This window comes from Caloenas nicobarica, chromosome 1, assembly GCF_036013445.1.
Source record: "Caloenas nicobarica isolate bCalNic1 chromosome 1, bCalNic1.hap1, whole genome shotgun sequence".
Lineage (NCBI taxonomy): Eukaryota > Metazoa > Chordata > Aves > Columbiformes > Columbidae > Caloenas > Caloenas nicobarica.
In genome coordinates this window covers 207,651,028-207,791,027 of record NC_088245.1, presented here as the reverse complement: position 1 = coordinate 207,791,027, position 140,000 = coordinate 207,651,028, and the positions used below count along the sequence as shown (strand labels likewise).

The 140,000-nt window shown below is 44.7% G+C and overlaps 3 protein-coding genes across 5 annotated transcripts; 2 read left to right on the top strand and 1 right to left on the bottom strand.

The window, feature by feature from the left end:
* The first annotated feature begins 16,685 nt into the window (after window positions 1–16,685).
* On the top strand, window positions 16,686–69,114 carry RAB30 (RAB30, member RAS oncogene family). Of its 3 annotated transcripts, none has more exons than XR_010606520.1 (6): window positions 16,686–17,277; window positions 54,212–54,312; window positions 55,830–55,913; window positions 60,367–60,550; window positions 63,115–64,592; window positions 67,836–69,114. XR_010606520.1 is itself a non-coding variant. In XM_065639998.1 (5 exons), the coding sequence occupies exons 2-5, from the start codon at window positions 54,220–54,222 to the stop codon at window positions 63,363–63,365; spliced, it is 612 nt and encodes a 203-aa protein (XP_065496070.1). In that variant the 5' UTR covers window positions 16,686–17,277; window positions 54,212–54,219; the 3' UTR covers window positions 63,366–69,114. The 3 variants fall into 3 exon arrangements, 1 of the variants encoding a protein (XP_065496070.1); XR_010606518.1 differs by having other exon boundaries at window positions 63,115–67,341; XM_065639998.1 differs by having other exon boundaries at window positions 63,115–69,114.
* Window positions 69,115–76,029: 6,915 nt separating this feature from the next.
* Window positions 76,030–86,255, bottom strand: DDIAS (DNA damage induced apoptosis suppressor). Its single transcript, XM_065645748.1, has 6 exons — window positions 86,033–86,255; window positions 85,284–85,425; window positions 83,310–83,438; window positions 82,152–82,313; window positions 80,884–81,001; window positions 76,030–79,099 (listed from the first exon to the last, which is right to left on the bottom strand). Exons 3-6 carry the CDS (start codon window positions 83,420–83,422, stop codon window positions 76,691–76,693), a joined length of 2,802 nt encoding a protein of 933 aa, XP_065501820.1. The 5' UTR covers window positions 83,423–83,438; window positions 85,284–85,425; window positions 86,033–86,255; the 3' UTR covers window positions 76,030–76,690.
* A 237-nt stretch (window positions 86,256–86,492) lies between these two features.
* PRCP (prolylcarboxypeptidase) lies at window positions 86,493–123,235 on the top strand. Its single transcript, XM_065658301.1, has 9 exons — window positions 86,493–86,736; window positions 105,747–105,887; window positions 107,010–107,111; window positions 107,441–107,622; window positions 108,680–108,837; window positions 110,174–110,346; window positions 112,618–112,782; window positions 113,454–113,641; window positions 118,609–123,235. Exons 1-9 carry the CDS (start codon window positions 86,614–86,616, stop codon window positions 118,808–118,810), a joined length of 1,434 nt encoding a protein of 477 aa, XP_065514373.1. The 5' UTR covers window positions 86,493–86,613; the 3' UTR covers window positions 118,811–123,235.
* The last annotated feature ends 16,765 nt before the right edge of the window (window positions 123,236–140,000 follow it).

Sequence of the window (140,000 nt, the reverse complement as noted above, 5' to 3'; positions counted from 1 at the left end):
ACTATGCAGTAACACAGAATATTTTGAAGATTTAACGTGTAGATAGATGATGGTTGAAACATCTCCAAGAGCAGTTTTCAAATATCATTGGCTTTTTCACTGAGAACACACCAGTGACAAAGTGCTTTCCATTTTTAGCAGCTCTAAAAGATACAGTTCACTCTCCTCCTCTCTGACTGTGGCTTAATGACACGATAAATCCAACATTAGGGTCCTTAGTGTCAGATCAGACACATAATAACCCACTATCTAAGCTGCAGATCCAGCTTTCACTCATGCTGTCAGCTAAAATGCCTTTAAAAGTTTTGTTAGTTTAATTTCATTCTGACACACTTAATGCAATCACAGCTACTGCTCTCTCTGTGCCATTACCACTTTATATCATTTATCAGCTACCAGATTTTATAAAATTCATATGAATTCCATACCATGCATACTTAACTCAATGCAAATGTGGTTGTGTAATCATGTACCCACATCTAACTGGAACCAAACCTGGATGCTTGGGGATCCACGGATGCACAGATCCAGTAATAAAAATAACGGAACCAGCCTCACACATGCACTGCACACACACTAAAACGTGCTTTCACTGAAAAAAGTTAGGAAGTTCAAGCAGCTGTTTCATTTCTTAGGATTTCTCCCCTTAAAGTCACTGTGGGATTTTACCAAATTAGGTGTTCTTCCATAAGGGTGAAAGGCAGAGTATGCAAGGCTCTTGGTTCAGAAAGCTTAGCCCTGGCTTCTGGTTGACATTACAAATGCCAGACCTACATCAGTATAATATTTTGTTTTATAAAAATAATTAAAATTTCTTCAGCACAGTATCTCCATACATCTCCCTTCTTTTCTTGTCAATCACTGTCATGTTCTCAGCATTTTTAAAGCACTCCAGATTTTTACTGTGAAGGAATAGAAATAAGAGCTCACAGCTTGTCTTATTGGCTTTTGATCTAAAGAACACGAGGCTATTTGGCATTTTGTAAGAAGACATTCCACTCATACCTAAACAAAGTTTTCTTGTTCCAGTTATCAAGGGGCCTTTAAAGAGCCTCCCATGTTCTTCTTTGCGTGCGAGTGAATATTTAGGCTTGGGAACACATGGTGTGCTATCAGTTCTGGTTGTAGCGTTTCAGGGAGGAGTGAGGAGAAGGAGAACTGGTATCATCACAGCTTTAAACCTGTTCTCAGACTCCTGGCTACTTGTGTTCAGTCAGATTTCTGAAAGATATAATTGCTCTGTGTGCTGTTTTAGCATCTTCACTGCTTTAAGACTGATCTGTGTGTATTCAAAAAAAAAAAAGGCATTTTTCATACAGTCAAGTTTTGCACTGTTGTCTTGGAAGGTGGACATGTCTGCCCCAAGCCACCCATGACCTGCAGGGCAGTGAGTGACTTTTTCATGTGCTCTTGTACCATTATGTGCTTCCTGCCTTTGTCTTAGAAGCTGCAGCGTGTGTTGGTTCAGTTGGAAAACAGACCCACTCATGACTGCAAAGACTTCTACTCACTGCAGTCCCCACTGGGGTTAATGCTTTAGTTCAGCTCAACAGAATGGAGTTTAAATAGCATGTGCATAGATGTTCTTACTACAGTAAATCTCTTTCCTCTGGCTTCCCACAAGATGAAACACCTCCTCAGCATTGCTGCAACGCAGAGACAAGACATCTGCAGGAAAAAAATAGAGCTTGTTTTGCTGACAAGAAGCTGCTTTTTGAAACAGCAGCAGCGCCACCTCTGAGCATGCGTGCTCTCCAGCCATGTCACAATTTCCCTGTTGCTAAAGTCCATCCTGTCAATTCCTTCCTTGATTTTGGCAGAGAGTTCATCCGAGTCAAGTAAATGGTGATGAACCTCTGCTCCAAGAAAGTAAGATCCCACTGGGAAAGCTGAGCATAGCCATTAAAATGTTCCACAAGAAAAAAAAACATCGTCACATCTGCATTTTCCTTGTCAAGGATTTTGCAAAATTCTGTGTCTTCACAAAGCAATTGTAAATTGTCATAATCCAAAGGCGCTGCATTTCAAATACAGAAAATTGTTGGCTCTTCTATGCCACTGATGTAATTTTGCTTGTTCCATCTTCTTTTCTCTTTTCTTCTGTGGTATAATAACTAAAAATGACTTGGTTCTAGGAAGGCCTGGTGGCTATACAACTGGTATATGAGTTCACACTGTATCAGTCGGGTCCAGTTATGAGCAAGACCAATAACTTATGACACTGTCCAAGAGATGAACAGGAACATCTCACTGGCAGAAAGGAATTAACAACAGAGCTCTGTGGTCTCCAGCTATTTGTCAGCACACCCATCCGACTCTGTAGAATTACAGAATCAGAGAATCATTTTAGTTGGAAGAGACCCTCAGGATCATCGAGTCCAACCATAACCTAGCTCTAGCACTAAACCATGTCCCTAAGAACCTCATCTACATGTCTTTTAAACCCTCCAGGGATGGTGACTCCACCACTGCCCTGGGCAGCCTGTTCCAATGCCTGACAATGCTTCCAGTGAAGAATTTTTTTCCTAATATCCAATCTAAACCTCCCCTGGTGCAACTCGGGGGCATTTCCACTTGTCCTATCACTTGCTACTTGGGAGAAGAGACCAACCCCCTCCATGCTACAACCTCCTTTCAGGTAGTTGTGGAGAGTGATAAGGTCTCCCCTCAGTCTCCTTTTCTCCAGGCTGAACAGCCCCAGGTCCCTCAGCCACTCCTCATCACACTTGTGCTCCAGACCCCTCACCAGTTTCACTGCCCTCCAATGTAGCCACTGAATATGCAGCTCTTCAGTCACTGTGTTTTCAAAGTTAAATTAAACTAAGCCACCATGAATAAGACCATCCAACCTCCTTTCCCTAAGCCCCAGCTAAGTTCTGTAGAGAAAAGATAAAAATACCCGACTGCGCAAACCTGATGAAAGAATTTAGGTTCTGTTTTCAGACACTGACTCCATTTCAGCCCTTGAAGGGTCAGGTGTCATACTGCTGAGATTTCCGTGGCATTAGGGGCTCGCTCCAAAAGGCAGTGAAATACAATCTGGTAGAACGTTGCAATATCTACTTCCCAGCTGAATCCAGAACTTCTTGGGCCCCTGGACTCATTACACTATGGGAGGAGAGTTAGGTGACTTGGCACGCAGTAAATGCAAGTAATAAATTAATGAATTGATGACTTGGGGGGATTAAACCCAAACTAAATCCAGCTTGTTTTTCAGCAATATATTGTAATTCAAATTAGCAGCAATGTTATCTCAAACCTTTTCCCTAGGAAAAGGCAACAATTCATCTAAAACTGATAAAACTGAGACTAGTTCAAGTAAAAACTGTTGTCCAGAATCATCAATCCAGATCCTAGATAGCAAAGAACAAAGAGCCTCTACAGGGAAGGCGTAGACATGACTCAGTATTTCACTGAATCATTACAAGCAGGAAGAGGTTATTTCATAAATCATGGGTCATTTCCATCCCTTGAAAGCCCAAATGGTTACTAACAGGTCATTACAGCAAAGAATCACACACAAGATTTTCCATATCATTAACCTGAAGCAGAGCAGAATGCTGGGCACACTCTAATCCTGCAGATAGCTCTATACAGTCTGGTGTGGACGGGGAACCGTTCCAGAAGAGCCACAGCATGTGCTGGTGTCATGAATACATCCCCGTGTCTGCAACAACTTGGTCTTACCCTCCTGACCCTGTTCCTCTAATCCCTTAATCATTCTCGTGGCATTTCTCTGCATTCAAATACATCAAATGCATCAAATGCCATTCTGTGGAAACTGGTTCGAAAGGTTTGATCCCTGCAGAAAAGGAGGCTGTGAACCCTATTCATGTGTGTTTGGTGTTGCCTGCAGTTTGTGGAAGGGAAAGCCAGAGATTACCTGCTGTTTGCAGCCATTATGGAAGGTGCTTCTTCAGTCTTTGGCTTGAGTTGGTCACTAGGTTGGCTCCGTTTCTGCAGAGAGGAATATTACCTGCTCTAATACAGAGATACTAAGGTCTCATCTGTGGTATGTTTCTAAAATAGTTCAAAATGAAGACTGCTGGTACTCAGCTTTTTTGAAAATTGAGGAACTTTACATACGAATTTGGTTTTGAAAACATGGGTTCTGAGTGGTAAACTGAAACCAAAGACAGGAATTATTGCATTTTTGTTCAAATCTTTAAGAACTGCTTAAGTATGCATAGGAGAATTCTTAACAAAACATCCAATACAGAATATAAATCACTGTATATTAGAACATGATAATTTTTTTATCATCACTTACTACTACTTTTTATTATATACAGCTTTCTCACAGATCTCCAGTCAACAACAGCCTGAACTACTCATACTTGTGCAATTGCTCCCATGCGGAATTCCACTGATTTCAGAGAAGTTAATGACCATCTACTAATTACGTAAGTCACTGCCACACTTTATGCCAATGGATGTGAAATCAGATCCATAAAATCTATTAAGTGTCTATAGAACTTTAAAGATGAGGTAGTTTATTACCCAGTACTAGCAAGACCAGCCTGTAGGCACAGTGGGTGAGATGTAGCTCAGCTGGATGTGTAGGTTGGAAGTCTAACTTTAAGCCAGTCTAACCTCTGCTCCCTCTGCAGCCAACAGAAAGGAACAGAAATCTCATGGGACAAATTAGTCTCGGTGTAACACAACACGAGAATTGAGCCGGCTCCTGCATAAGAATTACTCACATAATTGTCTAGTCATTAACTGCTGCACATAGTGGGACCCCACATGAGACTAATTATACATGCACAAATGTTTGGGGTCAGGCTCCTGCTAGCTTGTGTTCTGCAAACTTAAGATTCCTAAATTAGGGTAAGAGGTATTGAAATCAACCTTGGGATGCGCGCAGCCCTCTGCACAGAGCGTAAGGAAAGTCTCAGCACAGACTGGGCACCTGTTAGGTGTCTGATATTTGGCAAAAGGAAGTCCATTCACTACTAATATCTTAAATTTCAACCCCTAATAAATGCTAGAACACCGACGACTTATTCAGAGTTGTCTCCTTCAAACACTCTGGTCCTAGTAGTTCCCAATCAATAGGATTGGTATCTCAGACCTGTCTTCCTAAATTGGTTATTGTCACCTGGAAGAATAATGTCAAAGCAAAACAAACACTGAGGAAAAACTCAAATGAAAATCTTTGTTAAATACTTAATTTGTTATAATTACTACCCAAAGATAACTGGAGGATTAGGAAACAAAGGAAGCACTAGGGCCATCATTCTCAATACTCAGTCTGTGAAGTGTTTAAATATTAAAGCAATGTATGGAGGGTCTTACAGCCACCCTCTGCTGACAGACACCCACAAGCACAGTGGACCAGAACTCTCTGCTTTCACAGCTACCAGAGACCAACACCTGACACAAGCACTTTGCAGCTACCTGTGGTATTTGGATACATTGAAGGCTCCAGCCCAAGGTGTGAGCAGAGTGGTGGAGATCATGGGGTGACCACAAACCCCACTACCCTTCCCTGGCTCCCCTGGCAGCTGCATCCAGCCCAAGTTTAAACTATACCACGTCGTTTAAACTATACCCCCCTCAGGGGTCAGCGATAGAGAGAAGGATTTACAACTGCTAACACCATCCGTGTTCTCTTTGCTGCTCTAAAGGCTAAACAGATGGGCTAGTAAACCACAAACCCTGAGCACTGACTGGATCGGCATTTGATACACTCATTTCAAATGAAACACAAATCTGATGTTCCTGTTTTGAAAATCAGGGCTCCCTTTTCTAAAGAAATAACACAAAGCCACTTTATGTCTTGGACTCAGAAATGTGAATTTATCCAGTGATGCCACAAACTGGCTATGAAAATGGGTTAAAACTGTTTCAAACATCAAAAAGTTACATTTTATCTACAGACGGCTTCCAATATCTTAAAGTTGGAGTGCTGGTTGGCTACACTTATCAGTGCATTAAAATGGGAGCAAGCCTACGGAGGTACTGCCAAGTATTTGATTCTCCTCTTTAAAATGTTTTCAACTAGTTTGCCCAGGGATAATAGTTTTTAGACAGAATGCTGTAGGTGTAACATTCTAAGAGGGGCTGGGTTTGCTCAGCCTGCTGACCAGTTTTTGCACTGTTGTATTTCAGCGGTGACTGGTTGGTTCCCAGCAGTACTGTGATTCTGGATCTTCACTGAGATCTGCAAAATGGCTTGTCTGTAAGGTATTTGAGGCACCTGGGTGCAGAGATCTATTTTCCTCAGGTGCCATCAGTTTAGGTAATGGAAGGTGCTACATTTTTAAGATGCAGAGGTTAAAAAAGATGAAACTCAGCACATGGAGAGCATTTTTCATCTACCTTTTAAGTGTCATTCCCCCCCTTCCTCCCCCCAAAAAGATTCAATGGGAACCATAAGATTATCCTCCCCCGAGGTAAGAGATGCCAAAGCAGATTAACAGCAGCAAGATATTCACACAAACATCCCCCAGTGCAAAACATGGTCCTGAGCTGTAAATGACTTGCCCACTGAATGTACCAGGAGAAGACCCAGGTCCTCTGAAGTTTGAGCTCTATAACTCCTGTTTTATGACCCAACGTTAACATTTGTTATTCAAATAGTCCTGACTTATCTAATGAGGCTACATGCAGCTGTAATATAAAACATGAAAGAAAAGCCTACTAAGAAATGTCATTTATATGCCTCTGCATAAAAGCAATCATATTTGTACAAAATGGAGAAATGTAATTGATTGTAAGTTATGTGGAATACGTAGGGATTCTCTGGAGCTTATTTAGCTGAAATATGTAGTACCTATCTAGTAGAAATGTGTAAAATGTCTTCCTCCCATCAACACCTGCTCTGAAGGATTCTTGGCAAGTGCGGAGCCACCTTCACGTTGTAAGCTCATCGGGGCCTTCTTACCGAGAAAAGGATTTCAAAACCCTACTGCAAGATCACCATGATAGGACCATGGGAGAATATTTGATCACGGTATCACTAAAGAGACGACCAAGTGCTTTGTCAAATTTAGCAGAGGTCATGCAAGACTGTACAAAGGTATTTCTTGAACCTTGTCCACATTAATGTCCCTTTTGTTACAGACTGTGAAAGGACCTGCAGCTTTTTTCCACAGTCAGCCAAACACACACCCATGCCTCCTTTATCTTCAAACTGCTTGTGCTAAAGGGCCATATTAAAGCAGCCGTTTTCAAACAAGAACAGGAATGAGCCTCAGGAAGGAGGGACACAGAAGCCATGGGGCCAGAAAGCGACAAAGGTGTTTGGGACATCCCAATAGACAAGGAGGACTCTTTCCTTCAAGCTTTTTTTCTTCTTTATAATGATGGGATGCAATAGCTGGAATTCTGCAGCCACTGGAATCAGTAGCTCCACACAGCTGAGCAAACGAGGAATTATCCTGGGGCTTCTCACGCACATCAAGGTACAACCTACAGATCGAACACTGAGTGCGACCTGCTATGTATGACTGACAGGGAGATACTGCAGAAAGGGAAAAAAAACCAAAGCCTGGAAAATGTGTGTTGGCACAAGGCCTCTGTTAACACCTGCGTATCATCTAGAAACAAAACAGTGACCAAAACCAAATGCCATTTGCAGGTAGTGGACACAAGCGAAGTAAGGCCTTGCATTCCCTGCTATGTCACTGAGCAGTAAATTGAGGGAAGACTTGAAGAGTCACCCTGTTGCATCCCACAGAGGTGAACGCTGCCAGGAGGTTGAGCACGTAACACACTGCCACGGCAGAGAGAAAATTCACATTTCCTTTGGGAGGAATAAAACTGACAGCTTGACTGTACCCAAGAGGCAGATCCACCCATACCAGAGAGGCATATTCCAAACCCTCGATCTTGGCTGCCATGATTTGTACCTAAATTTATATCAGATAACAGAGAACTGACTACAGCAAAAGGTTGGGATATTTGAGATACTGACAAACCCACGTGAATGAGGCTGCCACGCCGCTCAGAATGAATGGCAGCAACGTTATCCATCCCGGAGAGCCACAACACCGACGTGCTGACAGAAACTTGTGAGACCCCACACGTACCTGCTGCCACGGCCAAGCACATCACACGCCTCGGTACTCAGGACAAGGTTAATCCACAGCCAAATAACCTTCTCAAGGGTGAGAGTTTAAAAGGCAAGACATGATTAGAAATTTTAACAGAACATGATGATTCACACAAACTACATTCGTTGGGGATGAGACTTTCAGGCTCAAACTGTCCTCAAGGGGGAACAGCTACTCCATCCCAGGAATCTGTTGGCAACACAGCCTTGTCTATTTTTCCATGATTCCCCATGCTTATTAATTTATATTTTAGAACCTGTTAATTTATAAATTAATATTTATCAACACTGGAAATGTATTTAAATTGATACATTTATATACATATATGCACCTATTTCCAGGTATGTATTTCTAAATATATTTGCACTATTAAAATATTTCTACATTATTAACTTATAAATTATATATTTATAATTAAGCAAATTTGTTTTCATTGGAGTGCCTACTAAAATAAGCTCTTTCCTCACTCATTTCCAGGAGGTAGCACTGGGACAGCGTTTGCTCCAGTTACAACTGACCCTGGAAACAAGAGGAGCTTTCAGTGGGTAGGAATTTTAGGAGGTTAAATGGACCTCACTGATACAGGCTGGTAAAGCACGACTGTTCTTCATCCCCAGTGGGATGTGGCATCCCCTTTGCTGTGCGTTCATGTGAGGATCGCATCTGCCGCTACTTCTCATTTTTTTTTCCAGAAAGGTTAACAACAGCAATCTTCTAACTCTTAAGGGACACAATTACTACTTTAGTTGATGTTCGCTAAAGCAGAGCAAGTACAGGGAGGCTGCTGCACGTCACTGCAAAACAGCTACCACCACATCATCCTCATCAGAGGACAACGCTCACCATTATCAGAACAGAGGCAGTAAATCATATTTACACTCCAAGGGAATTTACAGTGGCAAAGCTGACTTCACTCGTATCAGGAGCACTGCAAAAATGCGGATGTGGAAAGCTGAGCTTAGACTTTTTATCTATCATATGTGAAACATTTCAGTGCCTAATTCTCTTTCTGCATATCTACTCTGCCATTAAAGGGATATTTGGCTATGTGTGCAGGGGTAACATACAATTCTCCAATAAGAATCCAGTTCCATTGCAAGGTAACAAAATTGTCCTCTCTGGATGTTATAAAAAGCAAAATTTAGGGGTAAACTGCTCCACATCATATTCTAGCTCTGTTCTCCCACTGGGATTTGTCCAGACTACATCTGGCAATCGCCAGTGCTGCCTAGACATCAGGGCTGCTCGAGCTGCTGCTGCCCACTCAGGAGACTGCACACAGCAAAACATTCGGCTGGGTCACAAGACCTAGAGCAGAAAAACACGGTTAACAAAAGCATCCATGTGCGCAGGGGACACGCTGCTGCTGCTGCTCCTCCCCCACAAAATAAGTGGATTCTTAGATGTGCATTCTTAGATGCACGGTTTAATGGGTCAAGAGGCTTCAGCAACAAGCTGAAGGACTACTGACTTCTGCCATGCACGAGGTCAGCTATTTTTAGTGCCGTGTTGCAAATGCTCTAAACCAGTTCACTAACCTGACCCTGGTTTTAGAAAGCCACACAACTACAAACCTCATCTACTTCCACCCTGAACCACAGAAAAGCACATGGAAGGGTGTAATGCACTGATTAAGACACTGATAACTCACTGTGCTGCTCCAAAGAATAGTGTCGGCATGAGAGAGAATGGCATTCTGTGGCACAGGAGGGCAAAGGGGAAAAGGTAACACCAAACTCCTTAAACCAGCACCACCACCAAAGCCTCTGCAACCCCATTTTCAGAGAGCTCAAAGAAGCGAGTCGAGGTAACATGCCTCCTGGGAAAGCGTGCCCAAATAGACGCTACTGGATACAAACCAGCTCTGATATGGATGAATGCAGAAGCTGAGGGTGAGACAAGAGCTCTGCTTTCAGCAGGGTGGCTTAGTCAGCATTACACCCCCATGCTGAAAAACCTCATCACCTGGATCACATCAATTAAAATGTAAACTCCTCACCATGAGAGCCCCAGGTCTTGCGTATGCAGAAGAGCAAAGCTCTGAAGAGATTCTGGGTCATGCAACTCAGTAAGTAAAGCAATTGATCCTACTGTGTCCATTTTAAAGCCTTTGCAAGAGCAGTGTAACGCTATCTTGTCCATGAAGTTGTGCAACAGGAAACCGAGGGCTGCCAGAGCGGTCACTGAATTCCTGGTGAAGAAGCAGGCTTATGTAAACCTGACCTACGTGGACTGGGGCCAGAACGTGATGGTTAGCTGCTCACCAGCACTCTGCTGAACTGTATCCTTAGGACACTGCATGTAAATAACTTGACAGAGTGGAACAAGTGAAACCGTGCAAGTGGAAACTTGGCCAGGAACCTGAGATATTGTTCCACTGTTTTGAAGGAAGAGGCATTTGCAGAGAAACAGAAACTAAAAACCAACAAGATAAAGCACAACAAACTGCAATACACACCAAAAGAGTGCACCCATAAAAAGCCTAATAAGGTGGTAGTAAAGAGCCAACCAATGATAATGTACAGAATGGCTAAAAGTCAGGTGAACAGCAGAGACCAAGGAAAGGAAAAGGAGCAAATCCAGGGAATTCTGGCACAAGAGGTGCCATCACTTGACACCCTCCTCTGTGCTGCGTGCTTTTTCACAGTGCAGCATTACTTACCCAAAAGGAAATGGTTTATGTGTGTTAAGCAATGCTCTGATTGCAATATTGTCATTTAAGTAGTCACACTGCTGAAACTTCTATTTTAAGCTGAATCATATAGGAAGCAACACACAATTCTGTGTCACTGCATCCAAATAGCCAGAGAACCCAAGAACACTGGTGCGCATCATCAGGGACTCCAGCATAACCATTCAGTTGCAGGACTTTCTTACAAAATAACTGTGTAATTTGACACAAAATTCCAGTTGTTAATTTTTTTCCTGGGACTATGGCAGAGACTCCCGATGTCCAACACTTTTCCCTACAAACCTCAAAACAAGAACAGGGACAAGGAACAGTGACAGAAGACCGCTCACATTGCCTTTGTCACAGCATTCATCACCTCCAAAAATACGTTCGTTCCATGAAGATGTTTCTAATGGGCTTAAAATTTCAGGAGACTTTACATGACCCTTCAAAAAAAATTCCCTGCTGCCTCTCCTTTTTTTTTTTTTTTTTTTAAACAGAGAAGTAAGTTAATAACGTGAGGATTTGTCAGCTCACATACAACTTCTCTGGTACAGCCAGGCACATCAGCGGAACGGCACCCATTACAAACTCAGTTTCACAACAAAAAAAGACCTTTCCAGGATTAGCTGCAACCCAGTGAGGTCCACACCTAGTGTAAGCCCATCACAATGCCCTTACCTACCTTATTTAACAAAGCCTTTGATCAGGTTTTGTGCTGAAGAGGGCAGTGCACACACACAACACTGCAGCCCACATTTCCTTGTTCCACATGGAAGCGCTCCTTGTGGCTATCGAAGCTAGAATTTGTGCAACCAAAGGGTTTACACTCAGCCCTGGAGCCCATCCATCACATTTGTGTGCCACAGCCTCCAGCAACACATGGGTGCCCAACACCCCCGTTCAGCGCAGCCCTGTGGTCAGCCAGACAGCTCAGCAGGAGTTAGGTGGACCAAGCAAAGTTCCTGTTTTTAGTTCAGGAAATACTCTGATGAAAACTGAAGCTGTTTAGGTGGTCACGAACTCCAAAGTTGCATATACGCTTTCACGAGACATGGTCTGCCTACAACTGTATGGTTTTCAATGGCCATCTTAAGCCATCCCACTTTACCACATACATAAATTCCCAGCTGCAGAACACTCAACTTTCAAGTCTGTTTAGCAAGTTTCCCCCACTGCTGTTGTGTGCCCGCCCAAAAAGAGCTCCCCACAGCTGGAGTCTCGTGCACTCAAACCACCTGCACTTTTTCCAAGGCCCATCACAGTGCCCTGACCAGCACTATTCCAGTCCCGTTCTCCAGCATCTACAGTACAGGCAATTTCCCATTTCAGAGTTAGATGGGCTCTCACTGTAACTCCCTTGAATTCAAAGTTGTGGAAGACACTTGAATTTCTCTCTTCTCAAATGAGTTCTTTCAAATACCAGCTCTTACAAACCCAGGGACCTGCAGCAAGCAGCCTGCGCACTCTCTCCTGTTGTTTAACTGCTACTGAACCGCCGCAGTGCTCCAGTTGAAGAACATGTCCCTGCTACCTGAAGAGGTTCTTGACTGCTCTTAGGAGCACTCTTCTTGGGCTGAAAGACTGAAAAAAGTTAACACTTTATAATCAGTCACTAGAATTATTCTCAGAGAAGCTTTACAGTAAACTTTTAAGGCTATATGGGAACACAGAGTCCTTCCGGAAATGGGTTTAACAGCTGCCTCCCCACAATTTCACTAAGAACACTTAAAAAGGCACAGAAGCCTTCCACTGTTACCTGGTTTTTTGCAAGCTTTCCCTGCTCAAGAACAAAGTAGACAACGTGTTTTTCTGTATTGTTATCATTAAGATACTTGGACACAATAACACACTATAGAAAATACTTACCTACTTTACCCAGCTGAATTCACTCACCTTTCACCTTGCAGCTCTGGACACTCTTTGGGACACTTACAAACAAAAAACCTTCATAGCAGCATCTTCAGCCTCCAGAATTTGAGCAGTACCTTCGTTGTTAAGGAATTTACACCCTTCCCCGCAGTTGGTCAGCAACATTTCAACTCTCCCCCTTCTTCCAAGGGGACTCTAGACAACTACGGGATGTTAGTTATTAACTGCTAGGATAACTAAGAAAACAGGATTTTAAAACAAAACTTATTTGCCGAGAGTAGTATAGAGCGTGTCAATCACCCTTAGAAACCATATTCTACTGTCTGAATGCACATTAAAATCTTTTCATCCGCTGAATTTGCATACCAGGAATTATATAAGGCCTGACAATTTGCAAGAACCGAGACAACCCCAACACCTTGCCAGCTGTCCATGCTGCACTGACACGACAGCAGAACGCCAGGCACCTTAAAAATTATATTTGTACACTCGATCTTGTAAGTTCATGTATTTCTCATGTGGAGTGCAGAGCTGGTTTTGGTACGAAATCCTTGACATTTTCAGTAGAAGCACGAACTTGTCAGAATGAAAGCTGAAATATGAAGCCGGGTTTCTACATATAAACTTAGATTAAGCCATTTGTTCTTTGCGCAAGACATCACACATTCCTACTTATCCTCCACATCCCTCTTGCAGGGTCTTCCAACCGCTTCTTGTGATCTTCAACACACTGGGTGGTTGCTTACCTGAGACCACTGTCACCAAAATCACTTTAGTAACAAAGACAAAACGCAGCTTCTGCAGTGTAGGATGTCAGAATAGTAGTCCAACTATAGACAAACATCAGCTCCATAGGCTCGGGACCATAGAGACACTGGAAGATGTTTTCATCAAGTGTTAAACCAGAATGTACCCATGTATTTAAGAAATGCCAAAGGCAGGCTTTCAGTTCTATTGTCACCTTATGTCTTTCCATACAAAACGCTGAGATAACACTTGTTTCTGCAATAGGACTGTAAGCTTCTTGTGGATCTTGCAATTAAGACCTGTTGGGTCAGAAGAGACTTGGACACGAGCTCTTTCAGGTGAGCAGAGTATGCAAGTTTGAGACATGTAACACAAACTTCAAACTGAACATCTCTGACAAGTTGTCATCAGTAAGTATAATCCAGACACTAACAAGTATCAGACACTCCCGAACTGATTAAAATGAACTGTACAGAGGGAAAACTATTTTACTTGTGTCTTCCATCAGGCATCCATTTGGGTAGTTTCTGAAGTCAGCTCCTTTTTTCTACATTTTCATCTGCTATAGCAACTCAGCTGAGACATCAGTGGCACCTATATCTTCAGGTAAAGAAACATGGTATGAATAATAAAATGAAATTACTTGTGAAGCAGGATGCATCCTTGTCTCCTCCCCAGAGCAGCACTGACACAAGGGGGATGGGGAGGAAGAAAGGGAATTGACGCAGGTGAAACCAGTTGTTTCTAAACCAGTTTAAATAACAAAAAATACTGTCATTAAGGTCAGTAGACTTACCTTGGATGAAGATTTTACATACATGTTTTCTACCAGTTACAGAAATGCGAGCCCCCCCGCCAAATTATCTCACTGCAATACTTAACATCATCACACAGATATAAGCACAGGCCTGTAGTCTACAGTGGGCAACAGTTGTGACAGAAATCGTCACGCCACTGCCCCTCTCGCCCACAGAACACCTAATCTAAAGGTATCTGCATAAAGAAGTAGAAAAGAAATACAAGGGACTGTACTTGTAATTCAGAACTCTTCAGATGTACACAGCTATTACTGAAAGCTGTAGCAGCAACAGAGCATTATGCTCCCTCTACTCCTTTTCTTCAGTGATGAATATGGCAAAACTGGACAAACTGGGGTGGGGAGAAGCACCTCCTGTCCCAGGACACCGGGCATTTCACAGGACGGCAAGTAACTGGTTCAGATTCTTTAGCTGGAAGGAGCTGGATTTAAAGAGATAGAATAACAACACACATTGCTGTAATATCAACAAATCCTGAAAGGCTGCAGGATTCACACTAAGTAACTCCATCACAGAATATCTCACAACATCCTTCCTCCATCATTTAAGCATATACTGAGGTAAACAGACTGCACTTACTGTGAGGCAATATCCTGCGCACATGCATTGTACTTACCTCCAGGAGGAGCCAAACTATGAAATAAAAACTCATAACCCCAGTTTTCCTGAGCTATACCACTACTGGACTTTAGCCAAGACTTCCAGTGAGCCTGTGAAGCTCTTCACAACTCTTTTCAATGGAGTATCTTCTTGAAGTTAAAAAGCTCTTTATTTCACAGGAATAAGCTGTAACTAGAAAAGGTGTTATTTCACAAGCCATACAATAATTTGCATGTTCTCCCTCCCAGTTTTGAGCAAAGATCTTCAACATGTTATTTCAGGAAACTCCAGTCCTCTTAAGCCTAAAAGAGATTTAATTAATCTCTCGTTTGGTGAACGGATCATTTCCCATCCCCTGAAGCAGAGACTAGTGCAAGCAGGGATAACGTTAGGTACAGCAAAGTCTACACCCCACAGCTCAAAATCTAGCCTACCTCCTATAAGCCAGCCAGAGGATGTGATTAACCTCAGACAGCACCTAGTCTGCTGGCTAAACTACGAAAACACCAGACAGTAAGCACAGGTAAGAAAACAGGGAGGCAAGTTAGTCTGGCTGCTCTCATACCAGGCTGAGGTCTTATGCCAGCTCATCCATTCTCTCAGCTTTTTCAAGGTCGATTTATGTCTCTATGGACACACTGAGAACAGCTGCCTTTAGGAGAGAGCAAAGCTCCTCCCACTGGCCACACTAAACCACATAACGTCAGCCAAACATTATTAGTGCAGTTATCAGAAGCCAAAACCCCTAAAAGAGCACCAAATCAGCAAGCCCAGGCTGTCACCCAGTGTGTGACGAGGTCACAGCCCTGCTGAGCACCCTCACACCGAGGCCAGGCCCAGAGCCCAGCTCTGCTCTCCACACAGAGTCACAGAATGTCAGGGATTGGAAGGGACCTCGAAAGCTCATCCAGTCCAATCCCCCCGCCGGAGCAGGAACACCCAGATGAGGTTACACAGGAAGGCGTCCAGGCGGGTTTTGAATGTCTGCAGAGAAGGAGACTCCACAACCTCCCTGGGCAGCCTGGTCCAGTGTTCCGTCACCCTCACTGTGAAGAAGTTTCTTCTCAAATTCAAAGAGAACCTCCTATGTTCCAGTTTGCACCCATTGCCCCTTGTCCCACCATTGCTTTTCACCAAGAAGAGCCTGGCTCCATCCTCACCACACTCACCCTTTAAATATTTATAAAGGCACCCGCCCGTCCTTCACCCCAGGGCCGGGCCGCAGCCCCCGGCACTCTCAGCCCCGCCCCGGCCGCCCGTCCCCGGCAGCACAGCCCGCGGGCCCCCGGAGCCCACCGGCCCCGAGCCGCCCGGCCTCACCCGGCTCCCCCGCACCCGCGTCCCGCCCGCCGCTGGGCCCCGCGACCAGCCCCGGCTCCCCCTCTCCCACCTCGCCCCCGCCGCAGACGGGCGCTCCCCCACCAAGGGCCGGCGGGCACCGAGGGACAACCCGCCGCGACGCCACGGCCTTCGGGGACCTCCGCAACCCGCCACGGCCGCTCTTCAGCATCCCCCGGCTCTCTCGCCCCCTCGCACAAGCTCTTTCCGCCCCCTCCCGCACCAACACCTCGCTCCCACCCTCCCCTTTTTCCGACATCTTAACCCGGCTCCCCGGCCGCTCCTCCCGAGCTAAAAGCGACCCACGCCATCAACATGGCGGCCTCCGCGCCTCCTTCCCCACCCCCCCCTCCCGCTCCCCGCCGCGGCCGCGCAGCGCGGAGCCTGCCGGGAAATCGAGTTCCCAGCCCGCGCTGCGCCGGGCAGCAGGCTCTCAGAAAACTACAAGCCCCAGAAGTCCCCGCGGCCGCCGGGCGCCAGCCAATGGGAAGGCGGCAGCGCGGCCGCTGGCCCCGCCCCGGCGGGCGAGAGGGGTGATGTCATTGCCCAGCGGGCGGCCGCGGGGGCGCGTCGCTGTTCATTGTGCTCCGGTGCCGCCTCCCGCTGCCGCTGCCGGCCACGGCGGGGGGGCCCCGCTCCTGCTCCCGCTCCGGCCCTCCAGCACCGGCCCGGGGCGGCCCAGCTCCTGTACCAGCCTGAGGGGCTGCCCTGCACCGGGGGCGGCCCTGCGCCCATTCCTGAAGAGCGTTGCCTTGCGCCCAGCCCCGCTGCACCCATCCCGGGGGGGTTTGTCCTCCCCCGAGGGTGGCTCAGCACCTATCCCGGGAGGCTGCGCTGCACGGGGAGGGGGGCTCAGCACCCATCCCTGAGCGGGACTGCCTTGTGCCCAGCCCCGCTGCACCCATCCCGGGGAGCTGCCCTGCACCGGAGGAGTTACCGGTACCCAACCCTGGGGAAGCGGGCTGCCTTGCGCCTATTCCCGGGGGGCTGCACCGCGGCAGGGACGGCCCAGCACCTACCCCTGGGTGTGCGGGGGCTGCACCGCACCCAGCCCCGCTGTCCCTGTCGTGGGGCGGCCCGGGGCTGCCAGCCTTCTTCCACCGCCGGTGACCGGCTCCTGGCTCCCGCCTCGTTTTATGGTCGTGGAGAGGGAGGAAAAATCCCAAGCCAGGTGAGTTCTGCGCTCCTTTTCTTTTTTTGTTTGTTTTTCCTTCCCCCTTTTACCTCCCCCCACCCCACAGCCGATGCGCTTCCCCGCACTGTGCCTTCCCAGCGGGGAGAAGCGTTGCCGAGCGGGGCTGCGCCGCCTTTCCCTGGCATTGCTGAAAGAGGTGTGTGTGGGGGGAAACCAAACCCCAAAATTAGAGAAATACCGCGGAGATGCGTACCCCTCCCCGCCCTTCGGGCCCGGGGGTCGGTGCGTCCCGCAGCCTCCGGCAGACTCCCGCAACTTCGGGATGCTCGGGGCGCTCCGAAATAGCGCGGTCCGGAACGGCGGACACCGGGCGGGGGGAGCCCCGTCCCGTTTGTCTTCTGCACTGTATAACCGTGAAAATGAAGATGGATTTTTTTAATGGCTGTCATGAAGTGCTGCTGAGCGCCCGTGAGACCCGGCGTTCCTGGGAACAAAAAGAAATAACGATCTTCTAAAAAGTCCAATAAGCAAGGTCTGGTTTAGGGTGTTTTTTGGGGTGGTGGTGTGGTACGTCGTGCGGGTTCTGTGTTTTGACACTCTGGTTCCTCCCCTCTTTCTGGGAAATGGGAGAGGTTTTGAGTCAGACTGTCTCTCCATTCCGGCTGCGTGCAGTTGGTCCAGGTTTCTTTTCCAAGTCGTGTCATGAGTATGTGTCTTAAAAATTGTCGGCTGGACCTGCCCGATGGTTTGTTTCAACTTCCAAACGATCACTCTGGTCTTTCCCCCTTTTATTATAAATATGAGAAGTGCAAATATTTTAAACTTTGTAAAAACTTTGTGGTTCGGCAGAGCTTTTGGTGTGGCTTTATTTGTCTCTCTGTTCCTTGCTGTTTCCAAGATGTGGTTCAGATCTTTGCTTGAACAGTGCTGTGATATGAGTGCAAGACATTTCATTTTTTTCCTTACTGCATGACATCAGGACGTTTTTTTCCCCTTCTACACCTACATTAGTGCTGTAATTGCTCGTGGACCCCAGACATCTAATTTTGTGCTGGTGGCAGGGAAATGCATGTACACAGAGGGATCCTGCTTGCCTCAAATCTGTCAGCATCTTTTGGTGCCCTTTAAAGTTAATCCACTCCAAAGCCAGGCTTGGAGGCTGTTCTGAGAGCAGGAAGAGCGTGCAACTGAGCTGATTTTTTTAATTTTTTTTTTCCCTGTGCTGCATATTTGCTTCTGCGCTTCTCTTGTGTAACTGGCACTGTGTGTCCTCTGGCAGACTCTCCCTGGAATTGCTGTGCTGGGGGCCGGGTGACATGAGTGCAGTGGTGACAATGAAACTCCCTGTTTGGTTTGATCAAAGTGTTTGTAAACACCCAGGCAGTGGCTGGGGTGTCCGTATGCAATCCAGGGTGTTTTACAGCCTCCCCTCTCCAAGTGGGATAAACATGCTGCATCCACACCTCCTCCTTGCATTTATTTTATCTGTGTTTTTTCCTTCCTTCCTTTTTGTTACTGACTCAAAGGGGAAGAACAACACTGTATGCAGGAGTTGCCTTTGTTTGGTTGGTCTTTTTTTATCATTTTTATTTCCTGGAATGGCTTTTTCCTCTATTTTACAAGGGAGGGAACTGGTGATCTAATAGAGGGTTTCCCATCTTGGCTGTAAAAGGAGAAGTTTTATAGCAGTGATTTTGTTAGCTATGGAGAGAGGACACTGGAAACGAAGTGATAATTTGAAAGTGCAGCCTGGGAATTGCTCTGGGAAATATCGATGCAGAAGTTGTGGAGAAGAGGCAGGAATCCATGGCCAGGGATTTTTTTAGTTTAAAAGTAATGACATTTTTGTGATGTTCCTCTTTTTAATTCTGCTTTCATCTTTTATATGTGTATATATCTTTACAAGTATGTGTTGGTATTTATGTTTGCTTTATTATTTTTCCAAATTATCAAGTTTATTGAATTTAGAAATTCTTGTGCCGATGTTGTCTTGTGTGCTAGTGTTTTCAAGCTGTATTATACTACTGCAAGGAGTGGATTAAACGTGTTAAAAATCCACACTGTTAATAAGTTGCAATTTTGCCTTGCAGCAACAGAAATACAGATGCATAAAGATGGACCAAAAGCTGTAAATCCCTCAATAGCTGAGTGATTGCTGTGAAAAAGCACAGATGAGCTAAGAGGCCCTTCCTCTTGAGTAATTTGAGTCCTGATCATGCAAAGACCTAAATGCAATGTGTGCATTTACTGTGATTCAGGAAGTCCCTGAGATGCGGGAAGCAGAGAGACAGTCCCAGGAAGGTGGCTCTAAATATTTCCTCTGGTCTTTTACTTTTCTCCCAATTTCTTACTAGTGTCCAGTGTTTGAAAGGGGATTTAGAGCTAGATGGTCTCACGGTCATACCCTGTACAGTTTTCTTGCATATTAGTCATGTTCTTAATCAAATTGAGTTTGATGCCATTGATTGACTTCTTAGTAAAGCCAGAAATAACATCTTTGTAAATTGGGTTTATCAGCATCACCTACATGCCCTGCACTGCTTTAAATTGCCTGTCTCAGAACTGTTGTAGAAAGAGGTTCAAGCTGCCCTGGGATGCTTGAGTGTCTCCCAACCTTGTGTTTGATGGGGATCCAAAAATTGGTGAGATGAGGGGAACTGGAAAGAGCCAGAGCTGGGACGGACTTGCTGCCTCTTAAGCTTCACTTAGCTCAGCTCTGGAGCAGAGGAGAATGTGAGGACAGTGATTTTTGTAGCCTGGAATTGGAGTTTCTGAATGGAGAGGTGGATGGATGAAGAAGGCTCTTCAGGGACAATTGAGCAGTTGTTTCCCAAACAGGCATGGGAAGGGAAGGTGAGAATTGAGGAGTGGGAGGAAGGTGTCTGTGAGAAAACTGAACCTCTGTCGCCTTCCTGCGAAAGAGCTTTTCTCTGTTTGTTATGTGGGCTGTGTGCTCCTCTACTTCCCAAGCTTACCTGCAGGCAGTAGATGTTGCTCGTGGCCTGAGCTGGAGCGCTGGGGCTCTAACACAAGCTGCAGAGCTCCTGATTTTAGCTCTGGAGCTGCTCTCATTCGGTCCTTGCTGTGACAGCCAAACTGGCATCCATTAGTCGGTAAATTGAGGTGGTTTCTCTAAGTTTTGTGGCATGTCCCAGGCACCAGGCAGGTGTATCCAGAACTGTTGTGGGTTTTTTTTGTTGGTGTTTTTTTTTTGGGGGGGGAGTGGGGTGGGGTATGGAGTTGCTGGCATTTTCTTATTTTTACATAAAATATAGCCAAACAAGAAATTATAATAGCTGAGAATTAGATACATTCTTTTTCTAATTTTAAAGCATGTTGCCTTTTTTTTTTTTTTTTTGTTAAGGGCAGGACCAACAGTTTGAGTGCAAGCTTTGCTCTTGGCAAGTGCAGAAAGAGGAGTGAGAAATGTGCTAGGAACTAGTTCCTACCTATTGCCAAAAAACCCACCCAGGCAACACGAAAGTCAGAGAGATTGATTGCAGTTGTGCAGCTAGCATGGCAGGAGAGCAGAAGGTGGCACCCGGTGGCCATACCTTGCAGTGACGAGGCTGTTTAAGCCAGGAAGCTCACGTGGATGCTTGCAAGACTTCAGAACAGGAGATTTAGGAGACAATAAAATGGCTTCTGAACCCCAAACCATCAACCCTTTAGGCAGAGATGCTCAGCAACAGCCCTGCTTTAGCTGGAGGACAGATGAGATGACCTAAGTCAATGTTTTGATTGACTCTCCAGTTGCTGTAATTTCATTTTGCAGCAAGTCATTTAGCTTCCTGCCCCCTCAGTGATTCTGTCAATAACTAACTAAATCCTCATTTTATTTTTAATGACTCTCTTACAGCAGGAAACAACTGACCTGCCATGTTTGTCATATAATCCTGGTGCCTCTTTGTTGGCCTGTGCTTAAATAATGAATTTCAACTGGGGAGGTTGAGTCGAATATTCCTCAGGTACTAATATCTTGAAATAACTAGGGCAGAATGAGGATTAACTTGTCCCTTAAAATCATTAGAACCATAGAATGGTTTGGGTTGGAGGGAACCTTAAAGATCCACTAGTTCCAACACCCCTTCCATGGGCAGGGACACCTTCCACTAGACCAGGTTGCTCAAAGCCCCATCCAACCTGGCCTTGAACACTGCCAGGGATGGGGCAACCATAGCTTCTCTGGGCAGCCTGTGCCAGTGCCTCACCACCCTCTATCTCATTTAAATCTCCCCTCCTTCAGTTTAAAGCCATTAGCCCTTGTCGTATCCCTACATGCCCTTGTAAAAAGTCTCTCTCCAGCTTTCTTGTGGGTCTCCTTTAGGTACTGAAAGGCTGCTGTAAGGTCTCCCCGGAGCCTTCTCTTCTCCATGCTGAACACCCCAACTCTCTCAGCCTGTCCTCCCAGCAGAGCTGTTCCAGCCTCTGATCATTTCTGTGGCTTCTCTGGCCCCTCTCCAACAGGTCCATGTCCCTCTTCTGTTGGGGGCCCCAGAGCTGGACACAGTATTTAAACAGACTCAAGGCTACATTAAATGCTGCTGCTGTTACAGCAGTTTCATAACTAATCTGTGCTATTAAACATTGGCCCTGCATAAGGTATTAGTGAGATTTGTGGTGTAATGTCATTTGATTTCACCCTGCGTAGATAAAAAAAATCATTAGAGAGCTTTGTTGCATTGAGCTGGGGAGAGATATTTAGGTTGTGAACAGCTTGAGACTTAATTGCTATTTGTCATCTCACCTTGCCTGGAGTTACTGCTCTCACTACGCTGCACTTCTTTCTGTATGCAGAGGTGCACTCTGATATACTTAAGGCAAAATTTAAACCACCTGTTTAAACTAACCTACCTATTAGTTTCCTGAGATAATTAGGGAATAGTTGTACAAACAGAGGAGAAAACCTTCGGTAAGGTCTTGCTTTGCTTGATCTAGATAGCAGCAGACTTCTGTGAGGGTCTGTCTTTTTAAAGATCACGGGATACCCTGTTTATTTTTCTTTCCTTTTAGCAGAAATGCCTTCCTTTATGAACTGCTGAACTAAAAGTTAACTGTAACCTTTAAGTATCTAAGTAGTGTTTTCTTTTAGACCTTGAAAAGAGTAATGAGTGAGGGAAGAGAGAAGAGGAAGGGGAGGAAAGGCTGTGCTGGCGTGAAAACAGATGAGCTTGCACACGGTTTCTCAAAAGACTGTATCCTACAGGGTGAGTTTAAAAGGGGGAAAAAAAAAGGTATTGGAGATGCCAAAGCGTACAGAAGTCCAGCTGTGCTTGGGTAACTCTGTCCTGCTAGAGATGCTCTCTGTGGAGAGAGGGACTTAATGCAGCCCAACCTGCTGCTGCACCGTGCTGCTTCTCCTCTGTGATGAAGTTACTGAAAACTAAATTCTGCTTTATTGATTAAGCAAAAGGTCAGTGAAAGGACAGCATGTTTGCATTTAAAGTGGGAATATTTCTTGGTATGAATCCAACCTATTATTTGCAACGGGGAATCTCCGTGGACCTGTGGTGCCATGCGTGGTGCTGAGCCTTGAGGCTGATGTGTTGGGAACAGTGAAGAAAATGAATCTGATCGCTATTGTGAGGGTCTTGCACACAATCACTTGCCTGTGCTTTCCGGAGTGTTTTAGACCAAGCTCCTTACACACCTGCCCCTCCCCAAAAAAGAGCTTTATTGCTTTGGCAGGAGGCTTTGCTCCCTTACCTGGCTGTGGAACCATGAGATCCCTCTCCAGAGCAATCAAGTGGTTAGAAAAGAATATTTCAGTTGGAAGGGACCTACAATGATCATCTAGTCCAACTACCTGACCAATTCAGGGCTGACACAATGTTCAAGCATGTTGTTGAGGGCGTCGTTCAAATGCCTCTCAAACACTGACAGGCTTGGGACATCGACCACCTCTCTAGGAAGCCTGTTCCAGTGTTTGACCACCCTCTCGGTAAAGAATTGTTTCCTAATATCCAGTGTAAACCTCCCCTGGTGCAGCTTTGTATGATTCCCATGTGTCCTGTCACTGGATACCGAGGAGGAGAGCTCAGCACCTCCCTCCCTATGTCTCCTCCTCAGGAAGCTGTTGAGAGCTATGAGATTGTCCCTCAGCCTCCTTTTCTCCAAATTAGACAACCCAAGGTCCTCAGCCGCTCCTCACAGGACATTCCTTCCAGCCCTGTCACCAGCTTTGTTGCTCTCCAACAAAGCTGTGTAGGGTTGTACAGGATGTTTCACCTGGGCTGTCACTACTGAGACAGGAACAGCTCGAGGGGAACTGCTGATGTGCTTGTTCCCCTCCACTTTCTCCTGCTTGTTTTCCATCTGCCTAAGCCCCTCCTTGCTCCAGAGCAGCCACCCCACCTCCCCTTTCCCCACCACTTTTCTTCTATCCAGTGAGGTTCAGCAATAACCTTTGAGAGCTTTGGATACTCCCCAACTACACATGAATCCAGGGAATGCTGTGAATGGGTGTAAATGGAGACTCTTGTCTGAAGAAGATGTGATGCCAGTCGGGAACAGGTGACTAAAGACGTTGGGTGCAAAGAAGAATGGGCATCTGATTAGCAAACCAGCCCAGCTATGCTCTGCCCTGCGGCAGATGAAACTTAAGGCATGGGAACTTGTCAAACCCTCTTGTCTTTCCAATGGTCAATTTTGCTCCAAATACCCATTTTCATCCATTGATACATGAGTGGTGGGAGATTGAGAAAAATCTGTGCTCTGGAAAAACCCCAGGTCTGTGTTCAGGATGAAGATCAGCACCTCGAGTTGAGAGGTAAATGCCAGCTTTCAGATTTATGGGCCATCAAAGAAGTGGTGAAAGGGATTGCCAGATTAGAAAATTAATCATGTTTCTAACCCCCTCCTCCCCCCAGATTTGGAGCTTGCAACATTGCAAAGGATGCTTTCAATAATGAAAAGCTGGCTTGAAAAGTAGTCATTAGCACTTCTCTGTGATTTAAATTTCATTGCCTGAACTCAGAGTAATGGAAAATAGATCAGTCAAGGCTTTTTATCTAACAAGTTTTTAAAGGAAGCCACTTTCACGTCTAATTAGTGAGAAGTTCTCCATGGTGCCATCTCTTACGCTTCCAGGGTCTAACGCATGTGTTTTCATGACAGTTGTGGCTGCAGCATGGGAATATTTACTTAAAATAACATCCTTTCTTGAAAACAGAGTAAGACAAACTTGTATATAAATTTATTTCTTAGACAACCTGAATCATTGTTAGTGACCTCAAAAAGTCCCCTAAGGGATCCCCATGCTGTGTGGTCTTATTTTCCTGTTGTTTTTGGATGGCAGAGTGAGTTTTAAATTCCTCTTCTCCAACACTGTAGATTTAAGCTTTATTATGATGGCTACTGAATTTGATTAACTGAGAGAGGAGATGACTGCCACTTGAAAAAATAATCCTTTCTCTTTTTGTGCTTGCTTTATAGCTATTAACTCAAATACCTGAAAAATAAATGTAGGGTTGAAAGAGCTTTCCTTACTCATTTGGTATCCCTGTTAGTCCTCTGGAGACATCAGATTATTCCACCCTGAGGTGAGTAATCTTTGGAGGTGAGAGTCAGGTACCCTGAAATTGCTGTGGGGATATCAGCTCATTTTTGTGTATTGGGAAGAAGATTAAGAGACATAATATTAGCCTTTTTATTCCTGTATCTCCCCTGAAGTTCATGGTGCAGCGTGTCCTGTGGAGAAAAAGTATTAACTCGGATAAACCTGTGGTAATGAGTTTAATAAAAACCTCAGCAAAGACTGGATTAATCTGTAGCTTTGGCAGGAGCCTAAGGGCAGGTTTGGGATTTCCGAATGTCTCTGGGCTGCTGAGGACCCCGGGGTGGCTGTTTCCAGCATCAGGTTCCACGTCCTGGTTGACCAGAGATGTAGCTGCAAGTTGAACCTGCATGACAGTGGGTTTGGGCTCTGCTCCTCTTGTCTGTAATCCCTGTTTCTGTGGCATAACAACAGAAAAGTGCTTTCACTCTAAAGGGATTTTTTTAACACAATTTGCAGCTAATTCCGTGTTTTCTGTCTAAAACCTGCCCAAACGGAGCAAATATCTTCAGCGCTGCATTTACCCCATCCCTGTGGGCAATAGCTGCCTCCTGTCTGTAGCCAACAGAAGATCGTGGCACCCTCTAATTTCTTGTGTATCCGATAATATAAAGATCTCCACTGTAAATATTTGCTCTTGAGAGCATTAGGTACTTATGGGGTGATTCTTGAACAATGTTGGATCTATTAAAAAAAAAATCATGCAGAGGCTGTATCTGAGCTGCATGTACCAGAAACTTGAAACATCAGAAGCAAAGTCGGTGACTGATTTCTCTATTGCATTTGTCCTTGTTCTGAACAATTCGTTCCTTCTAAAAAGGGAACTGTGCCCATTTTCTTCAAGCCAGCAGTATTTGTGTTTCTAAAATATGGTAGCAGCGTTTTGCTCAGATAGATAGATGGATGTGCGTGTGTGCACGCATAGAAAATTCCTAAATAAACCCAGGTTTCTGTTAACTCTTTCATTTCAGCAGGCAAAGAGGAACCTAGAGTTGAGCTCTTAACTCTGGGCTACCGGGTTTCTGCTTTTGACCTGTTTAGGAGAGGGAGGTGTGAGCATTTGGCTTGGCTGGAAACTGCTTTGTGGTGTCTGTAGGAACGAGGTCTCCTCTGTGTTGTGCTCTGCTGCTCAGTGTTGCCATGTGCTGCCCATCGCTTGCAGGGATGTTGTGGATGTTCAATGCAGAAACAAACTGTCTCTCTTTAGCAGTCACTAACCCCAAATTCTGAAGCTTGTTTTGCCTCCCCCCAAAGCTGGAAAACAAGCTTAAATATATTCATATTGTCATCCTGAAGTATTTATCAGTATTTCCATTATGTTTGTAAACCTTGGAAACTATGTTAGTTAATGTAGAGAGCTTCCTTCTACTATAATTTTTTTTTTCTCCTGTTGTCACAGTTCTTAAGGAAAACTGTGTCTTGGTGCACTGGCACTGAGCTGTGCAGGTGGTTGGTCCCTGTACGTCACCAAGAAGCACTGACACTGAAGTGTCCTCAAATGCATGGCCTGTGAGAAGTGTCTGTTGGCTTGTGCTGGGTATCACTGTGCTGGAGATGCTTGAGATTCCACTGTCCTGTGCCATTACACATGGTTATTATGGACCATTAATGACCTTTCTACTGCAGATGTGAATGTAGTACCAGGAATTTTTAAAGCTCCTTCTCAAGCTGCCGCATGGCCAGAGACATTTGTGCTTCAATCATTACTAACTTTGCCTTACTCAACATAAACCTTTGGCCTTTTGTCAATGGACTTGCTATTTATATCAGTGTCTCTAACCATTGGATTGGGAAACTTCATGGTTAAAGCCAATCTTACAATTATTTTTTGCTAGTTTAAGTTTTTTGGGACAGTGTTGCAGGCTGATTCACTTTGCAGCCATGCAGGTGGTTAGCTGGTATTTAGTAATAACTAAATCCAGCATCTTTAAAACAAATCCCTCCTAGTTAGAAATTCAGAACTGAAGAAATTTAAAACAAATTGGGTATTGACTTGCATAATGAAATAACCAAGGAAAACATTCATTGTGGGCTGAGGCTAATTCTTTTAGAATAAAGGAGGCTGATTGTGAAATAAATATTAAATAAAGTATCTCATTAAGTTCTGCAGTTTTACAAAAGCTGTTGCCACAGGGTATAAAAACCTGGATTGAATTGTTGTTTGTTTACTGCAGCTGTCAGTCATTGACGGTGGTGAGTGCGTTACATCAATTCGGAGAGTAGCCATTAGTAACCAGACCATCCTGCTTAAATGTCAGACTCCCTGCTGGAAAATGTGTGAAGCTACATAAAAATTCCTTCCATCTTATTAACACATATTTCACAATATTCCTCATTTTGCTTGATGACATCACTTTGTGAAGATACTGAAGAAGGCTTTAAAAATATCTCCCCTGCAATGTTGGATGATGCTCAGTTAATGGATTTAGTTATGTGTTTCTGGCACTCTGGGGGACTGGTCCATTCCCAGTTCTGCCTCTGGTGCAGTTTTTGAGTCGTTCATCTCTTTTTGACTGTTCCTATATTTTATGTATAGATTGGATTTTATTATCCATGATGAGGTCTTTGGGATAGGGCTTTTATCTGTTAGTCCCTACTTTGTACAGTGTGAATCTGCAGTTCTCTGCAATCTGTAGTTGTTACTGTGAGATCAGTAACCAGTGCTGTAACCTGGGGAGGAGGGAATAGCCATTAATGATTTTGGGGAGCGACAGTCTCCTTAATTTCACTGCAAATCAATCTATATAATTTGCAGTTTCGTCTAGAAAAATGTGCTTTGGACTTTGAAGGCAAGACAATTGAATTATGCATCTGTTTTGTGTTTATAGGCAAGTCACTCCTAAACTTTCTGTCTCTTGGTTGCCTCCATCTGTAAAATGGAGACAACCTCAGAGGGATGCCTTGAATATTCATCAGTGATTTATTGTATGCTGCTGAAGAAAAGTGTTGCGGGCAATGTTAATGAAGTTTATTACTCAGCCCCTCTGCTGCATGTTGATCAGTATTTCAAACATCCGCAGTCTCCACGGCGAACGCTAGCAAATTCTTAACTGTACTTAGCTAGTAGATGACAACAATAACTTCAATTTACGTGGGGCTTTTCCTTTGGAAGAGCTCCAAAGAATTTTATAAACTGTAATGCAAGCCATAGTGTAAATATTGCCTTAGCAGCCACCAGCTATCAGTGAGGTGCTGTGTGATGGATAGTGCAACGCAGCTGGCAGCCGTACGCGAGAGGACAGCAAAAAAGAGAATTAATGCTGCAAACGGTGGAGACAGCACTGGCAGGGCCATACAAAGACACAATGACACTACCTGAATTGTGTTTTTTAGCTTCGATGTGAGCAGTGATTCTTGGAGATCAAGTGGCTCATGTCAAACATGGCATTTTTGTTGCAGTCCCATGGTGCTGAGATATTGGTTCAGTTTCAGTTGAGCAGAACGAGCTCTGATTGCTCTTGGGGCTTGGTGGGTTTTTTTTGTTTTTTTGGGTTTTTTTTTGCAGAACATGTGCGTTTCTGGATGTCTTCATTGAATTACTGTGGTACAACAATGTGATTTCAATATTTTCTCAGCCTGGTATGACTGTCCCTGTAGTGCCCTCCTCTTATGGAGGCAAAAGGCGCAGTCACTTGGAGCTCACTCTATACATCCAAAAGACTTAGAAGTATAACCTAGATAACTTACTCTCAAACTGAAGTCCCATTAATCCTAAATCCTTTCTGGAAGTGTAAATAGTTTTGCAAAGATGTTGGCTAAGGATTTGTTGTGTTCATCTGGGTTTGTTCACTGAATGACGGAGCCTTGGCTTTTCCCCTGAATTGCAGGCAGCTAAGATAGGTTATCTAAAATTGAATAATGTTGTTATAGGTCCCAGATACCACAACTGGAGAGAGATGGCAGGTTCAGAAGTGCTCTGAGATGCATGTCTCACAGTTTGATAAGGAGGTCAAGACCTCGTATATGTCTAGGTTGGACATCTTAGTTAGCTCCTCAAAGGCAGATAAGATAAAACAGTGCTGCTGCGTGGGGTGTAATCTGCTGGACCTCTATAACACATTACTGCTTTAATAGACTAGACCCAAGGCTGAAGTTGTCAAGTCATTTATTAACAAGAGGTTCCTTAGCTTTTGTGTGCTGTATAGGAACATGTTTGGAAAGGTTTTGAGCTCTTTCAACTCTGGTGGCCAAGTGCTGAAGCTTCAAGGGCTCAGAACCACTAAAAAACAAGACAGAGAGGTCCAGAAACTGGATAACACAAATAAGTAGCTACAATTGGAAGCTACAACAGGAACATCTGGAGAAGACGTGTGCTTTTGGTGGACAGGCATTAGTGTCCCAAGCAACCAGAGAGTTGCAGCCAAACAAAAATGGCAAGAACAGGGGTCAGCCCAATTTAATTATAGCATGGATGGTGATTTGGGGCTCATCCCAGCTGCCTGTTCGTCACAAAAAATTTAGAAATTGTATTGTAATTTATAATTTCGCTGAAACAGTCTTTCCTTCAGTAACTTTTGAGCCTGTTGGCCAGGCTAGATGATTGCAAAAACTTGTTTTCCTTATAAAATTGGGTTAAAGTGTGCATAAAGCTTTGAGAGGGGAGGCGGTTGAATTCAGATGCTTGTTTGGTAATATTCATCCACAGCTTGCCTTGCAGAGAGGGATCTAGCTCTGCAGAGAGTGGTCTGGGGGTTCTGGTCGATGGCCGGTTGAACATGAGCCAGCAGTGTCCCTGGAGCCAAGAGGGACCCGTGTCCTGGTGCATCCAGCCCAGCACGGCCAGCCGGGCAGGGAGGGGATTGTCCCGCTCTGCTCTGCGCTGGGGCGGCCTCACCTGGAGCGCTGGGTGCAGGGCTGGGGACACAGGGTAAAAAGGATATAAAGCTACTGGAGAGTGTCCAGAAGAGGCTATGAAGTTGGTGAAGGGTTTGGAGAGGAAGCCGTATGAGGAGCGGCTGAAGTCACTGGGTTTGTTCAGCCGGGAGGAGACTGAGGGGAGAGAGACCTCATGGCGGCTGCAGCTTCCTCACCAGGGGAGGAGGAGGGGCAGGGCTGAGCTCTTCTCTGGTGACCAGTGACAGAACCCGAGGGAATGGCAGGAAGATGTGCCAGGGGAGGGTCAGGTTGGACATGAGGAAAAGGTTCTTCCCCCAGAGGGTGCTGGACACTGGAACAGGCTCCCCAGGGAGGTGTCCCGGCCCCAGGCCTGACAGTGTTCAAGAAGAGACTGGACAACGGCCTCAGACACACGGTGTGACCTGTGGGGTTGTCCTGTGCAGGGACAGGAGCTGGACTCGATGATCCTTGTGGGTCCCTTCCAACTCGGAACATTTTATGATTCTATGGTGTGGAGCACAGGTTGCATTGTATCATCTTTAGGCTTGGTCTGGCCAAACCAGTATTTCTGTTTGGAGCACCCTGGGCTAATGGAGACCTCAGTAGTCAATAGAGCACTGCTCGAGGCTTGGCTTCCTGCCTGGCTATATGCTTACACCAATCTATAATAAAAACAAAACACAAAGTGTAATTATAGCCTGGTGGATTAATTTATATTTTTGGTATGTTGTGTTGTTGCTGGAACTATTTTAAAGCTTCTGTGTCCAGGATTCTGTTTTTTCTATGTATTTTAAAAAATCAAATTCAGTATTTTGCTAGGCCACACCCTCCATTAAGTATATATTGATAACAGTCAATGACTGCATTAATGTTTAATTCACTACATTTTTCAGTTTTAGGATGTCATTTATCTATATTGCTGTGATAGATTCCTCCTGGAAATACCATGGTCATTAGAGGAGAGGCTGATTTGCAAGCATTACAGTGACATGTGTAACCAACCTGCCTTGTTTTGATCCTTTCATTACTGCCACTTATGACTTTAACTGTGTACCATCTCAGGTAGGACCACAGGAAGGAGGAGTGTGAAGGTTTCATTTGCATGTAAATGGCACTTTGAGAAGGTGTCAAGGGGGATTCAAGCAGTACTATGCAGAAAAAAATAGCATGTCCAGTATGCAAGCAACTTTGATCTCTAGTGGTTCAGACATTGCTGATAATAAGAGTATTTTTCATCTGATATCGCAAATGCACCTTTCAAATGGACCAGGCAATTGGTGTGATTTAGGAAGACAATTGTTATGGAGAACACTTTCCTGTAATCAGCGTCTATCTCCTCCTTGGAAGGAAGGACCTGTAATTTGTGTGTCCTTTCTGAAAGGTAAATGTGCTAAATGAATCTAAATATGTGTTGTGATATATAGGAATACATTGGAAGTCGTCGTACACTGAAACTAACTGGATTTCTCATGTGTGAGAGGTGGATGTTGCTGGGGGTGTGGGATGTTCTCAGGAGCTGAAGGACGGATGTATCGGCTGTTTTGTGAAGCTTGTTTGACGTCTGAGGGTTTTGTCCAAGGCTCTGACATTTTACCCTGTAACTTCTGTTTTTTAAAAGGGAACATCTGTCACTTTATCCTAACCCTGAAGTGGTTCCCCTGTGTGCCTCAGTGTGTGGTTGAGGTTGTTTTAACCTCTTGCAAAGGACACACTTATAATGGCTATTTTGGCCGTTCCTGGGAAAGTCAAGATACTTTCCATCACACTTCTGCTTTTGTGTAGAAAAGGCTCTCTCTGAACAGCCACGGAAATCCATGTAAATATTGAAAACACATCTTGTGAGACTTCAAATCCTTCCTCATAATTCCCTGCTCTACTACTGTTTGCAAGGAACCTGAGCCCTGGGCTTTCAAGTCACCATCAGTGTCTCAGGCTGACGGAGCTGGGAGGGATTGCCATTCTCTGTGGATCAGACCTGGAGGAAAATGAGTGGCATGGGAGTAACAACTTGGTATTTCCACTTAGGGGCAGTTGTGTAAGCCTCAAGAGGGGAGACTTGCTGCTTTAAATTAAGGTTGGTCCACCAAGCAGGATCTTTCCTTCTGCTTCTTGCTTCTGTGTATTGCTACAACAACCATGGCCCACCATCGCATCCTGAAAAATTGTGCAAACACAAAACACAGTTTCCAGCTGGCAGAGCTCAGCACTTTCTGGTGGGTGACAGCAGGTCATGGTCACAAACAGGCAGAGAAAAGCCAGGCAACAGCAGTATTTTTGACCAGGAGACAGCTCAGTGGGTGTCTGCAGGGAGATGTCACCATGCACAAGGGAGAGCATGGTTGACATGGCTGCTTTTCTGATGAGGATAATTAGTGGGATGTAGGCTAGGCTGTAAAATAAATGCAAAAAGTAATACCAAGGAATTAGGAAGGAAGAACAATGGGAAACCCTGAAGATGTAAATCAGGAAAACTGGGAAAATTGTCCTTTAACAGGATTTTATTTATGGGCATGCCAGTGATCCAAGATGAGATCTGTCAAGGCCAGAGAAGGATTGTCACAGTGACTGAGTTCTAAGGGGATAACTGGGTTGGATTAATCCTGAAGAGACTGATTTTGTTTTAGAAGGATTTAGTGATGTACTTCTGCAGGAAAGAGCTCTATTGCCAACAGAGGTTAAGCCAGTTCTTCACATGAATAACCTGTGTGAATGATGAAGCTGCTGGTTGGTGAGGCTTTGGTTGGGAAGGGAAGAGCTGTTCTCTGGAGGAAAGAGAAGAGGGGGTTTAAGAGGTCGATGAAGTCTATTTTAAGCTTGGAGACTTTCTAGATAAGTATCATCAGCTTCTGGAGCTTCAGAGCTGCTTTTGCTGTCCAGGAGTCTTCCAACCTGCAGTGCAAGGAAAAACAGTATTTTCTTGCCATTCACAGCTTTAACAGTTCAATTGCTGTCTGCAGAACATTAAATTAGTGTAGAAAGCATTCCTACTGGAGTCTGGGGATGGAGATAGCACTAAGGCATTAGTGGCCAGAGGAGAATTTGAGTATTTGCAGAGCAGTGGGATGTGGCCTGTCTGCATGGAGAAACTATGAAGACCTCCAAGGGAGAGCTGTGCCATCATGGGTGACCTGTCCTCCAGCACATTGGAGTGGGTAGGAGAAGAAGCTAGAAGAAAGAATTGTCTCCTCAGTTTTTGGTAGCTGTAATTTTTATACAAGATTTCTTAGTTAAAAAGGGGGAATTTCCTGAATACAGCCCAGAAATAGTTCCCAGAGAAAAACACCAGCCTCATTACACCTTTCTTGGCAAAGACAAAAATTTGTGTAGAGAGCTTGGGTACCAGGACATTGGAAGACAGATATCAAGACTACAGAATGAAGAGAGAGATCATGGATAGTTAAAAAAAAAAAAAAAAAAAAAAATCAAAGCAGAGTTGTGGGGGAAGGAGGCTGTAGAGTTAAAATAGTCCAACGAGGAGGGCTTGAGGCTTAGGTGTGGCTACATGGGGGCTACTCCCAAATTTCTGACCTTGGGCAAATCACTTGACCTGTTACTTTTTCCCATCTTGCCGCTGTGTAAAGAGCAGTCAGAGATGGAAAACAAATGCTGATTAAATGATTTTTGTGTAGTACGGAGTACAACGAGGTCATCAGCCTGGCTCAAATTTAATTGTTATCACCATGGAGATTTGAAGTTACTCTTAATGACGAGGAAAGAGTCAAATGTATGTACTGTTTGAGCACGACTTCTTCTCCCTTCGAAACTCAAAGGACGTACGTGTGGGTATGTGCATGATGGAAAACGTGTTTGGACACTCCCTCCGTGCAATAGTTAAATGTTGAGTTAAGCTTTTGAGTTGTAACTCTGACCTTTTAAAAATGCCACAGGCCTATTTCAACATGATAGACAAAAAAAAAACTGTAATACATTCTCTCAAAGCAGAACTTGTATTTATGTTGCTGGAGTCTATACAACCTTCTGTATAGTCTGGTATAAAGAAAACTTGTATCATACACATCAAGGTGTAATAACAAAATCAAGGCAAATAACAAAAGCGAGAAGAACAGTCTGAGAAGTGGACAAAAGAGAGAAGCCACACATATGGTGGCTGTAATGCTGCACTTGTGCTCTTAACACAGATGATGGTTGAGTTATTTTCATGTTCGAATTGTTGGTTATTGTAATGGCATGATGAATTCATAATTTAACTTGATACAATATTATATTTTTAATCGTGGCTTCCTAATCCTTGCATGATCTTTACAACCAGATCTGGATCTGTCCAATATTGCATTTGTGGTGAATGTGAAGGGGATGATGTTTGTAACTGTGCTTGGACCTAATTTTGCTGGCTTTGGAGCTAAAGTGAGAGGACACGGACCTGCTCCAAAGAGCAGACACTGTCTTCATTACGGTTTAAGTGTAATAAATGTACGAAGAACTGCAAATGTGGTGGCTTATGTGTGATTCTCATTCTGTGCAACTCATATCTGGGAAGTCTCACTCAGTGCTTTTTGGGAGATTTTGTGGGAGAGGGAAGAGAGGTTATCAGTTGCTGAGAAAAGAGACTCAAACCAATCTGAGTGAGAATTTGGAGCTGCCAAGTATAACCCCAGGCAGTATGTGAGGCTACTGCAGAGCAGCAGAAATAGCCGTGAACCGAAGCAGCGGATTAGCGAGCCCACAGCAAAAACTCGGACTTTTCCACTGGACGTGAACTTCTTCACTCCAATGGCTACAAAGACTTTTTTTTGATGTGGAGCACTTGTCTTTGCCACAAGCCAGCCTACATTTCTATGCCAAAACAATACTCAAACATGTCCCTTTGTATTGCATCACAAATGGGATACTTGACACTTAATACTTAATTTTCCCTGATTGTCTTGGGTTGTTTTGTGCTTTTGACAGTGAACTAAAAGCCTATTTGTGACTTACAAACGCGTGTTTTATTACAGGCGGATGTGTTAGCTGTGGTTGTAGTGACTGTGGTTGAGGTGGGCACTGAGATTTGCACTCAAACTTGATTTATGTTCAGTGTTTGAATTTAGGTTCCCATATCCAACACACAGCCTCACCAGAATACATGTCTCCTTTGCGATTTTTAAAAACAGAGTGTTTGCTAACTTTTGGCAGAAATAACCCCAAAGCTTTTGAGTTTGTCCCTGTAGGTAGCTGACAGGTGTCTTTCCAGGGTTAAGAATAGATTTTTTCCAGTTTGTTCTTTCCATCATCCCCTCTGGGCTGCATTTCTCCTGCTCTTGTTTTGCTGGGCTGGGCACGGATGCTCCTCTCTGCAGTGCTGCTGGCTGGAATCGTGCCTTGGTGCTCCAGCAGCATCTGCATAGACATCTTTATCCCAGATTCATCCCATATCCTTCTGCGTTTCCTGTTTCCCCCATATTTTCACTCTATAACTTTTATTTCTTCCTTTATAAGCCTAAACCAAAATTGCTTCATGTTTTCTTTCCACCACCTTTTTCCTTTAAAGGTCACTTCCAACTCAAACTATTCTACGATTCCATGATTCTGCGATTTTTTTTACAACTATAACATGTTTCCTTTCACCATGATCTGTAGCAGTTCAGGGTACTGCCAGCTAAGCAAATACCTCAGTCCAGATGAAGCCAGTTTTGGAAGCCTTGTTACCCTGAGCGGATTCTTTACCACCACAGCAGCTTCTCTTTTGCTTTTTGTCTTACATATATCCAGTTCAAGTTGGCTCAATTTAAGTTCTTCTGCATGCGACTATTGCGGAGATGCTGAGGAGCTTATGCTAAAAGAGAGCAGCAGTGCAGATTAGCAGTGAAGATTTCTCTTCCCTTGGAGAGAAACTAAATAGATTGGAGATGAGAATAATTTGAAGAGGTGGTTCAAAGCTGGAATTTGCTTGTTCTTGCTGGAGTTAGCTCACTGTGATAAAATTATGCAAAAATCATGTTTATTTTCTGACTTGTGGTACAGTCCTGGATATCCCACTGCTGATTTCAGTCATATGTGGTACAGAAACACATATAGAAAGGACTAGAAATAAATATAGAACTTCTCTAGAAGTCCATTCTTTGCTTTAAATGGGCTCTCTTAGGCATGAAATCTGCAACTAACGCCAATTTGCTGTGCAATAGGAGCTAGTGTTCGTGCATTGCTTTATATTATATTTGATAGGGGCAGTAAAGCTGCGCTTGCGTTTGGAGTAAATGGCAAAATGAAACACGAAGTGAGAAATCCACATTTTACTAGATGAAAATGCATCATGTTGAGTTTTGAATTGCAAGCAGTGTTATTGGGTAGGCTGCTCATTTTGTTAAAGCACAAATGGTGGCAGTCTAAATAATTTTGTGTAAAACTGGGGAACTACAGGGAATGAAAAAATGTGAGATGTTCCATACTCCCATAAGCACAGTCTGTCTCATGCCATCTCCAAGAAGAATGTCAAAGAAAGAATGTCAAAACAAATATGTATTTAAGACACTTACAACATGGTCTTTCTTGTAGCCAAAACTCTTTTCTTTCAGGACTGTGTGTCAAGATCTTGAACACCTGAGTGTAACTAGCTGGCATTAGCCTCAGGACAAAGTCTCCTATTCAGGATGAAAAACATTTGCTCTGTCACATCCCTTCAACTTAAAGGATTAAAACTGTGTGATGTCCAACAGTGTCAGCCCACTCTGGTGTAATACCTTGAAGAGAATGACCTTGCTCGGTTTTGATTTTCTTTCTGTTTTCCTTTTCTTTCTCAGACTGTGTTCTAATCCCCATTTGGCCCGTGCTTTCTCCCTTGCCCATCCGTCCCTGCATCCACCCACATGCACAGAAACCCAGAAACGCTCTGGACCCCGAATTGCTGGAGGACTGAGCCGTGCAAGTCAGCAGCCCTTGCAGGGGAGGGATGCTGAGGGGTCGGTGAGCTGTGGGGTACTTTGGCTGCAGTCCTGCATGGAGAGATCCTGTTTTCTGTGCTTTTGTCTTATTATCTGGATGAAAAGTGCTGAGTCTTCTTGTCTCCTGGGCTGTGATTGCATCTTCAGTAACTTCAGCAGCTTCAATATTTCAGTTCTGGAGTTTGGGAAGGGTTAACGTATGAGGCTTGTGATACAATTCACAGTGTTTGAGCTGAAAAGTTGTTTGGAAATCTATTTATCTCATGCTCGATACAAAGTGACCTCCTTTTGGTCTGTGCAGGCTGTAAATGAGAAGGTCGGTGTCTCACCCACAGTTCTGCAGGCACAGCCTGGCCAGGGAGGAGGATGGTGCTGAATCTTCTCCTTTCTGCCTCATATCCAAAAAATAAAGGATCCGAACAAGTTATGCTTGTTTTACCCTGTTGCCTTTAGCTGATTTGCATGGGTACCCCTGATTGTGGCTCAGTTTTGTGGATGAAGTTTGGGGAGGAGCACGGTCTAGTTTGGTTTGTGGTACGATGGAGGTTCTGCAGTGCAAGTGTGTGCTGATGCCTGTGACTTCAGCTGGATACGGCCCTCAGTGTGTGTACACAGCCAGCATTGGAGTGAGATGGTGTCGTTTCAGTACACAGCTGCTTTTTGGGGAATACAAAGGAAGGAGCTTGTGGTTTTCATTAGAGAAGGGGCTGCTTTCCAGCCAGCCCCATGTGTGTGGTTGTGCAACTTCTGGTCTCCCCCATGCAGTCATGGCAGATGGAGGTGGCAGAAAAAAATGAACCCAGAGAGGAGCATCGCTTACAACATTCTGTAATAAACATTATTCTTTAGGGGCCTGTTGTTCCTCCTGGACAAAAGGCCTTGTGTTGGAGCCTGGGAGTGAAGAGAAGGATTTGCAGGAGGGGAAGGGTTGCAGACAAAACCCACCAAATAAGATCTGGTGGTGAAATGAGTGGTGGAAATCTGTTGTGTGGATATCCTCGACTTCCCAGACTTCTAGAACGCAGCCAAAAACAAAAGGCAGTGCGGCTGGAACGAGCAGGCTCTCTGGGGACCTGCTCCTGAAATTGCAGCCAAATCACCTCCCACCTGTATTCAGAAAATTTCTAAGGTGCTGGTCGTGCAGGCAGTGTGCAAGGTGTTTTGGATCATAGAGCCATAGAATCGTTTGGCTTGGAAGGGACCTTCAAAGCTCATCCAGTGCCACCCGTGCCATGAGCAGGGACATCTGCACCAGCTCAGGTTGCTCAGAGCCCCGTCCAGCCTGGCCTGGGATGTCTCCAGGGATGGGGCATCCACCACCTCTCTGGCCAACCTGGGACAGGGTTTCACCGCCCTCAGTGTAAAAAATTTCTTCCTCATGTCTGGCCTGAATCTCCCCTCCTTTAGTTTGAAACCATCACCCCTTGTCCTATCACAACAGGCCCTGCTAAAAAGTCTGTGCCCATCTCTTTTGCAGGCCCCTTTTAAGCACTGAAAGGCCACAATAAGGTCTCCCCGGAGCCTTCTCTTCTCCAGGCTGAACCCCAACTCTCTCAGCCTGTCCTCCCAGCAGAGCTGTTCCAGCCTCTGATCATTTCTGTGGCTCCTCTGGATTGCACATGTGGGAGCAAACACCGGGGCGTCTTCGCTGCTGTTACCTGTCTGGCAGATTGAAGCTCACACAAATACCTGTGGTTTCTGGCTTGCTTTGAGAACACAGGAAGGAACTCAGCCATGGTGATGCTGCATTTGGAGCGGGGAGGGGGCTGGTGCCGCTGCCAGGGTCCCCAGGCTGTGCCTGCAGCCTCCCGGGAGCCGGTGGCAGAGCCCTCCTGGAGCTGAGACCCCCCTCCAGCTATTGGAGTTTGGGCCCCCTTTGGCAGGCAAGAAGTCAACATGTTTAAAAGCACATGATTCTCATTACCCGTGCCTGGATGTCTGCTGGGGCTGAATTGCCTGGATCCCTCAGAGTCGCTCAGTAAGAAACAGCAAACATTTTCCCTGGGAAGAAGCAGCTGTTTATGTATAGTGTGCAGTGGGTTCACCAGCGATTATTAGGAAAACATTCCTTTCTAGTCTTAAAAAAAAGGCATTTTTGTTGTTGTCTTTATTCTAAAACACACAAATCAGCGAGTCAGGGATTTTCATTTGCCATGACAACCAGTGAAACTGCTGAGCCATGTGATTTCTCTATGATTAAATCTTTTTTTTTTAGAGGCCATGTTGCTACCAGAGGTGGGAAACATCAGGTGTTATTTGTTTTTCTCATGTAGATTGGGCAGGATTTAATTTGCATGTTTGCTTGGCAGCTCTAGAGAGCTGGGGGGTATTGATATTTCCATGATTTATAGTAAGAATGGTGTCTTAGTTGAGAATTACTGTATTGTACTGAAATATCTTGTTGTTGTTTTGGTGGTTGTTTTGTTTTCCCCTTTGAGGCAGTGTGATTACTGAGGGGTCATGGCTCCCACAGGACAAAAACCATTGTGAGACCCATCAGTGCTGCTGAACAGTGATGAGGCTCAGAGCCTTGGAGATGTTCGTTTACACATGATACAAACAGCTTAGACACTTTATGAGGCAATAAATCTTTTCCTATTCTTATGCTGCGGCAAGGTTTTGCAAAGGCAGGAAGGGTGATTGACGTGACTCTCGATGCCTGGTCCATGTGAGGAGTCCCATTGGCTTCAAGTCTGAGCACTTCATAGGAACCGAAAGCCTGGGGGTGTTGTTACTGGCAGCAAAGCTCAAGCACCAGCATTTATCCTCTCCTTTAAAAATTGCTATCTTCTGCTCAGGAATTTCCCCAGGGTGCCAAATATAGATTCGACACACACAAAAACCCAGCAAACCCAAGCCCAAGAGCTGCTCTGTTGCTAAGGAATAAAAATAAATGGTCACAAACATGGTGCTGACGTGCCAAGTTGTGTCCCCATGACCGTGTGGCAGTGAGCGTGAAGGTCCCTCGCTGGGCGGTGACAGCGCTGTCCAGGCTGCACACGTCATGGTGGCATCGGTGCATCCAGAGGACAGACTACTGTTTAAGTCATCAAAGGGAGATAACTTTCTGCTTCCTGATACTAGTCCCAAAGAGGTCAAAACCTCACTAGGCTGCTGCCAGGAGATCAGTAGTAGTAGTATTTTTATGTAGTATTATATATAACACAGTGATGTCTATATTGGAAAAGCCTGGAGAGATCATATTTGTGATGGGAATATATTTTTGAGCAGAAGTACCAGCTTTGGGAGATCTTGGCTATGTTGTAGGGCTGTTGAATATTGACAACAAGAAAAGAATGAATGTTGGTGCTGCAGAAGCTGCGGTTGTGCCTTCACCTTCTCTCCAAATGCAAATCTCTATCTGTAAATCTCTGCAATAATTTATTAACCTGTGTGGCTGGAGATGGGGAGTAGCTGAGCTGGGAGCAGAGGTGTGCAGAGGTGAAGATGTGATTTATCTGGGCTAGAGAAATGCTGTGACCGACGCGATCTTTTAATGTGTGTGTGCACACATGCGATGTTTGGTTTTGTGGGCCTTGCCTGCTTTAGTTCTCAAGCTACCACTTGCTGCATCAGCTCTAAACAATAAATCTAAAAGTCCCTGCCCCTGGAATGCATTTTTTTTAAATTACGTTTTCGGATTTCAGACTTTTAGGTAAGCCATTTGAGTAATGTCCCTGCAGTGGTGGGAGACCTAGAACAGAAAGCTTCCACTAAAGAGCTGCTTTTTTGCTTTTTGGGATTTTGGGTTCAAATTTAACCCATGCAGTCTCTTGCATTGCAGCTGGCCCAAAGCTGAAATGAGGTTTTAACAGCAGATAGCAGCCCTAGATCTGTAACTGTATTTTTGCAGTGGTTTAGGACAGATGAAAAGTACTGTAACCACCTGAAACTAATAAGGGGAACTGAAAACCGGCTATGTTTTAGCGTGTGAACATGAATACTGTTCCTTATTCTATGAAGAGACCTGTGATATCCTTATAAAAATCTTACTCAGGTGCCATGATAGGAAATTACCGTTAGAGAGATACTAGTTATATGAAATATACTTTTTTACTACAATGAAATTCTGGGACCAGGGCTGTAAAAATTTATTTTTACTGTCCCAGCCCCAAATTCTTTTCCCATCTGGCCTGGATCCCTCCGGCAGCAGGCAGGGCGCTGGGTATGGGCAGGGCTGGGAACCTTCCCTTTGGAGGCAGCAGGGCTTACATCAGCTTAAACCAGCCCTGAAGCTACATCCAAGTCTCTGTTATTTCCACTTTCTTCCCCCTCTGAACATTTTGTTTTTGTGAAACATCTGCTTCTCTGGCAGGTACTTGCAGTTAAAACTGTACCGTAGTGTTTCTTTGCAGAAACGCAAAGAATATTCCCCATCAGCTCAGCCACTTGCCAGATGGGTTGGCTGATCCCAGCTGAGAGGTTTCCATCAAATAAGAGCATTTTTAGAGAGGAAAACTTTTTAGAAGGGACAGTGCAGTTTTGTTATGAAACAGAAGCATGTATGCTTGGATGCAGGAGCATGTGTGATGTTACAGCTACAGTGTGCTTCCCATCTGGAAATAAGAGGAGGTGATGAACTGGGGAGCACTGGGACAATAATCAGCCTAGGACCAGCCTAGACCCATCACCCCAAACTTGACCTTAGTGGCAGAGGGGCTCCTCTGGTTTTCGAGCCTGTCTTTCGAGGAAGCAGGGACCTGGGAGATGAGCTTCCCTAAGCTGCCCTCATCTTCTCCAGCATCTTCATCTCCCTCCCTCTAAGGATTTAAATGCTATTGTGTTGCCTCTGCCGTCTTAACAGAAGCCTGTAACGCTTAACTCTGTTTTATTCCCCCATCACTTCAAGTTCCAAAAAGCTATCATTTCTGGTGGAGTAACCTTCCTTTAAAATGCATAATAGAGGCAGAATTCTTTCCTAAATAACAAGGCGCTGTTGCAAATTGCCACCTTTCATATTGTGGTGGCACAGGGGTGTGATGCACAGGGGTGTGATGCACAGCTCCCATGTGGCTGATGTTGCACGTGTGGTTGTGATAAAGGGGCCTCCAGCTGAAACACGGGATTGTTTGTTTATTTCCTCATGTAAGTCGGAAAAAAAAGAAAATTCCCTTTTCTCCTAGCAGTCCCACTCTGTAGTAGCAGGCTGTGCTCTTGAATTAGAAGACACTGAATGTTTTGCCTGGGGATGTCAGGCTCCCTCTTGAGTCACGAGGAAGATGCTGCCCCACAAAATCCAGATGCAAATGACTGAAGGTGAGTTACCTGCACTGCACGATTAATTACCCTAATAATATCGTGGTCCTTCCTGGAGAAAGCTCCTTCAAGCAATTGTCTTGGAAGGCTCCTTCACTGCACTTCAGGCTGGAACATAAAATGCATGAGAGGTGCTAGTTAGGGATCAAGATTGTCTCACTGAAGCCTTGTCTATCCTAATGCTTCAGAGATTTATTTTTTTTCCCCCCAGCTTCTGCAGTGCAGATATAGTTCTTACAACTGTAGTGTCTTGGGTTTTGCAGTTTTGCCTTTGATCTTGCAAGTGCATGTAGCTGTAGCAGGAGTGCGTGTGTCTCCTCTTTGGAGATCTGGTGATATGGGGTGCAGACTGAATCTGGCATGGAGGAGTGGTAGGTCCTGTGTCTGCTCCTCAGGGGGTGTAGTTGTCTGAATATTAGTCAAATCAACTCAGTGGATGTTGAGATAGCTCGTCAGGAACAGTGTGCAAGATAGTGTGGTGTGTTTGTTTTGTTTGTTTTATGGTGAGGTGGTGAGACACTGGAACAGGTTTCCCAGAGAAGTCATGGATGCTGCATCACTGGATATGTTCAGAGGGGAGGTTGGATTGAGGCTCTGAGCAACCTGATGTGGTTGAAGATGCCCCTGCCCGTGGGAGGTGGATTGGACTAGATGATCTTTATAAGGTCCCTTCTAACCCAAACCAGTCTAGGGTTTTTATCTTGCTTATTACCTGTTCCCTTTACTGCTGGTATTGCTAATTTATCATTGTATTTTGGGAAAGTTACCTGTTAAGTCTGATATGTGTCACAAGCCATAGAGCAAAGAGCCAAAAAAGTTGTGTGGTGTGGTGGTTTTTTTTGTGTGTGTGTGTGTTGTGTGACGTGGTGTGTTGTTTTTTTTTTTTGTGGATCCTGTTGCCTGTCCTGAACAAAGAGCAAACTCTCATCTTAATATAGCAGTTAGTTTTTAGCTTTCAGATTGCTGCTGCAGGACATCACTGTTGGGCTGGCCCAGTACCGGAGCATCACGCACGGTGCCATTGACCCCGCGGACCAAGCCGCACGGAACAAAGCACAGCCCTCTGGACACTGATCTCAGCCATGTGAAAGTGAGATTAGATGAGGCTTAATTAATTGTTACTTCTACTGGGTTTGATGGAGAAGTGATGTAAATCCCAGTTAATCACAAGCTAACTTGAGCAGAAATCAAGAGGTGGAAATACCTGCTTATTTTCTTAATTAAAAAGTGTTCTTACAAAACAAAACCTTGTTAGCGAAAATTTTTAGTTTGTTCATACCACAGTTTCTGGCATAATCAAAACAATATGGTTAACAGCAGTGAGACATGTCATTGTAGTTAAAACTCAAATAAAAATTTCTTGGACATGGTTTTGTAAGCCAAACTATCTAATGTACATATTCATATTTCACAATACATTTATGGGACTAATGTCATTGGTTAATGACATACTTACACTTATGATACTTTTGTATTTGCAGCCTCACTTGAGTCACGATGTTCTTGTAAATATTTTATTGAAATCCTTTAGTTGTGACAGCTTTTCTGGTGTCTTGTCAAAAACATTGGTGTCAAGCTGTCTAATCTTGCAAGTGTTTTACCAGAGCCTTGTCACCCAGTGTCAAAACATCTCCATGTATGACTGATGCCACCCAAACCCATCCTAGCCCAGTAAACTTAATGCGTTAGGAGATTTCTTTGCTTCTTACCTGCTTGACGTGCACATACCTTTTTTCTGCACTGAGGATGAACCATTCCTCCTCCAGCTTTGCCTCTCTGCTTGTAGTGCTGCTGTCCCCAAAACCCTTGCCCAGCTCCTGGGAGACACCTGAGGTTCTGCCCAATCCTGCACCTGATTTCTAAAGGCAAAGTAGTTCTCACCTCAGATGCTGATGGGTTTCCCCATTTCAGGGGGTCAGGTCTAGGTGCAGAAGCTTTATTTCTCATTGTAGAGAGCTGGGCTTAGGAAGCTTTCTGGGCTTTTCCATGCAAGGCACGTTCCAGTTAATGCTTGACTGTAGTTTTGAAAAAAAAAAAAATCATTCTGTGCTGTTTTCCTTTGGGAAGAAGCTGTTGTTTTTCTATGGATAAACCAGCATTTTTGGCTGGATTTCTGGCAATGCAGTTTTCCGCACTTGGAAGTCAGCCTGTCTGCTGTGCTGGCCGAGTCTTTAACTGCTTCCACGCAAAAATGTGTTGCTGCATAGCGTACAGCTTGGTGGTCCCATGATTTGCTCTAACGTGCCCAACACCAACAGACTGTTGTTTTGAGCATGCATTATTGGTTCTCCATGTCCGGGCATGTCTTGGAAGATGTTTATAAAAGCATGTGTTAAGGTGGCAGTGACTTCTTTGAAGTCAGAACCCAGCTTCTGCCAGTAAATGGAGTGTGGGGCTGTTCTGCTTGGAAACAAAAGTCATTGGGTTTGTTCAGCCTGGAGGAGACTGAGGGGAGAGAGACCTCATGGCGGCTGCAGCTTCCTCACCAGGGGAGGAGGAGGGGCAGGGCTGAGCTCTTCTCTGGTGACCAGTGACAGAACCCGAGGGAACGGCAGGAAGATGTGCCAGGGGAGGTTCAGGTTGGACATGAGGAAAAGGTTCTTCCCCCAGAGGGTGCTGGACACTGGAACAGGCTCCCCAGGGAGGTGTCCCGGCCCCAGGCCTGACCGTGTTCAAGAAGAGACTGGACAGCGGCCTCAGACACACGGTGTGACCTGTGGGGTTGTCCTGTGCAGGGACAGGAGTTGGACTCGATGATCCCTGTGGGTCCCTTCCAGCTCAGGACATTGTGTGATTCTATGGAAGCAGTTTTCCTGGGCTGGTGTGTATCCTGGGTGTGCTGCTGCTCGTGTGTAGTTTGGTCAGCTGCTACTGGGGCATTGTGGATGTACATGTCAGCACTTTTTTAATCCTAAAGAAATTAATTTGCTATCTGTTATTTTGTGAGTGCTCTGTGTGTGTATCTCATTTGTCCTAAGTAATGCAGAAATCAGATTAGTTCATTTATCTGTGTGAGGAGAATCATCATTGCTTAACAGTTCAATCCTCAAACACATTTGATGGACTATAACTTGCTGTCTGCATGTGATATTTTGCACTTCCCCGGCTGTTCCCAACACTAAAGTTGGGAATGTCACAGACTCTCATCTTCCCTCCAGAAGGTGGGAAAGTTAAATGAGGACACCGGACCACAGAAGCTGTGGCTTTCATGGTCTCTCCTGAAGAGCCTTTGGTAGCACTGAGATCCTCAATGATGTGTCCAACCCAACCACCACCCATCATTCCCCCATACAGCAAAAAACAATTAATGGTGTGTGTTAATGCTGCTTTTGACACCAGAACTAGCAAAGCTCCCCAGAAGACTTCACCTTTTAGTAGACAGCGTGGACACAAAGCCTTTTCACCATTGGGGGATACCAGGAGCATGTGAAGATCCAAAGATAACTCCTAAATATGAGATATGCAACCTGCAGTGTTATGCAAACCAGGCAGATGGAGAGGACAGTCTGCAATAGGTTATCTCTGGAGGTGAAGAGAGCTGGTGTCCAGCTGTGGGCTCTCTCATGTTGAGCATGGACATCAGTTGAGGATCCTACTGCCCTGAGCTCCTTCTGCCCGGTAAAGCAGAGCTGCTGCTCCAGCCTCTTCCTTGGGATGGTGTTGGTGCTGGATTTACCTGCTTGTTTTATGGTGAAGCACCTGTAATTGCATGTCAGTGGGTTCCTCTGTAGCACTTTCTTGCACAAGCTCCTGGAGGCCAAGTGATGTATGAGCCATGGTCAGATCAAAGTAGTCTGGAAAGGTGCAAATTGTCTGTGGTGGCAAAAGAAGTATAGGGAAGGGCTGTGTGCTCTGTACAGTCATTGATGCAAAACCTCTCAACTTTTGCTTTTCTGTATTTTATAGAAATCTCTTGGTGAGATAAAACATACATGTGGTATATGAGAACTTGCACCTACTCAGTTTGCTTGATTTCTCTAGCAGAAATACTCTGAGCAGAGGGTTGAGGAGCAGGAATCCCTCCAAATCAAATTTTTGGGTAGGACTGGGGTTTTCATAATATACTGCTTTTTCCAGCTTTTTTTTTTTAAATGTATCTAGACTTTCGAATGACTGGCAGCAGGTCAGCCAGTGCTGATGGGGCTGCCGTGCATGGGGAAGCCCAACACCTCCCCACACTGTGCGTGTAGTTCCTTGATGCCTCCTGAAAGTGTTGGGTGGACTTACTGAGCATGAATTTGTCAGCGGTAGTGTGAGCACACTGAAAGCCTGATGCACCATGGAGGTGTATGTGCAGATGATGTGTGTGTGGGATAAAAGCTGCTGCGTTTCTGCCTGGGGAATCACACCTAGAGATGTGGTATTTCTGCTCTCGGGACCTTCTCCCTTCATATGAGGGACCATCCTTTGATGAAGAGGCACGTGGAGGTTGCCAGTGCCCAGGCAGCTGGATATTGCTTGCCTGGAATGGCAGGTGTGATGGGAGGAGATGGGAAATGATGGGTTCTGCAGTCCTGGGAGCCTGCAATAAATCTTTCTCCCTTGAATTTGGGAAAGACATCCCTGGAGTTTTAATGTCACACCAAGCTGAGAGGGTAGATCGCATGTGCTTGTGGCTTTGACACCAGCAGCACAGAGGCATGGGTGATCCAGGCTTTTGTGAGGATAAAGTGTCTCTTTTCCAGTGTGAATGGAAGTGAAATTAAACCTTTTGAGAGGAGTGAGCAAGGGAGCAGAAGGAGATCCAGGCTGCTTGTTTGCAGAAGGGCATAAGCTGGGCTCATGCTTGCTGAGTGCAGGAGTCCCCTTGGGTTGGCATTTGCTTTGGAAATGAAAATATTTTATCCTGAGTTACGTAATGCAACAGCACGTCCAGACCTGAGTTCCCTGCAATTTTCTGGCCCACAAGGAATAATTTTCTGCTTGAAATATTAGCTTTAGCTTTGAATTTCCTGGCTCATATGGTATGTGCAGTCAGCCCAATAGCTGTATATGTAACTGCTGCTGTTTGAACTTAAGATGTTTGGGTAAATTTGTTTTTGTTTATAGATGTTGGATGATGATGAACAGAAAGTACTTGTTCATTAAGAATTGTATAAATACATCAAAACCTACCCTGACTTACTGGTTAGATTCAGCAGGTGGAAGAGGCTGCGGATCCTTCTCTGTGTCTAATTGAAGCAATCGGTTGTGAGGATTTGAGGTGGGATAGAGCCGAGGTGCAAATTATCAGCATTGCTGGCTTAATATATTTTCAGTCTTTATCCCTAAAGTGGAGAAGGTTTTGCAGCTGTGCATAGCTCTTTTACCCAGCTCTTTGCTGAGTTAAAAAACGTCGGGATGGCTGGACCCAAAAGGTTGTGGTGACTGGAGTTAAATCCAGTTGGCGGCCAGTCACAAGTGGTGTTCCCCAGGGCTCAGTATTGGGGCCAGTTCTGTTTAACCTCTTTATCAATGATCTGGACAAGGGGATTGAGTGCACCCTTAGTAAGTTTGCAGATGACACCAAGTCAAGTGGGAGTGTTGATCCGCTGGAGGGCAGGAAGGCCATACAGAGGGATCTGGACCGGCTGGATCGTTGGGCTGAGGCCAATTGTACGAGGTTCAACAAGGCCGAGTGCCGGGTCCTGCCCTTGGGTCACAACAACCCCAGGCAGCGCTACAGGCTGGGGAAGAGTGGCTGGAAAGTGCCTGGAGGACAAGGATCTGGGGGTGTTGATTTACAGCAGCTGAATATGAGCCAGTATGTGCCCAGGTGGCCAAGAAGGCCAGCAGCATCCTGGCTTGTATCAGGAATAGTGTGGCCAGCAGGCCCAGGGCAGTGACCGTCCCCTGTACTGGGCACTGGGGAGGCCCAACCTCGAATCCTGGGGTCATTTTTGGGCCCCTCATGACAAGAAAGACCTTGAGGTGCTGGAGCGAGTTCAGAGAAGGGAACGGAGCTGGTGAGGGGCTGGAGCACAAGTGTGATGGGAGCGGCTGAGGGAGCTGGGGCTGTTCAGCCTGGAGAACAGGAGCTGAGGGGAGAGCTGATCGCTGTCTGCAACTGCCTGAAAGGAGGTTGGAGCGTGGAGGGGGTTGGTCTCTTCTCCCAAGGAACAAGCAACAGGACATGAGGAAATGGCCTCAAGTTGTGTCAGGGGAGGTTCAGATTGGACATTAGGAAAAATTTATTCACAGAAAGAGTTGAAAGGCATTGGAACAGGCTGCCCAGGGCAGTGGTGGAGTCACCATCCCTGGAGGGGTTTAAAAGACACGTAGATGTGGTGCTTAGAGACGTGGTTTAGTGGTGGACTTGGTAGTGTTAGTTTAATGTTTGGACTTGATGATCTTAAAGGTCTTTTCCAAACTAAATGATTCTGTGCTTCTATAGCCATGCATGGGTCTGCATCACCTGGTTGCACTAAGTCTGCTCTGATTGACCTGTTCTGATTTGGGGACAGTGGTCCCCTAACCACAGCTCATGAGCAGGACATGCCCACAAAGCCTTCAGGTCCTTCAAGGTACCAGACATGAAAGGCCATGAGTGAGAGTGGTGGGGAGAGAAGGTGATGCCATGATGTGCCACGCGCTCGCTGCTCTGGTTGTCACCTGCCCCTGGAGAGGTTTGAATGGCTTCTCAGTGAGTGCTACGCCTCTAAATCAGAAGAGGACTGAGATACCTTTGAGGTTTAGAAAAAGCAGGTTATTTCTGTTTTGTTCTTCTAAAATGAAGGCATCAAAACATTCTTTTAGACATGAAAGGTTTTTGACTTCAGAAGAAGTCTGTCCATTGTGTTTTCTGAACACACGTTATCTTGTGATCTTCAGGGAGGATAAAAGATGGGCACAGGTTGGCACACCTTGCGGTTGACTGAGGAAGGCTCGCTCTTTTGAAGTATCCCACTCCCTTTTTGGTTCCAAGAGTCAAAACAATTCGGGCAAAATCATCTTTGTAGAGCCTGCTCCGATTGTGCCTAGAGGTGGAAAGTCTTATTCCGCGGGCAAAGGAGCTGAGAGAGAAGTGCCAGAGATTTTATTGGCTAAAAACCTCACTGTTACTTACCTGTCGTTTTGTGCAAAGACTGGTGCTGGTGTAAAAGCTGATGAGGGACAGGCTTGAAACAGTGGTTTCATCCATTTGAAGGAGAACTTGATCGGTCTGAAGTCATTAATGTCTCCCAGCTAGTATTTGAACCTTGGCATTGCGTTTCTGCCGCTTAGTTGGCACTCAAAGAGGCTGACCGTGGTGTGGGCAGAGCAGGTCAGAGATGAGGAGGAACCCTCTGTGCCTGTCCAAACCAATAGGTGAAAAAACACTGCAAAAAGAAGATAAAATATTGGTTCAGATGGTGATAAATTCTGTCAAATAAACCTAGGTGCATCAGGGTGAACTAAGGTGAATGGAGCAAATGCAGGGAGAGGACATTATTTGGGGGGATAAACTAAAACATATCTGGAAAACTTATTCCCTAGAGCATGTATTTATGTGGATAAACTCCTGGCCTTGTGGCACGTGGTGACCAGGGGAAGCAGGTGGGATTGTGTGTTTCTCCTCCATCATCTGTGCTGCTGTCCCACATCTACAGGCAGCGAAGAGCCCATGGCAGTGTGAAACAGAGGACCGAGTCCTGCTGACCACACTACGGGAGAATTTCTAGCAATCAAGACACTGGGAGGAGCAGGGGAGACTGGTGTGTGTCTGCCTTTGCTGCAGCGCTTGCTGTATGAGAAAGGCAGCCCATGGCTCCTGTACCTCCTTTTTCAGGTGTCTCCATGGGAGCTGGAGCTTGCTTGTATGAGCTTGAGAAGAGGGGGAAGGAGGGACAAAAGCCCCTGGTCCTTGTGTTTTTGTGTTGGATGGACCTCACCAATCTTTTGGTTGAATTGGATTTAGTCATTGAAAAATACCAAAAGCAGTTACTGCATTGTCTTGCCCAAGTGAAAAAAAACCACCTAAGCCTGAAATGTCTCCTGCTGTCCTGCAGCTGCATTCCTGCTGAGGGACCACCTCTCTGGGTGGTTGCTGCATTCTATTCAGCCCTTTTGGCTTCTTGTTCCTACCTGAGGTGACCATGCGTGGGGCTGTGTGATGGAGCAGAGCAGCGACCCAAACGAAATAAAACCCTGCAAAATTTTACAATTTACACTGAGGGTGGTGAAACCCCGGCCCAGGTTGGCCAGAGAGGTGGTGGATGCCCCATCCCTGGAGACATCCCAGGCCAGGCTGGACGGGGCTCTGAGCAACCTGAGCTGGTGCAGATGTCCCTGCTCATGGCAGGGGTGGCACTGGATGAGCTTTGAAGGTCCCTTCCAACCCAAACTGTTCTGTGATTCTATGAAAACTGATCATCTGTGAAGCTGGTGGGAACAGCCCAGAGGGGTCATGAGCTGCCAGCGCTGGATGGGGTGGGAGGTGTATAAACTGCCTCTCGAAAAAACAGCTGTGAAATCCAATTTTCTGCCCAGTTGCCAGCCTCAGGCTCTGCTTCTGTTTCATCTCATGACAGGGCATGTCTCTGTGCTGTAGCCAGCCCTGTTGGTGATTTAAACAACTGTGGTGAGGGGTGGCTGAGGCGTGGACAAGCATCCCGTCCCCTGCCCTTGCTGCAGGGTCTGGTCTCTGCCAAAGGGTGGGACAGACAGCTGCAGCCCTGGTGCTTTCAACCACTGCAGGAGGACGCAAGGCAGAGCCCTGGCCTGCAAACACAAGAAATCGGGGGAAAAAAAGAAAAAACAACCAAACAAAAAACCACCAGACCTCAAAACCAGCAAATGATGTTGCACTTTTTTTGGTTTTTTTAAAGGCATATAATTCAAAGTGCGATGTATTGCTGAGATGCACATTCCCTGACGGTGGTGAGCGGGGCAGAGGTTGAGACACATCTCCCTGGGGAGAGGGAGGGTTGCGTGAGCCTGAGTCAGCAGCAAAGGTCACTTGGCCGAAAGGCTCAGCTTGCAGGAGGAGATTTTGTAATGGTAAATGATGCAATGTTTCTGTGTTCAGCGCTGACGGTGTGGTAGGTGTGTGTGCACGTTGGAGGGAGAAACACCAATATTTTTGGTCAACAGTTGAATGACAGGTTAGTGATGGTCAAGCTCAGCTGCTGACTCCCAAGTTACTTCTCCCTCTTCCTTGCTGCTCTGCCTGTTGCTTCCTCCCCTCCTGTGGCCACACTTCTTGTGTCTTTTCAGTTCTGGCATTTAAGCTCGTTGTTGCGTTGGTTTTTTTGATGGCCTTGGCTCTTCCAGTTCCCATTTGGGGTCATTATCACATATGATTAGTCTTGGAGCCTAATGAAGGGGATCAGACATAACTCTAGGGTATGTCTGAGCCACTTAATGTTTCTGAGCTCAAAGATCTGCAGAGGAAGTTTATTTTTAAGCTTCCTGAGAAGACACATTTGAACATTGGATTGTTTAGGGTACAAGTAATAGAACTGAAATCCCTCTGTGGGGAGCAGTGTCCTCTGGGAATTAAAGCATCCCAGGGATAATTATCCAGTGCTGAGTTAAGTCTCGTTAGTCTTGAAATAGCTTTTAGTGGATGATCGTTTTTTCTTTCACACTGGCTGGTGTGAAAGCTCGAAACCATATATTAGCATTTAGCCTTGTTTGTAAGAGCACTGTCAACATATTCTCAATACTGTTGTTGTTATCCAGTCCACTCTGGGAAAGCTAGGCATGGAAATATGAAACAATTACACAAAATAACAACCCCAGAAAATAAAAAAGGGCATTTTTAGAGGCTGCTTTTTAAGGTCCCATTCTTTCATGTGTTAAGAGAGAGGAGGGAGCTGTGAGGTCTTGTGATAAGGGCTCCAGCTGCTGCTGTTTGGGGGCGCTTTGCAGGTGACTGTAGCTCCAGCTCAGCAAAGCAGCAGCAGGACAAGTGCCATGCTGTGTCACTGGCCCAGGTGAAGTGACACGTCTGTGTAGTGACTCAGCTGTGTCCCTGCTAACCACCTGCTGACGTAATGCAGATCATTAGTCACTAATTGATGTGGTTAGCCTTTTTTTAGGCTGCTTGGAAAGGCCGAGGATCACGTGGAGCTGAATCAGTCTTTTGCCTCTTTTGCCTTCAGGTCTACCAGGATCTTCGTGGTGCTTGGAGAGTCATTTTGGTGGGACCTGCGTTGCACCCCAGACTACTTCCAGTAAAGAGATTTTTAGACCTATACAGTATTGCCATGAACCATATGTTGACCTAAAGAAAATGGGAAGAGCAACAGGAACTCCAAAGTGTCAGAAAATGTTTAACATTGAAACTTGTTTTCACATGGACCAAAAGACGTGCCATATTCAAATACAAAGCCTCTTGTTGTCAACAACTGTGACCACTTTAGAATGAACCAGTTCATTGCATGCTGAAGCAATGTTGTTGGTCAAGAAACCAGTTTCTAGCATAGCACTATTTGTAGTTACTTTTGCTTTCTCTGAGAGACTGCAAATAATAAGATGTAGACATTAACACCTCGTGAATACATTTAACTTTCCATTTAGCTATAGCTTTATTCAGCATGACTGTAGATAAGGGTAGCAGCAAACAATCATTGGAGCTTAAAGAACATTTTTAAAATAAGTACCAAGGCCTCATATTTGTTCTGAAACTGTTTAGTTTGGGGAATGGAAGCAAGGACGTAGCGGGTAGGAAGTGACAGCTGGGAATACAAAAGAAAAAAGCAATTGGGATTGGGAACCAACAGGTGGGAGCAGGAATCAGAAAACTATAGTAAGATCTCTGAGGAGGCAGGAACTAATCCAGGCCTTGTTGAGTAAATCCATTGGAAGGGCAACTTCAAGAGGGGAATACTGTTTAGTTTGATAGTTTTAACTGTTTAACTGTTGCATCTAATCTTTACTTTCTGGCTGTTTGACTCTAAGCCCATCCATCACAGCTGTATGGTGGGGCCCTCTGGTGTGCAGCCACAGGGGGGTGGCAATGAATCCTCCTGAAGAAGGACCTTTGGAGGCGGTGGGAGAGGACACTGCCTTTGGGCTGAGTGGGAGAAGCTTGTTTCACACATGCTGCATTTATTTTCTTCATTGGCTCTCTAAAAGCCCTCTAAGCAACCTGGAGCTTTACTGAGGATGACAATTTCTAATATTCCCCTCCCCCATCTCCTACACTTCCCATCTTTGGCTCTGTCTTGTCCTCTAGTGCCTTATCTCTACGTGCTGATGGGTTAGGTACCAACACTCAGGTATCATCTTACCTGGTATCTCAACTCGTGCCTTGTCAATCTGTCTCCTTACCTATGTCTTTTGTGCCATTACCCCAGACAAGTCTTGAGGACAGGTCTTTGGTAGTACGTATAATACCTGGATCCTCCTGGACACAGCTGAGTTTGGACACTGCCCTTCTGCTCCCTTGTCCATGAGTTTTTCTGTCTGCCTAAAATCTCCAAGTCTCCTCTGCCTGTTGTTGCTTTTCTCGAAGGTTGCAGACCCCTTCTCTGGTCACGGTGTTGGTGGCACCATTGGGTGCGCTGGAGATGCAGGTGTGGGTACTTGTCCCTCATGCCTTGCTCAGCCACAGCAAACTCTATATTTATTTGTTCTGTCCTCCCCACACTTCAAGTGGCCTAAGGAAGCCCTGTAAGTCCTCATCCATGGAGGCAACCCTGCGCATCTCCTGTGACGTTGTTGAGACATCAGTGTCCGCATCCTGCCAAGGAGATGGGACATGGTGGGGGGGATGTGTGCTGGGTTCCCTCCCAGGCTTGTCTGTGTTCACTTCCCATTTGAGCTTTACTCCAAGCAAGCTATCCTCACAAAACTAAAGAAAATTATCACAGTAGTAATATTCCTAATAACATCTATTATTTTTTAATATATTTTTTAAAATTCTGTTTTAATGTACTTCAACTGTTGCCCCTCTCCCCACTAAGATTTTAGCAAATGAGCTTATTCTGTCTTTAAAGCAAATGCTGCTGCTTTTATTTTAAAATTATTTTGATTTCCCCGTCTGGCCCTCATGTGTGGCCCAGCTGTGCTCTGTGGGTACCCAGCACCCACCTGGAGGAGCTCATGGGGGGTTTCTGGGTATTGCCCCAACAACAATAAATTATGCGATGCCCTCGGACAATGTGGCAAAGTCTACCTTGTCCTTTGGAGCTGACACACTTAGAAGGGAAACAAACATTTGAGGAAATCTAGGAAATGGTGGCTCAGGCTTGTGGAGTGTTGCTTGGAACCCTGAGAACCAGCATCTCTGATTCACAGGCAGCCAGGTGAGGCTGCACGAAAGCTGAAACGTGGCTGAGGTTTCGCAGCAGCTGATGTTGAACTACGCGGACGCTCCAGCTTGGAGCGGGAAGGGCTCTTCTCCCTTATCTGAGGATGCACACGTGTGCCAGGAGACCTTTGTTCAGAGTATTTGGAGGAATAAAGTTCAGCAGGAATAAGAAGGCATTTCCCCGCCACTTCGGTTCACATTGTGTTGTGCTCTCTGTCTCTCTTGCAGCTGCGTAAATGAGTATGGAAGATTATGATTTCCTCTTCAAAATTGTTTTAATTGGCAACGCCGGTGTGGGGAAGACCTGCTTAGTCCGTCGCTTCACTCAGGTAAGGTTGGCCACCTCTGGGACATGGGATGTCGGGGTGGGGACAGCACTGGGACAGGAGCGTGGAGCCTGTGGCTGTGTACCAAGGGCTCCACTGGCACTGCAGCTCTAAAATAATTTGTGCACATTCTCGGTGTATGCATCACCTATAGCTACACACTAGCACAAGCAGCATCTCTGTGTCTAGTGCTGTACTGAGCCCTGTTGGGGAATCTTGTGTTGGAGAAGGCTCATCCCTCTCCAAAGACAGAAAGTCCCCTCTGAAAGCCACTGGGACAACTCCTAATTTGGAGGTGCTCTGGACCAGTTATAAGGACCAGCACATCTTCTGATGTGCTCCCATGTACCACTTTCTCCACTTTCTCCCCAACCCTTGCTGCACAAAGCTTTCCTTGTTATTTACCACTAATTAAATAATCTGGGTCCTGGTCTGCCAGTCCAGTTAAACACCAGACCTTTTTTATGGCATAGTAACGGGGATAGGACCAGGCTTCTGTGATCTGGGGCAAGATAAGGCTTTGCATGATACACCTTAAAACACAAGTTGTAGGTTTTTGTTGCGCTCTCCACTAGGAATTGTCGGTAATTTCCCCCCTCAGCGTTAATATCAGTTTTAAAGTCATAGTGATGTTAAACACTCTCCAAGTGCACATCAACTCCAAAGGGTTAACCGCAGAAATGTCTGGCCACTTCTGCTCCTTGTGCTTCGACAGTGCAGCTGCAGTAGGGGATGGATGTGCCCCAAAATCAACATGACTTTGTAGACCTAAACACCAGAAATCAAAAAGCTCTTTTTATTTTGTTTGTTTGTTTGCTGTTTCTCCTTTCCAATGGTTCTGCAATCAAATATCACCAGAATCACTGAATCTTTTCAGTTGGAAGAGACCCTCAGGATCATCAAGTCCAACCATAACCTAACTCTAGCACTAAACCATGTCCCTAAGAACCATCATGTCAGCCCTTGCCATTGCTGTGGCACCAGTAGTGGCTGGCTCTGTGCTTTTCTCCCAAAATGCTGTGCAGGGGTCTGCCTGTGGTGCTGGGAGCTGCCAGAAATGCCCTTCCATGCTGTGGTGTGTGGTGGAAGGGAGAGGGAAGGTGTGAGGTTGCAGGAGCAAAGGCATCTCATCCCACATGAGTGCTCCCACCTCTTTCAAGGGGTTGGGAAGTAGGATGGAGGGTCCCCACCTACCCTTCCCCTGACACTTCTAGCTGCACAGAAGCAGAAAGGCTTTTCCTCCTCTATTTTCCCCTGTATGCATCCTTCTTTTCTCCAGTTTTCCCACCTCTCAAGTCAATGACATGCTACATGACTAGGGATGTGTGGGCACGGAAGCACCATGGTGTTGAATTGTGGTAACCTTTATGCTGGGGAAATGTCACATTTTCCTCTCTAAATATGATGGAAATGTGTCTGGGGAAGAGAACAAGGGAGAAATAGTTTTGGGGATGGAAAAGCGTGAGGATGGGCACTCAGACAGCTACAGAAATTTACTTAACAAAACTCTTTTCTTTCAGGGGCTTTTCCCACCAGGTCAAGGAGCCACAATTGGGGTTGACTTCATGATTAAAACCGTGGAGATAAATGGTGAAAAAGTAAAGGTAGGAGCCTGATGGTTTTCGACTTGTGGGACAGTCCTGTAGCTGAGGTTTCTCGCTGGAAGGCACGTGGGGAAGCACAGGGCTATATGGCAATGCTGGGGCTAATGATCTTTGCACCCCTCTTCACAATTACCAGCATGATTGTAACAGTGAACCTGCTCTAAAGGAGAAAATGGAAAAGGGGAGAACTTGCAAAACTCTATCCTTGCTTAGGAGATGCTGAGATTATCCCTGGCTGTGGTTGAGGAGGTGCAAAGACGTGCTTCAGTGCAACCTCCACTTACAGCATTTCTGATAAACCGAAATCTGTCGTGTTCCCACTGGGACATGTTTGGTGAAGGTCTTCTCCTGTGAGCTCCTGAGATGGCCGGTGGAGGAGAGCAGGCTTCTGGACTTGCATGGTTCTGCACAATGGAGGCTTACCTTCCACTTCTGCCGAGTTAAGGATTTGGGAGAAGTTGAAATGGTGACAATACTGATGCTTTGATCAATGGATTGAAGTGAGAAGGGCAATATCCACTCCTTCACTCTCCAAAATAGGGTGGTTGCAACCAAACTGCTGCTGGGAAATCGTCTCTGTCCTGTTCTAACTCCCAAACTGAGCCTGAGCATCACTTGGCAGAGCTACTTTGCCTGGGTCTCAAAACACACCAGGAACCATTCTCATGCTTTAATGGGATCCATGGTTGGGTTCCAGTGCCTGGAAACATTATCTGCCATTGCTTCATTCATTAGTAGAGATTTTGCTACAGCTACTGTGGCGCTCAAGAGGCGAGAGAAGAGTATGGTTATCTGAACCTCTAATGTCAAAGTGCCTAGGGTCCCTGGGCTGCTCCTGGAATTACACTGCCTACATTAAATCCAGGTGCATCAAGGTTAAAACTGGGGTTGTTTCCCCTTGCTGCCTTCATCAAACCTACTGGTGAGCAAATGGGAGAGTGGCAGCAGCTGGATGTGACATCAAGACCCATTTTTAAGCTTGTGCTGGGATGAACACAGTGGACTTGTGCAGATTTTCAACCCTGTTGTTTTGGTTTTTTTTCATTTGTAATTGAGTGCAGGGTTTTTTTGAGAAGAAAATCAGATGATGCACTCATTCCTCAGTTTAAGACAGACTTTAAAAGCCTCCCTGCTACTTGAGGAGCTGTACAAACCTATGGCAGGTGATGGTCCTTGACCAGAAGACCTTCCAGCTTAAGCAGGTGAAGGTGAAGAAGTGTAAATATCTTCCTGCGATAACGAGCGAGTTAATGTTCAGCACACCGCTGTGCAAGTGGGACAGAGCAGCAGGCAGGAGTGCAGTGAGGATCACGTGTAGCCCCTGTGGTCCCAGGGCTTAGTCAGTGGTTGCAATGCTCATTAGCAGGCATCTGGTGTAGCGGGGTTGGCCAGGACATGGATGCTGTTTGTCCAGGCTCCTCAGATAGCAGAGATGCTGCTTTCTGCCAAAACCAGTGCCAGTGGATCTAAACTGGTAGATAGCTTGAATTCCACCTTCAGTGCAGTACTTATTTTTTTTTCTTATGTACCTGGCTTAAACCAGCTGTCTTGAGATTGTCCTGGTCAGTGGAGAGAGAAAAGCAATCTCAAGGAAGATCAGTCCCATCCACTTCAGACACCTCTCCTTTCCAAGCATCTGGTTCCCTGTCAAGTACAGATGGAGCCTTAAGAACATCGCTTATATCTGATGTCTGGTTTTTGGACAGGCGAACTCACCCTAAGTTTCTCTGTGCTTGACTTGTTGCTCCCATGACATAATCCTATTTTAAGACTAGCCTGGACCGAGGATGCAAACTCCTTAGGAGAAAGTTGGGAGCAGTTGTGCCAACATGGGCTATCTCAGGGGCAAGGATGGTTCAGGGAAACTCTACAAGCTAAATTCAAACTTGTCAGTGTGGTAAACCCCTGCAAACATCTGATAAATGCATAAGTGTCCACCAAAGCAACATACTTTCTTAATCACCTTGGGGCTGGCTTGTGTTTCACAGAGCCTTAGCAAGTGGTAGGTGGTACACAAGCCATATTTCACGTCACAAATAATGAGTTGTTAAATCGAAGTCCCTCTCTTGACCCTACCAGCGGAGTAAATTGGAGTTGCCAGAGCTCAGCCACAATGACCAAGCTTGGGAGGAAGCTTAGCACGACATGTTTGGGTATTTGAATGAGCCTTCTGGAGTCTGAAAGGCAAACGGATTTCTTTCAGGGAGTGATCTTGCAGCTGAAACTTTGAGTAAGCAGTGCTAGTGAGAATAAACATTTAATGAGTGAGAAAAGTAGGAATGACTCAGAGCGCAGAGCAATAAAAATGACATCCCAGTCGAATGAGGCAATTCTCTGACTGCTGGCTCATTTCATGGTGCCCAAGCCCTGACTCCGCTCCTGTGCCGGGCAGCATCTCTTGCATGTCTGTTGGGATCCAGGAGGAGAGACCAGAGCTGCTTACTGAAAAGATTTTTCAGATTTGAAAAGAAATGATAGATTTCCAGGGAAAAATACTTTCCAGCTTTCAAAATTGCATTTGGAAGTCAGTGGAGAAGGGACTTGCTAGCATGAAAAAGCTCTGTATGAGCCGTATCGGATACGGGCAGCGACTAAAGCTCGCTGAGAGATGAGCTGAGACAGAGCTGTGCAGTCGAGGCGTCTTTTGGTCTGCCTGGCCTTTCCTAGTAAAACCAAAAATATGTACAACACATGTGCTAAGAGGCTACAGAAATTCAAGCCAAGTAGACAGCAATTATCAGGCTTGTCAAAGCTAAAAATCCTCAGTGCTGCAGAGGGCTGTACTATACGGACCTGTGATCCTATTGCACTTGGTGGGAATGTTCATATGCATAAAGTTAAATGTATATGTAAATGTTGGGAGAGCAGGAAGCATCAGCTGGCTCCAAGAAAATAAACATCGACGTTTTCTTTCAGCTGAGTCAGGCACTGTGCTTTGGTTCCTCTGGAAAAAAAAGCGATACAAGTGAAATGGTTGCTGTAAAATATTTTATTTGGCAGAGGCAATCAGTGGGTCGAAGTGTGAGATGTGCATTTTGTGTGCAGGCAGAGTTTATCCGTGGCTATGAGGTCAGGGGCTCTTCCCTGCCTTCTGCACCCAGCTCACAGGTGGACTCATGGCTGAAGCCAGTTAGAAAACAGCTGAGTGACAACAAAATTATCTGTATTTTTCCACCTGCCGGAGTTTGGAGCCTGGTTTGTTTTAATGGGGACCCATTTGTTACCTGAATTTCACATGTAAGTGACTTCACTGCTGGTTTTGTATGTCAGTTAACTGCAGGTGCCAGGTTCAGTCATTTAAATGCAACTGTGCCAGGAGATTAAGCACAAAGGTGCCCAAGAGCTGTGAGCCAGCCATGAAGTACTCTCTCTGCAAAAATGTACTTTTTCAAAATCATAACCCACATCTGAAAGCTGCTACTGGGAGCTCTCATTTCAAACTAACACATTTATTATGAGTAGCTGGCATAGTTTGATTTTGGAACTGGGCAAGAATAAGGTTTTCTCCGTTACAGGATGCTGAATGTATGGAAAAAATCTCAAATGCTTTACCTTTTTCTTTCCAAAGTACACAGGATTCTGTCTGGAAATCAGCCTTTCACATATTTAATTCCAAGGAGGGGTGCTTTAAAAAAATAGAAGTTGAAGCAGAGAAGTAATCTTTTATGCTGAAATGGTTTAATTTTGGATGTTTGTTTCTTTGCCTTTTTGAAGAACTGAGATTTTGGTGACCCACCAAAAACTATCAGATGGTCAAATCATAAAAACAGTATGAGTTTCATTTTTATTAGGAGAAGTGTGTTGTCTGTCTGGATCCGAAGGGCTGGCAGACACTCCTGACCTCTTTGATATAGTTAAGGACACGTCAACCAGTTTGACATGTCGGGATGGCAGGCAGTGAGGAACAGGGTGAGATGGATGAAGTTGTAGAGAAGAAACATGTTGGAGCCCTTGGGTCAGCCTTCAGCTGAGCTCCTTGCTCAGTCTCATGGTTTCCACCCACCAGTGCATCATCTCAGGATAACTATAACTTTGGAAGCAAGAGGAGAGGCTTTCTCATTGCTTCTTGGGATGGATGATGCTGTTAGTTGGACTTCAGGGGCAGGAAAAGTGACTTTCTCCTTCCAGCTCTTGCATTGTAATTCCAGGCCAGCAGCTCTGTCCATAGTGGAGGGAGATGGTAGAAGCCACATGAAAGCCCATAGACCTGCAGCTTCCAGGGGCCGTGGGCTGTGGTGCCAGCTGACTTCGTGCCTTGCATTTCAATCCACAAGTGCAGGAATGGAAACAAAAAATGCTGGGAGAGGGGAAGCCAAAGGGGACAAAAGCTATTTGCTTTCCTAGCATTGGTTTTACCCTGAAGGGGTTTTTTTCAGGTCAGAACAGTGCTGCTATGAAAAAAAGTTAATTTTTTTTTTTTCCTTTTTACCACCCTTTGTTGTTACACCAAAAGCTGCAGATCTGGGACACGGCAGGACAAGAGCGATTCCGGTCCATCACGCAGAGTTATTATCGCAGCGCTAACGCGTTAATCTTGACGTACGACATCACCTGTGAAGAATCCTTCCGGTGTCTCCCCGAGTGGCTGCGGGAAATCGAGCAGTATGCCAGCAATAAAGTCATTACTGTGCTAGTGGGTAAGCGACGGTGGTCCCTGGTGGGGTGGCGTGACGAGGGGGTGAGCTGTGCGTGTCGAGGGGTTGGTGGCAGATGGAGGTGTCAGCAGGGGGAAAACGTGGCATCTGTGTGAGTTGGTGGGGCAGGATGCTCAAACTGCTGCGGGGGATCTTGTTCCCAAACAGTTGTAACTGTGGGTGGGCACAGGATACAGCCCGTGACTTATACCCAGTGCTCGGACCATTCCTTCTGCAAATAACCCCAAGATGCTGATGTTCAGGACACCACAGCCACTTTTTGAAGTGTGGTCCTGTCTCGGGTCTAAGGTTACTGCATGAGGAGGTGGATCTTTCCACCAGCTGGTCCCATGTGGGACTAAAGCGTTGATGGTGCAGCTACCAACTGAGCTAAGAACAGAGCAGTGTCCCTTGTGAGTCCCAGTCTGGATCTCTACAAATACAGGGTGTTTCAAAAGGATGGACCCAATTTCAAAGCAGCATGATTTCAAGTTGTGTCCATCTTTTTGAAACACCCTGTATACGAGGATCTGCTGAAGCTGGTGATGCCTGCAGGTTGCTGATTTGGGCGGTCTGGAGCATCTTTCTTATGAGGAAAGACTGAGAGAGCTGGGTCTGTCTGTTCAGCCTGGAGAAGAGAAGCTGAGAGGAGATCTCATCAATGGTTATAAATATCTCCAGGGTGGGTGTCAAGAGGATGGACCAGACCCCTTTCAGTGGTGCCCAATGATAGGATGAGGGGCAACAGGCACAGACTGAAGCACAGGAGGTTCCATCTGAACATAAGGAGAAACTTCTTTACTTTGAGGAGCCAGAGCCCTGGAACAGGCTGCCCAGAGAGGTTGTAGAGTCTCCTTCTCTGGAGACATTCAAACCCACCTGGACACATTCCTGTGTGATCTGCTCTGGTGACCCTGCTTTAGCAGGTGGGTTGGACTGGATGATCTCCAGAGGTCCCTTCCAACACCAGCCATCCTGTGATTCTGTGATTCTGTACCCCATAGCCGTGGGACAACCACAATCTTGTCTCAAGTGGGTCAGGATCTGAGAACCAGGTCAGGATGTGATGACTGTGTGGATGGTAGCATTCGTAGGTGGTGCAGACGTGGAAAACTGGGTACTTTTGCATGGATTTTAGGGATACTAAAAATAAACAACTGAATGTTATGTTAATCTGCAGAGCTTCAACTCAAGCTGAAGCAGACTTCAGGCCCTCTGTCTGCTACAAGCAAGGTGAAGGGTATTTTGTCTGCCTGTGCTTTTCCATGCTCTGCTTCCAGCATCTGATACTCAGGACTTGGCTTTTAAAAGCCCAAGAACATATAAAGAACAGTGGAAAAATAATTTGGGGAAAGCCCCAGTGCTGCAGCGTTGACATCACCTTTAATAGTTTGCTGTTTAAAAGAAAAAAATCTAGATGATTGTAGAATGTGGTCAAGGTGTCTTTAAAAAAAATCTTTTGAGTTTTACATGCCCCAGTGGTATTGCAAGTGAGCGGTGGGATTTAAAGAGATTCCATACAAGAAACCCTGCTCATGGAGTATAAGGAGTATGGCATGTGAATGTTAGGTGAATTATCAGCATCTACAGCACAAAATATACGTAACAGTCATAACACACGCTTTGAAGATGGTGACACCCATAAACTACTTGTGCTGAGTGACAGTCTGGTTAGAAAGTTAACTTCAGTGTGTGCAGCAGGTCCGAGAAACTGTTTTGTCAGAAAAGAAAGGAGATGTCTCATGAGAGGAAGGCAATGAGACAGGGCTTGCCAGTGGAAGCGCAGTCTTCTCCTCCTACTAATTCTCATAAAATTGCTGGTGGAAATGAGCCCAGGAGATGTTTCCTCCTGATCCTGCTGAGTCCATGAACACAGGCCCTTTTTATCACAGGTCCTGGTCCATTATCTGTCTTATAAGATTAATTTATGGCAAAAGCATCATGTTTGAAGTGAAGTGGCCAGTAACAAGGTATAATCGTATCAGACGCTTGCTCGAGGCTTTAATCAACTCTTTGCCGAACTGAGCTCTCTGAAGGCAGAGGCTGGTTTCTCTCCCCACTTTGCTCTGCAGGTGCCCCCCAAGCCCATCCATCTTCAGCCTCCACAGCCAAATCCTTCACGGGAATATTTAAATAGGAAAACAGCCTTCCATGCCAGGCTTCTTTTGAAGCTTGTAATGACATGAGAAATATCACATTTAGTGTCTCACATGCTGTAATTGACATTTTAAGTGCTCCTTGGAGCAAGAACAGAAGAATTTTCAGTAGATATTAAAAATGGAAATCCTTTAATGTTGGTTGATAGCAGCAAACAGATGCACTGGTGCTAAATTGAAGCTAACTAACTGGGATGTTCACAGGGCATATTCCATTAAATGAGCTGATATTAAAGGAACTGGGTCACATGTATCCGTTATTTGGAAGGGAGAGAAAGCACTACGAGTTTTACATCAAACCCACACTCCGTACATGAATAAACCACCAAACTCTATATCTCTTATCAACCTCTGTTTCTCTCGTTTTGGAAGTCAAATTAATTTTCCTTCTAAAATTTTTTATCAATGCAGGTAATAAAATTGATTTAGCTGATAAGAGGGAAGTCTCCCAGCAAAGAGCTGCAGAGTTCTCCGAGGCGCAGGACATGTACTATCTGGAAACCTCAGCAAAAGAGTCGGATAATGTGGAAAAACTCTTCCTGGACTTGGCCTGCAGGTTGATCAGCGAGGCACGGCAGAACACCCTTGTGAACAATGTCTCATCCCCCTTACCAGGAGAGGGGAAAAGCATCAGCTACTTGACTTGCTGTAATTTTAATTAAAGAGCTGGCATGTGATTACCCCTTCTGCCATGGGCCAAGAGGAATATTTTTTTTTTCCTGGGATTTATCTCCTTGAAGGGAATTCCTGCCACTTTGACCCATCTGACTCACTCTGAGTCAGGCTGCAGACCTGGAAGCATGGCAGGCTGATGGCTCCAGCTGCATGGCAATGTAGCAGAATATAATATGGTTTAAATTTCATTTTTCTTGCAGTCTCTGCAAGAGAAGGAGAGTTGCCCAAGCGCTTCATGTAATGCAGAACATGAGCTATTGCGTTTTCTTCGGTGGGAGACTAGAGCAGCCTCTCTTGAAGAAGATACTGAAGAGATCAGAATCTCTCTTGCAGAGCAATGTGTTTGATCCTTTCTAAAATTAAAAAAAGGAAGAAAAAAACCAACAATGAACACCGATCCTGGGCTACAGTGGCAATCTTCTGGGCTGCCAGAGAGTGAGCTCCTAAGACATGTATATAGTGTCTGCCCGCGCATCTCCATGGAGGACTCTGGTGTTTGAAATAGTATTATGTCTCTCATCTACAGGCACTTTCATAAACATGGAATTAAAAAAAAAAGTTACATATATCAACGTTTTCAAGATTTAAGATGACATGGATACAGCTCAGTTGCTCCTTTTGGTGCTAGCAGTTCAGCAAATATTCCATAGACCAAACGTAGTCTTACTACATTATTGTCCTCTGAATGTGTAACTTGGACTGGTTAGGGGAAAAACACTAATAAGCACTGTTCATTTAAAAAAAAAAAAAAAAATCTCGTTACCTCTTTTTCTGGGCCTGAACGGAGTGGGAAAGGACTGTGCTTCTTTGATATCCAACATAGGATGAAAAGACTTTCCAGAAATAAATAAAAAAATTAACTCTTCCTCCTCTAATTAGTCATGTCCTAACGTAAAAAAACCTACCCCTGGGAAATGTGATTGGTTGAGTTGGAAAAAGCATGCCAGACATGACCAAAATCTTGTGCGCACACGGATTGTGTGTAAGGGTTCAAAGAGAGCATGGTTTGAAGCGGCAGTTCTGCAGTGTCTCCAGCTTAAAAATAAAGCTTGTAGATACAGTTCTTGTTGAAAGGCAGGTGTACAATTTTGTAGAGGAGGTTTGGTTTTTTTTATGCTAAGTGGAAATAGTGATGGGTTGCAAGTGGGTGTCATTCTGTGTCTGACCGATCCAGCGCTCACCTGGTGGAGCTGCTCTCCAGGATGCTCTTGAAGGTATTTTCTTGGCTTCTGGTCTCTCTGCTAGAGTAGCTTTCAGGTTCAGGGCTGTAAAGTCATTATATTTACTTGATGCTTTGTACTCTTAATCCCAGACTCCAGTGTATGTGTAACTGTTTAGGCAATTTCTACAAAACCCTTGAAGTGGAAGCACTATGGAGTTTGCGATGTTATTACACCTCTAGTGCCATATGTGAATAATGCATTGCAAATTTACAGGTTGATGTTAAAACAAATTTGGAAGGTAGTGAATGCACACATGAAAAAAAAGGTTTTTAGAAGTTTGAGTTCAGTTTAGCTAATCTGGATAAATCTCTCCTGGCAACTACATGGCTGTGATATGCTGTAATTTTGAGTTAATCAGTTTAATATTATTTGGCATTTACTGAAGATTATAACAGAGCTTTTGTATTGACATAAAAAGCTGCCAGTAAGTACTTTTTTTGAAAAGAGTAACAATAAAAAAAGAGGCATTTAAAAATACTTTTTCACATTTTCCTGAAAAGACTTCTTTGGGCTGTATCATGTTGTGCCTTTGATCTGTAATGAGGAGCCGACTCTGTGTGTCAGAGAGAGGGGACCTGTGTGTCATATCATCACTTTTAATATTTTCTTGCCGTTTTTTTAGGTAACTTTCTTCTTTTATGACTAGTGGTAAAATGAAGGTGTAGAAGTTGTAGTACAAGGCTTGTTTGTCATTTAGGTAACACTTGGCAAAGTGCTGCTGTGTGAGATGTTGGGGTACACGTCATCTGCGCTGGCCTCTACTGATCTTTTTCAATCTCTGCTTATGGTGTAATGCAGAGGATGTAGAAACCTGTGGGACTTGCGGCTTCTGCTGGGCTGTGTGATACAGCCTGTGCTGAAGGGCCCTGTCTGTCTTGAGGGCTCCCCAAATTGCCAAATGCAGCCTCATCTGAGGTTGTGGAGACCACCCAACTCTGAGACAGCTGTTTCTGCACAGCTTTTAGGTTGCTGCTTAGAGCAAGACTCGGTGTGTGACATGTAAGGGCACACTTGAGTTTAAAAAATAATGATTACATATATTTAATTTGTAAAAGCTCTTACTCTTCAGATACTGCATTTGTCAGGATATGATTGATAACAAATAGGGCAGGGCTGGTTGATTGAGGTAATCGAGGAGGAAGGAGACTGCCCACTGAAACATCTGTGGGTTCCTCAGCCTTGTTTTCCAAAAGCATCAAAGCTGGGCAGGTACTTTACATTCCTGCTGAGTACCATTATAAATGCAATTTCAAGTGCTCCTTGCTTCACTTCTGGAGGTTGAACTCCAACACATTATCATGACTGAGCAAGCTGAACTGGTCAAATAGCAGAAACTAATAACTATTTTCTTGGATATTCACTCTGAGGTTTCTAGAAGGCTTAGTCTCTTTTTCCAGTATTTTACTAACCTGTAGGTGATTATTTTGGAGACTAGCTGCCTACTAGCAACCTCCAAGTGGTGGTTCTTTTTATTGGTAGCAAGTCTTCTCCACGTAAGGACTCTATCTCCAGACAGGGATGTGCACTTGCAGAAGGGTGGAGTGTTGCAGGTGGGCCGATGTTACAGTGAAGTATCTGACTTCTCCAGGGACAAATCTGAACTGATTCCTTTTAAGTTTTATTCTAGGTAGACTTTAAAAGTTGAAAGGGAACAACAGTGCAATGTGCAACGTTTTATAAGGTCATAAGCCAAAGCTGTAGTTTGAAACTTGCCTCTTTTTCTGCAGTTAGCACACCACCTGTTGAAGAATTGATATTTTATTGTAGTAACTCATTTGCAGGAGTTATTTTTGTACACCTTAAAATACCTCTCTAGTGTGTACAACCCACCTTTCCTTGTAGCATTGAGGGTTGATCTTCTCTTCTGCAGTCTGGTCTACTGCTGAAGGCTTCCTGACCAGAAAAAGAGCTTTATCAGCTGCTAATGACAACTTAGTGGTGTGGCACAGTGGTGAAAGTCTTGAAAAATAAAAAGAGATTAAAAAAATACAAATCCCAGTTATCTGACAATCATCTATGGCCAACACCTCACTAGATGAGTGGATTTTTGAGAGAACTGTCCGTAGAAGCTTTCTGATGCTTGCTGGGTTGAGTGTCCAAAAGCCATGCGGAGTTGATATAATAGGGCCAAATTTGACTGGAAATGTTCTCTACCATCAAGAGAACAAGGCATTTCATTTAGTGTGGTTGCTAGATTTTGATGTGTTTTCAGGGTGATACATTCACAGCCATGGAGTAATCTTATTTCTGGGTGAATGTTAGTTTTATAGTAGTCCCGTAACGAGACCACTTCTATAAACTTCTTAGCACAACGAGTAGCTCCAAGCAGAAGCCAATGTTAGATGGTCAACCAATGTTTGCTTTATCTAGCAAACCTGTTTAGAAAGATTAGTAAAATAATCTGCTGAAGACTGGATGGTTTTAATTCTGTTTTCCAGTTCAGCCACTGATTCAATCAAACTGATCTTGGGTAAATCACCAACTGTTGTGTGCTTCAGATCACTGCCTGTGAAGCACTCGCTAGTATTTTGCGTTGGGTATTTACACTGCAAGTTTACTGGGACAAGACATGGCTCCCTCTTTTTCCTATTTATATTGCCCACGGGAGAGCAAGCACTAGGGAAAAAAATGCTGGTCAGGACAAAGTTACGACGGAAAAAGTGAAATTACAAACTTTAAGGAAGATTACACTGGGTGCCTCTTCCTACCTCTAACGTTAAAGTCCTGATTTGATCTACAGGTAAGTTGTTTGAGCATGCAGTCAAATACGTGTTTGTGTTGAATGCAAAATGGCTTTGTGATCATTATTTAATGAAAACCACACACGACAAATTGTCAGGCAAGATACTTTGTTCTTTGCTGTAGAACACACGAAACAGCCCTTAAAATCTGTCAGCCTGCTGGTGCTGTTTGTCTTTTTGGAAATAGCTGTATTGGTAACAGTTGGCTCCTGCTAGTCTAGGTTTAGTAGTTAATGGCTATTGAATTCCTTCAGCATCAATAATAACAGCAGCAGAGTGGGGCTGACACAGGGGCCAGTGATTTGAAAAGAGGGAAAGTCGAAATCAGTGGTGCAGAAGCACGGTGGGTGCACACACATGGGACAACAGGCTTTCCCGAGCTTTTGCTGACAAGGGATGCAATTATAGTCAAACCCACTGGGCTTTGCCTTATTCATTATCCCTAAGGACTGCTGTTTGTTCAGCTGCTTTTCCACTTGTCTTCTCTTTTCAGCATGAAGAACTGCCCACAAGTCAGGCTGAGCTGTTGAGCTGGCGTGATTTCTGTAGTCAGAGACTGAATTAAGTTGGAAAAGAGGTGAAATTCTCCAGCTGTCGAAGTAGGCTGAGCAAACGTGCAGGATACGCTGCCCTTTGGGGACCTGTGGTGCCATCGTGGTTGGATATGGCTGGAGACACTGTCACAGAAACCCTCTCCTGGCTGTGGGGCAGACTGAGGGCTGTAGCCCTTTGTGCAAGGGGAAACACGACTGTGTGGAGCAGAAAATGCCAAGTAAAGGGGTGGTTCTACTCAAGATTTCTTCAATCCCATCTTCTTTAAAAAAAAAACCAAACAAACACAATGACTTAGATTTTGATTGCTCTGGATTTTAATAAGGAATGCTTTCAATATGAGTCGCATCTGAGATTCTTCTGCATTCTATTGCTTTCAATATCAAAGTCCCTAATACCTGTATAAGTGTTGCTTCTACCAGTAAAGACCTTTTTGAGCTTATTTGGCTAGAAAAGGTCTTTCCAGAGGACACTTTGTGAATTCCTACTGAGCAAATATGGAAACTCTTTGAAATGTTGATGTACACAAGGGCTCATCAGAAAACCCACAGTAGCCAAAATAAATACTCCCATCAATTCTAGAAGCGAGAACCCTGTGAAAGATGTTATATCAAAATGTTTTTTTCCTTAGTTTTTCGTAAGCTTTGCTTATCTGAACGAATTTGGCTCCTGCAGCCAACCTTTCTTGTGTCAGGGCTGTCCTCTTGTTGTTACGGGTACTAGCTGCTCTAGTTACTGTTCACAAACAGCAAAGGATCATCGTTTTGAAGGACAGTCTTGTTTTCTGATGATGATGCATGATAGGGAGACACTTGCTTTCCTACAAGTGACTAGTGCATCCTAAGCACAGCAGCCTCAGCTGGAACCGATCACATCTTTGAACTGCAATCATCCACTCGAGCTGTAGTTAAATGTACCATAAAGGTTACAAAGCTCTCATCTGCCTCAGCTCAGGATTTATCTTGGCTAGGAAAACAAACAACAGGGTAATCATGCTGACCATGATGCAAAGCTGCCAAAGTAGCCGCGGCATTGCTCTGCCTTACCTCGCTCATCAGCACCTCGTCGAACTGACCTAAAGCCTCCTTTGCTGTACTATACTATATCTGGTTGAGATGGATTGCGGGCTGTCATCACCCATGGATGCCACCACAGCCTCTGCCATCATGTGAATGGGTCATAACTTAAACCAGAAGTAAAAACTATGCCATGTGAGTTGAGAGTGGTTTTTGTTTTGTTTTGTTTTTCCATATGGGGAGCCACAGATCCAGGAAAAAAAAGCTCATTTCAAATGTTTGCCCCTCCAAATACGGTCAGCTGGGTAACTGGGGAAAGGTCACCCAGATAGAGCAGATGCTGAGATGGCAGTGAGTGTAATTTAGGCTGTAATTGTTGTCAGTGAAATATTAGACTGGTTTTGAGAGTATAGCTAGGGTTAACAGCTCAGCTCATGTGTCTGGATAAACAGGAGCTGGCTGTACTGTACTCAGAGGTTGTCTCTGTTTTCACATGGGTGGGATCACATTTGTTGAACCAGTTATCCTTTTCCAGCAAGCTTAGAAGACAATTTTAGCTCTGAGTAATCCTACAATTAAACTCAAGAAGCAGATGCCACCTTTCCATTTGCAACTTTGCTTTTCCACTACTGCTTATCCTGGGTTAATGTTCCCAAGGACACGCACGCTGGTGAGCACACCATGGTGGTGTCTCTGCCGAGCATCTTCTGGAGTCCAGCCCATGCCCACAAGCATCCGACATGTCCAACACCTGTGTCGGTCACAGTTTTAGCTGTACATGGTTCCCTGCGGGGAGGGGATGTTAGAAGTACTCTTATGCTTTCATGGGCAGTCATCAAGGGCTCTGGTGTGTCTGGTGTCACATAACGCAAACTTCGGAGCTTTTCAAAGCCTGATTCCTCCAGTATCTTTTATCCACGAATGTGTCCCTTCCCAATAGTGCTCATGTTTCATTGCATGAACCACGGGATCCAACTCCTGCTTTAGCTAGAAGGAAGAGCACCCGTGGCTCATCTTCTTTGCCACCTCGAGTTTCTTACGGTGAACATAAACCTAATTTGATAAGCCCATTCTTAGGCAGGGCGTCCTGTGAGGATGCTTCCCTTCTTATAGGACCAATACGAGAGATTCGGGTGTTAAGAATTGGTGGTGGTTTGGTGCGAGTAAATCTCCAGTGGGCAGGTGGATGCTGCTCTCCATCCAGGGAGACGCGTGGGCATGTGGAGGAGGAGGAGAGTCATTCTGAGCTGTCACTTGGGCCATGGTGTGAGTATCTCCAAGAGTCTGGGTTGCACTGTTGGCATGAGCTTTAGTAAATGTAACAGTCACAGTGTCCCCGGCAGCCAAGCCTTTACGGAGGGGGAAGCGGAGGAGAGGGAAATGCTGTTTTGACATTTTAATGGAGTGAGAATAAAATGTTTGGTCTATGGCGGGCAGAGCCGCCGTGATTTCGGGCGCTGCTGTTGCCTCAGCTCTTGCAGACTGTTGGAAGAAGCCTTACCGCTGGCCTCCACATACAGTCAGCACTGAAAAGGGAAAAAACAACTCAAGCCAGTGTTTCAGAGGAGAAAAACTCATCTAATGAGAGCATGGAGGAAGCCCAGTGCTCGTTGCTATGCTGGTTTGAAGTGACAAGTATATCTCTGGATGTTAGAGAAGCAGTTCAAAATGTGCCATGGTTTTTAGCATAATAAGATGCACTGCAGATATGTCACATCCATTTCGTTCCCTACAGCTGTTTACAAAAGAAAAAAAACCCAAAACCAACAACAAAACCAACAGAAAACCCACAAACCCTGAGATGGGAGCAGCTGCAGTCACTCAGCTGTCAATCTGGGACAAGGCTCTTTCTGCTCCTCTTTTATTTCCACTTCACTCTGTTCTGCTGCACATATTTGGCTGTTCTGTGAATTTGCAGATCATGAGTTTGTGGTTTGTTTTTTTTTTTTAATCTTAACTGCCTTTGATCTATACAGAAAGACTCACCCAGCTCTCATTTGAATTCATTAATGCTTTGAGTAGGCATTTTAATTTTATGTTTACTGGCTTTTTTCCCTTTGTAATGTTATCTAACTGACAAGTTTGTCGTGCTCTTCATTACCTTTAAGTTTTTGAGTCTAAAATGTTTCCTCTTTCCTGAATGCTGTGATCATTTTTGGAGATGTTGTAAAGGCATCTTCCTTTCCTCAGAAGAAAACCTGAACTACTTGCAGCTTTGATTACTAGCAAATCCATACTGAAGCACGTAATGCTCTTTACAGCATGAACAAAGTACATTTTATACTATCAACTGTAGTTTGGATTGTAGTTTAAAAACCTGCTTAAGCACTAAAAGCAGCATTTTGTTTGCAACATCCATGCCAGGGAAGTCACAGCATTAAAGGAATTTCCTGGGTTGCAGTTTTTCCCACAAAGCTCTGCTGTCTTTTCCCTAACAATTGTGAATTTAGCACAATGTACAGAATTTTAGCAAGAACCCCAATTCCTAAACACGTGGCCAGAAGGAGGAGGAGAGGATGCATTTCTTGTTGATCAAGCACAACCATTTCAGTGGAGAGAATGCACTACAGCTGGTCAGACCATTGATCTCGAGTTGCTGGGGTGGTGCTGGCTCTGGGAAGGGTATAAGTGTTAGCAAATCGCCAAACTGTGAATCATTGACTGTCAGAAGCATTTGGCTTGTCTGCTTTTTTGTTAAGTTCCTGTTGTCAAGCGTGGTACAGAGCGGTTGAGAGAGGAATGTATTTTGGATGACCAGGATGATGAATGTATGATGCTTCATGTTTATTTGTAACGTCCTTTTTATACTTAGAAATTGCTTACATATGTATCTGTATGTAAATAAATGTTTAATCCTTTCCACTTGGTGTTTGAAGTGCTTGAGTTGTTTGTTTTGGGTTTTTTTATTTGATTTAAAGTGCAAAGCAAAGTTGCCTTAAAAATATGTACAAGACAGATTCACTTGGCGTGATTTAATGTCGGACCAACAAATGAACGGCTGCTGAGGATTTTCTGCTTGGGTTGAGCGTACCAAGGCTCTCACAGCATTGCGACCTCAGAAGAAGAGCAAAAGTAGAGGTGCTGCCTATGAGAAAAACGTCCCTTTGCACTGGAGCAGAAAAGTTTTATTCGGAAGGAGAGATCACAGTGAAGTCTGAAATGGCAGAGAGCTGCCGGCATCAGGCACTAGAGGGTGGTCTTTGACATCTTCACTCGCCGTCATTGCAAACCTGTAGCTGGCTCAGCTCTTGTCCTAGCAAGATGCTAGGTTTGTGTTGAATGAAGATGATGGTTGGATGCTTCAACTGTCTATTATTCTTTGTCCTAGTGTTTGTGTTGTGTTTTTTTTTTTTTAATGCTAGTTCTTCTCTTCAGCCTTCAACTTGCTCTTTTCATGCTCATAGAACTCCACTGGAGTTTCCCAATGACCTGTCTTTCTAGGGGCTTAGAATTCTTTTGGACAAGATCTCCCATTTTAAGCCTTTAGTCTTTTGGTCAACACATAAAGTTTGTTCTCTGACTCGTTCTGGGGATCAGGTTTCCTCCTCTGTGCTCTGCTCCACATCAAAGACAACTTCTGCTAACACTTACGCTGAGAAATGAGCTGTGAAGCTTGAAGACACCATGTGTCTTTTATTGCCTCTTCCACTGACCTTGAAGCTCCTTCCTTGGTAAATGTCTGACATGAGGACTGGACCATCTGCTCCGTGTTCCCCGGGAAGCTGTCAGTTTGAGTCAGTGATAAAACAGAGAGGTACTTGGAGAGGGAAAATGTCCCTGCCTGCTTCTAGGTAGGAACTGGACAAAGGGAGGGAATAAAACATCCTTAAAGCTCAGAAAGCTTGGGAATTGAGTATTTACTGAAGGAGAGAGAGGCTGGAGTGTGTTGTCTGTGGGGGTGATGGCTGAAGAAGCCAAACCAAGCTTGGATATTAGGAACAATTACTTCACAGAAAAGGTTGTCGGGCATTGGAACAGGCTGCCCAGGGCAGTGGTGGAGTCACCATCGCTGGAAGGGTTCAAAAGACATGTGGGTGAGGTTCTTAGGGACATGGGTTAGTGCCAGTGTTGGGTTAACGGTTGGACTCGAAGATCTTGAGGGTCTCTTCCAACTAAGTGCTTCTGTGATTCTACGGTAAGGGGCAGGTGAAGAGTGGCAGCTCCTCCTTGCAAGGAGCATGGAACCGGTGGGATGCACAACCTTCTTGTTCAGCGGGTGCAGCAGCAAAGGCACAGCCTGTGCCAGGCTTCGCTGTGGGTAAAAGGATAGTAGGAGCCCAAAGGCTCCCTGCAAAAAGGGAACAAACTGCCCAGGGGAAGAAATGACAGACTACAAGAGCAAAAGCAAGACAGCTTGCTTTGCCTCTCCTCCATCTTCTCATGTACAACATCTTCCTACCAAGCACTTGGGGGGCTCTCCCCAGACGTCATCTTGCTGACAGTGGTCTGTCACAAAATGATACATTTTGGTTTCACAAAGCACAGAAGATCTGACTGCCCTGCATTAATTTCAGTGGTATCGTACAGACAGTCCTATCTAATTTAAAATCTAGTCTTGATTTATGGATTTCTATGCATAGGAAATCAGCCACAAACCCAGTATGCATTTTCAGGAGTTTTATTACCTTCAGAATTAAACATGCTGATCTCTATTCATTTTGTACAAGCTTATAATTATAATCACATCAGTGTGCACCAAAGCTACAACTTACCATAGTAGGTAGATGAATTCTCTGCTGAATAAAATCACTCATGCTGGACAAAACACTTCATGTCAAGACGCTGTCACATATGTGATGTAGAAGTTCTGGTAGTGTTTCATTCCAGCCACATCAAGTGTCTGGTCTATCACTTGGATCCGGTCTAACCCTCATGATAAAGTGGGTGTTTGTCCAGTTCATCACAAGCGAGTGCTTAAAGAGCCAGTGATACTGTAGTCTCTTCTTATGTGGGAGGCTGTAGTAGAAACAACTAGTTTCAAGCTTTATTTGTTTGAGCACTGATGTACTAAAACTCTTTCAATATTGCCATCCCCGTGCTCAGTGATTGTGTATGAGTAACGCTCGCTCTCCCTTCATTTCTTCTACATAAGCAATAAACGCAGACTTAGTGTTTCGAGGTAGGTTATGTTTCTTACTCCTTCTCCACTTGCCCCTAACATAGTTTCATCAAGTAGGATTTTAGTTGCAATAAACTTCGGACAGGCATGGCATTGGTAAATGCAGGCAGAAGCACAGGCTTGTTCACTTAGGCTCAGCCTAAAGCCCTGCACTACCCTGAACCAAGCCTGGTGCAGTGCTGGTGCTTCGACTTGCTGTCAGGTGCAGGGCTCAAGCTCAGCTGGGAAAGCCATCAACAGCTTCTAAAGCCTGCATGGCTGCTTCTAGAACTGTCACGTCCCTTTGGCTGTGCCAAGAAGCCCGGCACAGACACCTGTGTATTCCCCACAGCACAGCATTGCCATCTTCCGCCACGGTGGTTTGGGCTGGCATCACTGGCACAGCATGTAAGAAGTGACTCCATGCACAGGTAGGATGCTTGAAGTTACTTTGGTCCTCATGTTATGTCTAATTCTGCTTCCCCGTCACTCCTCTTTTTGCTATAACTGGACGTTGTTGTTGTTGTTCTGTTTTGTTTTTTCCTTCTGTTTATGTCTAGGATCCAGGGTCTGCAGAGATCTGGGCTTGGTCCTGCAACAAGAAACCTCAAGCCTCTTGCCACTGACTGTTGCGGCACCCTTAAACACCAGGAAGAACTTCTGGGTTGTGCTTGAGTATCTTGCTGAGTAGAACAGCAAGCAGAAAAGATGTTTTGCTGGTTAAGGTCTTTTGGTGGGATCCAGAGCTAGGTTCCACACTCCCTTAATGTTGGGCAGGTCTTTGAACCTGTGCCTTAGTTTCCTCAACTGTAAGTAAGTAGTGAAAACAAACAAAAAAACCCCCAAAACACTGACTGCTATGGAAAAACTTCTTTGTAAAGTGAATTTACCTGTGCAGACTTGCTGTGTAGAGCCATGAAGAGCTTTTCTTCGTTCAGCCTGCAGAATGCCTGCAGACTCAGCACACCCGTGCCTTCGGTAGGAGAGGCTGTAGCTCATTCGTACCTGCTCTGCTGCAGAAGCAGCGTGTTTGATTTAAAATACTCTTCTCCCTCCCATCTCTCAATGAGAAATGCATTTGATTAGGAGGTGCAGAACTTAGGGTAGAAACCGAGAAACTGGAAAGGCTTACCTGTACATTCTCTAAGGGGGATGCATGCTACAAAGTTGGTGAAAGGTCTGGAGCACAAGTGTGATGGGAGCAGCTGAGGGAGCTGGGGCTGTTCAGCCTGGAGAACAGGAGCTGAGGGGAGAGCTGATCGCTGTCTGCAACTGCCTGCAAGGAGGTTGGAGCGTGGAGGGGGTTGGTCTCTTCTCCCAAGGAACAAGCAACAGGACAAGAGGAAATGGCCTCAAGTTGTGTCAGGGGAGGTTCAGATTGGATATTAGGAAAAAAATTCTTCCTGGAAAGGGTTGTCAGGCATTGGAACAGGCTGCCCAGGGCAGTGGTGGAGTCACCTGGAGGTGTTTAAGACACATAGATGCGTTTCTTAGGTAGATGGTTTAGTGACAGTGTCAGGTTAATGGTTGGACTTGATGATCTTGAGGGTCTTTTCCAACCAAATGATTATATGATTCTATGCTAAAAATAGTGGATAAAGGACAAAGTAGTGAGACAGTAACTGCCTTCATACTTCCCTGAGTGTCCTGGTAGTAATGAGCAGGTACAGATTTATTTTATAGAAGAGATATGAAGGCACACAAAGATGACAGCTCAAATTCCAAAGCTCTATTTTTTTTTCATCCATTCCAAACCTGGTTTCCACTGGCTGTCTTAGGCAGATCCTGCCTTGAAAGGCTGGTTTGTGTGCACACACACACACACCCCCCGCAGTGAGGTACCTACGGTGAGACCCAGTGAATGTAAGGTTAGGTTAGAGACACCTTTCAGAATCACACAAGAAGCCCTGCTAGTCCCAACAGTGTCTAACAACAGAAAGTAAAATACACAGGAACAAGACAAGCACAAAATGGTACATTCCTACAGTACTCTTCTAACTTCCAACAACTCTTGCCTCTCAGGTTTCCTAAGGCGCAGGTGGCATCTTTATAATGTGGAAGTTAAGTGCCTCAGCTGTCAGCGTTGACACAGTTTGTTCCTTGCGCAGAGACACAAAACTCTTCTGAACAAGTGGGACAGACTTTTCAGCAGGGCCTGTTGCAACAGGACAAGGGGTGATGGTTTTAGACTAAAGGAGGGGAGATTCAGGCTGGACACGAGGAAGGAATTTTTTACTCTGAGGGTGGTGAAACCCTGTCCCAGGTTGGCCAGAGAGGTGGTGGATGCCCCAATCCCTGGAGACATCCCAGGCCAGGCTGGACGGGGCTCTGAGCAACCTGATCTGGTGAAGATGTCCCTGCTCATGGCAGGGGTGGCACTGGATGAGCTTTGAAGGTCCCTTCCAACCCAAACTGTTCTATGATTCTATGAAACGTGGGTAAATGTTCCTCAAGGGCATTTAAAGGATCAGAGGAGGCTTCCTGGCCATTATCTCAGGGATAAATAGCAGATGTTGGTTTACAGCAAAAGAGATACAGGAAAACCAGGAGGTGTACCAACCTCTCAGGATGGTGTTTTCCCCAACTCAATTCCATCCTAGGATCCCAAATGGGCTTAAATATGAGGCTCCCAGATGGTATATGAAATTCTTTGATGAAAACTTGGCCCTTCCCCACAGAAAATCACCAGGTAAGAATCTGGATGGGACTTAGATTCCAGGGTTTCCCAAGGTTTGGCATTCCCTTGGCATTCCCAAGGTTTAATCTCTCATTTTTGGAGCAAACATCATTTTCACTGGTCTCTTTGCTTTCAGAAACAGGGTTCCTGCCAGTGTGCCCACAGGTCGATGGCAAGTCAGCAGCCCAGCTACCTGTTTTTAAGGTTAAAGATGCAGACGGCTTCAACCTTTTGTTTGCAGATGGAGGGACCCACTCCTCAGAGTTGGCCGGCAGTTGGCTGTAAAGGAACTGCTGTGAAACAGAGCTATTAACTTCTTTGTTTTTCCTGTTACTTGGCCTCTCACGTTTCACTAACCTGCCAGTAAGCTGCTGCAAGAGAGTGTTTTGAAAGGAAGATCTGGATCGCTTGCATTTGGAATGGATTTTAGTGGGATTTTTCGGGGTGAAGACAGTGACAAAAGAGCTTCTTTCCCCAACAGGCCACAGTTTGCAGAGGGGTTTTGTCACAGGAGTTGACTGTGAATAAGGAACAAAGTCTTGAGCACTAACTGAACCGCATTCTGAATCGCAAAAGGAGTAAGTTACTGGTGTACTGTGCTTACAAAAAGGAGGGGACCGATGTAGGGATGAGCTCCGTTTTGAACGGTTACAGGGAACATCTCCAGGATAAAGCACCAATTCAGGAGCTGTGACCTTTTCTGTCAAAGTATCTTCCTGTATTAAAGAATCACATGATTTATTTAAGAATTCTACAGGTTTTGCTACCTGTCTTGCACTTGGATCAAAGAGATCAGCAGAAGCATCGTAGCTGCCTTCAGGGAAGCTGTTGTTCCACAACACCTCTCTCCTATTCACACTTTTGAAGGTATTTTCTGACAGGTCTGTCAATGGTTTTAATTCTCTTTTACATATCCTTCTTGTATTGTTGGGAGCTGCTGGATCAGTCTCCCATGCCCCTGTGAGTCTAAGATCTGTTCTTTGGTTTGGTGTAGAAAAAGAATTTTCTTTATTTTCACCACCAGCTGAATGACTATCCTGTGCAGAATGCACACAGACAGCTGCCTTGCTCCTATCTAAACAAGAGGCTTCTCCATGTTCATCAGCATGCTGCAGACTAAGAAAAGACCAAGCTGACTTGGAAATGTCAATATTTGCTGCTTTGGGCTGCACACATCTGCTCTCAGAAACCAAAGGCTCTGATATAAGTTGCAAGGACTGTGACAGAACAGGTAGATGAGGGTTAGGTATAATGCAAGTTGCTCCACATCCCTTGCCAGCTGAAGACAAAACACTACAGGAAGACTCATAATGTGACACCTCGTCACTTGGAAGATTTGTTTTTGACCAAAGACAAGCAAACGATACGTTCTCCCAACTATCAGTCTCTGCTGGTGGCAAGAACTCCCCTAAGACACTTGCTTCAGGCAAATCATCAGCTACTAGGGTTTGCCTGGGATACAATTCTTTAAGATTTACACCCAGCTTGCTATTTTCAAGAGCATGTTTGCCTGCATCAAGGCTGGGTGAGGTTACAACACTCTTGCCATCTTCTATTCTGGCTAAGAATTCATTTAGGCTCTCTGAGAGTGGGAGCTCATCCCAAAGCATAGAGTCTGTCTGAGACACTGCAGCTACATTTACGTGATTAGAAGCTGAGGCATCTCTCTTGTGAAAAAGGGAGTCATGGGATTTTTCTGGGTAAGAATAATCTCCACTGTTAGCCTTTGGGTAAATGCTTTTTACCCCAAATTCCAAGGGATGTTGTAACAACCTGGAACTGTTTCCATGTGAACACTCAGGTTTTGCAGAAGAGACTCTCTCTAATTTATCAGTTACAGAGATACTGTCAGTCCAGTGAGGCTGTGAACTAAATTCATTACCCTCCTCTTTATTCCCGTCCTTCACAGAAGAGCTGCAAAATTGCGAATCCCAAAGAGTTTGATTGTTGGGGCTTACACTGCACAGTTCTGCAGCAAGAGGCCTCCTCTCTTGTTCATGCTGTTCACTCACCAGCCTTCCCACTTCCGGAGTGGGAAAGTCTTCTGCTGTTACCCAAGCAACAGATGAAGCCAGGCTGAAGGACCGCTGCCAGGAGCCTAAAAAACTTTCTCTGTCACTCAACTGCACAGAACAGGAGTTTCTGCTCAGGCTGGACAAACTGCTGAGCTCACTGACAGGTTCATCTATTGGAGCTGAAGATGCATCAGTTAAGTACGAGCTGTTATTACAGCTCCTGAATTTTGCCGACTGCAGGAGCCGATGGAAGTAGCTGATAACAGTAAAGCCAGTAACAGCAGTGTTTGGCAGGAAGAGCTGGCAAGCTGTAAGGTTTTTTGCACTTCTATTAATTCTGGAACAGTTTTGCAAGATGCTGCTGGCAGCAGAACGCCCTCCATCTTCCCTTGCACAACCCTGGGGGAAAAAATTAGAAAAAGAGGAAAACCTTAGTGCAATGCTTTATTTCATGATAGAAAAAAAAATAAATGCATGTCTCTTAAGTGAGGCTTAAATTCAGGTCTCACTTTTTGTCAGGATCTGCGAGGAAGAGAATACAAAACAGTCTGTCACACAAAGCATTACTCCCTGGGAAATAAGCACTGGCAAGGGCTATAAAGGGCATCACAGCGAGAGGTTCTTTGCTTGCTGCAATTACGCAGAGGTTTGGAGCTGGAAAAACAACCAAGAACTGTAAGAAAGGGCTTCACAGAAGACGCCTTCCTCCCTCTGCGGCACAAGGTGCTTCCGGGCTTCCTCCAGCGCAGTTCTGTGCAAATGGCCAGCTGCCTAAGGCCAACGCTTTGCTTTTCTCTGGGAGGCACTGGGCAGTACTTGAAGCAAAGTACTCTGGTACCAGACACATGACTTGGCAGCCCAGCTATCAAAGCCAGCAGGATATTCTCTATGCGCTTCCTCTGTGAAAGGGAAATAAGATACAACCTCTAGCTTCTCAGATTTATTTGGGGCGTAGTGTTTCAAAGGAGCTTAGGCTGCAGTTCTTTATAGAAGCTGCTTCTCTCTACAGAGAAATTACAGCTGAGAAATTACACTCAAAGCAGAGGGAATTATCTAGTGTTCTGAGAAATGGCTAAATCCTTTTTTGCCTCCCCTAAAGGTCTGTCAATGCCAGAGCAGCCAAAAAGCAAATACAGCCGTCTTCAAATTCAGGAACCCTCTTGCTCCCTGAGTCCATGCAAAGGTTGAGGCTGAAGGGTGTTAGCCAAGGACAATACCCTTCTAGATAAGCCTTAAAACTCAGAATCAGCGTAACATGCTTTATCTGGGAGAGTGCAACTGTATGCACAGCTGAACACAACTACACAGACATGTCTACAGCTAAAGGCTGAACAAGTTGTTTTCAAACGTGTGTTCAGGAGCAGCAACAAGGCTGTTGGTATGTATGATTATTTACATTTGTAAAGGCATCAGAGCTAGAGAATGGTTCCGGTTAAGTAAAGTTAATCCATGAAGTCCTCCACCTTCCATTATTTAAGATACTGTGCATTAGGAAAATCTCAGCTCAGATACCTCATGGTACCTGTGGGAGAGGAAAAACACCTGCCAGGTAGGATTTAGTTCAGAGACTTCATAATATGAATGACTCACACAAGCACCACTTGAAGAGAATTTAGAAGACTGTTTCTATGGAAATATTGCTAAGAACTAATATTTCAAAGTCTGTTAAACACATAAAAGAGCCACAGATGCACATGTTGAACAGCTGTACTTTATCAACATTTTAAAACGTGCTCTTAAATCCAGAAATATCAAAATGCTGCAAGGGGATGTGTCTCTCCTTACATGTCAGACAGCAGGAGGCTATGCAGCATGGCAGAGGCAGGGCGGTGCTTGAAAAGACGGTCTGTTTCTTGCTTGAACTGCACACGGTTTTTTAGAGACTCCAAGCTGCTACTGATATGCACAGGAGCTGGCACTGCTCAGGCTCTCAGAAAAGCAGCCCTGACAAGCTGTCAAGCTGACTGCTGCCATTCGAGATGACTTTTGGATGCGAGTCATTTAAAATAACACAGGAGTCTGGGAGAAGAGGAGCAGAATCCTTCCCATGTCCTAGCCCTAAATTATCTCAAATTCCCAAAAGGTGTTGTACATGATGTTTTGATAATTCAGTCTATGCCCCCAATTAGCTACAAGCTAATGAAAAAACTCATTATAAGAGAGTGATGTGGATTAAAAATTACCTTCAGTCCAAATATCAATCTTTTCCCAATGAAACAGGCTTCCACTGCTTGAGCTAATGCTCCTAGAGATACATCTGTGTTTGTTTCTCCTGCCTGTTGATTGAAGTCTTGAATACACCTTGAGTAAAAACATACAGAAGCATTGCACCAACAGAGGAAGCCTTATATTACATTTTAGCCGTAGTACAGGTAGGACAAGCACTGTGGTAGTTTAAACTAAACATAGAATGAGAACAGGAAGCCACGAACCTATAAATTCAATTGTTTACCTCAATTTGTTCGTGAAACAGAAGTAAACGAAACAACCACTTTGAATAGGTTTAATATATATGCACAACTTTCAGGTGTTCACTGTGTGGCTGTGATTTTTGTATCAATACAATAACTGTATAATGCTGCTACTGCTCATGCATCCTTTCTGCCCGCACCTTTACAGCAACAGCAGCATCCATATTAAGACATGCAAATAACTATTTTTTTCCACAGCTGACAGTAGTACCACAGTCTGGTGTAGAATGTCTCCCATGAGAATGTTATTAATGCTGTTAATATAGGTTTTTAAAAGTGTTCATCTTTGACCCAGTGCTAATGCAAGTCATTGGAAAATAACATAACAGAGAAAGAAGAAGTGAATGTATCTGAATATTCCATCCTAAAAGTTTCACACATCAGAAAGTCTGAAGCTCATAATGCAGGTGGTCAGGCTCTGAAGGTCAACAGGCTGTCTTAGAAATCCCTCCTTGCTAAAGGAAAATCTCATCATATTGAATTAAAGTCACAAGGTGCACACTTTAAAAAAAAAATTCAAACTGTTATTAAAAATGAAAATATAAAGGCTCTATCTCTATCTTATTATTCTTGTAAATTACTGAGGAAAAAATATGTCTAAATCTCTGGAAAAGCCAACTTACTTAGTAATCTGACACTAGACAAAGGAAATTCAATCATCTCAAAGGAGGAAGGACGTAAGGAAGAAGCACAACCAACCGAACTGTGAAGCTCACTTAGCAGGTAGCATCTGCCTTCAACAGACAAATGCAGAATCTCTTAGGCAGGAGTACTCTATCACAACATTTCAAGATTTCAGGAAGAAACCCAACTTCAGCATTTTCTCAAGGTGACAGGTAGCAAGGAAATGCTGGAAGGGAGCACTTCAGCAGCTTCTTCCCACTCATCTCCCCACCAACCAAGCTGATGTCATTTTTTTTTAGGCTGAAGAAAAAGCAGCAGCTATGTAATTAGAAAAAAACCAAACAAACATTCCTTACCTCTGCAGATTTTCTGCGGTGACCCCAAAGAACGGATCTAAGCAACTTCCAAACACGACAATGTCAAACAAATCATTGGTGTCAGCAATCTTTAGAGACAATCTATATCTGTAGCTTGCATCTTTAGCTTCACCTGTGCGGCCGCATTTTAGACATTTAAACCTGACAAAAGACAGTATAAGGATAAAAAAAGATTGAATATGTGAACTCCTGCTAATCACTGCTGAGGTAAGAACTTATCTGCAGCCGTAGGCATTAGTACTACAATGCATCAAATTCTCCACGAAAAACCATAAGATTCTTTCTTATTTTTCACTCCTTGAAGCATCAATCTTACCACAGGCTCAGCAAGGTGTCTATCATGACAGAATCCCTCTGGCAGCTTCTTTTATTGATTTATTAAATGCTAGCCTGTTGTGAAGCTGGAGTGAAACGGTGGGTTTTGAGTGACCTGTTGGGGAGTAATTTTGAATTCCCTACACCCACATTTTTTGCCTTTTGTTCTGGTTTCGGATTTTTCATCCTGTAGCTTTAATATAATAGCCAGATCTTAAAAATCATCAGGAAACAACACTGTTATCTTTTACTTCAGCATTTGAAACACAGACATTCTTGCTTTGCAAAGTCAGATCCTTCCATTTAGTGCTGACACTCATTGATTTACTGTTCTTCTGTGTATCGTAGATTCCACACAACAGTAGCATTAAAAAGGAAAGCTCACACTTCTCTGGACACGCATCTAAGTGGAAGAGTCACACACCTAATGCATTGCATATATAGAATGAGGAAAAAAAAAAAATACAGGATTTGATTTGGAGAACTTTTTAACCAATGCTTTCCAACTTAGGAGCAGCACTGAAGAACTGGACTGCAGAGGAAGCTCTTGGAAGCTGTTAATACACATCATTTATTCTCCTAAACTGTCCTTCGATATTGCATGGCGCTGAACACAATAGAACTCTTGATCCATAACAACCTCCAAGTTGCTACTGGAATACAAAGAAATCTAAATAGTGAGAAGTAACATAAATACCTGAAATCAGCACTTATTTCTACAGTGGCTGGATTTTCATGAATTTGTTTTAACTTGTGTTCAGCTCACGGGGATTCTCAAAGTCTCTAACTGTTACAGTTAATAATCCCCAATACAGGACATACCTCCTAGAATCCAGTATCAGCCTGGAAAAGCATTTTTGACAGGCGGGATAGATGAAGCGGGAGTTCTGGACGGAAATTACAGAGGCAGCCAAGAGTCCTCTCACACTATTCATGTGCTCACAGCATCACCTGAAACAGGTAAGTCAAAATGGTTCAAAGGCTTCTCATTTAACGAGATGTTAACACCAACCACTTTCAGTTGGGTTGCTTGAATATTTTGAAAGGCAGTCCTCAGGAAACTATGATCTCTGTTTGAAAATGGCAACCCAATTGAGGCAACATCTATTATTACCCTTAATCAACCATTTAAAAAGAAAAAAAATATTAAGATATGTAGTAAGAAGCAAGCATTTATGATATTTGCAGATCGTTGCAGATAAATCATGCAAATTCCCGCTTGCATTTAGGAACTCCTTATTAGAACTGTCCTTGAGCACAGCACTGCAGCAAACTGGTTTCTGATTTTTTTGTCCTTAAAATTCAGAATGAGGTCACAACATGGGGTTAAAAATGCAAATGACTCTACACCTGTAATTCTGCAAACAACTTCAATACCAATGACTTTGAGAGGAGAAGATGCCCAGAAAAATGTCAAAAGGGCTTGCAATTACCACTGTATTCATGCCTTTTCAGCTGAAGAGACAGGTCTAAACTATTTACCACTGGTTTCAACAAAGGGGACGTATGGAACTGACAAATAAATGCTGAACTAAGTAATTAATTAATTTCTTTTTCAGTATTACGTTTCTGCAGAATTATCTTCTTTTTATTATCAATATACTGTCCAAGATATCAATTTTTAGGAAACTCCCCCTATTTTAGAAAGCTAACTTTCCCTCTCAGCAGATGCTAAGAACATGTAGGCAAAAATACTGCAAAATACCTAAAATCTTAGAGTTCCAACTTAAATTACCAAAATGCTTTGTACAGCTGAATTATAGAAGGCCTCATAAATCCTTTCTTTTGTCATAGTACTTTTGTCATAGTAATAGGTAAATACATATCTCTTTTCAAAGTAAGCTGCAGAATAAACTCAGAATAGGAACTAAATTTCACATTTTCATCCTGTAACTCCCTCAGGGAGGCAGAAGGCCAAGGAGATAAAGGAGACTCAAGTACAGCTTTTATGTGTTAAAAGCCAATCAATACTCGACAATGATGTTTTGTTTGCATTTTGCCAGAAACTAGTTCAAGTCACAGGCTATCCTTTTGCCCATTCTCTGCATTCTGGTAGAAACAAGATCTGTAACATGAGTATTAGAAAAATGTGAGTGACTAAATTAATTATTCTGAGCAGTCTGGAGGCAAAAAAAGAAGAAATCGGATATCCAAATATTCCCTATGGCAGAAAGGCCAGGAAAACAGGCAGGAAAAGGTAAAAGCTTTACTGGAGGGACAATCAAAATGAAAAATCTCTCGTCAAAACATGTATTAACAGAGGCTCATTGGACCTAATATGTTAGATGGTGCATGCCTTCAATTATTGCCAAAATTGAACTATTTTGCTTTGGTTAAACTACAAGATATCAGTAAACAGTGCAAGTAAAACATACTGATATACAGAAAAGAAGTAATAAAAGTAAGTTTGATTTTGTTCCTACTCAAGAAGGTGGACTTGGAGAAACCAGCAGATGCTTCACTTTCCAACTGGTTTTCAACTCAGAACTATATAAAGTATACTGTTATCTGCAGTTTTTAATGCAATAAAAAAAAAATCCACGCACCCTAGAAACACAGCAAACACTTCAAGTATTCCATTGGAATATAGGAGATAAAGCATAGCATGAATGTTTTCACGCAGGTTCCGTTAAGAGCTCTCTTTAGAGTAAACAGACTCAAGATCTACGCCTCTATTTCTCTTTGGTAGAAATATAGTACTCACTATCTGGACACAAGCTAAAAAAGGATGGTACAAATACATCTGGTTTACTTCATTTTTCTAAATAAACCAAGCAAACCTCTGGACCCACATACCCAGCCCGGGAATCACAGGGCGTTCATGCTGCTCCCCACCAGCAGCCTCCAAACAGCGGCGCCTTCCAACAGCCCTGAGGTCTCGCCGGGATTTCCATCGGTGCCTGGTGCCCTCTAGCGAGCTCGCTGCCTCAAACTCTCCCTAAGGAAAAAAAGAAAAAAACCAAAACACGGAGGAAGAGTCGTTAACAGGTCTCACACCACAATTTTTACCCCTGAACCAGCCGCCTCTTCTCAGCGCAGCCCCGAGGCCGCGGGCTATAAGGATATTATCTATAAGGACAGTTGTACGTTACTTAACAGAATCTGACAGGGACATTCCCAACATTGCTTTTAACAGTTGTGTCTAATTGCAAATTAAATATGTTATAATAGCAGTTAAACTACTCTTCCAAAAGTTGGATTTTGTAGTCACCAGTGCTGAAAATATCCAGGGGAACAGCCTGTAAATTCATTTATTTCTTGGTGGCATACTTGAATATTACAGTTGAAAGCATTTTAAACAAGATATGTTTCATTTTGGTTTGGGAATTTTATATTACTATCTTTTTCTATGCCCAGAATAACAACAAATAAAAAAGATCTTTAGAATTTTAAGTAAAATGGAAATAAAATAGCCGATCACAGGAGTTTAAAAATCAAGTAATTGGAAACAGACCCCACAGGGCTTCCCCCCACCCCCGTCACTCGTCCTGCGCGCTTTAAGCTTTGCTCAACACCCACAAAAACCGAGGTATCACCGCTCTTACCGGTTTTAGCGCTCCGTGACTAAACAGTCTCCGTCTCCCGGCCACAAGGGCCGCGCTGAAGCGCTGTCACCCGGGCAAGGGAACGGGCAGCCGGCGGCGCCACCCGCCCTCGGCGCTCTCAGGCCCGCACGGTAGGGAAGCGCCGAACGCCGGTTACCGCGGCCGTACCCCCACCTCCCCCGCTCCGGCCCCGGGGAAGCGCCGCCCGCAACGCAGCCCGGCCCCGGCTCTGAGCAGCGCCCGGAAAACGGAAGTGCGCGTTGCTAAGGGTCGTTCCTAGGGAACGCCTACCCAAGTCACCACAGCCAACGACAGAAGCGCTCACAAACTAGCCTCACCCCCGCAGCCAATCGGAAAGCCCCGCTGCTTAGTGCCCACCCCCTTCACGTGCGGGAATAGCCCCTCCCCTTTCGGGGCGGGTCGCATAGCGCTGTTTGCTGCAGGCGCCGGCTCCGCCTAGTCCGCTGGGTCCTACCGCCCGCCGCTCCCCGCGGGGCCGACCCGGGGCAGCTCCGCGGGCGGGGGGAACGGGGCCGCTATAAAGCGGTGTGGCGGCTGGGCGGCCTCCGCTCCTCCCGGCGATGCCGCGGCTCCTTCTCTTTCTCCTGCTGCTCGGCGCGTCCGGCGCCCTGCCCGCCTTCCCCCGGCGCCGGGGAGCCCGGACGCCAACCGCCCCGTACCTGACGCGGTACTTCCGGCAGCAGGTACGAGCCGCCTCCCTCGCCCCCCTCAGCGGAGCGCCCGGGGTTACAGGGGCGGTTTGGGGGTGACCCCCAGCGCGGCGTTGGGCCGGGGAGCGAGGGGAGATCCCCGGGGAGGCCCCGGCCGGGGGTGCCGGTTCTGTCACTTCACAGAATGACAGGATGTCAGGGGTTGGAAGGGACTTCGAAAGCTCATCCAGCCCAATCCCCCTGCCGGAGCAGGAACACCCAGATGAGGTTACACAGGAAGGCGTCCAGGCGGGTTGGAATGTCTGCAGAGAAGGAGACTCCACAACCCCCCTGGGCAGCCTGTTCCAGGCTCTGGCACCCTCACTGTGAAGAAGTTTCTTCTCATGTTTAAGTGGAACCTCCTGTGTTCCAGTTTGTCCCCATTGCCCCTTGTCCTATCATTGGTTGTCACCGAGAAGAGCCTGGCTCCGTCCTCCTAACACCCACCCTTTGTATATTTTTAAACATTGATGAGGTCACCCCTCAGTCTCCTCCAGCTCCAGAGCCCCAGCTCCCTCAGCCTTTCCTCACACGGGAGATGCTCCGCTCCCTTCAGCATGTCTGTGGCTCACTGGAAAGGTTTCCCCCAGCCCAGCCGAGCGCAGCTGCTCTGAGGAGCCGGGGGTCCCAGTCAGAGCCGGGCAGGGAGTTTCTGTGGGGATTCAGGGGGCATTTTCTTCCTTCAGCTGCCTCATTTAGCTGCGGACTGGACAGCAATATGTTTTTGTAGATTTCTGGATGTTGCCCTGCTCCGTCCCTTTGGTAAAATGTTCCAGGTCTTGCACATCCTACTGATGTCGCAACTATGGAAAGGGACCGGCTGCAGTGCCAGGTGGCCTGCTCTGCTGTATCTCTACACCATATCCTAGCACCATAGCCCGTGTCCCACAACATTCCGCGCGGTATGTTGGCAGAAAGCGGCTGGGGACCTCGGTTGTACCCTGGCAGTATTTGCAAATAGCGCTTGTGTGATTTTTATATGCTTCTTTTAAATACAGAACCGATTTATGTTACTAACCAGAACTTTCTTTTCCTGTCTGCTGCAATAACTTCATGATTTGTTGGCAAAATCTGCAAGCACATGGACAGAACAGAGAGCTCCACAATGCCAGCTACACGTGCTGGTGTGGTCCTCTTGCAGAAAACTCAAAACTCTGCTTTATTTTAGGTTATCACAAAACCAGTCAACAGTTCCTTTGTACGTGTGAGGGATGGTCTGCCTCTTCACCTGAGCTGAGCCTGATCTTTTAGGGGAGGTAATGGTTCCTCTTACTGAGAGGTGTAATAAGCAGAGAGGACACTTTTCTGATATTCTAATGGTTTGATTCGAAACAGGCTTGTAGCCTGCAACTGAATTTCATGCCCTGGTCTACATAGGAAATGGTGGGAAAGAGCAGCTGTTTAATTCACAAGTGTCTTGGATGATACATGGATTGAATGTCTCCTGTTTCAACTTCGTAGAAGGTGAACTTAGGATGGAATGGGCAAAATGGGAATATTATGCTTTCAGAGAGAACAGACACGAAGAAAAAGATAACTCTTGTATATCCTGAATAGCTACGAAATAATTTTAGGGTGAAGGTCCCTGTCATTAGGTGTGCGAGAGGTGGGATGGGAACAGTTCTAGTGACAAATCCATACATTGAGATTATTTTCTTCTGCAGACTGTTACTGGTTTGGGAGCGCTCCTCTTCAAGCAGTCTCCCCACATAAATCCTGTGTCTTGAAAGCATCTCTGTCTAATACTTTTTAATCACTTGGGCAGTGATTTGAGGTTCGGGTCCCTCTGTTACCTCTAAGAGCCTTGAAGCATATTTGGTAACATACTGCAGATGCCTTCTGCCATGTGTGGTCTGTGTTGGCCAGGATATCAATCTTGTGGTTGCGTTGTAACTCGTAAGCATGGCACCTAATTGTTCTGCCTTGTTGGTTGTTTTTCATTGCTGCCATAGTATCAGTGATAATAATTCTGTGCTGTGGCCTGAACCAACCTTTGTCACCATTCTGTCACACCTCTGTCCTCATCCCTTCTCTGGGCTGTGGTGTCTCCCGGTTGTTCTTGGCGATCGGCAGAGACATCCGTGTGCCCTCCTCTTGCCAGCGAAGCAGCAGAGCTGCTGTGTACCTCGTATCTCGATCTGCGGATTTTGGGAGGCAGGTAGATGTTGAGAGAAGGGAGGGAAGAGTCCCTGTGACATCCTGTTGTAAAGATGGTGCCACATCCTGCTCCCTTCAGCATCTCCCATGTTCTCATTCCCCGCTTCACTAAAAATCATCCTGACTGAGAGTGGCTGCTGTGGGAAAGAGGGGTCGCATTCACAGGCCTTGAAATCCTTGCTTTCCTTGTCCGAAGTCTTACTGGTATTGCTGAACATTGTGGGAGATGTGTGTATATTCATGTATTTTTTGTATTTGTGAGAGATGTAGGGTTAGCATGAGAGGTCGAATCACGCGGACGGTGTAAGGCTGCTCATTATGGGTTGCACAGCACGTAGAACTGATAGGCAAACTCTACAGCCCTTACGAAACACATGCTGAGTGCTGCTGTCTGGGGGTTTGTAATTACGTTATGAGTCTGTAGTGGAACATAAATACCATGATGGACATATTAAATAGGGGTGGTGATACTTTGCCACCTCTCAGGGTTGTTGAAGTTTAATTATTTACATTATAGTTGCTTACAGCGTGAATCATCTGCTTCGGTGCTGCTGAGTCTTTCTTCTTACTTAAAGTTCCTGTTTTGATTCTTGTTTATCCCTTTTGTTTGCAACATCAGTTAAAAATGTTTTATATTGATTTTTATCATTATTTTATAACATGGCAAAATATTACACTGTCACAAAGGAAACACTTCTCATGCCTACTTCTGTAAAAAGTCCTTTTGAATAGTCTTTAAATATTTAATACTTCCACAAAAGAAAACTTTGTAAAGTTTAAATAGATTTCTGGTGTGAATTCTGTTGCCCAAAAATACCTCGTGAGCACTGCGAACAATGAATTAATGTTGCGTGTGGGAGAAGTGAATTTCAGAAGCTGAGGATTTTAATGTGGAATTACAGCCTCTAAATGGAGCCTCTTGGCATGAAGGCCTATAGACGTGCAGCATTACTTGAGGGTTTAGTGTTAGCCTTTACTCAGAAGCAAAGGTATTTGAATCTGGAGAAATAACAGGGACACAGTTCAGCTCAACGCTCATTTACGTTGAACTTCCTCCTGTTTAGTGCTTTAAGTGTCAGACATCCCCGGTGACAGGGCTGAAGTCTGGAATATTGAGAAATAAGTCAAGCAATGCCTGTGTCAGTGTAGCTAGGATCTTAGCTTGCACACTGGACTGTGTATGTCCTCAACAACTTTTATCGTATTATATTTGTCTTGGAGGTTTGTGTGGTGTTCTGTTTTGTTTTTCCCCCCTCTTCAGCCTTCATAAGTAGCTGATGCCTTTTCAGCCCTCTACTCCTCCAATGCAGAAGTGAAATTACCCCAGTATAAAGATACCTCATGCTGACCTAGATTAGTCAATGGCCCTTGAAGGAGAAACTCTGCCATCACCCACATCTTTACATCAACAAATTGTATCTGTGTTGGGGATGTTGGCCCCCTTTTCAGCTCTTCTGATGTATGACTTCTGTAGGCAAGGCTATTCTCACTTCTTCTTTGGTAGCTCACTTGCTAAAAGGTTGCTTGTGATTTGTGTGTTAAATTAATCCATCCAAACCTAAACTTTACAGAGAGAACAATGTGCAGGATGTGTAGAGCTGCAGGAAGACCACCACTATCTGAATAGCATCTTCATGGGCAGCTGTGTGAGTGACCACAATTCAAACTGATTGCAAAGCCTTGGTGAGGTATCCAAGAGCTGCTGTTTCTCTTTGCCTGAGTAGAAATAAACTTTCAGTGTAGTGGGAAGGTCTGGAGTCAGGCAGCCTTTCAGATTTTGGGGAGCCTTGTCCTGCACCTCTGCATTCCTGTTTTCAATGTACCTACCAGTGTTACAAAACTATAGCCTAAGAACTTGTGGTGCTTTAAGTGCTGTACTGCTGGGAGGATGATGCCTTAAATTTTCTGATAGTTGAAGGATTCTCAGTGATAAACTGTCCTTTTCAGAAAAGAGAGTGGGCGTGGTGTCTATTAATTCAATTTTATAATTGATGGCTGTGCAAGACTTAATGTGCTGATGGATCCTTCACCCCAATCACACTTTGTAAGCACATCTTTTGGTTTGTGAACTGCTATGAATCGGCCTAAGAACCAATGTAACAAGTAAAATTAACTTGTGTTCAGCAAGTTACTGAGCCTGGTCCTTCAATCAGATTGTCTCTTGAACTAATACATGTCATTTGTGTCACCATTTCCAGGAGATGGGTTCTGATTGCATTTAATAACTTCCTAGATTTAATACCTATGTCAGTGTTCCATAACTTAGTAAATTCATACGCAAGTTGTTGTGTTCTGAAACACATCTGCACTTCATAGCGTTTGTATGTGAAAAGAAGCTATGTTGAAGCTTCAAACTAATGAATTCTCAAAAGTAACGCAAATTGATCTTTTCTGGCTCTGTCAGGTGTCTTTAATATCCTATTTGGTGTTACAGACTGAAGTTCTGAGGCATAAAAAAATGAAAGCCTTGATTGAAAGTGCAAAAGTTAGAATGCAGGTTTCAAGCTAGAAAAGAGAACTTGAGAGCCAACTGCAAAGGAGAAATGAAGATTTATTTTTCAGACATGGTTCTTTTTGTTCTATGGGAAGGGCCAATTTAGAGGAAGCCAGTGAATCCCAGAGTTTTCCTTCTCTAACTGAAAATGTACTACAGCAAAACCCAATTTAACTTCAGCCTCAGGTCATTGCATGAATGATCAGAGTAAAGGAAAATGAGATGAAGAGATTGGATCACCTTTTTGGTGACAACGCTGTCTTAATTTATCATCTTAAGGTGATAAATTTGGATTAGATAATGCTAAGATGCTAAATTTTGATTAATTCAAACCAAGGGTGCAATTTTGCTCTTAAATGTTGCATCTGTTGTAGTCACAAGAAGGAAGTTTACAATTATGGAACAAGGTAGCTTTAATCCAATTTGGCACTTTCCAGTCTTCGAAATTTTCACTGTTGTAGGTAAATGACTGTCACTAAAGACATGTATATAACTGTATCGTATAAGCTGTTTAATGCTAATGAAGGAATTCTCAATCATGGGCATAGAACTTGCTTTTAAGATATTAAGACACACTGAGATTAGCGCTGTAAATTCTAGTTAGGAATTTTTCAGCATCTTATTGTGACTTAGGTTGGTGTCTCGGAATAGTAACAGATGTCGAGAATGGTAAGATGGGTTTGTTTTTCATGTCTGGCACCATAATACAATAGCACTTTTAACTGCTGGTGAAGGAAAAAACAAAGTGCTTTTTACAGAGCCCCTTGGTACCAATTAAAAGTTATGTCAGTGGTTAAAGAAGAAGTGATGCTCATGTTTGCCTTGGAAGTGAATTACTTGGAATATGTGTTTTCCTCATCAAGTAGTACAGGAGTACTTGGCAGCTCTTTACTCTGTGATTTCATAGTGTGATTTAAAACAGGAGCTGTAAGCTATAAACCAGGTCTGTAAGGAGAAACAATAGCTCTTACTCAGTGGACAGGAAACCGGGGAAGTACTTGTTAAAGCTTGTCAGTGAATTTTTATTTTTATGCACTACTTATCTGTAGGTCACAATGCAGACATCAGCTTCTCAAATTAAGCAGGAAACACTTAATTTCCTCACAACCTGCAGTCTCTTCCTTCAAGGGAGCAGTTAGTAGTAGAGACTACAAAAAGCATCAATGATCACTACGCTCTCTGAAAATAAGCAATTTTTAATCTCACTAGCTTTAATCATTAAAAGCTGTAATAGGCCTCTGAAAGATTTCTGATAGACGGTCTTGATTAAACAAAGGTTAAAGGACTAAACAACAAACAAAACTCCGTATGGCCGAAGCAGCAAGCTGTTCACAAGCCAGACGCGCACGAGATAAATCCTGTTAACTTCACTGAAGTTGCACCAATTGTCCATGAGTTTCTAGCAATTGAATCAAAGTCTTAGCTCTGGATTTCTTGCTTTTTCTGGGGAGAAGGCCCTGGGCGGGGGGTAAGGGGATGGGGATAGGGAGATAGGGAGGAAAATTAAGTCCAAAATAGAATTTGATGCTGATACGTTCTGTATTGATTTCTTCATCTGGCTTTGAGGAGATCAAGACCAGCCAACAGCGTAAATTGTTGTAGACTGTGCGCGTAACTTGTAACGTATGCCAAATTGGTGAGACTAGAGGTCACACTTAATTATTTCATTTAAGATCTTCAGAAACTGAATAAATACCTTAATTTTCTTTATTTCATACATTCTGGAAGATTTAGATTTTATATCTAAAGCAGTGAAACTTGTAAGAAATTTAAGGGGGAAAACCAGGCTGTACTCAGTCATCTTCCATATACTTGTAAAATGGTTCATTTCTTTGTTTTCCAGGCATGTAAATTCAGAGAATTAAATATGGAGAGAAGAATGGGAATAGCATTTATTTTCACCACAGTTGGTAGATACTGTCCTCCTTGCCTGTGGTGTGGGGCGATAACTTTCTTTTTTATTTTAATTTTTCAGTTGCTGTCTCCTATGCTTTAGTTCAACCCTAGTGAGCCTGGAATATTTCATAATATTCACCACGGTTGTGTGTAGGAACTTCCTTTCAAGACAAGAGGAACAGAAAGTGATGGGTATCAGGCCCTTTGACTTCAGCGGGGCTTGGGCTGAGGCCAGGCTGAAGTAGAGGAAGTGGGTGAAAGCAAAACTAGCATTAACCAAATGTTCGATTTGTGCTTTAAAGCAGCACCTCGCTTTTGCTTACTGCCTGGTCCGTGGAAACTGAATCTTCCACAAATGCTGTTGACAACTACATTCTGCTCTGGAAGCTCTGGCTTTTCTGTAATGTTTCCTATACAGTGATAAGTGGTGTGGCCACCTACAAGTCTATAGTTTTCAGTCACTGCTACCGGGGGGAAATGTAGAGTTCCCTCGGCTCCTAATCAGGAGCTACTACAAGGTGATGGGAAATGGCTTTTAGCAATGTCTGAGGAGTTGCTCAGGGTTTGTTATGAGCAGGGTAGTTTATAACAAAATATTCTTTCCTATTTTTAAGTGAAAAAAAGCAAATGGAAAAATATTTTCCTGTAAAATATCTGAGAGTCTTTATTTCGATGAGAAAACTTGCTTTGCTACGAGAAGAAAAGCAACTGTGGTCCAGCTCAATTCGGGGCGCTGACTGCACTGGTGTAAAGACCCATCGTTTATCTGTACGTTTGCTGGAGAACTTTTGTAATGGTTGTGAAAAGAGAACTGGATGTTTTTGTTGAAGCAGAGCAATCTGTAGAAAAACTTTTCACCTGCAGGGAGCCATGGCTGTTGTTTTCCTTGAATGCTGCTGGCCTCCCTGTCATCCCACCTACCAAGTCTTGGAGCCCTGCAAGCAGACAGTTTTTCTGAAGGGTTCGCATATGTTGCAAGCTTGCCACAGAAGCAGTTGCTACCTGGTATTTTTGCTGTTGCATAAGGACTATGACTAATTACTGCTTTGTTGATTTGTTTTCTGAAATTGCCTTCCCTCCTCCCTCTTAAATGCTCATCAGAATTAGTAGCTATTAAATAAATGATCCACAGTGGTGTACGTAAAATCCCCAGCACGATCTTCTATAGGTATTCTGTGCCTTTTAATGCTGTTGCCATTTTGCCTCTGCTTTAACCAAGTAGAATAATATCTGGGTGGATGACAGGACAGTTTTCACTTTTCTGTCTCTTTCCCCACCGCTTCCCCCTGCCTTGGTCCTCTGTTTTCTGTGGGATTAGCTGGAGAAAATAAAATACAAGTAATAGTGGTTGAACTAAGGCTGAGAGAATAATAAACCAGAGCATATTTCCTCGTAGCTCCGAAAATCTGGGAAGTAAAATGGTTGCAAATTGAGTTGAACCTTAAAATATTTGGCAAGTTAGAAAGTTCTAGCCCTTTCGGGTGAAGAGCTAGAGGTATTTTAAATATTTAATTTGATCAAATCAAAATATATTCTTGAATGTGAAATGCTTTTTTTCCCCACCGTGTCCTTGTTTACAAAGAAGCTGAGGAAGCCTTTCAAATGAAAACCATTTTGATCAGGGAAGATCAAACTTACTTTGTAAAGCATTTTGTTTACACAATTATTCCTATTCAAAACTTTAGGGCGCTCTCAGCAAAACTGAAATATTTTTATATTGCTTAATCTGGGACATGTCGAAGGTTCATGTACAATTTTTTTCCTCCGTTCTGAAGTTAATCCTCCAAATGTGATGGATTTGTAATTCAATCTGAAAGTCAGATAGAAAAAAAAATGCAGGCCTTTACCTGTTACAGGTCTGAGAGACCTTTCACAAGGATAACTGTATTTTTGTCTACTATAGTGCATCTTTGTGCTTATTTCGGCCTTGTGAAATAATGCACTTGGGGTAATATGGCTTTGACCTGGTTGTTCCCTGCTCCTTGCCCCATCCCTTGTCTCATGGAAGAATTTCACCAGGGTAATAATGCCTTGAATGGAAGCATCAATGATGTGAGCATTTGGTGTGTTTATCGCCATAGTCATTTGTTATAAATTTCTGTAGCTGGTTGATTCTCGGCAGCACAAGCCTCTCCATTGCCTGGAGAAGAGCAGAGTGGCAGGGGAACAGAGACTATGGTTAAGGAGCATCAGCAGTAAAGCTGATAAAAGCAATTCTTGCTGTCTCCTGCCTTGGTCACCCATCATGTCTCTTGTGCTGGGGCTTTGCACCCCTCAAGTCTGGGGCAGAACTGGGAAGGCCTGTGGGACCTGTCAGACCGTCCTTCCAACTGGAGGAGCTCTGACAAGGACTTGCACCTTCACCGTGACTGCTGGAGGATTTTACACCTAATTAATTAAATTCTCCATGTGTTTATGGACTTAATTTTTACAGGGTAGGCAGAATCTGGAGTTTCAATCGCACCACAGAACTACTAATGGTTTGTGGAAGTTGAAACCGATTTGTTTGTGTTCTCCTTAGCTGCTTAGGTTTCCAACATAAAAATAACATTTCATCATGTACTGTTTGGAAACTATTTCTAACAAGGGTTGAGCTGAGTAGCCTGCTGCTTTCCTATAGCATATCCTGTAGCTGTTTGGATGTTCTTTGGTCTCTTTCTTTTAAGTGTCTTGTCTAAACTGTGTGACTAAGGACAGGGGTAGAGTTCCTGTCTGAGGCTTTCCTTGTCCGTACTTTTTAATCACCGAAGTGATAAACGAGCGCTAAAAGCAGATTTCCTTAAACAGTTGCAGCCTCCTGAGAGAGGTGACATAGTTTCTGCAGCATAAAAGAAGTTTCAGTAAAATACACAAAGCATGTCAAAGGCCACTGTGTTTACAAGGATATAGTCACAAAGGAAGAGATCCCTCTGTTACAATGATTTTAAGCCTAGATTTGTTTTTTGTAGTTCGTTTGGCTGAAAGCTGATTCCAACCGTCACTGGTAGACTAGAAGTTGGAAGAGGCAAACAGCATGCCCGTTGTTATGTCTGTATGCTTTGTTAAATGTAACAGGTAAACGAAGTATAATTAAATCTAATGAACAAAACCTCTGAATTATGGGAAACGTGGAAGTCCATCTCTTCCAATTTTGTTATATTTTTTACGTGTAGGCCATTCAAGTTAGTGGGTTAACGTAGCCTGATGCAAGAAGGTGCAGTTTACATCTCCCTGCTCTTCCACAGGGCATCAGATGATTAAGCATTTCAACAGACTGGTGCTGATCTTCAATCTCTGCTGTCCCTTACACAAATATCAGCCTAGAAAGCAAGGAAACACCTAATTGCTAGCATGTAAAATGGAAAAGATAAAGCAAAGCTAGTATTTTCTTTCTTTTTTTTTTTTCTTCTGCACTAAATGAGCAGGGACGAACTCTGAGAATCTTACCAGCTATCAATGAGATGGAGCCTCAGAGCCAGCACACAAAAATGTGCAATAGCAGAAAACAAAGCAATGAGAATAGTGTCGGGGAGGGAGACTTTTTTTTTTTAACTGATTTTTATTTAGCTTTCATTTCTGGTTCTGTCTCCCCTGCAATGAAGACATTGTGTGAGTATACATATATTTTTAGTGGTACTCTACTGCTGCAATGATTTTTATGAGCTTGAATATTTCATTATACATAGTAATACCTTGAATATGATGCTGTACAAAGATGGCAAGGCAGTCCCTGCCCTCGTGAACTTGCAACTTAAATGGAGGAAGCAAAGATTTTTAAGAGGAAACAAAATAATAGGGCCAGCTATATGGCCTGGAGTCCCACAGCATGTTAGGAGTAAAACCAGGAACAAAAACATATTGGTGAAATCCCAAAGAGGCTGGTGCCCATGCTGCTGTTCATGCCAGAGGATATCCTTGGACTATCCTGCATCTTCCTGTCCTCAGGAAATAATTCAGACAGGATGAGCGCTTAAAACAACACCATGAATGCTTGGAGGGTGGAGCACGGCTCTTAAAATCCCCTGGCTTCTCACCAGTTAAAAAACCGATTTGATTTCAAATGGAATGTGCAAGTTTGGGAAAATAAATCAGTTGCTTAGAATAGTGAAATTTGAGGCATGACAGAAAGGCTTCGGACACTGGCAATCCTGCCAGAAACTCAAAAGCATCAGGTGCTGATTTACCAACTTGAATGACGTGAAATGCGTTTGGTTAGAAGCTACTCTGTGAATTATAGTGTTTTTTCTGGTTAAGGCTTGTGTTTGCTGCCCTGTCTCTGTAGTCACTAATGACCTCACGATGCTGCCGAGAAGGAAGTGGGTTTTAGCCCACGTGTCCTGTTTTGTCTTTGTACTTCACACAGTGCCATAGTTCCTGGCTACTTCCAGGAGTATATTAAGCAGACTAACATCTGTACATTAACCAACATCTGTTGCGCCTTTTTTGTTTCCTCCTCAGAGGAGATATGTGGCAGAGTGGCTTGTTTTATTTTAAATGGGATTCCAAAACAACAAAAAGCATATTGGAAAAAAATATATACCCTGAGATAAGTCATCTTTGAGAGCTCAACATAAGCACGTGATACATGTGCACGTATAAGGCGAAATCCAAGACACGTGCTATGAGCAGAAGGCAGCGAGGTGGGTTTTGGCTCTTCCCTCTGCTTTGTTCAGTGGACCAGTCTGACAAAAGCTCCTTGTCCCGAGCTCATGAGCTGCACTTCAGCGTGGAGACTTTCTCTGGGCTAAAGAATCGAAGCTGCTGACTCCACCCTTCAGTCCAGAGCTCTCATCAGCCTCTTGGGCACAGCACCTGGTGGTTTTTAATCCAGCCCGGTGGCCGCAGTTCTCAGAGGCCATGGCCGCGCTCTGGGAACGGGCTGCAGCCTCCCATCTGGAGCTGCTGCCTCTTGAGCGAGCTGTCGCGTGTACGTGTGCATCTTCCCCAAGAGCTTTGTGAGTCTTTTGACTCAAAGATGTGCAGGAAAATACAAGGCGATTCCTTTTTTTTTTTTTTAACCGAAGTTCGTGAAGATTTTTGTACATGAAACTGAAATTTTGCTGTTTGCTTTCATTGCCTCGCAGCTGTAGCTCTCCAAAGTATTCCTGTCCTGCCTACCACAGCTGACAGAAGTTTTCCTTAAACTCATTCATAACTTATTACTTTCAATATTCCATTTTCTGTTTTTATTTTCCATGTCATTAGTATCAGAGGTCTGATTCTGTGCTGCTGTTGCATGTGTATGACACTTCCATTTTTAAAACATTGCTGTTATATTGCTGATGAAGGCTGTGTTTTTATTTTAACCAAACTTGCTAGGTAATTCTGTTTACAGAAGCTTAAATAGTTTTGTTTTGGAAGGGAATTCTGCATGTTATCTGGTCCAACATCACACTTAAAGCAGGGCCAAATTCAGCGTTGTGTTAGGTTGCTCAGGACCTTGTATTATATTTACTACTGACATCCTGGCAATAATTGTAAATATGAAAATTGTAATTAGAAAAACCTCATATATGCTAGTATACCTCTAGCATTGTTACTTCTAACCAACAGCTAAGGTATTGTAAATGTTTACTAAACTGCTTTTTTCTTTTGCTGTTGTGATCTGTTCTAATTAGGTCTTATTTCAAAAGCCATTGCTTTCGTCTTCATCCTTTTGCTTAAGTGTGGAAAAGAAACTTTCCGGTTCAACTTTTTAATGAAATTTGACTTGAGAGAAAAAGCTAAAAAAATCTCAGGGTGATCTGAGTTGTAAAGTGTACTTCACACGGTTTGTGGGGTTTATTTGCTTGCATATCTGTTCTACAGAGGACGGTGAAAGCATTTGCTGAATTGGCTAAACGACAGCTCCATCTGCTGTTCTTGAACTACAGCTTTCCCTTTGTGTCCCAGGCTCTCACTTGACAATTTTATGTTGATTCTTGTGCTTTTTCCCCCTCAGACTTTGTAGATTTTCAAACAGTTTTTACTCTTGTGAGGAGGCACTCCTTGGAACACCTTCAAACTGTTTTGACGTTTTGGATTCTGAATTTCTTTGATTTTCTTGGCAACAACCAACAGTTGTGGCATCTCTCTTTCTGCCTGCTTTGCAAATGTTAGGGTTGTTTTTTTATGGTCATGTTATGTGTCCTACCCTTGCAAGGACAAGTTACTACAAGGTATGAAGCCCCATCTAGCAATAAGAGAGTTTCTGCTCTTCGGTTGAGTGATAGGTACATGTGATTTTTTTAAAATTTTTTTTATTTTTTTTTTTCTGGAGAAGTCTGGACTTGTCTGTGCTGCCTGGGATCTTACACACGTCCATGGTTTGTGTTATGAATATGATGAACAGGCACAGTTTAGCTTCTGCGACGCTATCGAATTTTTACAGATTGAGGGAGGAAAGGGAAAGAAGAACGTGACTGGTGGTGAGTGAGTCAACAGCACGGCTCAGAGTCAAGGTGGAGAATCATGACACTTCGATCAACATGGTTACTAAAACGGGCAAAAGAAAACTCAAATTTCTGTGCTTTCTCCTTCTCGGTGTTGAGAGGCAGGCTCACTACAGCATTGGGATTGCGGGGTTTGTTTTATGGGAGTAGACTTGCAGATCGCATCACAAGGAAATATAGTAAATCATATCTCTAAAATGAAAATTAGATGTAATTCAGGAAAATTGTTATTCAGTAATATTAATATTTGAATATTACTGTCTTAATGTTCCCATTCCTGTGCAATGGGAACAGCAACGTGGGCTTTAAAATCTGTTCTGCACAATACCCCATCGAATACCCCCTACTGATCTTCCAGACAGATGGGGAGGAAGCGGCATCCCGTAGTCTGAGGGGAATGAAGAAAGACTTCAAGGCCTTGGGACGAATGGTGAAAGAGTCTGGGGCTCAAGTTATCTTCTCTTCCCTCCTTCCATTTTCGGATGATGATGTGGGACGGAATAGAAAAATTGAGTCCGTAAATGATTGGCTTCGGGACTGGTGCTACAGGCAGGGCTTTAGGTTCTTTGATAACGGCTGGTTTTATAAGACACCAGTCCGGTCAGTGATATGTGGGAAAGGTTTATCCCACAGGGGTAAAAAGATGCTGGGACAGGAATTAGCAGGGCTCATTTGCAGGGCTTTAAACTAGATTCGAAGGGGGATGGGGTTGTAGCTGGGCTTGCATCAGTGGGGCAGCATGCTGGAATTGGTGAAGACCGGGAGGCCCCTCAGGCCCCTAGGGTGAAATCGGTGTACTCGGCTCGCTCCCTGAAGTGCCCGTACACCAATGCGCGCAGCATGGGGAATAAGCAGGAGGAGTTAGAAACCTGCGTTCGGTCAGGAGATTATGATCTGGTGGCATTAACAGAGACATGGTGGGACAGCTGACATGACTGGAATGTGGTCATGGATGGCCATGCCCTTTTCAGGAAAGACAGGCCAGCCAGGCGTGGTGGTGGAGTTGCTCTTTATGTGAGAGAGCAACTACAATGTATAGAGTACTGTCCAGGTGCGGTTGAGGAGCAAGTTGAGAGTCTGTGGGTGAGAATTAAGGGGCAGGCTGGCAGGGGTGACACTATTGTGGGAGTCTATTACAGGCCACCAGATCAGGGTGAGGATGTTGATGAGGCCTTCTACGGGCAGCTGAGCGTGGCCTCACAGTCACAGGCTCTGGTTGTTATGGGGGATTTTAACTACCCTGACGTTTGCTGGAAGGACTACTCAGCCAGTCAGCCTCAGTCTAGGAGGTTCCTCCAGTGCATTGACGATAACTTTCTGATGCAAATGGTGGAGGAGCCGACTAGGAGAGGAGCACTGCTGGATCTCGTCCTCACTAACAAGGAGGGTCTGGTTGAAGCAGTAAAGGTGGGGGGCTGCCTTGGTTGCAGTGACCATGAGATGGTGGAGTTCAGAATCTCCTGTGGTGGGAGCAGAATACCGAGCAGAATTGCAACTCTGGACTTCAGCAGGGCCGACTTTGGCCTTTTCAAACAATTGCTGGAGGAAATCCCATGGGCAAGGCTGCTTGAAGGTAAAGGGGCCCAAGATAGTTGGTTAACTTTCAGGGACTGCTTCTACCAAGCTCAAGATCAGTGCATCCCGACGCGCAGGAAGTCAAGGAGGGGAGCCAGGAGACCTGCGTGGTTAAACAGGGAACTGCTGGGCAAACTCAAGTGGAAGAGGAGGGTTTACAAATCATGGAAGGAGGGGCTGGCCACTTGGGAAGAATATAAGGCTGTTGTCAGAGGATGTAGGGAGGCAACTAGGAAAGCTAAGGCCTCCTTAGAGTTAAACCTGGCGAGAGGGGTCAAGGACAACAGGAAGAGCTTCTTCAAATACATGGCAGATAAAACTAACACCAGAGGCAATGTAGGCCCACTGATGAATGGGGTGGGTGCCCTGGTGACAGAAGATACAGAGAAGGCAGAATTACTGAATGCCTTCTTTGTCTCTGTCTACTCTGCCGGAGGCTGTCCTGAGGAGCCCCGTACCCCTGAGGCCCCAGAGGAAGGCAGGGCAATGGAGGAGTTTGCCTCAGTTGATGAGGACTGGGTTAGGGACCAGTTAAGCAATCTGGACATCCATAAATCCATGGGTCCAGATGGGATGCACCTGCGGGTGCTGAGGGAGCTGGCTGAAGTCATTGCTGGACCGCTCTCCATCATCTTTGCCAAGTCTTGGGAAACGGGAGAGGTGCCAGAGGACTGGAGGAAAGCAAATGTCACTCCGGTCTTCAAAAAGGGCAAGAAGGAGGACCCGGGCAACTATAGACCGGTCAGCCTCACCTCCATCCCTGGGAAAGTGATGGAACACCTTATCCTTGGTGCCATCTTAAGACATATCAAGGATAAGAGGTCATCAGGGACAGTCAACATGGCTTCACCAAGGGGAAGTCGTGTTTGACCAACCTCATAGCCTTTTATGAAGACGTAACAAGGTGGATTGACGATGGCAGAGCAGTGGATGTGGTCTACCTTGACTTCAGCAAAGCATTTGACACCGTCTCCCACAGCATCCTCACGGCAAAACTGAGGAAGTGTGGACTGGATGATCGGGTAGTGAGGTGGACTGCAAACTGGCTGAAGGAGAGAAGCCAGAGAGTTGTGATCAATGGGGCAGAGTCTGGTTGGAGGCCTGTATCTAGTGGAGTGCCTCAAGGGTCAGTTCTGGGACCAATACTGTTCAATATATTCATCAATGACTTGGATGAGGGAATTGAGTGTACTATCAGCAAGTTTGCTGATGACACCAAGCTGGGAGGAGTGGCTGACACACCAGAAGGCTGTGCTGCCATCCAGCGAGATCTGGACAGGCTAGAGAGTTGGGCGGGGAAAAATTTAATGAAATATAACAAGGGGAAATGTAGAGTCTTGCATCTGGGCAGGAACAAGCCCAGGTTCCAGTACAGGTTGGGGAATGACCTATTAGAGAGCAGTGTAGGGGAAAGGGACCTGGGGGTCCTGGTGGACAGCAGGATGACCATGAGCCAGCACTGGGCCCTTGTGGCCAAGAAGGCCAATGGCATCCTGGGGTGTATTAGAAGGGGGGTGCTTAGTAGGTCCAGAGAGGTTCTCCTTCCCCTCTACTCTGCCCTGGTGAGACCTCATCTGGAATATTGTGTCCAGTTCTGGGCCCCTCAGTTCAAGAAGGACAGGGAACTGCTGGAGAGAGTCCAGCGCAGGGCCACGAAGATGCTGAAGGGAGTGGAGCATCTCCTGTGTGAGGAAAGGCTGAGGGAGCTGGGGCTCTTTAGCTTGGAGAAGAGGAGACTGAGGGGTGACCTCATCAATGTTTATAAATATATAAAGGGTGGGTGTCACGAGGATGGAGCCAGGCTCTTCTCGGTGACAACCAACAGTAAGACAAGGGGTAATGGGTTCAAGCTGGAACACAAGAGGTTCCACTTAAATATGAGAAGAAACTTCTTCTCATTGAGGGTGACGGAACACTGGAACAGGCTGCCCAGGGGGGTTGTGGATTCTCCTTCTCTGGAGACATTCAAAACCCGCCTGGACGCCTTCCTGTGTAACCTCACCTAGGTGTTCCTGCTCTGGCAGGGGGATTGGACTAGATGATCTTTCGAGGTCCCTTCCAATCCCTAACATTCTGTGATTCTGTGAATAGCCTCAGCCTGGCACCAAAAGGATGCTTACCCATCGAACTATTCTGATTTTTTTCTCTTTTTTTCCTTGTGTGTATGTGTGCAATTTTCCTTTCCCCCTCCACTGTATGTTTTTGGTCTGTTGCATATTAACCTGCCTACTCTAAGATGTTGGTACATATCTTCGTAGTTCGGGGAAGCCGAATACTTTTTGTGGTGTAGTCTTGTAGTTGGCGCTGTGGCTTCAGGCAAGAAGGATGCAGAGTCAAGTTTTAAGGCTAAATGTTTAATTTTAGATGATTCCATAAAAGGCAGGCAGGACACAAGCCTATTTCTTTCCTATCTCTGGCTAGCAGCCTACCCAGAAAGGTTAAACACAAAAAGATACTTCTCCCCTGTACAAACAGATCTGGAGCAAAAGATGTGTTAGTTGTACTTCCTAATAGTGTTGGAGTTTATTCAACTATACGGTGATTTTTATTAGATGTGCCCTATCTAATCCTTCTCTTTAACTGTCCCAAGGTCTTATGACCAAATTCTTTTTCAGTTGCTGACCTTGTTCTGCCTTTCTACATCTAATCACTACATCTAGTCACTCTTGATTCTGCTTGTTGTAAGAAGTGAAACTAAACAAAATAATAACTGTGCAAATGAAAAAGGAGCAGGTGAGTTGTCAGCGTAAAATGAGGCCAGCAGATGTTGGCAGCACTTGACTTCAGTGAAAGAGCCCTTAAGTATGTGCATAACATCACCACATGCTTAGTAGTGAATAGTAAATGGTCCAACTGAGCAAAACTGTAGAAGAGAAATTAGTTTAATTTGGGTCTGGAAGCAGTCCCTGCAGTTTTACTTATTCAGGGCAAAGACCTTGTCTCTTCTTTGTCAAGACCGTGCACGGACCTTCAGCTGCTCCTGCGGTTCCGCTTCAGTTTGAGAGAGTTTGGAAAAGACACTTTGCAGCAGGTTGTATATATGTATTTTATGTCTTAAATAACTTCCTGTGCTCTCTTTGACCCAAAGCAAATGTAAGTACATGATGCGGAGTAGTTGCATCCCACAGGTCAAGATTTTGGCTTTGCTGAGCTGCCTGGAGGAAATTGCCTATGAGTTTGGTCACTATGTTAGCAGCGAGTGCTGGGATCTGTGTGTGATGTGCTGCTTTTTAGCATTGCCTTGCAGGTGTTCTCAAAACAGGGGAGGTGAAAGGTTGGCTCCCGGAGCACCTGAGCAATTTGGCAGAGTTGTGAGTGTGAAGGCAGATGGGTGAGGAGGGATGTCCAAGCCAGCAGATGTCAGGCTGGTACCGCCAGCAAGGAACCGTGAAAGGAAAAGATGATGCTTTGTGCTGGTGGAAGTCAAAACTGGGAATGTACAGGTCATTTGCGAATACGTAGTAATTAAGCAGCATAGCCTCTCTGGACTAGTTCTGTGTTTGGGTTGGTTTTTTTTTTGTAGTAAAATCCTGCACGTGTATTCCCGAATAAGATTATGCCTATCCAGGGAGTTACCTTCTAAAAGCAATTTACAAACTTTCCAGTACGGATGAGTGCTTGGGAAAGGGCCAAGGGGAATAGTGTGTACAAAGCAGTGTGAATAAAAGCTGAAAAACTGACCTCAGGAATGGAAATTGAATTTCTAATGAGGGAATAAAGCTAACACTGTGGCGTTTGGGTTAAGTGGTATGTGTAGGGTTGCACTGTTTGTAGGACAGCAGAAAGAACTGGGGAGGGTACGTGGATTAGGGAAAATTGCAAGGAGAGAAGGAGAAGCACTCCACAAAACTATCTGAAAACTCTGTCAATAGCACAAGACCTACAGAGAATTAGTATTTTCTAAGAATTAAACCCTCATTACTTTCTAATAAGAATCTTTAAATTTCAATCTTACACCAAAAGGGGAAGGAATGAAGAGTTTTGGTTTTGTTGTGGTTTTGGTTTTTTTTTTTGGGGGGGGGTGGTGGTGTTTATTTTAAATGCTAAAGCTAGTAACAAATTTCAAAACATTGTGGGACAATGGCTCTTTTTACTTGTTGATACAGTTTTACTATATTGGATACTTTTTGACCCCTCAGAAGATTGGTCTGATGTCCAAGGTATATTTAGAATATCTTACGTTAAGTATGATACTATAAAAAGGGCATGGATTTTTTTTTTTCTCTTAATGGCTGAGAGTAACATTTCTCCTTCAGCATATACACCTGTAATTTTGGCTGCTTCCTTCGCAAAGCAGAAAAATTTTGATGTATTAGAAATATAAATGAACTCAATGTAATGGTTTTTTTAATCTTAGTAAAACTTTTATGCTTTTCTTTATTTTTCGTCTGCAAAGTGACTGTCAGCACTTCCAGTGGACTCCAGGATCAGTTTTAGCTTTCTGAACATGTGGTTTTTCCTTGTTCTTACAGGTTGATCACTTTGGATTTGATGATAATCTTACATTCCAGCAGCGGTATCTCATAGCAGATCAGCACTGGAAGAAAAACAATGGACCGATACTATTTTACACAGGCAATGAAGGGGATATCACATGGTTCTCCAACAATACAGTATGTAAAAAAATAGGTTTTTAATTCTTGAACTAGCGTCCTTCTTTCCAGTAGTGGTGTCCTGAAAAAATAAGGAAGAACAAGGAGGCATTGTCAGAATATTGTTTAAAGAGAACTTCGCAATGGTTGTGATTGTTATAGGAGGAAGAGGAAGCTGAACAATAGCACAAATAAAGTTTTAAGAGGTTCAGGGTTGTATTCGAAGCCCATAGAAATCAAAGGGGTGCAATTGTATTAACTTCCTGGAGTAGCAAAGAAAATTTCTAGAGTAAACACTGAGATGCCTCAAGCTAAGAGTGCAAAATTTTGGACCAAATTACACCTATCCCAGTACTTTAGACTGCCCAAGTAAAATGGGAGGTTTTGATGGTTGTTTTTCCTCTATAAGGAAAATGTGAAGTGAAATGAAGCAGGGTGGAAATTAAAGACAGGTGATTCTTGTTCTCTCCTGAGACCTGTGGAAGCTTTCCCTTCCATGACTGATACAAATGCAGGATGGAGCGTGTGGGTATTTTTCAGCCACCTCGACACGAAGTGCAGTGACACAACAGGAGGTGGCGTGTGCTGAGCTCAGAGCAGCCCAGGGCTGCAGACACACTTGGTCCTGTCAGCAGGGGATTGCTGCCTGTGTCCATAACTGGTGCTAACAAGCTGCTGTCAACAAGTAATAACAAGTTGTAGCTATTTATTAGTCAAAAACAAGCGTATTGCAATGCTCTAGATTATTGCTTATTGCCAGACAAATTTTGTGTTTTCTGTGATGTAGCCCTAGCTCAAAAGCAAGCTTTCCTCCTGTAGTGTTTTAAATTTCCTATGGATTAAGCTTGTGCTATAGGAGTTCTGGCAGGATTGCCTGTGTGCATTCCCCAAAACAATACGGCTTAATATTTTGCAGCACTAAAATATACATATTTCCTTTGTATGTGTCCCTGTCTCTGGATAGAGATCTGTTTTGTGTGTTTTCTTACATCAGTGATACTTTAAAACCGAATTGCACTCTTTCTAGTTGTATTTTGATAGTGCTATCTTTCTAATCAAAGAGTTGGAATCTGCTAGACCAAAAGTAGAGACTTTGAAAAGAATTAATTCAACTTATTTAAATGTGTGTTTTTCTCCAACCAGGGTTTTATGTGGGATGTGGCTCAAGAGCTTAACGCCATGTTAGTATTTGCTGAGCATAGATATTATGGAGAATCGTTGCCCTTTGGGAATGAGTCTTACAGTGTAAGTGTCCTCTTTTTGTCTTCCTTAAATGTGTTTTTTACAAACATAATTCTGCCTATTTTAATTCTTTCCAGTGCAATGACTGTTAGCCTGAGTAAGATTTACATGTGCTACAAGCACACAACTGTCTTATTTTTGTAACTATCAATTCTAGAATTAAAAACAAAAAAATAATTGGAGATTTTTCTAGCACTTCAAGGGACACCTGCGAAGAATATTTCGTTTGTTATCAGGCACAGATTTAGAACTCAACAGCCGCTGTGGGGAATAGAAAGACTGCTGCTGCAAATCATTCCTGTGCTGTTTATCATCTGTTTTCTTTGTTTTAGGACTCCAAGCGTCTGAATTACCTGACATCAGAACAAGCTCTGGCAGACTTTGCAGTACTGATTGAGCACTTAAAGTCGACCATTGCAGGAGCCCGTTACAGTCCTGTCATCGCTATAGGAGGATCTTACGGAGGAATGCTTGCAGCCTGGTTTAGGATGAAGTACCCCCATCTGGTAGTTGGGTGAGTGTACTTGTCCTGCTCAAACACAGAGCAGGCATTTGTTATTTCTGTGCTATAAATATTACAGCTTTGGGAGAAGCACCATAATTCAAGCTGGCTTGAATTTTTCACTACTGGGTGGAGCAATTAAGTTGCTTCGAATTTGGAAAGAGACACTGGTTGCCAAATAAACACAACTATGGGTCAGCAGGTACTGGATGGTGTATATCACAGAATATTAGGGATTGGAAGGGACCTTGAAAGCTCATCCAGTCCAATCCCCCTGCTGGAGCAGGAACACCCAGATGAGGTTACACGGGAAGGTGTCCAGGCGGGTTTGAATGTCTGCAGAGAAGGAGACTCCACGACCTCCCTGGGCAGCCTGTTCCAGTGTCTGTCACCCTCACTGAGAAGAAGTTTCTTCTCATATTTAAGTGGAACCTCTTGTGTTCCAGCTTGAACCCATTACCCCTTGTCTTACTGTTGGTTGTCACTGAGAAGAGCCTGGCTCCATCCTTGTGACACTCACCCTTTATATATTTACATATGTATATTTTCAGAGCTATCTGTTAGTTTTGTCAATTATTATGAACACCGACTTTGCACCTAATTTTTTTAGGGTCACCAGACTTCCTGGTGACTTGAGGCAGGTCTTTAGTCTCTTCAATGCCTTAGTTCCCCTCTAGGAAATGAGAATAGTAATTCCCCTACCTTTGTCTGCCACAGAGTAGACTTCTGTGGGCAGGGGCTCTCTTCAGGTGAGTTTGCACAATGACAGGCCTAGTCGTGAGTTGAAAATGAAAATAATAAAGTAAGCAAGTCTGAATTTCTACTTCATGCATTTATACCTTTGTACTGGTGTCCAAGACTTAGAACCTTCAACAGCCTTCACATGCAGACCTATGGAATAGTTTTGCAACATTATGGTTATTTTGCCTACCATCAGTGTCCAAGCTGAATTAAAAATGCTACTTACAGTGTCTGTGGGGAGGATATTGACCAGAGAACAGAAGTTCACTTTGGAGGGGATTCAGGATACATCTGTTTTTCCAACAAATCTTTTTATGTCCCTTTGCAGAGCTCTGGCAGCCTCTGCCCCAATCTGGCAGTTTGGTGATTTGGTTCCGTGTGGCGCTTTCTTCAGCATAGTGACAAACGATTTCAAAAAGAGTGGGACAGGCTGTGCAGAAAGCATCCGGAATTCCTGGAGTGCCATTGACCGCCTTTCCTCAACAGGTGAGACCTCACCAATACCTTTTTAAAGGGTTGTAATGTTCAGGGCTGGGTTATGACTTTAGAAAATCAGCAAGTTTATGTTGTAGCTTTCACCTGTGTATGTATTGATTTTTTTTTGAAACTATACTCTTAGTACTGCAAACTGCCAAATGAGCTTAGCGTTATTTTTTTTAAAATGTCTGTTTTGTTGGATCACAAGCTTTGTTTCACACCTGGTGTGATTCCAAATACAGGTCCAAAGTTCCCTAAGGTATGACAGGAGGTAACTCCAGATGAGAACCTCAAGGCTTCCTTTCTGACAAAGCAGGCCGTGTAGAGTCATTACTCTAAAAGAAAGTAGTTTAAATACCAACCGCGGCAATCAAGCATAGAAAATCACTGCAGTCTCTATGGATTCAGTGCTAGAGACGCGGACTCAATGAACTTAAGGGTGTTTTCCAACCTTAAATGATTCTATGATTCTACAACTACCTGAAAGAAGGTTGTAGCGAGGTAGGTGTTGGTCTCTTCTCCCAAGTAACAAGCAACAGGATGAGAGAAAATGGCCTGAATTTGCACCAGGGGAGGTTTAGTTGGATATTAGGTAAGATTTCTTCAAGGAAATGGCTGTTGGGCATCAGAACAGGCTGCCCAGGGCAGTGGTGGAGTCACCATCCCTGGAGGGGTTTAAAAGACGTATAGACGAGGTTCTTAGGGACGTGGTTTAGTGGTGGACTTGGCAGCGTTAAGTTAATGGTTGGACTAGATGATCTTAAAGGTCTTTTCCAACCTAAACAATTCCATGATTCTGTATCAGATGAGGTCACTATACAGCAAAGGAATACAACTAAAAAAAATTCTTGCTAATTAAGTTCGGTGTCCTAAAGGGAAAGTCTGGTATGATGAGTTAGCTAATTAAAATCAGGGAAACTGAATTGGGTGAGTTCTAGACCAGATAAAATAATGGAAAAAAAAATAGCCAGGAGATTCCCAAGAGAACTATCTATTAATAGTCCTTGCACTATGAGCTAGCTGGTTTGAAGTTTTCCTTTCACTGGGAGAAGAGTGCCCTGATGTTACTTCCGAGCAAAAAAAAATGCCAAGTGTCTTGTAAATCTTTAGTTTTTTTAGTTAATATTATCTTAGCTGTGACATACGCATACACTGAAGTATGCAGATTGTATTTCCCTTCACTTAGAGGTGCTGGCTAGAAGTTGATCTGCTATGCTTGTATATATGTGGAATAATTTCACCAGGTCAGTTATGCTAAGTGAAAATCTTTTTTTTTTTTTTTTAGCAGCACAACTGACCTATATGTTAATGGAACAATACCTTAAACATTATTTTTTTGTTAAAGATGCAGGTTTACAGTGGCTTTCCAGGACATTTCATTTGTGCAGCCCATTAAAAAATCTTCAGGAGGTTGCTGTATTGAAGAGAGGGCTGAGTGATACATGGATAAACTTGGCTATGATGAACTATCCTTATGCAGCTGACTTCTTAGAGCCTCTGCCAGCTTGGCCTGTAGAGGTAATTGAGAAATTATGTTTTGTAGAATTGATCACTTGGTTTAACTAATTATCTACTTCTCTCCTTCCTCGCACCTTTTCCTTTATTTTTGGCTCTGTAGAACCAACATGGCTGAAAAGAAGAATATCTGGGCAATATCTCGTTATGCATCAACCAGTTTGTTCACTAACTGCCACATGTAGGGCTAACAGGTTGCATCAAGAGCCTGGAAGAAGAAAAGTGCCAGGAATGACTGAAAAACCTCAGCTGTCCTGCAGAGTTGTTCTTGAGGAGCAGAAATGCTGCACAAAAAGCATGTGTGATTAGAGCTTCTGATGCCTTAGCTGGCAAAGCTTGCAATTAAAGTTTTGACCCTATGTCCTTTTTGATGTGGGAGAGCTAGTGAGAGAAGAAATGTGGATCACCACAAATGTGTTCCTTGCAGGGTCACTTCTCAAAGCGGAGCCACTTTTCACACTCGCAAATCTTCACTTGTGTAATGCTGTTTGTCTCCAGTGCTTTCTACAAGATATCTATTTTCTTGGAGTGTTTTTTTGTTCTTTTAAGACCCTGGCTGAATTTCCCCACGTGGTTTTGGGTTACTGTGTGCAGCGGGTGAGGTAGATAAAATATTGATATTTTTGGCTGTTAAACAGTAGTTAAATATAAAATAAAAATTATCCCTCACATAGAGCTGGCTGATGGAGGAGGGGAGGGACATTCATCTGTCCTCTGTGGCTGTCTGCAAAGGCAGTATGAACACCTTGAAAACTATTTCTGCTTCGTTGTCAATCTGACACAACCTCAGGAGCGTGCTCACCTTCACCACAGTCTTATGCTCTCTCTGGGTGAGGTATAAAGCTGGGATGGAGAAGGCTACAGCTTTCCTGAACAGTGCGTATGAAATCTGAGTTAATTAAGGCATTCAGGTGCTTTTTTTCTGACACAGAAGCTCTAATCTGACTCAGGGTGAGAAAGGGAGGGGGGAAATACGTTTGAGTAGCTGGGTATATGTATGTCGCTTAACCTGTTCCCTGTTGTGGGCTGTCGGTGCTTCCTCAGAAGTATCAAACTCTTGTCTCTCCCACACAATCTGAATTTCAAATCCAGGGCTGTCTGCAGCCCTCTGTTCTGCTCCGTCTCCAGTGTGTATCTGCGTGAATTAGTGAGCTTTCCAAACCTCTAACTGCGGAGTTAAGAACTGATGGCCGAGCTGGCCAAACCGTAAAACCTGCTTGGAGCTGACAAAATGTGGAAGCTGTGCTCTGATGTTGTCTGCAGGGAACAAAAGAGGAGTCCATTTTCCTAGCTTCCACAATGAAAATGAGGGAAAAAAAAAAAAGATTATACAGGGGAGAGAAGGATCATTAGTTCACTTCTTGGCCAATGCAGACTGTGCATCTTCCACGTGAATTGTCCCCGTGTGCCTGTGCCCCTGTCCTGAGCAGCACGGGAGTTGCAGTGTATCCTTTGCTCCCTTTGAAGAGTAAATTTGGATTCTTCCAACAGGCTGAGAGCTCAGATTCACAGCTTGTGCCCTTCCCTGCTCTTGTATTAGTCCCAGCTCCATGGGAGCAGGGGTGAGGAGAACACCTTGCTAAAGAGAGAGTATCATTGCTCTAAAAAAAACTGTTTTAACATGAAAAAACTTCCTTTGGCAGTAGATTTTGTGTTTTCTGTTTGTTCTCTTTTGGTTTATCCCCTACTTGTGTCCTCAGTTAGAGTTCAATTCAAAATTTTGAGATTGCTCTTAATTTTTCCCCAGTGAAACAGTACCTTGTTTCACTACCTCATATTTCTGAACACGAAGAAGTAAGAATTCAGCAATGCTGCAGTATAAAAGGACTTAAATATTAGAGCTTTCCTTATATGGATGTTTCCATTTGTACTACAGCAAACTGCAAGGAATTCCAATCTCTTATCTGGATCATCGTTGTTATATATTTGCACGCGTTATCTTTCATTACAGAGGAGCTAAATACTCTTTATTAAGTATTATGTATTTTAAGAATGGCAAATGGATTGAAAGGCTTGGTGAATGAAATATTAAGGTTTCACGGCTTTTAAAGTTTTAATCAGGAAATGTAAAGTTTCAGGTTCCTCATAGTAGCATGCACTATGCAAATGGAATACTCCTTTTTATTATAATGCTCAAGGTATATCATTGCATAGAAAGATAGTTTCTGGAAATGGTCTGACTGTACTTTGAAAAGAAATTGATATCCTATCAGGTAGCATGGATTCATCTTGATTTATTATAGATTTAGAGTCCCTGTTCTGTCTTCGTTGCAGGAAGTCTGCAAGTTCTTGAAGGATCCCAGTCTCTCCGACAAATTGCTGTTGCAGAATGTTTTCCAGGCAATAAATGTTTACTACAATTATTCAGGACAAATCCAATGTTACGACATGGATGAGACTGCAACAAAGAGTCTCGGCCAGTTGGGTTGGAACTATCAGGTATGTGCTCTGTCCATTCTAAATTGCAGCTCAGTGAGGTTTCTTGAGCAAGAGCTGGTTAGAACTGTCAAGTCATTTAGCTGTCAATATATTGCGCCAGATGTAATTGATGTACCTGGTGCCAAATGTAATCATGAAGCAAGTATGACAGTTTCCCCAGGAGGTTTAGACTGTGTCTTCATTAGCTAATTGTTTCAGCTCTTCGTATAGACTGGAAAATGATGTACAGCAGCAGCATCTCAGTCTTCTAATCCCCCCATCCCAGCCATCCATCCCAATTTGTGCATGCAAATATGTCAGGATATGTTGACGCTTATTTATTTCAAATAAAGCTGGTTTATATTTATATTAGGAAAAATTTCTTTGTGGAACAGGGTTGTTGGGCATTGGAACAGGCTGCCCGGGGCAGTGGTGGAGTCACCATCCCTGGAGGGGTTTAAAAGATGCATGGGGTTCTTAGGGACATGGTTTAGTGGTGGGCTTGGCAGTGTTAGGTTAACAGTTGGACTTGATGATCTTAAAGGTCTTTTCCAACCTAAATGATTCTGTGATAGATTGACAGTAATTACTGATCAAATGCTGTTGGAGCTTTTTTTTAATTTAAATACTGCACTATCAGCTGTTGGACAGTCTCCTGGGATTGCATCTTGTTGCCCTGCTCTTTCTTTCAGACTTGCACTGAGATGGTGATGCCCATGTGCGCCGATGGTGTCAGTGACATGTTCGAGCCTCAGAAATGGGACATAAATGCACGTTCAGAAGAGTGTTACAAGCTGTGGGGAGTGAGGCCTCGCCCCTCTTGGATTATTTCTATGTATGGAGGGAAAAACATCTATTCACACAGCAACATCATCTTCAGGTGAGCCTTGTTTCAGCTTTTAGAGTGGAATCTTCCACCAGTTTGGGTTGTCAGTGCAGAGAGTCTGCCCTAAGTAGCAAAAGGATCTGTCTCCAACACTCTAGCTGAATACACGATGAGCATGCTTTGTGTTGCTCTTGAGAGTAAAATGGTCAATCTGCGGTGGCCAAAGCAGCCAACTGTTCTGTCACTGTCTGCGTGACTCTAAAAGAAGAATCTAGGCTGGGATTCTGCCCAATGTAATTTTCTTCCCGTGTGGATTCCTTCTTACCTTGTGGCCAAAGTCCAAGTTTCCCATACCGGTAAATCCATCTAGCTTTTATGAAGCCAAAGCACTGTCCCTTCCACATAAAAGGAAAGTCTAAACAAGCTTACAGTCTTGGTCACTAAAATTTGTTACTCTGGGTGACAGCCTTGCGGAGGGGCTGGCATGACATTCCTTTTTCCCTTTAATACAGGAAAGAGAGGAAAGTAACTTGGGAAGCAACTTGGGAAGCTTTGCTATTGCTGCCAATTGCCTTTTTCTTTTAGTGGTAATTAGACAAGTTTCAACAAACTTGTGTAAGATCCAAATACAATGAGATGCTCCCATTCTAGCAAGGCATGCCTTCTGTAATACAACAGAAGTTTGTCTGAAACACCTTTGTATGTGGTCAAAAAGTGAAAGAAGTGTTTCAGTCTAGTGCAAAAACCAGAGCATGCTGCTTGCTCTGGGCCTTCACTTTCCTTATTTTGAAGGTTAAACTCTGCTTTCTTTAAAGGAGGGTTCATGTAGCTGTATTTCTGTTGCGAGGTGATACAATATTTTGAGCAGCAAAGTACTGGCTGTTCATCAGGTTATTGTGTGATAGGCATTTAATAAACCCATTGAAGCCTGTGCCCTCAGGAATCCTGACCTGCTGTACTGATTGCCCATTGCGGGCAGCTCCTGGATATATCCCTCTGTGCTCCAGTTCATGTTGTGCAAGGCCTTTAAAAACAAACAAAAAACCCACTTCTTTAAACAAACCTCAGAATTAGTCTGTTGGACTTGGTAAATAGGTTTGTATTTTCAAAGCAGGAAGCCCTCACTTGAATTGGGGATTACTCTCCGGATTTCAGCTGTTAGTGTTGGTCTGTTCAGCTCCAAAGGCCTGTTGCTTTCCTCTTGTTTGTCTCTTGCTGTTTGTGTCCCAAAGGATATCTGCTCTAGAGTGAGAAATTCCACTCTTTTTTGGAAAACATCTTAATAAAATAGAATTTGTTAGTTTAACTTAATTTCTGCAGTGTTGCTTATTTCCAAGGCTTCACAGCTCTGTACAGTAGAAGTCTGCTTTCTAAGCAAGAGACACCAAACAAATCTAAATAAATGCTCTAGAATTTATGCCAGCTGAAGGAGCTTGAAATGAGAAAAGCTTGAAAGCAACCAAATGAGTGGAGTAGTGCTGTACATACAAAGCTTTGGATCTCAAGCTGCGTTGTTTCTCTTCAAACAAGTAAATTGTCAGCACTGTACATGTATATAAGAACCTTTTATCCTTGAACACTGCAGAGTGCTTTACAAAAATATCCCTGTGTTTACCGGAGGATATGGCTCCCTGTGGGGTAAAAAGCACCGTGTTTCAAGTGTCAGGCAATTTGCACAACAGTTTAGCGCAGGAAGGGAAGATACTCCCTCTAAAGAGAACTGCTGTAAGGTGGATTTATCCAGCTGCAGTGGGATTTGGCCAGGATGCTTAAACTGGTGTTGCTGCTTCTCTCTCAGCAAGCAGATCCCCGCTGTGCTGGTTTTTTTCATGTGTTGTGTGGGACTGACCCAGGAATCTCCATTGCCCCTTCAGTACCTTCTTGGAGGTGTGCAGAATCACAGAATGGTTTGGGTTGGAAGGGACCTTCAAAGCTCATCCAGTGCCACCCCTGCCATGAGCAGGGACATCTTCACCCAGCTCAGGTTGCTCAGAGCCCCGTCCAGCCTGGTCTGGGATGTCTCCAGGGATGGAGCATCTCTCTGGGAAATGCGTCCCAATGTTTCACCACCCTCAATATAAAAAATTCCTTCCTCATTTCTTCCCATGTAATGTGTGAGTGGTTACTCAGGCTGTAGGCAGATTTACTTGCCTGTCCTGGGCAACACTTCTTTATTAAAACACTATTTTGAGGAACCTGGGGTTTCCAGAACCCTGTTTGCCTTTTCTCTTCCAGCAATTCCTGCTCCCGGTACTCTTACTGGAACATGCTGGTGTGGAAGCGCTGCACAGTGCTGGAAATGGCATTTTAACGCTGTTCCTGCTTGTGGTGGCAGAGAGCTTGTAGCAGTTGGTAGTGTCCCGTCATCAACACACTATGGCAGTGAAAATCAGTCCAGGTTATGTCAGGCGGTATGAAATTTGGTGTGCACAGTTTGAAAACTGATATTTTTCAGTCTGGATGGATCACATCTAGGTTATATGCTTCGAAGTTAGGGCATCCACCTACCCAGTTCTGCACTGGCAGGGGAGGGGCAGAAGGTGCAGGCTGTTTCGAGAGATACTGGAGCCCTGTGCAGAAGGGGGGATTGTTAGCGTAAAATAACAGAATGGAGGAAAAGAAGATGAGACAGAACAACGTCTGGCTGAAGAGAAAAGGGAGGGAGAGGGAAAAAAGTTTTATAAAAGGAAATTGGCAGTTGTGGAGAGCGAGCGTGTTAAAAAAGAATGTGCAGACAGTCTTGCTAAGAGTGAAAAACCTCCTTGTTCTGGTTGGGGCTGGGGAGGCTCTGGAGACATGACAGGAACAGGAGCTGTTTGCTGTGGGATAGGCAGGACCCTGTCTATGCTGTCAAGGATGAATTGAAAATGGGACTAGCGTGCTGATATTTTGCATTAGGTTTTTTTTCTGAAGCCCTACTCGCCCGGCGACTGCTGGAAAGGAATGGCTGACTTTTTTGTTCTTTCTTTTCCTTCTTCTGTTTACATTGGGAAGGTCCTGTCCCGTAAGATGGGCAACTGAGTACTTACATGCATGCTCAGTTTGAACACCTAAATAATCCATTCCAGTTGGTACTGAATTATCTTATTCTGTAAAACCGTTAAGACTTAAGATTATTTTGCAGTGAGCCCTCCTCTCAGCAAATATCACTTCCCAAACTGCGTCAGCGCCTCTGCTGCCATCGTTTGGCAGGAAACACAGAGGACACAGCCAGCAGCTCCCAGAAAAGCCAGAGAGAGAGTTATTTTCTTGTGGCACACTTAGTTTCCACATGACTGGGACCACAAGATCCAAGTTCATGTGCATCTTGGGTCTCTCAGCAACTCATCCCTCTGTTGCCAAAGTGCCCTGCTGATTCAGGTGACCTTTTAAACCAAATGCTTTTTGCTTATTGGTCAGCTCTGTGTGCTTTTTGTTTTGCGGATACAAAATGTATCTCTTCTCTTAAGTCATATTTAGAACCACTGAAAATGAATAACTACAGAGATTCAAGATACTTTGTTTCCTCATTAAAAAAAAAAAGGTATTAGTTCAGACCCCATCGGGTTTTTATTCTTGGTTATTTCTACAAAACTCCTTTTCACTCATTATTTCTTTCTGTTATTTTCTGGTGCTGCCATTGTGATATTTTTTCTAGCTGCATATCTCTTAATGTCCAAGGTTGTTTTAATTTCTTAGATCCTACTAGAAATTTACACTGACATACAGCAGTCCTTCTCTAATGTTTCCTTTTGTGGGTAGGTCCAGTGTTGTAAGTCAGGAACAGATCCTGGTTTGTGTGGTTCTGTAAGTATATGGGTGTTGCTTTCTTTTTGCAGAAGAACATTGAAGTAATGGAAAATAAGATGCAGTAGGGATTTCTGGGTCCAGTCCAAACCTGGGAATGAGAGATGCAAAACTCTCATCCCTGTTCAGCTGTTGGCGTGCTCCATGGACCAGGCGTTATTTGGAGCCAGATCTACAGTGCAAGGCATCCTTTCATTGACTTAGGGTGAGAGACGAGGGGGAGTAAATTGCATTAAATTGTCCTGTCCCAGAGGAAGAGTCATTGTAGACAGTTTATTGAGGGATAAAAGCTTTATTTTAATATGGTTGTTATTAGAAATAAGAGGACTAAAAAAAGGTCCAAGCTTTTCTTTGCAAAACCAGTTGGCACCCAGCTGAAACAACAAAAGGTAGAACTTCCTGGAAATTCAGCTCTAAAGGGTCCAGTTCGTTATTAGTTTATGGCAGGCTGAAGAATCACAGAATGGTTGGGGCTGGAAGGGACACATCGCACAGGAATGTGTCCAGGTGGGTTTGAATGTCTCCAGAGAAGGAGACTCCACAGCCTCTCTGGGCAGCCTGTTCCAGGGCTCTGGCACCTCAAAGGAAAGAAGTTTCTCCTCATACTCAGATGGAACCTCCTGTGTTTCACTCTATGCCTGTTGCCCCTGATCCTATCGTTGGGCACCACTGAAAGGAGTCTGGTCCATCCTCTTGACACCCACCCTTGAGATATTTATAAGCATTGATGAGATCCCTTCTCCAGGCTGAACAGACCCAGCTCTCTCAGTCTCTTCTCATAAGAAAGATGCTCCAGACCCCTCATCATCTCTCTCCAGTAATTCCTTGTCCTTCTTAAACTGGGCAGCCCAGAACTGGACACAGTAAAGAAGGAAAGTACAGTGCTTTAATTTGGTAATTTGGACTTGTCTTGATACAGGGGAACCTGAACCTTTTATGACAATGGCAAGTGGCAGCAGATCTATCTCCAGAGGCCGTGGCACTATTATAGGTTATTACCTGAATTAGCAGATAATTAATGACAGTAGCATAGCCTTAAGCTACTAAGAGCTCCGTATGTCTGCCAAGGAGGCTTCTCTCAGCAGGGGGCTGGACACAAGGCACTGAGGCAGGGCTGAGGTCTGTTTCTGTCAGCACATGTGCAAAACTGTCAAGGTGGAGATGTTGACATGAGCTGCAGGCCCCCCGCTGACTGCTGGGCAGGCAGACCCTAATGAGATATCTGTTCCTTACAGCAACGGTGGCATGGACCCATGGTCTGCAGGTGGGGTGACCCGGAACATCAGCCATTCCCTCGTGGCCATCGTGATCCCCGAGGGAGCCCATCACCTGGACCTACGCAGCCACAACCCGGCGGACCCCAAATCTGTGCGGCAAGCTCGAGACTTGGAGCTCTGCTACATGAAGCAGTGGATTAAAAAGGCCAGGCGCCACTGAAGGGGTGCTGCAACAGCTGCGGCCATTGTGCCCCCGTTGGCTTTGCTGGCAGCGGGGCCGGGCCTTATTGCACAGTCGTCTGAGCATTTCACTCCTGTTTCCTCCCCTGTGCTGCAGTGCTAACCAGCGCTTGTGCCCGTGAGAGATGCAAGTGGCAGAGGGATGGAGAGCGTTCTCTGATAATAAACTTTAGTTGAAGTGCATGGCTTGAGCTGCCTCCTGGTTTGCTTTCCTCTTCTCAAATGCTGTACTTTCCCATAAAGAGCTCCTGTTCTGGGCTTGATTTCTTCCTCCCTGCACTCGGTGGTTGTCCTGGCTGCTAGTACGTGTTATATATACAGTGGATTAACTGGCAGTGCCGTTGATGATGAAACTCCCGCTGCCTTCAGTGGGATTGAGTTTCAGACACCCTCATCTGGTGCAGACTGCCATGGCCGGGGCGTGGACATGATGGGGGACAGAAATCGCATCTCACTGTGATGTTTGGTGAAGGCACGGGGAAACTGGCTGTGCCATTCGTAAAGAAACTAAACAGCCCTTTGGAATGAATGCTGGAAAATTAGTAAATATTCTTTCTCGTTCTTTCTCATTCATTTTTTTTTTCCTCCCCCCCTTTTTTTTTCTTTTTCTGTAGTTTTCTGGCAGGTTATTAATCAAAGTTGCCTCAGGTGGCTTTTCCATTCTGTGCTGCACTGAATGGTCGGGGCTGGGCCCGGACTCACTCTGTTGATAACTGGCTGAGCATGCACAATCTGCATCAGAGTTTTGTTTCTTCCTTTGCTGTTTGTCCTAATTCTGAAATATTTGCCACTGTGATGGTTGCCAAAGAAAAATCTGGGTATATTTTGTGTGTGTATACGTGTGTCCCCCACAAACACTTAACTTTTTCAAACCACGAAGCTTTTGAAGCTATTCTCTTGAAGAGCAAATGTGACACTTGTACTGGCTAAATCTTATGAAGTGACAAATAATTGGGGCTGTGCCTTGTGTGGGTTCCTCCCTCTCCCCCATTCTGTGTATTGTTCAAATTCTGCATGATCTGTTTGCTGATGGCTCTTCAATAAAAGCCTTTTTTAAAAAAAAAAAAAAAAAAAATTGTTTGCAGGACGAACTATTCAAAATGCAGAATGCAGCTATCCTCTTGGATCAGCCTAAAGCTTGATGCTGAGCTCAACAAGCCAGGTGCACAGGGCTTTCTGTAAGGCTTCCAACACAGAGAAACTGCCCTGATTCATGAGACAGCATATTTGACATTAATAAATGGCTGGGGCAGTCCCCTCATTTTCCAGCTTTGGCTTCATTCACACTGAGGCCCTTCTTCAGAAAGGATTCTTTGCAGTTTAAAGGACAACTCCATTTCAGAAAGACTCAGGCAAGGCTTCTTGTCCCCAGGCTCCTAAAATCCCAATTCTGTTGAAAAGTTGTCTCAGCTTTCATGATATGCCTGATAGTTGAGTATTTTTCTAAGACACTAGATGGCCTTTTCTCTTTCCAGTCTCCTCCCATCCTCTGGAAACAAAGTGAACCCAGCACTGAAATTTTATCTTTTAAAATGCTCCTGTACATCTTCTTTCCAACAGATTCCCTGGCATTCCCTTGTCTTGTGTTAAACATGGCATTTACATTCAGACCCCGCAATCTAAACCTCTCACACTCTTGAGCAAGATAATTCCTTAAGAGACTTCTTATGTGTTAATTGATGGCTGGTAAAGTCCTGGTTTACTGCAGGGCAAGGAATGGAATCTGCAAGAGTAAGGATAAATTTTGGGGATCACAAATGGTTTAACTGGCGAGCAAGAGCCTGGTCCTACTGTTCCCACTGATTTCTTGGGGTGCTGCTCCAATCGCAAATTCTGGGGTAACCATTGCCATGTTGTATGGAGCAAGACATGGGGAAATTCATGCATTGGGCTGAGAATGATCCAGATTAGCAGCTACTGTATATTGTTAATCAGATTGTGTCTCCTCCTCTCTCCCCTGCTAGCTAACTTACTGTCTCAGGAAACAGCTGCTGCTTTGTTGTTTGGAAAACACTTTTTAGCTTCAATCAGCATAAGTAATTCAAACTTTCATTCCTCTTTTCTTTCTTTTTTCACTCCTTTCATAAGCAGAAAAAATCGCCTTTAATAAAACTTTAAAAACCCCATGCAGTTTTCAATTCCAAATTTTGAGAAATCACATTTAAGCCCCAAAATTGTTCAGTGTGGTTTTGTTGATGTGTTTTGTTTTTTAATTTTTATTTTTAAATAATCTTACCATTCCATTCAGTTTCTGCCTGTGAGACTGATTCAAGTGCATTTTGGATCAGGTGCTTACTGCTTGGACCAACTTATGAGTTATGTTACTGACTTTCTGTTACTTCTGATTACTTTTATTTTTCTCTCCTCCAAGTGAGTAGTTGAAACCCCAGATCTTATTTTCCTTTAGTATTCAGACTTCCTCATAAAATCTATGTGTACACATCTTTGTACACTAGCAAGGGCCTGTCTGTGGTTTTTGGCTACCTCGTCTGAATGTTGGTGCTCCTGCATGTTTCATGCAGGTGAGAACAAAATGGGCCATGGGAAATCATAGAATCATAGACTCACTTTGGTTGGAAAAGACCTTTAAGATCATCAGGTCCAACTGTTACCCTAACACTGCCAAGTCCACCTCTGAACCATGTCCTGAAGAACATCGTCTATGCAATGGCTGATTTTTCTTTCTGGGTGTATGGTGATGGGCCATACTTCTTCTCAGGCATGTATGTCCTTGGCATGGGTCATGAATGATTGGGATTTTAAGATATATGTTTCCTACTCATTGGGGGAAATGCAGAAAACAATGATTTCCCCAAAGCATGAATCTTACTGGTGAAGCTGCAGCTTGTATCAATGAAAACGCATTAAAATAATGAAATGTGAGTTCCTGGGACTGGATTTTGTTTTGCAAGGACAAAATTTTTATCCCTTGGCACATTCTGAGTTCTGCAAATAACGTCGTGTTCATGCTTGACTCTGGAGTGGAAGCAAAACTGAAGGTGCAGACCGTGTGTTCAGTTACCCACAGCAGTCCAGATGTCACAGGGTGAGCCTCTGTGCTTGTTTGCTCGTTTCTCACTTCAGAGATTTAGCTGCGTGGTGACGAGCCTGTCTATGAACTGGTGGTTCTCCCTAGGTGACCACATTGAATATAATCAAGCTCATTTTAATGGGAAAAAAAAAAAATCCATTTTGTTCCTGGAAGTTTATTCCAGTTCCAAGCAAACATGCTCTTCCTACGTGTCTGTGATGATGAAGGTTCTGTGGATGGATCCATAACATTCTGATGTGGCAAAGGGAGGTTTAACTGGGCTGTGTAGCCCAAAGAATTAATCTAGGGCTGTAGAGTCTTGGAAGGGAGCTAAATAGCTTCTGTAACTTCTTGTGTTTGTAGGTGATTTTAACTTCGAAGATCATAAAATATTGTCTATAGACTATGTATGCATATAGACTATATATAGACTATAGAAATGAAAGTCTCTCCAGGAACCTGCAATGTGGTTTCTAAATCACAGGAAAAGTGTATACAAAGTGAAAATCAAGTTTTGTCTCCCATACTGTCTGCCCACCAAATATGTTACAGGCATATGTCCATACTCTTTAAATAAGGGGATTTTTTTTCTACTTCTACTCTTAAAAAGGGTATTTATCTGTTGTGAATCTAATCTCTAGGGAGTGGGAAAGAATCATGAATGACCTAAAGACCTTTCTGTATGTTAAAGACTTTGCACATTGACAGTCAGGTATTTTAGTTTCTTCTAGGATTATGGTGGAATCGTGTTTTTCTGACAGTTGGGGGATGCTCTGAAACCCACAAACATGGGGTTGAAAGAGCAGAAGGGCTTGTGTTCTCTGAGCCTACATTTTTTGCTTTCCCCTGTCAATTCAGAACGTCATTGCCGTGCTGTAACTGGGGTATGCATTCATGAAATGATTTGTTTAGAGGAAAAAAATGAAAGATTTTTATGGTAGTTTCAGTTAAAAATAACATGTCTGAAACTACTCAGACTTGTGACCCGATGATACTTACACTCACAGCCATGACCTGCTTGAAGGCATGTGCTAAAACACCACCATGGGGACAGATTTGTGCTCTTGGAATAAGAAAATAGCTCCTCGCAGAGTTGGGTAAGACATTTGTCTAATTGTTCCAAAATATGCTGCTGCTCCTTAAAATACAAACCTTTCTGCAGTTGAAACTGTGCATATGTGAGATATATATATATATATTTTTTTAACTCCATAGGAACAGCTCATAAACGATCCTTTGGAGGGGTCTGTTTGAATCCCATTATGCTTCTCTCTCTGTCGTTCGCCATGATAGTATCATTGGTGTTGATGTTTAGGTGTTACTCCTGTAGCCTTTAGATTCTTTTATAATCTTGCCTCTTTATGTGTTTTTAAAATAAAGCCTTGGTCTTACAAAAATAACTTTATGAATCCAGTTTCTTTCAGACTGTTCATGTTAAAAAACTGAAATGGTCAGTTTTGGCAGTGCAGCTTAGCAGAAAATGTGTGTTACCTCATGTTACCTGAGCAGTGAAGCAAAATATCTGAATTGAGGATGAGATCTGGGATAAATTCACAGTGTTTAAGCACTTTTCGGATTTCCTATTTTATTGTTAAAAAAAAAAAGCCTGATTTTTCTAAATTGAGAGATGCTGAGCATCTGCTTGCAGCTCCCACTGGTATGAATAGACTTGTGCTCCTGTATTATTTTGATTCCTTGATTTCATAGCGCTTCCTCCGGGTGCTGAGACCTGGAGCACCAAGTTGAAGCCTTTACTTTTTTTCCACCCCCCCCAGCCCAATTCCTCTTCACCATCAAATCTGAAACTATTTGATCCACATGCTTTAGGGCAGTTTTCTTCTATGCGTCTTTTCAATAATACGAACTTAATGAAGAAATTGCTTTACAGCATGAGTTACATGCAGGGATAGCAAGTGCCCACAGCAGCAAAGACCAACAACGTGCTCCTTTAGCGTGGCTACCACATATTTGTGCCCCCCAGGGCAGTAATAAGGTACGACACCCATTGCTTATCTTGCATTTGGGTTGTGGGTGCCAGATATTCAGCCCGGGAAAATCAGCTGCCTCTCAGGGTGCTTTGGATGTAACATGAGAGCATCTTCATACTGGAAATTGTATTTTCTATAAGGTATCAGTGCTATATGCGAGTGTTTCCTCGGTGGGGAGCGAGGGCTGCTGCCCAGCTCTCAGGGGCTTTCCTCTCAGCTGGTGATTTGCAAAATCTTTTAGTTCAATCCCCCAGTTTAGAAAGTAGGGGCAGCGAAACACTGGGACCGGGAATAGCAAATCCCTTCCGTTTGTCTTGTTGTTTTCTAATGTATGAGACCTCTCTGGGTGGTTTAAGCGGTTTAGGTACTTTCTATAAAAGGGATCTTTTAATGACAAAACTAATGTGATTATCTTACCGAGTGTGAGAGGCGTATTCAAGGTTTAAAGAAAATCTGTTAGAATAGCTGAATGTATCTGCTTAATCCTTTCTCTAATGTGGGTGGACAATGCTCTGGGAAGCAATTGGTCTTTCTTTCTTAGAGTAAATGCCTGGTCTCCAGAGGTAGGAACTTGTTTGCAGCTTTTTATACCCTTACGCTTCACCTTCTAGAGAATACAAAGGCGCAGGAGAGAGGGAAAGAGCTTTGAGAGGCCAAGTTTTTCCTCAAATAGCCGGGGGTGTAACCAATACGGGGCCAATTCCTGCAGGCGGCTGAGCACTCTCTGCTCCCTTTGACTGCGACCTGAATAGAGGGTCCTCCTCCTTTTGCCCTTCTGCAAAACCACAGTCCCCGCAACATGAAATGCAGAAACGCTTTCTCCTTTCTGAGCCTGTGTGGAAGCTGCTCTTGGTCTCAGGGATGGCAGGACCCTGCCTGGTTTTGTGTGTTGGGTGAACAGGCCTTTCCACATGGATCCATGGCTTTGGAGACTTTTCTGAAGGTCCTGAACCTTGGCTGGTACCAGCCTGGCGTTGCTCAACTCCTTCACTGCTAATAGATCTGTGCTTGGGAATTTTTGGTTTTCCCATGTCCGTCTGGACACACAGATCTTAGAAACATTAGGAAATTTTATTGTCCACAAGAGTTAGCAAGATAGGTAGAACCCTTCACCTTGACCAAGTACTTATCAAAGCGAGTGTTGGCTCTGAGACTCTTTAGCACATGGATTTGGCTTTATAGCAGAGGCAGACAGGTTGCATTTTGTAATTTGTTGTCCAAACATCCTCAGTATAGCACATAAAGAGGAAAAGGATGTTAAGCTGCTGTCTTTTCTAGTTTCAGTGAAATGTGCAGTCTCCCCTCACTGCCCAGCAGAGTGACATGGGGAAAACAGGTGCCTGAACATTGGTGTGTCCTCTTCTCAAGGACAGGCACGGAGCTCCAGCCCTACACGCTCGTCTGGCTAGCCGGGCTGTGGAGCTGGCACTGGGTTCCCTGCTGCAGAGAGAGACAGTATTCAGGACTTAGTGCACAACCTAAAAACCAGCCCCAAATTGTATCCAACTCTGAATTTTCTGAAGGGGGAGAGAGCAGTTTGTACAGACAAGGCCTCGGCGTCTCCCCAGCGCGCTGCTGTACGATCAGTAATTGCAGAATGATTCAGGTTGAAGGGACCTCAGGAGGTCTCTGGTCCAACCTCCTGCTCACAGCCGGGTCAGCTGCAGGGTCAGACCAGGATGCTCAGTGATGTTTCCAGCTGGGTCCTGAAAACCTCCAGGGATGGAGCCTGCACAGCCCCTCTGGGCAATGTGCTCTACTGTCTGCATTGCCTAAAAGTTTTGCATCTAGTCTGAACCTCTTGATTCAGTTAATGGGTGTTGTTTTATATCTTCCAACCATGCACCATCATGAAAGCCCTGCTTTGCCTTCTTGATGAGCCCTGTAGGCACTGGGGGCTGCTCTTAGGTGCCCCCAAAGTTGTCCCTTTTCCAGGCTGAACAAGTCCCGCTCCCCCATCTTCTCCTCACAGGCGAAGTGCTCCAGCCCCAACCATCCCAGCGCTCCTCCCCTGGACTTGCTCCAGGTGATCAATGTTTTCCACTGGGAGACCCCGAATTGGATGCAGCAGTTGATTTTCGGTCACCAAGCACCAGCAAGAGGGGGATGATCCCTTCCCTGGGTCTCTTGGCTCTGCTCCTGTCCAGATGGCCTGGGAGGCTGTTGGTCTCTGCTGCCAGGACACACAGCTGGCTCATGCCTCGCTTGATGTCCACCAGGACCTTTTCCACAGAGCTGCTCCCCAGGCTGTCCATGCCCACCGTGCATCACTGCAATGAGTCCTTCCTTCCCAAAGGGGCAGGACTTTGTGCTTGCTCTTGTTGAATTTCATGAGGTTCTTGTTGTTTCCTTCAGCAAGGCTGTCTGAATGGCCACCTTTCCTTGAGTATGTTAGCTCTTCCCTCCACCTTGGTGTCATCCACAAGGGTAAGAAATGCCAAAGAACTTGAAACCTGAGAACATTTTCTTTTTTATCCTCGTGCAGAAGATATGCTTGGACCAGTCTTGAAAGCACTTGGTCTCTAAAGTACTTGCAACATTGAAAGGATTACACCTTTCCTGACCACCTTCTTGCTGTCTGCATCCCTACATCAATTCTGCCATGGATTCTGCAGCTGAGATCTGACCAGCTGCCAGGATAAGGGAGGAAAACCCCACGCTGCTCTGCCCCTCAGAACCCTGCCCTACAGCGGCGTTTTAGGTGTGCCTTGCTGCAGCACCTGCTGTCACATGGATGAGCTTTGGAAGTGACATTCAGTCATCGCAGCCTCCGTGCTGCAATGCAAACAGTCCCCAGTCGTTTCTGCGAGGGACTGTGGAGCGGCTTCAACTGTTACACACTGTCCAGACAACTGGGGTGGGGGGAAAAGAGCTGCCTCTTGGAAAGCAGCACAGGATTTATTTTGGAGAGTGGTTCATATGGTCAAATCATAGAATCATTTTGGTCAGAAGAGTCTCTGACCGGGCTGTGACCCTCTGACCGGGTCAGAAGAAGCTCAAGATTGAGTCCAGCCATTAACCTAACACTGGCACTAAACCATGTCCCCTAAGAACCTCATCTACTCATCTTTTAAACACCTCCAGGGATGGTGATTCAACCACTTCCCTGGGCAGCCTCTTCCAATGCCTGACAAAAATGTGTCTGAGAGAACTATGCATTGGATCGCTGTTAATATATCAGAAGCATTTTATCACAATTTCAGAAGTGAGTAATTTGGACCAGAACAAGACCAGAAGGGTCTTGACTGTTTTTATTCAGGAGGAATTATAAACCTTTTAGTGTGATATCACTGTCCCAATCTTCAGCAGTGCTCCAGGGCTGCCCACCACTCCCAGGGAAATTCTCCGGTACATCTGGGCAGATGCTGGTGGGGTTTCAGGAGTGACAGCAGGCACGGTCCAGTGGGTCACTGTGTCCAACACTGTGCTTCCCCAAGCACCCAGAGCTCTGCTTCCACACCTGCGTGTACTTTGGTTTGATAGGAAGCAACTCAATAGCTTGCTGTCTTTAATGCCTTGTTGGTGATCTCACAGATCATCTGCCTGCCGTTAGCCTCCTGGCTGAGGCAGTCTCTGGTGATCAGGAGCCCCATTCCTTTCGTCCAAGAGGAGAACGGTGATCCCCTCTCCATGAAATGTGTATGTATGTGTGAGCATGCATGAGGAAAACATGGTGTTCCTCCTCCAGAAAGAAAGGAGCGACCTTCTCCTCCCTGCTTGCAGCCTGCTGATGTGTCCAGCCCTGCAAAGCTGCCCCTTCACGTTTCACCTTGTGCCAGAGAGGACGGGAGAAGAAGCAAATGATGTTATTTCCTTGCAAAGACCAGTCCCTCGTTCTCAATCACCATGGACGGGGCCACTAAAAGAGGCCAGGCCCTCCCAGGTCACACTGGAGGAGCACGGCGGCTCCCACCTTTCCTCCCAACAGATGAAGTCAGTACTTGCTACTCAAACTAGACTAATAATAGTGTTGGGGCAGCAGGAGGTGAGTGCAATCAAGTGCGAGAGCCTGAGTTATAGCAGTAACCTGCTGAATTCCTGGGTCACAAAGTAATTTACAGAACAACCCCAATGTCATTCAATAATGATTCAGACAGCTGGGGCCCTGGGGGGCACAGCCTCCCGCTGGGTGTATTATTAATACCATCAGCAAGCAGCAGGATGTTGGTGCGAAGAAAAGAACCACAACACCAGCGTGTGAACCTAAGGAGCAAATGGAAAATGGTATTAATAGGATATTTTACTGGTCTCTAATGAATAAAAAAAATCTGTCTGTCTTGTCCTAGCAAGTCATTCAGTGAAATATGAATGTGTCCCCTTTGACAGGGAAAATTGCTCGTGGCAGTTCGCAGCCGAAGAGGAGGACGATTGGTGTGTCCATGGCTGGCCATTGATATCTCCCAGCCTCTGCGATAGTCCCCATGGAGACTGAATGGGAGGGGGGAGGTGGTTTCCAAGCACCCCAGAATAATTTAAATTAATATCCAGTGAACAATGTAAACCTTCTCTTTGACGTGGCGTGGGAATGGGCAGTCACAGCGCTCGATCTGGGTCAGCTGCAAAGGAAGGTAACACCACAGCCCGGGATTTGATCAGCAGAGTAAGCCTGGGGCAAGACCTCTGCTGTCTCAGTCCCTCTCTTCTCCTCCCTCCCCCTCTCCTCCAAAACATCTAGAAATGGCAGCAAATTCCCTTTGGAAACTTATGTTTATGAATGGAGACTTCCTGGGTGAATAGTATGTATATAAAACCTGAGAGCAGGTGGAGAGGGCAATGTCTTTTGCAATGTGTGACCCTGGCACATGGGTACCAGGATATGCAAGTGTCGACAGGCTGGTGTTGCCACAGCTGCAATTTTAACACATTTGACATCACCGCTTTGGGTTTTGTGACCCTTCCTCACACAACTGAAGCTCTACGTGGCCTAAGGCTTGCTGCAAAGGTGCAATAAGGAATTACATGGGCAAAGCCTGAAGTGAATCAAGCCTCATGTAACCTATGAGTTGTTTCTCAGCTGGGAAATGACAGCAGAGGACTACTTACTACATTGCTTTGGTCTGATACACACTGCTAATAGATAAGCAAAACCTCCCTGGTTTTGACCCTTCCTCATGGAGAAGCCCTCAGTGCAGGACAGACAGGGACCTGTTGGAGAGGGGCCAGAGGAGCCACAGAAATGATCCGAGGCTGGAACAGCTCTGCTGGGAGGACAGGCTGAGAGAGTTGGGGCTGTTCAGTCTGGAGAAGAGAAGGCTCCGGGGAGACCTTATTGTGGCCTTTCAGTGCTTAAAAGGGGCCTGTAAGAAAGATGGGCACAGACTTTGTAGCAGGGCCTGTTGTGATAGGACAAGGGGTGATGGTTTTAAACTAAAGGAGGGGAGATTCAGGCCAGACATGAGGAAGAAATTTTTGACCCTAAGGGTGGTGAAACCCTGTCCCAGGTTGCCCAGAGAGGTGGTGGATGCCCCATCCCTGGAGACATCCCAGGCCAGGCTGGACGGGGCTCTGAGCAACCTGAGCTGGTGAAGATGTCCCTGCTCATGGCAGGGGTGGCACTGGATGAGCTTTGAAGGTCTCTTCCAACCCAAACTATTCTGTGATTCTATGAAACATGGGGGTAAATGTTCCTCAAGGGTATTTAAGAGATTAGAGGAGGCTTCCTGGCCTATCTCAGGGATAAACAGCAGATGTTGGTTTATAGCAGAAGAGATTTTGCTCTCAGAGCTGTTCCCGTAATGCGGTAATAGAGCTGCGCTGTTGCCTCATGCACTACCTGAGGTGGTAGACCCATGTCCTCATTTGACCCAAGTGTGTGGAAGGTAGATAGGTCACCATCAGTGACCGGGAAGAGACTGTTGTGCTGGAGCGCCCTGCTCTGCATGGAGCCCTCCTGGAGCATCACTCTGGTCCCAGGCTGAGGTTGTTACGGGAGCAGCAACATCAACACTGTGACTTGGGGCATGAGATTTACTCAGTCATTCTCTATGGTCCTTAAAAGTGCAAAATGAGTAAATGTCCACAAAATTGTGCAGCAAAAAGAAGCTGGCCATGTGGAGCTGCCCAGTGATAGACAATGCCCTGGACCAGCACACTGGTGGATCAGTTTGTCCTCCCCTGGGTGTGCCTGGTATGCGAGGAGGGAACCTGGGTGTATCTGCAGAGCTCTCTGGGTCCATGAAAGCCCTTATGGCTGTACCAGGAGTTGCTGGCTCTGGTGCCGATCAAATTATAACGGTGTTACTGGATGGAGAGCTGCCAGAGCACCGTCTGGAAGGCTGTCACCTCCCCGGTGGGGATGGAGAGGAGCAATGCCTGTGGCTCGTCCTCACATTTCCTATCAGAAAACAAAGCGTGCAGGGTGGCTCCCCTTCCCCATCTGTCACAACTTCAGCCAGTTCACTGCTTTTGCACAGCTGAGCTAGAACTCAGACAGCTGTTTAACTACATCGGAGTTAGAGCAGAGGTCCAGCAGCTGATAGATGTCCATCTGTCCAGGGGAGGTGACCCTGAACCTGCAAAGCCACCAGACCAGAGACCCCCAGAAGTCCAGCAGAAAGGCATCTAATGTATTTAGGAGATACAGTGATAGACAGTCCTGAAACTGGCTGGATACCCCATCACTGGAAGTGTTCAGGGTCAGGTTGGAGAGCAGCCTCACCTAGTGAGAGGGGTTGGACTAGATGATCTTTAAAGGTCCCTTCTGACCCAAACCTCTCTGGTGCTATGAAACACACACAGATGGGATCTCCAGCTGGGAACCAGGGGGATCCAGGGCTGACGAGTGTGTCCTACACCCACAGTGAGCAGCCACAGCCTGAGGTTGGAGAAGGAGCTCAGCCATAGAAAAGGTTTCAGTGGCCACAAATGACTCCTCTTTTTGTGACATTTTTCAATGTTTGGCCAGTGTTCCTTTCCAATTTTGGGTTTTGCTTTGCTTTCATGCTCCCAGAGCCCAGCAGGCAGAAAGTAGGGTCACAGAGCACCATGGGCATTGCTGGCAGAAGGTACGGAGGGCTCTGACATTAGTCTTGGACTCTGGGCCCTTCCTCTTGTTCACAGTTGAGCAATAAATCGCTAGTGACATCCACCCCATGCAACCTCCCTCCTCCATTTCTCCCACATGCACCACTGCCAGAAGTAGCTGTAATTTTGTGCCTGTGCTGCTTTTCTTGGTGGGACCCATGAAAAAGGGGTCAGAGATGTGTTATGCTGATGTTATCACTGTTGCTGCCTAAGAACAGGATCACCAAAATACTTCTATTTTCCCTTTTGTGCTTGTGCATGGATGTTGCTGCTGATATTCCCTGAATTCCCCTGAAAAATAAAGAGTGTTTCATCCGTATTCCCCGAGTGCCCAATACAAATGCAAATCAGCTCTGCGTGGTAAATGTTGGTTTGGGTTTTTTTTTCCTGGCTGCCCAGCATCACTTGGCGGGTCTGTTCTCACTTGTTTCTTTTTCTCCTTTTCCTTTAGTCGATGTGTCCTAAGCAAGGTCCTCGGGAGGGTCAGAGACCTGCTCCATTCCCACACCTCTGCCCTCCTCCTCCTCCTCCTGTTGCCCAGCTTGTTTAAAGCCTGTTTGTTTATTAACCCCTTGAGCAGAAAGAGCTGAAGGGCTAAAAATAAACCAGGACTCACTCAAATTCCCTAAAATGCTGGTTGGGTGGGCCACAGTGGGCCCAGATGAGAACATTTGGGTGCTTTATATCCCTGCTTTGCTGCCACAGGGTTCATCTCTTGGGTAACATCAAGTGGAAGATCATGGATGCAGGGAGTCCAGATCAAAGGGAAGAAGGTGACTCTGAACTTTCCCATCACTTTAAGTAGGTCAATGCTTTTTAGGTAATAAAATACCTAAATGAGGGACTCCTAAATCCCCGACGTGTGGGATTTGAACAAGTGGGATTTTAACCAGCAAGGCTGGTGAGAGGAACTGGTGGTCTAAACCCTTAGGCCAAAACAGGTGTTTACTCACCTAGAAAATCATGCACTGTTTTTTTAAACTACAAATAGTCAGTAGACTAGGCTGCCAGGTTAAAGCCATGCCTCACATTTCTTCTTCTGGAGCTGGCACGTTTTCTTCTGTGCCCACATTTCAGACTGATGCAGACTCTCTGTGCTCTCAGGTCTCTTGGCTTTTCTAAAATAAACTATTTTTAATTGTATTTGAAGCTACAGCTGAACAGGTCTGCAAGTTATGTCAAATGCGCACAGGATTACTGCAAGGAGGAGTTAAAAATGAGACATCAACATTCAGTACCAGCAATCCAGCTGAAGGCAGCCTGCTGGTCCTGTGAGCCCAGGCTGAGCATCACTGCCAGGCACAGCCACTAGCTTGTTCAGGTTCCATCTCTTCCTCCCGTGAGCTTCAGATTAACCAAGTACTTAAATATGGGTTTGAGTGCATGAGCAACTCCTGCTTACTGAAATGTTCTTGCAATGGGCTTGGTGTTAAGGATGTCCTAAAACCCAAAGCGAAGGGCTGGTGAAGCCCACGTGGAGGTGAGTGGCACCGTTTCCTTCCCTGCTTGGGTCCACCAAGGGGCTCAAGGTCCCATGAACCTGCTGAGCCCCTGGGCCTGGCCGCGTGTCATAGAATCACAGAATCATTTTGGTTGGAAGAGACCCCCCAAGATTATAAAGTCCAACCATTAACCTGACACTGTCAATAAACCATGTCCCTAAGAACCTCATCTACACGTCTTTTAAATCCCTCCAGGGATGGTGACTCCACCACTGCCCTGGGCAGCCTGTTCCAGTGCCTGACAACCCTTTCCGGGAAGAAATTGTTCCCAATATCCAATATAAATCTCCTCTGGCACAACTTGAGGCCATCTCCTTGCATCCTATCACTTGTCACTTGGGAGAAGAGACCAACCCCTCCATGCTACAACCTCCTTTCAGATAGTTGTAGAGAGTGAGAAGGTCTGCCCACAGGCTCCTTTTCTTCATGAGATGACCTGAGCCGTCTGCTGATCTGCTGGGAGTGACTGGATTCGAGTGGGAGACTCGTGGGGCCCGATCCATCACCCGCATTGCTCTGGTGCCATCTCCCATCTCTCCAGTGCTGACACTGAGCAGCCAGTTCTGCCCTGAATTCATTCGTGTGGGTTTCTTTGTTTTGTTTTGTTTTGTTTTTTTTCTTTTCATCTTCTTTCCTGCTGCTCTTATTTAGCCTGAAATAACCTTCCAAATCCATCAAGAAGAGATCATTTCAAACTGTTGCTCTTTTCCCATTGCTGATTAGAAATCCCATTTGAATCACCCTGAATACACAGTCTGATGTTCCTAAGCTAAGTGCCTACCAGGTATTTTCCCTGATGGGCTTTTACTTCCCTGAAAGAAAAAAAAAAAAAAACACAAAACCGAAAACCAAACCCCAATCCTGGCTCCCTGGTTAGCTTTTAACGGGACAATAGCATCTCCACAGTACATCTTGTTTCTGAAGCAGAGCCGTGTTTTGGCAGGAACCGACTGAGTTTCACACGGCCAGTGGGGAGGTTTGGTACTGGCGGACCCAGAAATGAAGCAGTTAATTGTCCTACTGGGAAGGAGGAAATTTCTTGTAAAAATCCAGAATCTGGTTGAACAATGTGGCCTTTTATTTTTCAGCCTTGGAATCAAGCCTGGCTGCCCTTGTAAACAAAGAAAGGAAAGAATCACTGAACCAACCCAACACATAAAAACTGACCATGTCTTTCTTTGAAGTTCCCTTTATGTTGTTTGGAAAACTTGGGATTATAGGGGTTTCTTTTTTTTTTTTTTTTTTTTTTAAGAAAAAGAGGGATGAGAGTTGAGGGAAACTTTTTCTTAAATAGAGCAGCAGAAGTCATTAATTAAGTATCCCATTCATCCCCGAGGCACCGGCTCATCAATCAGATTTCTTATTAGCATTCTGATGACCCGCCTGACCCCCCGTCTCTGCGCTGTCTGCATGACGACATGGAAAACTAGACCACACACCGAACGGAGGAGGATTATTTGACGCTTTTCCTTGCCTGGGGGGGGTGACCAAGCTGGGAAGGGGAATGATGACTGACGTTGTTGTTTTGGGTTGAGGCAAGTCAATAAGTGGCTCCTGGAGAAACAGCCCGGAGAGCCTGGGAGGGTGACACGAGTGATGTCCTGGGGCTTTGCTGATAGACGCACAGGGCTGCGCCAGGGCTGGGGCATGCGGCTTGATGCTATCGCAGGGTCTCTCTGCTCCTGTTGTGGTCACAATAGGCCCAAATCCAAAGCAAAGAACAGGATTTTAGTGCAGTGACCACCGTGCTCTTACCCTTGGGTAACCCCGGTTGGAAAAGGCTTGGCTGCTGAAAATGTGCTGGCAGCTTTGGGCCCCCTAAGCAGGCTGTGTCCTCGAGGCGGGTGAGGATCCCACGTTACCAGCCCTCCAGCCTTGATCCTTCCAGGTTACTCCAGTCACAAGTAATTGGCTGATGATGTCTTTACACGACTGCTTTTGGGAAAGTTTTTGCATTGCAGAAAAAAAATAAAACAAAACCCACAACACTGACAGCAGCAAGTTCTGAAGTGTGCACCTTGCTCCTGAGAGAAAGTCAAACTACAGCCGCCCCCTGCTTAGCCCGAGAATTTGCAGGTGCACACACATGTGCATCTTTGAGGATGGCAAAACCCTGGCCCAGGTTGCCCAGAGAGGTGGTGGATGCCCCATCCCTGGAGACATCCCAGGCCAGGCTGGACGGGGCTCTGAGCAACCTGATCTGGTGAAGATGCCCCTGCTCATGGCAGGGGTGGCACTGGATGAGCTTTGAAGGTCCCTTCCAACCCAAACTGTTCTGATTCTATGTGCACACACACGCACCTGCACACACGCACAGAGCCAACAACCAAGGACCACCCGAGCCAGGCCAGGGAAGGTGGTGACAGCAGCAGGAGATTGGGAGCTGCTGTTCTGCCCAACAGCTGCGGCGATGTTGCGCGGAGCCGCACGTGGGGAGGAGGAAAGGCCGTGGCAATGATGTGCCCGTGTGACGGCCGTGGTGATAGACACTCGTATACGGCTCTGCTCTCAGGGCAGCTTGTTACCGAGAGCTGGCTGAGACTGATAAATCAAATTGCTTTTCACAAGGGTTATTCTCAAAATAAAAAAATCTGACTTTTTAATTTTTTTTTTTAATGGGGCAGCTGTTTCCCTAGCAAGATAGAAAATGATTTGTTTTACTGTTTCCTATTTCTTCATTTTTCTCTCTTTTTCTCTCTCTTTTTTCAAAAGCAAAAGTATAATACTGTGTGTGGCAAATAGAAAAACTAGAAAATATGGATAAAACCATACACATTTTCAAAAGTATTGGGGGGGTAATTTTTTAAAAAAATGTATTTCTTCTTTTTTGACTTACTTTAGTTGGAAGTCAGACCTAGCGTGGCATATTCTTCTTTAAGTCTTACAGCCCTGGCTAGTTACTGTCTCTGAATTTAGGCAATATGCCCTGAGTCACACCAGACACTGGTAGGAATTAGGCACCTTCAGGGGTGTGAGGCTCAAGGTTTGGCCCAACAACAAATGTCCCTCTGGGCAGAGAATTATATCTGATGTTCAGCTGAAATCTCAATGGTTAAAAAGTCCTTGTCTTTGGGGCCCATCCTCAAGGCAGAGGCTGCTGTCACAACTGAAGGGGACATCAGGGAACAACCTGGGAGTGCAAGGACATCCATCAGTCATTGCTGATGTAGGATGAGATGGAGAGGGTGGAAGTGAGAAGGCACAGCAGTTTGGTCTTTCATGTTAAATAACAAAGCAGCACCAGGAGCAGATACCTGAACTGAGGGCTTCCCTTCCCAGGGTTGGAGCCATGGAACTGCAGGGGCACTTCTGCTCTCTGTCCTAATGGATCCTGAATTATTGGACACCAGTGTGAGGGGTGCAAGTCAGCTACTTCTGCACCGCGTTTTTAAATTAGCATTTTATTTTCCTTCTGGGGCACTTCATAGCATCATCTGAGATTTTACTCCATTAATTCTCTGCTATTGTAGAAGCCCAGACACCGATGCTGCAGGTGTCCCCTCCTCTTCCTGAGACATGTTACAGTTGCTGATTTGGTCTTTTGCTGGAGTTTATTTCCTAAGGCCCGGGGTATGTGGTGGCACGTGAAATGGATGCTCTGCAGATCCTTCAGAACTGCATGTCTGCTACAGCGATTTCATGTCCTCCCATTGGCAGAGGCCAGAGGAGACCTTTGGGAAGAACTACGGGAATGGGATGAGCACAGAGCAACACTGCCCCTAGACTGTCCCTATCCTCCTCCAATTTATGGCTTGGGGACTTTTGCCTGCATAGCTGTCTGGGCTCCATGACCCAGGTGGTCTCTTCTGGTCCTGTATAGGCCTGAACACACACCAGCCAGCCAGCCCTTGTGCCCCCAAGTGCCCAACTTTGACTAATGTCATAGAATCATAGAATCACAGAATAGTTTAGGTTGGAAGGGACCTCCAAAGCTCATCCAGTGCCCCCCCTGCCATGAGCAGGGACATCTTCACCCAGATCAGGTTGCTCAGAGCCCCGTCCAGCCTGGCCTGGGATGTCTCCAGGGATGGGGCATCCACCACCTCTCTGGGCAACCTGGGCCAAGGTTTCACCACCCTCAGTGTAAAAAATGCCTTCTTCATATCTAGTCTGAATCTCCTCTCTTTTAGCTTAAAACCATCACCTCTTGTCCTATCACAACAGGCCCTGCTAAAAAGTCTGTCCCCATCTTTCTTATAGGCCCCTTTTAAGTATGGAAAGGTCACAATAAGGTTTCCCCAGAGCCTTTACTTTTCCAGGATGTCATAGGGGCACAACCAACTGTGGCCAGTGACTATGGGCCAGGGCCAGCAAGATCACCTGGGGCAAGGATAAGGGCACGACAGAAATCATAGAATCACAGAATCACAGAATCACAGAATGTCAGGGATTGGAAGGGACCTCAAAAGGTCATCCAGTGCAATCCCCCCGCCGGAGCAGGAACACCCACATGAGGTTACACAGGAAGGTGTCCAGGCAGGTTTTGAATATCTGCAGAGAAGGAGACTCCACAACCTCCCTGGGCAGCCTGTTCCAGGCTCTGCCACCCTCACTGAGAAGAAGTTTCTTCTCACATTTAAGTGGAACCTCTTGTGTTCCAGCTTGAACCCATTACCCCTTGTCTTACTGTTGGTTGTCACTGAGAAGAGCCTGGCTCCATCCTCGTGACACTCACCCTTTATATATTTATAAACATGAATGAGGTCACCCCTCAGTCTCCTCTTCTCCAAGCTCAAGAGCCCCAGCTCCCTCAGCCTTTCCTCATAAGGGAGATGCTCCACTCCCTTGATCATCAGACCATTAGTCAAAGTGGCTGAAAACCAGCTCCTTGGGCTATCACAGACACATCCTCCACATCCTCAGAAAAGGATCTGTGTGTCCCATGCACTTTAAAAAGGTTATATTTTTACTTGGTGATGAGAAGAGCTGGAGTACTTGGACGGCCCTTAGAGTCATGCCGATGGTGCCTGGCCTAGGACAACCTCATGACGTATATTTTGCATCTGGGAAATGCAGAAAGGAATTAAACCTATTACATATTGAAATTATAAGAGTATGGTTTTGACATCGACAACTAAGTCAGGTTTTCATGGTCCTTGTTAACCGAAGTAGTGGTTGACCTAGTTCTTGCCTGAGGTATCTGCTATGGCCTGTGACTGTCAGTGTTCTTTGTGTGCTGTGCCATGCTAATCTTTACTCAGTGTATTTTGAATTTAGATCAACTGAAATGTCAGATATTTCTCTGAAGTAATGAACTAATTTCTTCCAAGCGAGTGGCTTGGGAATCATCAAGTAAAAATAACCAAAAACCAAACAAAACAAAATGAAAGACAAACAAATAAACCCAACAAACCAAACCAACCAACCAACCAAAAAACAGGGAAGGAAGAATGTGCGTTGGGTAGATGCTGTCACAAAAGAGATCAGATGGAGAGACACTTGCTATGTGGAACACCTAAAAAATGCACAAAGAGTTGTGAGCAAGTAGGCTCAAACCCTTTCCGTCTCCCTCTAGTGCAGCAAATGAGGAGGTGAGTTCAACTGAGTACAAGCTTGGCAGCTGCTGATCTGCTGCCGGACCATCTGACACAGTGTGCAGATGTTGTTTGCAAAGCCTGCATAAATTAAATTCCATGTACATGGAAAAAAAATTAATCGGGATCTCTGGTGCCAGCAGCTCCTCTTATCTCTTTGTAGCCTGTTCACATTCCCTGGCAGATAATCACCATGACTAACATTTATCTGACACAGCCAATTTTGCTACCAAAATTTGTTTTCCCACCTTAATGGGCTACTCACAGAAATGACAGCTCCCTTCACCCTATAGTATAACTGCTAACAAAGCTTTCCTAGGAAATAAATGAGTTCTGGGGACACTTTTTATATAAAGTAAGATGCAATGAATGTTCCAGAGAGCCGGATGGAGGGGATGAGTGCCTTTTATTTCTCTTCGTATTTGTGGTAGTTTCCTTCATCTGATTTATTTCTTTTGTTGTTGTGTGTTGCATCTTCAAATATCGAAAGACTTCATGCAGTTGCATGGCCACACTGGAGAGAGAGCTGCTGGCCACACTCTTCATGCCAACTTGACTTCTGCTCTTTCTTTCTCTACTGTTTTCTAATCTGTATTTTCAAGAGGTCTATAAGGTAGGAATCATAGAATCATAGAATGGTTTGGGTTGGAAGGGACCTTCAAAGCTCATCTAGTCCAACCCCTGCCATGAGCAGGGACATCTTCACCCAGCTCAGGTTGCTCAGAGCCCCATCCAGCCTGGCCTGGGATGTCTCCAGGGATGGGGCATCCACCACCTCACTGGGCAACCTGGGCCAGTGTTTTACCAGCCTCAATGTAAAAAATTTCTTCCTCATGTCTAGCCTGAATCCAGAAAAGCTTGTACAAGTCTTTTGTGATGCAGTGAAGGGCACTGAGGAATTGACCAGGATTTAGAAGAACCTGGTAAGCTGGAAAAAGGAGAGGTTTAACTCTGAGAGGCTCCTCGGGCTATTGACCATGGGACTGTACATCATGGTGGCTTCAGACAGTGGTGGGAGCTGTGGTCGAGACAGGGTAAGAAAGAAGGACCGGGGCAGATGCACACAGGTCAGTCTGTGGCTCATTAGCAGACGTCTAATCTAACAGGGCTCTGCTGACCACACCAGTTCCCTTTGCTGACCCAGGTTTCCATAGATCTCCACTCAAGTTGTGTGCATTATAAATGCCCAGTTTATCCTCTGAGGACACAGACTGGGCAGGAGGGCACAGAGCACTTGCTGGCTGGATATAGGAACCTTTTATCCACAATGAGTTTTTAAGCACTAGAGAGTTACCTTTCTCAAGAACCAAATTCTTCAAGTGGATCTGCTCATTCCTTCCAAAAGTCTTTTCGTATTTTTTGGGTCCTTCTTCCCTCTTTCTCCCTCTGATTCTTTGTCCATGAAGCCCCGACTGTCCCGTGAACTCATACCATGCTTCTAAGGAAAACCTACCTTTAAATAGTGCATCTAGGCCATGTGTTCACTCTGCAGTGGTCCAGACCTAGTGGTCCTCACCTGAAGATCAGAGCTGAAGGCCCCAGACTGCAGAGGGATGACTTTAAGACAGTCCCTTGCAAAAAACCACCAGATTTCCTCCAAGCAAGTCTAAATGAACTGCCTCTGTGCAAAACTGAGTGCACAATGTTTGTATTTCGCTATCTTGCATATCTGGCTGTTTGTGAGGGGTGCCAGTCTCACAACTGGCTCAAGTCATTGGCAAAAGTGCCCATCCTGTCTGTGCCTGAGGATATAGCCTGGATCCCCTCATCCCTCAGGGTTTCCCAGTGGTTTCTCTCCTTCCACCTTGTGCTGCCACCAGAAGACTGAATTTTGCCTATATTGATGACTGTTCCCAACCAAGTTGAATGAATTCTCCATATTCCCATTCAAATCCTTCTTAAAAGTCCCTTGCATAGGCCCAAAAGAAATAATTCAAAGCCCTACCTCAGAGAAGGTATTGCCCTTCCTCACCTTTATTTTCCTAGGGCAATATGGACAAGGCTTAGCACATCTGGCAACTATTTGTTGTAGCGTCTGTACATTCATGACATGAGGCTAATTATGGATATTTTCAGACCTTATTAAGCTTTT

What these genes read in the sequence shown, in the direction of transcription:
- RAB30 (XM_065639998.1), top strand. Translation starts at nt 54,220, where the DNA reads ATGAGTATGGAAGATTATGATTTCCTCTTCAAAATTGTTTTAATTGGC. An exon ending in TAGTCCGTCGCTTCACTCAG is followed by an intron (nt 54,313 to 55,829) that starts GTAAGGTTGGCC and finishes CTTTTCTTTCAG; the next exon opens with GGGCTTTTCCCACCAGGTCA. An exon ending in AGTCATTACTGTGCTAGTGG is followed by an intron (nt 60,551 to 63,114) that starts GTAAGCGACGGT and finishes TTATCAATGCAG; the next exon opens with GTAATAAAATTGATTTAGCT.
- DDIAS (XM_065645748.1), bottom strand. Translation starts at nt 83,422, where the DNA reads ATGAATAGTGTGAGAGGACTCTTGGCTGCCTCTGTAATTTCCGTCCAG. An exon ending in CTGATACTGGATTCTAGGAG is followed by an intron (nt 82,314 to 83,309) that starts GTATGTCCTGTA and finishes GTCTTTTGTCAG; the next exon opens with GTTTAAATGTCTAAAATGCG. An exon ending in GATTGATATTTGGACTGAAG is followed by an intron (nt 79,100 to 80,883) that starts GTAATTTTTAAT and finishes TTTTTCCCCCAG; the next exon opens with GGTTGTGCAAGGGAAGATGG.
- PRCP (XM_065658301.1), top strand. Translation starts at nt 86,614, where the DNA reads ATGCCGCGGCTCCTTCTCTTTCTCCTGCTGCTCGGCGCGTCCGGCGCC. An exon ending in TACCCCCATCTGGTAGTTGG is followed by an intron (nt 107,623 to 108,679) that starts GTGAGTGTACTT and finishes GTCCCTTTGCAG; the next exon opens with AGCTCTGGCAGCCTCTGCCC. An exon ending in AGTTGGGTTGGAACTATCAG is followed by an intron (nt 112,783 to 113,453) that starts GTATGTGCTCTG and finishes TCTTTCTTTCAG; the next exon opens with ACTTGCACTGAGATGGTGAT.